Genomic DNA, 135,111 nt, shown 5'->3' with positions numbered 1-135,111 from the left:
TTGGCGAGACCCCACCTTGCGTCTGCCCGAGAGGGTCACCATCCTCTCTTGGCACCCGGCGCGCGCCCACCTTCTGCCCGCCCTCCTCCCGACCGCCTTCTCCCGGGCGTGTGCATCTCCGTACAGTTTGGTTTGCGTTTCTCTGATGACCGATTTGGCTCCGATCCGTTTCATGTGCCCTGGTTCTCTGGGAAGTTCCATTCGTTCACATCTTTTGCACGTATTTTCTCAGAGTGCCTCTTATTAGGGAGTTGAAGGCGGTCTTCCGTACAGCCGGTCCGTGTCAGATAAATATTTCCTTTCAATACGTAGCTTTCTTATTCATTTTCATCAGTATCTGGGAATTCGTGGGTAGAGTTTTGCATTTTGATAGTCTTATGGATTCTTTCTCTTGTGGCTTTGAATTTCAGTGTCCTGTCAAGTAAACGTTTTCCTACCTCTAAGTCGAGAGGCTGTTCTGTTACACTTTCTTCCAAAAGCTTTGTGGTTGTAGCATTCGAGTGCTGGTCTGTAGTCCATGCTGAGGTGTGTTTGGCTAGAGGTGGGTGTTAGGGTGTGTCTTCCCACGCAGATATTCAGTTGTTCCCGTGCTTCCCGTTAGAAAAGTTCTCCTCTCTGTCACGTTGCTTTGCTGATTTTGTTGGTGAGGAAACATCTGTACAGATGAGGGTTTATTTCTGGATCTTTTCTGTCTCGTTTGTCCGTCTTTCTGCCAGTATCACAATATTCTGATTCTTACAGCTTTGTAATAAGTCTTGAAATCAAGTGATACAAGTTGAAAGACTGCTTTGGATATGCCGATTTTCTACATACTAGTTGGTTTCATCATGATTTTATTTTTTTTCATCATAATTTTAGAATCAGCTTCTCAGTTTCTAAGGAAGAAAAACAAAAGCTTCCTGCTGAGATCCTTGTTGGCATTGTTTCCAATGTAATGAAGTTATAAAATTCGATGTATTAAATTTAAGTTTTAAAACAATCAAGATACGAACAAGTGGAACCTGACAAACTAATTTTTTTTTTTCAGCTGCACCCATGACATACGGAAGTTCCCAGGCCAGGGATCAAATCTGAGCCGCAGCCGTGACCTACACCACAGCAGTGGCAATGCCAGATCCTTAGCGCACTGCGCTGGGCCGGGGGATCAAACCCATGCCTCTGCAGTGACTTGAGGTGCTGTAGTCACATCCATAAACCACTGAAACCCAGTGGGAACTCCCTAATTGTAATTCAAATGATAAAGCAAAGAACCATTAATAGTCAGAAAAGGTGAAGAAGAAAAAATGAAGATATATCCAACTAGATATTTAGGCTTATTCAAAACATATAGGCTTAACTTATTTATTAAGTTGTTAAAATAGAGGCTACCAATAGACCCTAAACATAAGGAAAGTTATTATATAATAGAGGACCTTACAAATAGCTAAAGAAGCCTAGAGTCTTTAAGAAACCCTGCTGGGTCAATTGGCTTGTTACGTGAAAACAAGTTCACAAACTATTTTTTCCTCAAATTATGTACTATAGTACGTATCAAATGGTTTAGGACCCAAATGTAGATACTAGCGTTTAAAGCATTTGGAGGAACAGCAGCATATGACTTTAGGAGAGCACAGATTTTCTTTAAAAAGTCACAAAAATCATGAAAAGTTCGTGAGACAATGGCAGTACATTTGACTACATCGTGGGAGGGATCGGGAGCTTGGGCTTATCAGACACAATTTAGAATAGATTTACAAGGAGATCCTGCTGAATAGCATTGAGAACTTTGTCTAGATACTCATGTTGCAACAGAAGAAAGGCTGGGGGAAAAATGTAATTGTAATGTATACATGTAAGGATAACCTGACCCCCTTGCTGTACAGTGGGAAAAATAAAAAATAAAAATAAAAAGCAGCAGAGTTGAAAAAAAAAAAATTTGACTACAGGAACCCTGCACACGCCTGAGTCGAGAGACACTGTTGAGGGTGAAAAGTCCAGCCACACACTGGGAAGTGACGCTGTGACGCAGAAACCACACAAATTATCCGTGTGCGCGTGATGGGTCGTTCCTATAAAATGGACCAAAGGCATCACGAAAAGGCGGACAGCACCACGGATAAGCGGGCAGCGCAGGTGGTGGCGGCCGGTCTTCAAAGGCCCCCTTCCTTCCTCCCTCGCTGTGTGTGTGCGCGCCTGCAGGGGGCGCTGATTCTCCTCTCTCCGAATCAAGGCCGGTTTTATGAATTGCCCGGTCCCATAGAGCGTGGCAAAAATCGTGGGGCATTAGCAGTCGGCAGCAAAGGAATTCTGAAAGGCCAGGGCAATGAAAACATATCCAACCTCCGTAACAGTCAGGGAATCAAAAAACGGAGTATCTGAGGCATCGTCTCACACACATCAGAGGGCGCACTCAGCAGGCTTGACAACGTCACCTGCTGGGGAGGGCGCTGGCCACTGCTGGCGGGGGGGGGGGGGGGGACAGCAAGAGTCGGTCCGGACTCGCTTGAGAGCAGCTGTGCAGGATCTAGGCCCCTTGAGGATGGGTGTCGCCCACATTCTGTGCGCAGGCCCGAGAGTAGTTTTCTCGACGCGCACGGAGCCCTGTAGGGCTTGTCCGACTTGGCGTCTTGCGGTTAAAGGAAGAGGGCGGGAATCCGCTGCTGCTCGTTGGGACGTGACGTGTCTGCGCAAATGAGAGAAGCCCACGGGTTGTGGGCGCAACTCGACGTTGTCTTCCCTCTTTCGCTTTAGTTCTCAGGACACCTCTGTGAACCCCGCGGTTGCCGCTGCCGCCGGCCAGCCTTCCCATTCGGTGGGAAAGCCAGCTCTTCCCCGAGACGTTCAGCCGGAGACGGGCGCGCCGCGCTTCCCCGCAGGTGTCCCTGCTGTCGGTGGCGCCGCGCGGTTGCTCTGGCCGGATCGTTGAAGGCGCTGCCTGTCCTTCCCTCCCGACCGAGAGCCTCTGAGGTCAGAGCCGTGTCTGAGGTTCCGCGAGTAAGAACAGGCCCAGAGGTGTCCGGGGTGGGGGGCAGCGTTGTCCCACTGGAGGAGAGAAGCCTCTTGTTGTAGAAAACCCTGAAATGTTGTACATTAACTCTGCACGCTTGGGAGAAAAACACCTTAGATCTTCTCCTTCTAAAGGCATAGCATCGGCTCGTGTGTGTGGCGGACACAGATCAGTAGACTTAATACAGTATCAGTAGACTTAGTAACAGTCGTAACATCCAGGCTTGTTGTAAGGAGTCAGTGGAGCTGTGTCTTTCTAAAGTGCCTGGTGCATGCCAGGGGCTCCATCAGTGTTCTCGTCTTTCATCTAAAATTTCTAACTCTTTGCAGAACTGTGGTTCATGTTGACACCTTGATAAACCAGGAGCTTTCATAGGAAAGCCCTTGAGTCTGCGTTTATCAATTTGTATGTGCTGATTTCTGCGTGTTCTAAGTGCTCAAGCAAAGAAACAAACAATAATCACGGATTTAGAGTAGCTGTGGAGAGTCAGCAGCCAAGATGTCCAGAAACCAGTACGCGTTGATCATTAAGGAGAGGAAAGGGAGGCCACTTGCTGGCCAAACCCAAATAAGTTCCAGGAAGAGTTGCAATTCCCATCGGCAGGATGCCCTTGAGAAGAGTCGTGAATGTCTGTCACCTTGTGGGACAGTCTTTGCTCCTGTTTAAGATGACGGACAACAGCCTTGAATAAAACAAAGACCTCGAAGCTTAGTGCCGACAGCTGCCCGTAAATATGTGAAACCTGTGTCACGTCGTGTCAGCACCGGGGGAGCTGGCGATGGTGCCTCGGTGGGAAGTACAGCGGGGAAGGGGGCGTGATGAGCAGGTGAGCGCCAGGGGCTGAGGCTGTAGAACAGGCAGGAAGGGCTCTCGGAGAAGCGGAGTTTCAGAGAAGACCTGAGAGCTGGGTGGGAGGGAGGGAAAGAGTCTTCTGAAGAGAGACTAGCAAGTGCGTGAACACCTGTTTCTTCCGAAACAAAAAGAGGCCGGTCAGTAGCTGCGGGGAGAGTGGAGGCAGGATGGCGACCCGGTACCGCTCTGCTGACACGGAGAGGATGCTGGCTTATTTGCTGAGTGAGACGGGAAACCACTGAATGATAACCATTATGCACTGGGTCGTGCCCCCCCTCAGATCCGTACATTGAAGCCCTGACTCCCGATGTAACTGTATTTAAAGATTTGACCTCTCGAGAGGTGATTAAAGTTAAGTGAGGTCATTAGGGTGGGGCCCTGAGCCAGGCTCACTGGTGTCCTTATAGGAAGAAGGGATCAGGACGTGTGACAGATTGAGACACGAGGGGCGTGAGGGAAAGGGGAGAAGACCCTGTGAGCACGTGGCGGGAAGGAGTTCCCCTGCAAGGCCAGGAGAGGGGCTGCGGGAGACGTCAGACCTGCAGACACCTTGAACTTGGACGTCCAGGCTTCCTGTCTCAAAAACGTCAGCATCTGTTGTCTGTGCCGTTCTCTGAATAGATGGCAGTGATGTGGCACTGTGACCGGTCCATGGTGACAGTCCCCAGTGGGAAGGCGACCGCAGCCTGGGCAAGAGCGCGGGTCAGCGTGGAGCACGGATTACTGAGTCATCACGTTTGGTGATGGGCTGGGTGTGAGGTGAGAGAGGAAGAGCCACGTTTGAGAGAACGTCACATTTTTGCTCCAAACAGATGATAAATGCTGGTCTTTGGACTGACGTGGAGGAGACGACGGGGACAGCAGGTGTGGGGGCGTGGTGGGGAGTTTGGTTTGCGGCTTGCTAAATTTCGGTCCCCTGGAGGATATCAGTGCCGATGTGTCTCGTGAGCAGATAGATGTATGCGTCGGGGTTGAGGACGGAGGCTCCAGGCTGGAGAAGTGAAGGGAGGTGTTAGGACGTAAGCCATGACACTGCGTGAGACCCTTACGTAAGGGACGGAGTGTGGTTGGGGAGAGAAGAGTCTGGAAGACTCAGTTCCTGGCCCCTCCGACATGTAGAGTTCGGGAGGTGAGGAGGAGGAGGACACGCGTGATGAGAAGGGGTAACCAGCGACACGGGAGGAGGGCGGGGGGAGAGCACAGGGCCGTGGGTGGTTAGAGTCGCAGAAACGTGGCTTCTCGGGAGCAAAGTGAGGCTGAAAGGCTGGTGACATGTTGGGACCAACGGGAGAACGGAAGAGCCTCAGGACCAGCTCCCGAAGAGAAGTCCCCAGACATTGGGCCAAGAACCCGCTGGGGGAGAGACTGCGTCCCGGTGCCTCCCAGGCTGGCGGTGCCATGATGTCAGTTACTGGGGAGAAAGCAGGGCTCTGGGGGGGTGCTTTTTCTCTGAGGCTATTTTTTGGGGGAAAGCCAACTGAAAGTCACAAATTTAGGTCTTGTTCACAGGTGGGAGGTGGGTCCCTTTGATAAGATATGAAATGATACATACACGTATATATTCTGTGCCGTCTGTCCCGCGGATGTGCTGTTTGCCATCTGATGTCCCACACACGTGTCCGTCTGGCGGGCAGCCTGCGATGTGCATTTACCCGGGCTTTCTAGAATCGCCGTTGGCGTGGAATGCCTCCGGCCTGGCGCGCTGACCAGATGGAGGGAGAAGGGCCGCCAGCGTCTCCTAGGGCGTTGCCGTCACCCACACGCTACTGACCTGAAGGTTCTGGCTGGAAGGCGCTCCCGTTTCTGGGCTTCAAGTCAAAACTCCTCTTCTTCTCCAGGCTCTCCCCTGGTCCGACCTCCGTGTGCAACACCTTGGATTCCTCCAGCCCTTCCTGAGGGTCATTCTCTGAGCTGTTTATTAACGATTGCATCATGAGATTTCATTTGTAAATGGCTTCTTCGATAGCCCACAATTTTTTTTTTCATCACTTTTTAGTATATTGTTTCCTGTGATGTGTTTGCCTTCCTGGGCTGTACATTTGCTGGTAGCAGTCACCATGATTTTATTGTGTATTCTTAAAAGTATGGAGATAGGAGTTCCCATTGGGGCTCAGGGGTTAATGAATCTGACGAGGAACCATGAGGTTGAGGGTTCAATCCCTGGCCTTGCTCACTGGGTTAAGGATCCTGCGTTGCTGTGGCTGTGGTGTACGTCGCAGACGTGGCTACAACTCCGATTAGACCCCTACCCTGGGAACCTCCATATGCTGTGGGTGCAGCCCTGGAAAAGACAAAAAAATATGGAGATAACAAATGGTTAAAGCAGTGATTAGGTAATTAGCCTACGTGAAATGGAGAAACCTCTCTAAAATAAATGGTACAGACAATTCTTTAAGGAATAATTTGTTTCAGTTCTTTAAAAATCACTTTTTAAATAAAGCTTTTATTATTTATTTGTTTATTTTGTCTTTTTGTCTTTTCTAGGGCCACACCCACAGCATATGGAGGTTCCCAGGCTAGGGATCTAATCAGAGCTGTAGCCGCTGGCCTACACCAGAGCCACAGCAATTCGGGATCCCAGCCGTGTCTTCGACCTACACCACAGCTCACGGCAACGCCGGGTCCTTGACCCACTGAGCGAGGCCAGGAATCAAACCTGCAACTTCATAGTTCCTAGTCGGATTGCTTAACCATTGAGCCATGACGGGAACTCCTAAAATCATCTTTTAAAGACCAGTCATTTTCACATTCATGTTAAATTAGACATACGTGTTACTGGAATGTTTTGTTGTGATTTTATGGAAGAAAATTGCACCGAAGGGGGGGAGAACATTCTTCTGAACAAGTGGCAGCGAGGCATCCCTAGTATGGCTGTAGCGTCCTTTTCTGAAAAGGGAATGCAGGTTCAGAACAAGGTGAAAGGGAACAGGATGCTGTCCGGTGGCGTGAAATCCGGGTCAGCGTTTCTCATCATCTTTAAAGTTGTAATGTCAGTCATTTAAATTAGTTACATTCTTTCATGATTCTCAAAGTGCCTTAACCGTTTAAGGTCATTCCCAAGGCAAATTTTAGACATTTAAAACGTGCTTCCCTATTTTCACACGTTTTTCCCAGACATACGCAAATCTTGTCACTCTCTTATTAAAGACCGGCAATGAGAAGTGACATCGCAGCCTCAGATGCCCTCCTGAACTGTCCCTTTATTCATTCCGCTATTTACTGGGTGCCCACGTGGCTGGAGGGAAGGGGAACAAGCGGGAGACGGCTAAGGCCTCAGCCCCCGGCCCGTTCGCTCAGCCTGCGTTGAGCGGCAGCCCTCGGGGTGGCGTGGAGAGTCCCGCTGATTGATTAATCTGGGGGCTGCGTTGCAGGTTGTTGGCAGTTCAGTTGCAGGTGCCTGTTCTCTGCTTTGGGGCTCCTCTGAAATACTCGGACCGTTCCCTTGCACAGCGCACGTGGCGCCGCAGCCTGCTGTCCGCCCCCCCCGGCCTGAGGCTCTGTGCTGATTGTGGCCACTCCCCGGGTCTCCAGGGTCTCATTAGAAGCTGGCGCCCACCAGTGTGTAAAAACTTACGGTTCCCAAGTGGACGCACGCGCGAATAAGGGCATAATTCTCTACACCCTGCAGTTTAAAAGCTGTCTGCTCTTTAGAATGTACTTAGCGGTTTATTTTTCTCTCTCTCATTTTAAAACTCTGTCATTTTTCTGAAGGAAGCGTGTCTTTAACTGTGCTCATCAATTTCCAGATTTATCCATGATCTCACACGTCCTAACTTAACTTGCCGTTGAATGAATGTGTTTTTCTGTAGGAGTTCCTGTGTCTCCGTGCATGTGTTTTTGCTATTTGGAAAGTTTTTGTGTCATAATTCCCTTGGACTCGAGGAGGTCCCCGATTTTACCTGGATTTGCATTATTTGTTTAATAAGACCAGATGTGCTCTGATAGTTTAAATATGTATTTCAGTACCAGATGTGCTTCTGTTAAATTACCAACTCAGGGTAATTCAGGTGCTGCTGTTGTATATTCACGTTCATTAAAATCTATCTTGGGGTTCCATCATGGTGCAGGGGAAACAGTCCGACTAGGAACCATGTGAGATTGCAGGTTCGATCCCTGGCCATGCTCAGCGGGTTAAGGATCTGATGCTACCGTGAGCTGTGGTGTAGGTTGTAGATGTGGCTCAGATCTGGCGTTGCAGTGGCTGTGGTTTAGGCCCGTGGCTACAGCTCCGATTAGAGCCCTAGCCTGGGAACCTCCCTATGCTGCAGGTGCAGCCCTAAAAGACAAAAGACAAAAAAAAAAAAGTTTCCGAGAAGGAGTATGGAGTCAAAGTGTGGAGTCCAAAAAGCGAGTTCCATCACCTCGAAGCAGGGTGGAGTGGGGGGGGCTAAGACCGTGGTCGAGGGCACCAGGTAATTTTCCATCCTTGCAGTGTTTTGTTTGTGTCCTGGTGGCTTTGGATGGGTTGGTGAACAGGGGGCAGGAAGGGCAGTGTGACGTGAGAAAGGCGGGCAGGCGAGGGTCTGGCTTTTTGGATGGGAGCTGTCAAAGGCAAGTCAGGCTCCGAGCTGTCTCCAGATTGGGTGCTTCAGAGAGGAGCGTGGGCTCTGCTCCTTGTTCGTGGTGGGCAGCGACGTTGTCTGCACGCTTCCCTGAACGGGGAGGCTCCGTGTGGCCAGCCCACCCCCACCGCATCCATCACAGGGGGAGAGACTCCTTCTCTGCAGGGCCGCATTCTCTTAACAGCACTTGACACCCAGGGGGTGTGTTTCCCCTTTCTTTTTTTAGACTCATGAGGTGTCCTCCCTAAATTAGGTTAAGCATCCCTCTGGGCAGAAATAGCGTTTAGTTTATTGTTGCCAACACAAGACCGGGCATCAGGTCCTCAGGAAAGATATTTTGAATGAATAAGCAGAGAAAAAGACAGCAGCTGAGTTCCTCATCTGCCTGAGTCCAGGTGGTCAGGAAGCTTCGGTTGAAACATTCTGGCTTCATTCTCGTAGGAACAGAGACCCTGAATGTCATTGCAGAGGCTGAAGTTCAGAGTCAGACTGACCCACCATTCGTAAGGCACATGACCTTGGATGAGTTATTTAGCCTCTCGGGGCTTCCGAGCTGGTTAAAAGCTCTGCCGCTTTCCTTTAAATGGAGATAAAAATTGCCATATTTCTCTAAAGACAGCCTTCCCTTTGCTGCATAGTGTTTTACGTTTTTCCAAACTGCCATACCAGGAATAAAAATGTGAGTAGATCTGGGTACTTAAGTGGGCCTTGAAAACAACGCTGGAACAACAGCAATTTCAAAAGGGATGTAATCGACCAATTGTGGACGCGGGGGAGGAAAAATAGAGACCATTTCTTTCTCAGCATGACACTAAGGCTCCTTCGAAACCTGTGCAGCTCTCATCGAGGAGCAGGGAAGGCACAGTCGGCACTGTGGCCGTCGGAGTCGCCGAGTTCTAATGTAATAGCGGCTGGAAAATCTGTAATAATAAAGACCCACTGAAACCCTTCCCTATCTGCATCTAGAGGCAGCTCTTCATCAAACGTAGGAAACGGAGTTGTGTTACTCCGAGGAGACTTCCTCCCGTAGTAAAACGTAACCGTGGACCTCATGTATGAAATGCTTGCCTTTGAAACTTGGCCTTCGGACTTGGAGCTGTCCCTTCTTATCACATGGGACAGAAACATTTTCAAGCCCGTAGTGTTTGAAATCCTATTTGTATTCATAGTAGTCAGTCCTTGGACATTTTTAACAGGTACTTTCGCTTCCAAAGAGAGGGCTTCCTGTTTGAAGGCTGTCTCACACTTTGTCAGTGTAGCTTCCGAAGAGATTTGAGACAAATCTGGAGAATCTTCTCATAGTTCTAGTTAGTTGTGTTGGAGTTAGCTCAGTTTTTCTCTTGCCTCTGCATGTGTGATTATTGGGTGAAACAGAAGGAAATCGGGATTCGTCTTAGCTTTGTATGTAATACATGCAGAAAGAGCATTGTTTAATGATACTGGCCAGGTTCCTCCCAGTGCCTTAATCAATGCTGGGCACTAAGTCAGGTCCTTCTGTAAATTCACTGCAGTGCCAACTGACCACACCACAGCTCCCCCAGGCTCCTCCAGGGAACGACCAGGCAGGGCTAGGGTCTGTCTTCTGAGACATTTTAAAATGCTAGCTTAGTCTATGTTTTTTCATGGGCTCAGCTCTCAGGAGGTTTCCAAAGGATTTGATGAAATGATATTTTAAGGTATCTCTTATTCTAGGCTATGGTCTAGTCATGTTTGGGTGGTTCTATGTTGACTGCAAGAAAAATGCTAAACTCACAGGGCCCTTCAATCCGAGGTCACCCATCTCCCTGGTGTCACCGAAGCTGTCACCCCGCGTTTTCTATCCCTATGAAAGTGAATCCACTGTGTGGCCCTCTTCCAGGCTTCTGAGCATCTGTCTTTTCTGCTTGGAAATCCCTTCCTCCTCTGCCCTGTAGACATCCTCGGGGAGCCACCTCCGGGACCTTCTTCTCCAAGGCTCCTGGTTCTCTTGCACTGTCCTCAGAGCCTGGGCCATTCTTCCATCCTGGCACCTGGATCTTGCATTTTAATTACGTATGCTAATGTGCACAGTTGACACCTTGGAGACCGAAGCCATGCCTCGTTATGCCTCGATCCCTAGCAGCGTCACACCAGATGGCCATTTTATAGGTGCCTGATACATGTCTCTTCAGTTCATTATGATCCCGAATGGGTAGTTCTCAAAGTTTTGCAAATGTACCTGCCGGCGGTGTTTTCTCTGTCCACATCTTCCAGAGTGCGATAAGCGCTTTCCAGGTCTCGGCCACTCTTCAGAGGCTTACCTGTGTTATGCCCAAGTACCATAGGAGGTGAGGGACTATGATTTTTCTAATACAGTCCTATCAGGTTTCTGAGATCATTGCATTTCTAAGTTCTTTTAAATGGCATCTCAAAATGTCTCACTCCACTACCAAAGAAGTCTGAGTTTCACCAAATCATTCTCTGGTCTGCGTGTGTGTCCTGTAGTGTATATCGTGATTATCAACCAAAGTGATTTCCTCCAGCCGAGACTGTTGTGCCTTAGGTCCCTTTTGCTTCATTTGTACATCATGCGCTCATTCCTTCACTTGTGCGAAAATACTTTCAATTATAAAGTAAAAAATATAAAAAATATAAAAAATTATAAAGTAAAAAAAAATAGGGACCTAGGAGTTCCTGTGGTGGCTCAGTGGAAACAAATCCGACTGGGAACCACGAGACTGTGGGTTCCATCCCTGGCCTCGCTCAGTGGGTTAAGGATTCAGCATTGCCGTGAGCTGTGGTGTAGGTCACAGACATGGCCCTGATCTGGTGCTGCTGGGGACCTGCACCAGAGCCACACTCCTTTTCAAGGGCACAATAGAAACGGTGGTGGAAAAAGGAAGAGCACGGAAATGGTTCGTAAACGTGTGTAGACTTGCTTTTCTCCCAGGTTCAGTTGCAGAACTTGTGTCTCATTAATCCTGGAAAGGAAATATGATCAGCACAGCCCGGGGCAGCTGGCTCAAAACTGCGGTACTAGAGATAGCTGAGGCTATTTTTCAAGGTAGAAAAATAACTTAATGTGTAATGTTACATAATCACAGTAGTAAGCGCATACACACTGAAGAGAAAAGCTACGTGTTTCTGAAAACCAGGGGTAAAACTTACAATGTCCACGGGGTATGGCAACTTTACGAAGATTATACCGTGAATAAGGGATTTGAAACAGGACAGTCAGGTTCTCCTTGAGGCTAAAATCCCAACGCCTGAAGGACGATCCACCGCCAGCCATGCCTCTGGAGTGATAATACACTTTGAGTTTTTATGGTGGACCCTTTCCTCCAATTTGCCAAATTGTTGTGTTCAGAAGGACACCCATTTACTCTAAGTTGATTTACTTACTCCTAGATCTTTTTCTGCCCTCCCGGGGTCTCACAGTTGGTGATTCCAGATAAAGGGAAATTTTGAAAATGGAAAAAGAGAGCTACTCTGTCCACTCAGCCCACTTCCTGTTAAGTCATCCGTGGACCTGCTCGGGGTGGCGGTGAGGTCGACACTGACCGTCCTTAGGGCAGAGCTGTTTGGTGCTGCCCAGGGTGAGGACACGCTGAGCTTTTCACTTCCTTACAGAATCTTGGTAAATGGCGCCCGGGAATGTAGTCGTGTTCTGAGGGGTGATAAATGCACGTCTCTTCTGCGGTAACATTTCCCCCTCTGCATAGGGGAGCAAAGGTCGGGAACCTTGGTCTTCCCTGTCTGTCTCTTCCAGCGGGAATCCGGCCGGGGTTAGGATGGTATCAATCCTTTCTCCGGCTCTGACGCCTGGCGCGCCGCCGCCCTTGAAATCGACACGCAGTGCGTCTTATTGATGGAATCAATGACGTGGACTGGGCTGTGATCTGTTTCACCTCCTGACTGTTTCCCCATTCAGTGAATGGTGATTCCAGCCCTGTAGCCCCTCAAACAGAATGAACAAACAGGCAAACAGCCAGCCAGGACCAGTGCCATCCAAACCCTGGCGTCATCCTGCTCCCTCACGGTTTCTCTCCCTCGTGTCCCATCCACCAGCAGATCTAACTGGTTCCCCCCCGCATCGCTCCCCTCCAGCCCTCCTGATCCCCTTGTCCTCCTTGGCTGGGATTATTAACAGCCTCCCGAACTGCTCTTTTCTGTCCTTCTCTCCCTTGGGTCTGTTCCCAACACAGCAGCCTGTATGATCCTTAAAATCCTCAGTCGAATCATGTCCTTCTTGTAACGAATCCTGCCTGTGGCTCCCCCCATGTTCAGAGTGAAAGCCAGCATCGCAACAGGACTCTGCAACCCTGGGCCGCCTCACCCCTACCTCGCTTCCCCGTCTGCTCTGCTGCAGCCGCACCGGCGACTTGCAGGTCCTTGTTTACTCCAGGCCTTTGCACCTGCCACACTCCCTCTGCCACATAAACCGTCGCTGTCTTCACTGGGGCCCTTGCTCCAGCGTCACCCTCTCGGGGAAGCCTTTCCCCGTGCTGTCAAGTGCACCGCCCCTCCAGCCTGCTTCCCTGCTTGTGTTTCTCTTTTGTCGCTTACTGCTGTCTAGGACCTTATATAATTACCTCATTTTATTGTGTGTGTCCCAAGGAACTTTCCTAGAGGCTCCACGAGGGCAGGGATTTTATTGTTTGCATAAAAATCCTCTTTGCTTCCTGTGTAAGTTTTATGTGTCAGGGAGGGTGTTTTCTGGCAGGATACAACCCACATCCTAACTGAGCAACTCCAGGACAGCGAGAGAGAGCTCCCACCATTCTTCTGGATAAAAGGACAGAGATGACGTTCCATCGGCTTGTCATGCTCGAGGACGTGACAACCGGGGGCAGACTGGTCTCATCACAGTGCAGACCAGGGCTGAGCGGGGGTGAGCCGCGGCGCTGTTACACATCCCACGAAACCTACAAGCGTCCCGCTCGGTCTACGTCCAGTTCAAAGCTTATTTTAACTGATACGAACTTGTAGTCGATGCCCAGTAGCTTTTCACGCATTTCACAGAGGACCAGCGCCCCCACCATCATTCGTGTCTTCTTTGTGTAGCATCTGCTCAGATCTTTTGTTACTTAGCTGACTAAAATTGTGATTAAATTTAAATGATTTAAATTAAAGTTTAAATCAGCTGACTCTTCTTAGGATTCAGTTGTAAAATGCCTCTCCTTATCCTGGACAGAAGTGCCTTGTCAGATTATATACAATGTTTCCTGTTGCTCCTGTAACAAATTACCACAAACCCAGAGGCAGACACACAGTTCTGGAAATTGTTAAGTCTGAAATAGAGTCTCTTGCGGAGAATCCACATCCCTGCTCTTTCATCTGCTCAGTCCCCTGCGTTCTGTGGCCCATGGCTCCTTCCACTGCTTTTCACTGAAAGGTACTCCCTTTCGCGTGGTTTGAAACGAACACGTCAGCGCCGTCGTGCCCATTTTTCTGTGTTATTATGATTTCCACACCTGCAGATCCGGACCGGTAAGCGTTTTGGACATACTCTCATCAAAGCCGCTGTTTTGGCTTCAGATGCTGGCTTAGTGAGAAAGTAGAAAGTGAAAACTATCTTATATCTGCAGCCAGCTCACACTTTATCATTAAATGAAGCTGCTTTTGATGTTTGAAAGCAAAATATACTCTGCCATTTTAAAACGTTTTTTTTTTTTTTTAAATTGGTCAAACAGATGCCAAAAGGTCTGAATATCACAAAGCATCTCAAAAGTATTGATACACTGTTTTTCACCTTCTTCTTCTTGTACATTTTTAAATTCTCTTACTTCAAACGCACATCCCTGGACTGTAGGACATAGGAATTGAAGAAATATTTCTTGTTTCATCTGAGCTTATCAAAGTAAAAAGATGTCAAACAATTTATAGATGGAGCAGTAATCTGATAAGGCTATAAAGAGACAGAATGTGAAGCTACTTAATAATTTGACACTGAGATTTTCAAATCATGTTTTTCTTCACAACATTTTAAATATAAAATGTTAAATTAAACCCTGCTACTTCTCCCTTTTCTGTTCTTTCCTGCTCATGACCAGTTTTGTTCCAGCTACCCCAGTGTTTGTTTCAGAATATTTCATTTGAAATTCAAAAGAGTATTTGAACCACTGAAATCAGTGAGTGTTGCTCAGGCCCCACGGACGCCCACGGGAGATCCAGGCTATGGGTGGAAGTCGCCTCTCACCCGTTTCTTCCCGTGCCTGACTCTGGGCGAGGGGCTTTCCATCAGCATCGGTGGGAGCAGTGTCCGCTCTTGCTCACACGCCCTTGGCTCCGTCACAGCCTGCATCCTTGAGCATCTCGCCTCCTGAAGGTGAAATGCCTGGAAGCCGTCTTCTCGCTCCTTACAACCTTTGTCACCTTCGCATTGAATTCTGCTCCCGAACCCTAAGCCATTGCTAGTCTCTAAGCCACTTCCTCTTTCGTATTTAATCGATTTCTACTCCCTGAAAGCTGTTTTTCTCCATCTCCTACAAAATGAGACTAAAATTGGGGAATTCTCTTCTTTCCATGTCCCCTCCAGTCCTGAATCCTTGGCTGCCTGCCTGGGCCTCACTCAGCAACTGAAGTTTCTGCCCATCAGTGACCACCTCGCTGTTAGGTTTGATGGACATTTTCAGCCTTTCTCTGATGCTGTGGGAATAACCATTCAAAATTACCACCTTAACATTAACAAGAAAAACATGAGATGAAGGAGGACATAGTTTCAGAAGGATGCACCGTTTCCCCTGAGAAACAGCCCCCTGAAAAGAGCATGTGCCGGGGTGGTAGCGTCGTGCCCTTCACCCTGGGTTGTGGGCACTAGGTAAACGTTGAGTAGAGTCTGCTGCTCCTTCTCAGAGATGAGCAGCTGGAGGCTCTGACCCATGGAGCCCATTTCCCTCTGCGGGTCTTGAAAAGTCTGGAGTGCGACTGCCTCAGGCTTCTGAGGCAGGCACAGTCAGGTTTTGGGCAGGTGACCCAGCTTTTACAAGGAAGACAGGTTCCACGGACCCTAGTGGTTGGGGAAGGCTCTCCGAATTCCCGTCTTGACCCAGGCGTGATGCATATACCCCAGGGAGCTCTGGGGCCGGGCGATAGAACTGTGGGGAAGACCGAGGCTTGGGCTGTGCTGCCTGGGCCGCTGGCCTGCTTCTGCCGCTGGCCCTGCTACTCAGCGGTCTGTGCCTCGCTTTCCTGACCTGCAAGACGGACAGAAGAGCAGAGGGCTATTATTTGTGTTCAAAAGAGAAAGCTACACAAAGCCTTTCAAAGAAAGCTTGGTATCTAATAAGTACTCAAAAACTTCAGCTAGTGTCAGTATTAGAATGAAAATCAGAATTAGAATGACAATGAAAATAGCATTTAGTATTAGATTTAGTATTACTATTATTACTGGGATGGCTTTAACCCTAACAGTGAAACCCCATGCTGACTACTGGGGGGGGGAGGTGTGGAAAGGAGATGCTAGCAATGGCAGTAAGATGGGTAAGGCTGGAGGAGATGACAGCTCTTTAGGCAGAGAGGACATGACAGGCATAACAGGTCAGGGCGTGCTGGCCCTAAGTTACAGGTGGATGCTTTATAGACTTCACCTGTTTTCATCATCAAGAAATGCCAATTACATTGAAATACAAAATCTCAACTCTAAACCCAGTATCTCTTGAGTGCTATTCATGCTCTGCTCTGTCAAGGAACTTACCAGCCAATGCTTGGAATAGAAAATTAATAGTTTCATGTAAAGGTTGACAAAAGGCCATTTCCATTCTACCTAGTTTCTAAAGGACCTGAGATTATGGGTAACCCTTTTAAAAATTATGTTCCCATAAATTCTACTGAGTTGTTAGTTTTCTATTATGTACAGCATTGTTTTTCATGCAAATATGAAAGCAAATTTCCCACTGAATAATGGGGTGAAAAGTGTTACCAATGATTCATTTCCTTCCCCTACAAAACAAGGGGCTCTACTAATTGGATGATCTCTCTGGTCCCTTGCAGAGCCCTCATTGTCTCTCTGATTCTGGATGTAAAGCAATTACACAGACGTATCTTTAGGTTACCCCTGAGTTATTGCTGCGGAGGATGCTGTAATCAGGCCATGCAGAAAAAAAATCTCAGCTTGGCACAGCAGAGGCTGGCTGTTGGTTTTCAACTTCAATTCTAAGTAGATAGTTAATTTTTCTTCAAGAGGGATTTAAAATGCCCCTGGAATTGTCATAGTCCCAGACCTCTCCAGGCGTTTATGCAGGAAGGTCTGGAGAGAGGCATCACCTCGGGATGGAGGAGGGGAAGGGATGTGTGCAGGGGACCAACCTGAAACGGGGCAGAAACCACCTTGCTAATGAGGAGGAGGAGAAAATCCCACCTGTCACTGTTGTGAAGAATTTAACACGTGGAGGTTGGAAATCAAAACTCTTGCCGGAAGGATTTTTCCCTAAAGATCTGGACTCTTGCTTTGCTTATCACTTTTCCGGATCTGGAATCCAGAGACAGTGTTTGGAGCGAGTGCCCTGCCTCTAACAGGCTGTGTGTTCTTTGGGGAATTTTTGTCGCTCATCTGAGCCTCAGCAACTGTCAGATAGCACTTAGTTAAGCTCTTTCCTAATTTCTAATAGACTTTGTGTATTTATTGAGGTGAAAAATCGTTTAGTAAAAGGTAAAAGCCTCATATATAAGCACGCAGGGAATCGCAGTACCTGAGAACTGCAGTAACTGTATTTTTTCTTCCTTGGTGCAGGGTGTTGATGGGGCACTCCTTTGTGTAGAGAACCATCCTGCAGTAAGAACAGAGTGAGGTCGGCATGCTGCGAGCAGCAGGTAAGAGACACAGGCCGTCTCGGTGGTGTTCTGGTTCTCTGGGCTCTTGATCTGTGCCCCATATGCATTGCTCTCTTGGCCTCCAGAAAAACTTTCTTAAATTAGTTAAAGCTGGGTTTTTATCCACAATCTAATCAGCCTTAATTAATGCAATATTCAATGCTCTTAGAAAAAAATATCTCGTACCGCAGGAGCAATTTGAACCTTTTTTTTTTTTTTTTTTTTTTTTAGGGCCGCCCCTGTGGCTTATGGAAGTTCCCAGGCTGGGGTGGAATTGGATCTGTCTGCCTCCACCACAGCCACAGCAACAGCAACGTGGGAGCCTTAACCCACGGAATGAGGCCGGGGATCAAACCCACATCCTCATGGATACTAGTTGGGTTTGTTACCATTGAGCCACGACGGGAACTCCTGAACCTCATGATTTTTAGAGTTAAATCGCATCGCTGTGGGGTCTTAATCTGCATTGTTTTCTTCTCTTTTTTCCTCAATAGTTACAGTCGGATAAAGTAATCAACTCTTTGTTTTTTGCATCTGCTCTGAGTAAACACTAAGCCATTCCATAGCATGCTATCAAAAAGCCGTCTGGGCTTGTAGGGTTCAAATCGATGAGTGTGAATCTCTCCACCCAAGAAACTTACGTGGCCTGTGTGTCTGTAACTCCACACCTTTCACGTCCCGTCTTCCTCCCCACCTGTGTTTTGGCCGGAGAAATATCTGTCTCATAAAGATTGTGCCCATAATCCTTCCTTCTCCTCCTCAATTTTCTTTGTCCCTCTAACACATCATTCTAAGGCTGTGGGTTTGTTTTGTTTTTTGTTTTTTTGTCTTTTTGCCTTTTTGCCTTTTCTAGGGCCACACCCGAGGCATATGGAGGTTCCCAGGCTAGGGTTGTAATTGGAGCTGTAGCCGCCGGCCTCCGTCAGAGCCACAGCAACAGCGGGATCCTTAACCCACTGAGCAAGGCCAGGGATCGAACCCACAACCTCATGGTTCCTAGTCGGATTCGTTAACCACTGCGGAAATGTGGGGTTTTTTTTTTTTTTTTTTTGGTCTTTTTGTCTATTTAGGGCCGCACCTGAGGCATATGAAGGTTCCCAGACTAGGGGTCAAATCAGAGCTGTAGCTGCCAGCCTACACCACAGCCACTGCAACATGGGATCTGAGCTACACTACAGCTCACAGCAATGCTGTGATCCTTAACCCACTGAGCAAGGCCAGGGATCGAACCCCACAACCTCATGCTTCCTAGTCGGATTCGTTAACCACTGAGCCATGACGGGAACTCCTCCTAAGGCAGTTTTTGATGTGTGCACTGACCCCACTGAAGATTCGTTAGTCTCACTGTGGCTCTGGAGTAGCTATAATAACTTTAATCTTTATCCTTCTGTCTCTCGGATGGTCTTGAGATGGTTCTAAAACCTGCCGCAGACAGTACGTCTGTTAAGGGGGGGGGATGCTGTTCATAAGGGCTCCGAGGCAGGGACTGTCTTGCAGGAACGGTGGGCGAGGCTGTTTGGGTCAGAAAGAACGAGGCTGCACGTTCCAGCTTGAGGAAGGGACGTGCTGTTGGGAGACTGGCAGTGTGTCGTTCTTTTCTGAGTAGAATGCCAAAAAGATGCTTTCATTTGTATTTCCAGATGTTGAATCGTATCATCGTATAATGGGAACTTTTTTTAGGACGCAATTACATAGGCAGCATCCTCCAGAATAAATAAAATTATGAGCTTCACTCAATTATCAAAAAGTTTACGGAAATTAAGAACCATCCAGAGCCATCTATGTCCAGCGTCTAATACTAAGCAGCTGCCGTGAACTTGGTGAAATCATGGTTGTTTTAGAGTCTCAGGGACTTTGAAGTGACTAGATCATAAGACTACACGGAGATGGTTTAGACAGAGAATTTCGAGCACACAGCAGCGAGGCGCCGTGTACCCCAGCAGGTCGGGGAGGACGTTTTGGAGGAAGAAACTTTAGTCTGAGCCCTGCAGGATGAGAGGGGATGGTGCAGGCAGGCGACTGAGGGCAGAGCGAATGTTCTGGATGATGTGAGAAGTGTATGCTTAAGAAACTGAGCGATGTCACAGCTGGTTCCCTCAGTAACTGTGTAAACCTGGGTCAAATTGCTTAATTTCTGTAAGCTTCAGATCCCTCCCTTAAAAAAATTAAGATACTGGGAGTTCCCGTCGTGGCGCAGTGGTTAACGAATCCGACTAGGAACCAGGAGGTTGCGGGTTCGGTCCCTGCCCTTGCTCAGTGGGTTAACGATCCGGCGTTGCCGTGAGCTGTGGTGTAGGTTGCAGATGCGGCTAGGATCCCGCATTGCTGTGGCTCTGGCGTAGGCCGGTGGCTACGGCTCCGATTCAACCCCTAGCCTGGGAACCTCCACATGCTGCGGGAGCGGCCCGAGAAATAGCAAAAAAAAAAAAAAAAAAAAAAAAAAAATTAAGATACTAATAGTACCTGTGTCCTGGAATTGTCAGGATTAATTCAAATACTATTCATAAAGGCTTTATCACCTTGCCTTGCACCTAAGTTTTCACTCGAGTAGCTTTGATGAGCTCTGCTTTGCATATAGAGAAAGAAATTTAGTTTTATATATTAGCCTTATATAAAATGTTACTAAACTCACATATTCATTTTACTATTTATTTATAGATTTTTTTTTTCTTGGTGTACCCGAGGCACACGGAGGTTCACAGGCCAGCGATCGTACCTGCACCACAGCTGTGACAAGGCCTGATCCTTCCTAAGCCACCAGGAAATGCCCTATAGATAGTTTTGATTTTTATGAACGCAATCCTATTACACACACACTGATAATCACATTCCTGCACCTCTAATCAGCGTTCCTGATTTCTTTTTCTTGTGTGACTGCTCCGGCTAAGATCGCCCATCCTATGGTGAATGGACAGAAAGACAGGGAGCCTTCCAGACTGTTTCCAGTCTTAAGCAGAAGAGCTCAGCCTTGCACTGTTGTGTAGAGTGTTTTCATAGTTAAGCTCTTTTAGACTAAAGAAACTCCCTTTTATTTCTAGTAGCTGAGATTTTAAATGACTAGCATTGATTTTTTTCAAATATTTTTCTGCATAGATCGAGATAATCCTGTGAATTTTCTCCTTTACTTGATTCTAATTTATTCAGTTTAATTTTCTCCTTTATGAATTACATGGGTTGATTTTTTTTTTTCCAGTGGTAAGCCAACTTTGTGTCTCTGGAATATGTTCAGCTGGGTCACTCGTGGTCTCCCTTTATATGTAACTGGATTTGGTTTGCCAGTATGCAGTGTCGGAGTTTTGCATCTATGTTTGTATAATAGATAGCTTATTTTTTTTTTTTCTTGGCATGTTCTGTTCAAGTTTTGTCATCAAGGTTGTGCAGCTCCCATAAAACGAGCTGACAGGTGGATGCTCACTGCCTGTTCAGGCTTTGTGTAGAATTAGCACTGCCGTCTCCCTAACGTTGGGTGGATGTCATTGCTGATGCAGGTGGGCAGCTCCGGCGAAAATGTGCCTTCTGCCCCAGCACACGTGGAGGGCCTAGGATTGCAGTGGCCGGAGTTCCCGTCGTGGCGCAGCGGAAACTAATCTAACTCGGAACCATGAGGTTGTGGGTTCGATCCCTGGCCTCGCTCAGTGGGTTCAGGATCCAGCATTGCCGTGAGATGTGGTGTAGGTCAGAGACGCGGCTTGGATCTGATGTTGGCTGTGGCTGTGGTGTAGGCCAGGTGCTACGGCTCCGATTGGACACCTAGCCTGGGAACCTCCACATGCTGCAGGTACAGCCCTAAAAAGACCAAAAGAAAAGACAAAAAGAAAGAGAAAAAAAGATTGCAGTGGCGGACACTTATTGCAGGAAATACCACCGGCTGTCGCCTCCACCTCTGCCACTAGCACATGGGTCCTTGACTAACGGACTCATTTGTGTTGCCGTCTTCCTCTGGAAGTGAGCTTGTATTTATTTGGTGCCTGCCACGTGACAGACGCTCTCCTGAGGATTGGATCCGCACTGTCTCACTCAGTCTTTGACAAAACTAGCAGAGCCCTGGTTTGCTGATGAGCAGCCTGGAGCGCAGAGAGGTGAAATGCCTCATCGAACCGGGCGGAGGGAGGAGGTGGCTGGATCTGCCCCCGAGTCTGGCTCTGGGCTGGGCGCCTTCCCCTGGCCGGTGCTGCGGGTTTGCCCTGCTGTCCTGTCTGCTCTCTTGGATTCACTCCTTTGCTCACGTACTTCCAGGAGCAGATTTCACAGTAAATGTTCCTTGATTAACGCCTTGTCCAGATTCTGTGTATTGGTATGCGGTGCTTTATTCTCATTCATTTCTGAAGAGTCTTTAATTTTGAGTTTTTCTTCATCTTCACTTATTTAGAAGCGTTATTGAGCATGTCTCTGTGCAGGGCATCTGTGGGACTCGCCTTTGCTTGTTTACTGTCTGGTTTTGTGACATTGTGATCAGACTTGGGCTGTGTGATTTCTGCTTTGGGAATTTCTAAAAGTTTTGTGTGTGTGTGTGTGTGAACCTGACCTCTGGCTGATGACTGCCGCGGTCTCATGGTGTTTGGGAAGAATGTGTAGCTTCGGTTTGTTTGGCACGCGATGTGGCTGTCACACCACGCTGGGTGGTTGTGATTTTCAGACTCTTCATATTGTTACTTTTTAAGTGCGACCTGCCATTTTCTGAGACAGATTTGTTCCTTCCTTCTTGGTTCTGGTTTTCCCAGCTTCTCTTCGTGTCTCTCTGAGAATAGTCCTTGACTGGCTTCAGTGCGATGTTGTCCTGTGCTCAGGTTGTGACGAAGGCGCCTTTGTCCGTGTGACGTATTTGCCCTCGTCTCGCTCCGGACCTGGACCCCGTTTGCAGTTTGGTCAGACAGGCCTGTCTCCGAGCCGGTTTTCGTTGTCGGAGCCGTCGCTTGGCCTGTCTCCGCCCATCTCTTTTTGCCACGCCCCGTGCTGCGCACACGTCCGGTCGGCTGGGCGGCCTCCCCCGTGTGCCGTGGTCGCAGGTCGCGGTGGAGGCCTCGGTTCATCCGCAGCGACTGGAGCTCCACCAAGTCTTGGGGAGATGCTGCTCCTTGTTTAAGCTGAGAGGTGATGATTTAGGAAAAACCTGTCGGTTGTCTGTTGATTTCAGCCTGTGCGTTCTGTGGTCTTGCTCTGGTTTCATGGGCGTCTCTTGGGATCTTTTGTAACCGAAACCGTCGCCTAACCCCCCCTGCTGCTTCCTGCAGGGCCGTGGGCCGGCTGCCCTCACGGCTTCGTTCAGGGTGTGCCTTCGCCCCTCTGGCTCCCCGTCGTTTCCATCACTTCCATGTTGCGTCTTCTTACGTCTTAACTGTCCGCTGTAGACAGACCTGTTCCGATAAAGTCTGGTGGCTTCGCTCCGTGGGGGTGGGGGGTGGGCGGCTGGCTGGAGCCTTCTCGTCCCTCTCCTCCTTGCTGGCAGGTCGTGGCACGTGCCCGCGTTTCCTTCTTGACCCCAAGGGAGTAATGACAGCTTATTAGGGTGGAAATTAAGGATAGATGCGTTATTGTTCCTCTAAGAGTATTCGGTACAGCCCTCTGTTACGGCGCCTGTGCTCGGTGGTACGGGTTTTGCATCGGTGTCTCCCATCAGATCGTAGGTCCTCGACAGCGGGACCCATCACCCAGGCACCGCGTGGCCCGGTTCTCGGGAGGAATGGCGTGTGTGCAGGTAGACAGCGCGGCGTGGAGCCGCGTCGGCGGAGGGAGATGTGACCATCCGTGTCCCTTTGCTTCTGCCCTTGGCCCCTGATCATCTCGTCGTAACAGCCAGAAAGAGTCTCTTGAAACTTAAGCCCGACCCAGTCCCTTCTCTGCGCAGACCGCGGTTCCTGTGGACTTAATGTCTCGCACCAGGTGAAATGTAAGTTCTCACCTTGGCCAGCGGTGCCCAGCACGGTGGCGCCTCTCCTCTCACCAGCTGCTTACGTGCCCTGCTCTGGTGACACTGACCTCCCTGGCGTTCCTTAAACAACCCAGGCGGACTGCAGCCTCTGAGATTCTGGAACAGAATAGAGAGCCCAGGAGAAAACTTTTGCCTGTATGTTTAATTAATCTATGACAAAGGAGCCACGAATATACACGGGGAGAGGGCAGGCTCTTCCATAAACGGTGCTGGGAACACTGGACGGCCACATGCAGAAGAGAGGACTGGACACTGTCTTACACCTTACAAACAATTAAATCAAAAGGAATTAAAGGCTTTCCCTTGAGAGTTCCCCGGTGTCTCAGCAGGATAAGGTTCTGGCATCGTCCCTGCTGCGGCTCAGGTTTGACCCCTGGCGTGGGAATTGTCATATACCACAGGTGTATTCAAAGACTTTTACCTAAGACCTGCAACTGTAAAACTTCAGTGAAAATACAGCTGATGTAGGGCTTGGCGATATTTTTTTTGCATTTGACACCCAAACCAAGGGCAACAAAAGCAGAAATAAACAAGTGGGGCTCCTTCACACGGAAAGCCTTCTGCACAGCAAAGGAAACCATGAACAAAGTGAAGGGACAGCCCACCCTAATGGAGAGCATACTTGCACATTATATGTCTGATTAGAAGTTTATGTCCAAAACATGCAGTGAGGAACTCATACATCTCAATAGCAAACACTCAAACACTCCAATGGAACATGGGCAGAGGATCTGCATAGGTATTTTTCCAAAGAGGACATACAAGTAGCCAGCATGCACATGGCAAGATGTTCAGCCATAAGGAAATGCAAATCAAGACCACACTGAGATGTCACCTCACATGTGTGAGAAAGGCTGTTATTAAAAAGAGAAGAAATAGCAAGTGTTGGCAAGAATGTGGAGAAAAGGGAATCTTTGTACTCCTGGTGGGAATGTAATTGGTGTAGCCACTGTAGAAGGCAGTGTGGAGGTTTCTCAGAAATTTAAAAATAGAACCACTGCATGATCCAGCAGTTCTACTTATGTGCATTTTTCTGGAGGAAAAGAAAATACTAACTCAAAAAGATATCTGCTCTCTCAAATTCAAATTCACTGTTATTTACAGTAGCCAAGTTATGGTAACAATCTAAGAGCCCATTGATGGGTAAATGGATAAAGAAAAGGTGGCATATTTATGCAATGGAATATTAGTCAGCCATAAAAAAGAAACCACCGAAAATTTTGTCATTTTTGACCCCAGGGATGGACCTCGAGGGCATTATGCTAAACAAAATATGTCACATAGAGAAAATATCACATATTTGAACAGGAAGAAGAAACAGCTCCAGACACAGGGAGCAGAAGAGAGCAGATTGGTTGGTAGTTACCAAAGGAAAGGTTAGGGGGTGGGTGGAGGGGGGCCGAAAAGTACCGACTTAATGGTTATAAAATAAAGTCATGGGGATGCAATGCACCCACGGTGACCTTGGCTCATAATGTCCTATTGTGTATTGGAAAACTGCTAAGCGAGCAGATGCTGAAAGTTCTTATCACGAGGAAAAGAAGTTAACCATGCCTGCGGATGGATGTTGACCAGACTGACGCTGGTGACCACTTTACAGCATATGGGGACATCAAGTCATTGTGCTGTGCCCCTGAAACTAACACAGTGCTTGTGTCAGTTACACCTCAATTAAAAAAATTGATTGCGTCCTGCTTCAGCACCTTCTGTTCCATTGTTTTAAAAAATATTCTACATGGAGCTCCTGTCGTGGTGCAGTAGAAATGAATCCGACCAGGAACCATGAGGTTGTGGGTTCGATCCCTGGCCTCGCTCCGTGGGTTAAGGATCTGGTGTTGCCGTGAGCTATGGTGTAGGTTGCAGACGAGCCTCGGATCTGGCGTTGCTATGGCTGTGGTGCAGGTCGGCAGCTGTAACTCCGATTCGACCCCTAGCCTGGGAACCTCCATATGCCGCATGTGTGGCCCTAAAGAGCAAAAGACCAAAAAAAAAAAAAAATTCTCCTTAACTCTTTAATCTTCTGAATCCTTTTTTAACATTTCTGCACCTTTGAAACTTTTTATATTTTAAACTTCAAACCACCTAGAATTTAATTATGAATATGATATGTAGTAAGTGGCCGTTTTCCACCAGATAGGCCGTCATTTCTGGCAACAGTGGCATTTTCATGTGTTTTTGTACAAATATACTTTCTCCTTTTTTCTTTATGCTAAGATAGACTCTGCCAATTTATTTTGTAACAATTTCACATGGTCATCAGAGAGTCTGTTATAATGTATTCATTGCTTTTTTTCTTTATTGTTGCTTTTTATTTTTATTTATTTATTTATTTATTTTTTATTGTTATTTCCCCCAACACACTTTTTTTCCCACTGTACAGCATGGGAACCCAGTTACACGTACACATATACATAAATATTTTCTCCCATTGTCATGCTCCGTTGTAAGTATCTAGACATAGTTCTCAGTGCTACACAGCAGGATCTCATTGCTAATCCATTCCAAAAGCAATAGTTTGCATCCGTTAACCCCAAACTCCCAATCCCTCCAACTTCCTCCCCCTCCCCCCGGGGAACCACAAGTCTATTCTCCAAGTCCATGATTTTCTTTTCTGTGAAAAAGTTCATTTGTTCTGTATATTAGATACCAGGTATGGGTATCATATTCTTTTTCTGACTTACTTCAATCAGTATGAGAGTCTCTAGTTCCATCCATGTTGCTGTAAATGGCATGATTTCATTATTTTTTATGGCTGAGTAGTATTCCATTGTGTATATTTACCACATCTTCCTAATCCAGTCATCTGTTGATAGACATTTGGGTTGATTCCATGTCTTGGCTATTGTGAATAGTGCTGCAGTGAAGATATGCAGATGGCCAGCAAGCACATGAAGAAATGCTCAACATCTCTGATTATTAGAGAAATGCAAATCAAAACTACCACGAGATACCACCTCACACCTGTCAGAATGGCCATCAGTAATAAGGCCACAAATAACAAATGCCAGAGGGGGTGTGGAGAAAAGGGAACCCTCCTGCACTGTTGGTGGGAATGTCAGCTGGCACAACCACTATGGAGAACAGTATGGAGGTACCTTGGAAAACAACACCCAGAACGACCATATGACCCAGCAATCCCACTCTTGGGCATGTATCCGGACAAAACTTTCCTTTCGTTGCTTTTTAAAATGACCAAAATGATGTATGCTACTTATTTCTAATACATTAATTGATGTTTTATTCAAAAATAAATACTCAAGCCTCACTCAGTGGGTTAATGATCCAATGTTGCCGTTAGCTGTGGTGTAGGTCTCAGACACAGCTCGGATCTGGCGTTGCTGTGGCTGTGGTGTAGGCCGGCAGCTGTAGCTCTGATTGGACCCCTAGCCTGGGAACCTCCACATGCTGCGGGTGCAGCCCTAAAAAGCAAAACAAAAACAAAACAAAAAAACCCTCAGTTACCTAGATCTGGGTTTGGATGTTGACGCTCTGAGGTACGCGGCCTCTTCAGATGGTTTAACCTCTCTTTACTCATTGTATTCATTTGTAAAAAGTGTTTGAAATGAGTACTATCTGTTTGGAAGGGTTGCGGTGAGCTTTACATGAGATAAGCAGAGAAAGCTGTTAGCACAGAGCTCAAAACTTAATCATCAGCAATCATGGCATTATAATTTTTGCAGTAGCGATCTAAATGGTGTTTGACTTATTTTAGCTATTTATTAACATATGCTGGGCTCCTTGCCACAGTCCCTGTTCAGCATCATCAGTGGGCAGGTGACGGCGTGTAATTCTCAGCTGGATCTTGTGGACGATGTGCAGGACAACAGCCTGGTGCCGCTGAGTGCTGATGCAGCCTCGTCTATAGGGTCTGGAACGGGAACTTTCTTGTTCAGTGATATGTGCAGCTGTTATTTCTAACCCAGTCATGGAAAACGCACTTTATCGGTATGCAGCTGTGCCTGTACCAGGCATCCTTTGGTCCATTTCTCTGAAACTCATTTTGTATGCTGGTGAGAGATTTGAGCTTTGGGTGTACAGACACAGAGGGACGTTTGATAAGACGTGAGCACAGACAGGATGGAATTATTGATGAGGCACGAACTCTGGGAAAGCCGCCAGTGCGTACAGAATTGACGTTATACAAAGATACTGTCTCTAATGGGTTAGTTAACTTATGTAAGCATATGCATATACCTATATATTTCTCTGTATATTCATGTACAAATGTCCATGTATATGGGTTATTTTGAGGACTTCTTCGTGGTACTTTGGGACTGTGACGGCTCTCACGGTGGTGAAACCGAATCACGTAGTTTCCAGAAGAGCAGTGTTTCTGACCTTTAATTCTCTCCCTACCTGTTTCCTGCAATGGTACCAGCCCTATTGCCCTCTCTCTGACTTACCCCTGATCCGTATATAATTTGTTTTTCTTTTGCCCTTTCGTGGAGTTGACATCATCTGCACGGAAAGCGCTGGTTTAACCGGTCGGTGTGGGGGATGATTTTTTCGCTGGAAGCCAGTGACCGGAAAGACGCTAGCAAGGTTTTAGTTGCTTTTTGTGTCGTGTTGTTTTGTGTTGTTTTGAAGCTACTCTGATGATGACAGTCACCTACACCTTCAGCCTCTGAGTTCCGTTTTTGGCTTCTCTTCCAGGACATTAAAAGAACAGCAAGTTACCAAAAAGTTTCTCCTAACCCAGCTTTGTGTGTATAACCTCCAGATAATTATAATTCTTCAGTCTTTTAAGAGATCCTGTTCTTATGCAAGATGTGCTGTCTGAAAGGTTTTTAAGCACATTAATCCTTTGCTTCACGATCGCTCTTTTGGGGCTGCGTTGCTTACTGTTTAAAGTCACTGCAGGGTTGGAACTAAGCCTGTCCTGAACCAACGAATGGCATACCCAGGTCACCCCGATTTTGCGTTGTGCTCAAGTTTCTCGCCCACAGCTGTAGCTTGTTGTAATGTCCACGACCTTCACAGAGCGTGTGCCTTTGGACACAGCAAGGTGGAGCTGTCAGACGGGCAGGAGGGGACAGGTCTGGAGCTCAGAGGCGTCGTCACAGTGACGCTGCGCAGTCGGAGCTGAGTGCTGGTTGGGAAGTGGGTAAGTTTCCCGCTGCTGCTGTTACAACAGACGCCAACGCGTTGGCTTCACGTCCTACCTGGTCGTCGACTTCGGATACCGTCTTCTGGGTGTCAGCGGTCAGAAATAAGGTCCCGGAGGCAACTTCCACCTGTCAGCTGGCCTGTGTTCCTTCTTGCGGCTCAAGGGCAGTGTCCCTCTCCGGGGCTTTTCCTGCCCGCTGGGCCCCCTCCTTCGCCAGGCCGCCCAGTGGGAGCTGCAGCTCTGCTTCCATCTCTGATTCTGACCCGGGGGGTCTGCGCATCTCGGGGTCCCCGACCTCCTGCCATGGCAAGTCACGGTTGTGGAAGTTAGAGGGGGCATCTCTGGCGATCTTCACTGCGTCCTGCGCAGGGCGTCCGAGCCCATGAGAGGAGGTGAGATCCCTCAGGGATGCGGTAGGGAGGACGGAGAACAGACGCCTCAGAGTGGAGGATACAGAGCTGCATGCAGGGGAGATCTGCTTGGCGTTACACTGCACACGACACACACACCCAGGCCACACGACGGGCACACACTCAGAACAGGGCAGGGGTTGTGAGCGTTGATCACGTCGGAGACTCTTTGGTACACACGGTAGTTTTGTATTTCTCTCTGGGGAAGCCTTCGCCCACCCCACCCATTTACACACAGCCAAGTAGAATGATCATTCTACAAAGGAATTCTGCCGCTTAAGAGACTGAAGAAGATCCAGTTTTATGGGAAAATACCTTTTATTCAAATTTTCTTTTTTTTCAGTCGCACCCTGATTTTAGCATGAATGTGTATTTTTAAAAACCATGGATTCATTGGCTCCACTCCAGACTCATAGCTGGCCCCTTGCAAATCTCTCTAAGTGGTCCATTCGCCTGGCTTCGTGCCAGAAGATGGATGTCTCTGGGCTCCGAGTTGATGAGACGGAACTCTTCTATAGTTGATGTCAAGGCCCACGGTCCTTTGTCCAGGAGCCTTGAGGCTGGAAGTTCCCTTTCTTTTGTTTTGTCTTTATTTGTTTGTTTTTCTACTGTGCAGCATGGTGACCCAGCTCCACATGCATGTACACATTCTGTTTTCTCACATTATCCTGCTCCGTCGTAAGTGACTAGACAGAGTTCCCAGTGCTGCACAGCAGGATCTCATTGCCCATCCATTCCAGAAGCAATAGTTTGTACCTGTTAACCCCAAGCTCCCCATCCATCCCACTCCCTCCCCCTCCCCCTTGGCAACCACACATCTGCTCTCCAAGTCCATGATTTTCTTTTCTGTGGAAAGGTTCAGTTGTGCTGTATATTAGATTCCAGATATGAGTGATATCATATGGTATTTGTCTTTCTCTTTCTGACTTGCTTTACTCGGTACAAGAGTCTCTAGTTCCATCCATGTTGCTGCAAATGGCATTATTTTGTTCTTTTTATGGCTGAGTAGTATTCCATTGTGTATATATACCACATATTTTTTTTTTTGTCTTTTGTCTTTTTTGTTGTTGTTGTTGCTATTTCTTGGGCCGCTCCCGCGGCATATGGAGGTTCCCAGGCTAGGGGTCCAATCGGAGCTGGAGCCACCGGCCTACGCCAGAGCCACAGCAACGCGGGATCCGAGCCGAGTCTGCAACCTACACCCCAGCTCACGGCGACGCCGGATCGTTAACCCACTGAGCAAGGGCAGGGACCGAACCCGCAACCTCATGGTTCCTAGTCGGATTCGTTAACCACTGCGCCACGACGGGAACTCCAATATACCACGTCTTCTTAATCCATTCATGCGTCAATGGACATCTGGCTTGTTCCCATGTCTTGCCTATTGTGAACAGTGCTGCAATGAACATGTGGGTGCATGTGTCTTTTTCAAGGAAAGTTTTGTTTAGATAGATGCCCAAGAGGGGGACTGCTGGGTCATGTGGTAGTTCTATGTATAGTTTTCTAAGGTACCTCCATACTGTTCTCCATAGTGGTTGTACCAGCTTACATTCCCACCAACAGTGCAGGAGTGTTCCCTTTTCTCCACACCCCCCTCCAGCATTTGTTATTTGTGGACTCATTAATGATGGCCATTCTGACTGGTGTGAGGTGGTATCTTGTGGTAGTTTTGATTTGCATTTCTCTAATAATCAGTGATGTTAAGTATTGTTTCAAGTGCTTGTTGACCATCTGTCTATCTTCCTTGGAGAAATGTCTATTTCAGGTCTTTTGCCCATTTTTCCATTGGGTTGTTGGCTTTTTTGCTGTCGAGTTGAATAAGTTGCTTGTATATTCTAGAGATTAATCCATTGTCAGTTGCATCATTTGAAACTATTTTCTCCTATTCTGTAAGTTGTCTTTTTGTTTTCTTTTTGGTTTCCTTTGCTGTGCAAAAGCTTGTCAGTTTGATTAGGTCCCACTGGTTAATTTTGCTTTTATTTCTGTTGCTTTGGGAGACTGACCCGAGAAAACATTTGTAAGGTTGATGTCAGAGAATGTTTTGCCTGTGTTCGCTTCCAGGAGTTTGATGGTGTCTTGTCTTGCATTTAAGTCTTTCAGCCATTTTGAGTTTATTAGCAATCCAAACATTTACATGGAACCACAAAAGACCCAGAATTGCCAAAGCAATTCTGAGAAACTAGATCCAAGCAGGAGGCATCCCTCTCCCAGACTTCAGGCAATATTACAAAGCCACAGCTCTCCCAGGACAGCCCCGCAGCCGCCTCCTCCTCCTGTTTTGTAGGGAATCTGTGTCTTTGAGAAGACCATGCATCTTTATGATCAGCCGCTGTTGCTGTTCTCCTTCCCTCCTTTGAGCGAGACAGGACGATGAGGTCGCTGACTCCAGGGGGCGTCCAGATGGAAGCGAATGGCACGATCTTCTCTCAGGCCGACGGCCCTTTCTATGCGACTGCCAGACTCTAGCGCCTGCTCGTCTGAGATTATTGTCCTTACATGTTTGTGCAAATTTCATTTAATGCTTTGTCAGTTTTTAATTCCAGAATGAGTGATGAAAACATTAAACGAACCTGCTCAAGGGAAGTCAGTTTGCAGATGTCTTTGTAAACTCGGGACCTCCTTGGACTTTAGCAGCCGCTGCTCTAAGTGGGGGTTCCACCTTCCGCACCGTCGACCCAAATAACAGCAAACGGTGGGGTCTGGGCAGGAGACTACACTAGCTGGAGAGGGACTATGGATTCCCGTAAAGCATAGAAGAGAAGGACAGAAGCAAGCTCATATAGAGTTAGCCTGAAAAGACTGAGGATTAAAACAGACACGTGCACACAGAATTACGCATATACCCTTTAAAACAAACATAAAACATAATAATACATAACATATTTAATAACAATGATCAAGCAAATATTGACTTAAAGAAATAGGGAGTGATGATATTAGCAATAAGAGCAAAATGCACTATTCACAATAGCCAAGACATGGAAACAAGCCAGATGTCCATCGACAGATGATTGGATTAGGAAGTAGTATATATATACACAATGGAATACTACTCAGCCATAAAAAAGAACAAAATATTGCCATTTTCAGCAACATGGATGAAACTAGCGATTCTCATACTGAGATAAATCAGAAAGAGAAAGACAAATACTATATGATATCACTTATATCTGGAATCTAATATACGGCACAACTGAACCTTTCCACAGAGAAGAAAATCAGGGACTTGGAGAGCAGATGTGTGATTGCCAAGGGGGAGGGGGAGGGAGTGGGATGGATGGGGTGCTTGGGGTTAGCAGATGCAAACTATTGCCTTTGGAATGGATGGGCAATGAGATCCTGCTGTGTGGCACTGGGAACTATGTCTGGTCACTTATGATGGAGCAGGATAATGTGAGAAAAAAGAATGTGTATGTGTATGTATAACTGAGTCACCATGCTGTGCAGTCGAAAACTGACAGAACACTGTAAATCAGCTATAATGGACAAAAATAAAACTCATGATATAAAACAAAACAATAAGATCAGAACGAAGCCAGATACTTCAGTATTCTTGGTCCAATGAGTCATATGAATCATGTAAAAATATTTAAGAAAAAAATGACTTCTAGGTACATAGTCTGTTGAGGAATGTAGGAATTATTAATAATTTAATACTTATGAATCATTAAAGTTCCCTTTAACGAAGTTTCCTAACTGATGCCAGTGCCACATGAAAGTAGGAAAAAAAGGCCACTTATTGAAAAAAACGTTATCGTGTCATGTTATTTATAAATATGACTAGGATTTTAATAAACAGTGAGAAAATAATTTACAGTAGTCGAAAGGGTCTTTCCTGAGAATGTAAAAATGAACTTAAATGGATCATGGAAAGAGGGAACGGAGCAACAAAAATGAAAATACAACGAAGAAATGAAAAGCAGTAATTCTTACGAGCAGCGAATGAGGAGTAGGAGGAAATCACCTGAGACAGAGAATAGGTGACCGTGGGGACACTGACACTGGCCTCGGTACTGTCCAGGGGAGCTTGGTCCAGAGGGGCTTAGAGACGGCAGATGTGTCCCCCTGGACGAGGAAAGCGGATGTGTGGAAACGGGTGACACCAGAGGAGGTGACAGTGGTGCCGCGGCAGCAGAGCTGCCTGGTCACCGAGAGGGCAGGGGAGCACGTGTGAAGGGTGCCGCTCAGCTGCGCCGATTGCTTCTCAGCCCTCAGGGTGCAAGGCAGCTTTGAGGGGGTGTCGTCCGCAGCTGGCAGATTTGTGAGCTCGTTCACACTGACAAAGAGGTGGCTTCACGGGGCGTCCCAGTCCCGGACACCTTGGATTCAGATTCACCTTGGGAGCCTGGCCAGAGACCCGCCAGCCAGCGCCCGGGCTCCTGAGCCACGGAAAGCGGGAGACCCGGAGGGTGGCTTAAGCCGCCAGGCTTGTGTCGTTTACTCCAGAGCAGCACAGCTCCAACAGACCCATTCGTGTCAAAGCTGCTGTGTCGCGGTGGAAGAGCGGGGCCGAGAGATTTCTTTACTGCGACTCAGCGGCCGGGAGCTGGTCCGGTTAGAGAAACCCGGGTTCGCGGTGGAGGAGGTGAGCGCTAAGGTTTACCCGAGCCTGAGCCACTGGTCCTCGGCTGGGCTTTAAATTGTGCCCTTTCTGGTGACCTCCTGCAGGTTTTAAATGAGGCAGCTGTAACACTTCTGCCATTAAGTGGCGCTTTATTTGGGGAAAAGGAGGGAACCAATCCCGGGAGAAAGGGGCAACCTGTTCTGATTGATCCCAGCGTTTAGCAGGTGGCGCCAGTTTCCCAGAGGGCTGTGCGTTGTGTTTTCATGTGAGGAGAAGCATCCACAGCAGACCGGGCGGCAACGCAGAGAGAGCAGAGAAAGTCGCCAGGCATGTGCGTTTTCACGGTAAACTTGCCTCCAGAAGCCAATCCAGTTTTCCGGAGGTGTAATTGATTTTAGTTATGTCTCTTCTGATCTGGATCAGTAGCGTTAAAAGAAAAAATGCTCGGTGTTCCCATTGTGGTGTGGTGGGAACGAACCCGACTGGCCTCCATGAGGATGCGGGTTCAGTCCCTGGCCTCAGGGAGTCTGGGATCCGGCACGGCCATGAGCTGAGGTGCAAGTCGCAGATGCGGCTCAGATCCCGCCTTGCCGTGGCTGGGGTGTAGGCCGGCAGCCGCGGCTCCAGTTTGACCCCTGATCTGGAAACCTCCATGTGCCCTGAGAAGCAAAAAGAGAAAGAAAATTCTTGCTCTGTGATCACATGGTCTCAATGCTAAGTAAGGAAGAAATTCAAAGTCGAAAGGGACTTCAGGTGGCCTCCGGCTGAGAGCCCTCCCCGGTGGCACTGCTCAGTCATGTGCCCTTCGACTTTCCAGGTGTCGACCGGGCTTTGCTGGGAAGCATGTGCATCAGGCCCAAGTAACGTCTAAAGGACGTCATTCTTTCTTACGCCAAGAAAGATTTTTCACGTATCTGCGCTCCGTCTAATGATCCCATTTTTATAAAAGGAATTGTTCCCAAAGAGCCAGAGCAATTCAAAACTTGAATAATTCGAGTAATTTTCATAAAAAACGTGCATTTTACTAGTTGAACTCCCGGAGAACAGAACAGCTGTATCTTCCTTGTAGCTCTTAGGGAAGGCCTCCCACTCCTCCCTCTGCTCTAAAATCTCAAACGTTCATTCAGCAGAGAGACCATCTCTGCTGTAAAGCTCGGGAACTGCCCTTCCTTCCGTCCCTGGCATTTAGAGCAGGGCCTGCCAGCCAGACACACTGGAGGCTGAAACATTCACGGATTGGGGCATTCCGCGTGGTGCTCAGGCCAGGGACACCCCGTCGCCACTCCCGCCCGGGACCTCAGCCACGCTCATGGCTGCGCGAGCTTTGTTTTCTCCAACCCAGGCGAGTGAGTGGCAGAGCCGCCAAAGGGAAGAAAAGAAGTGGGGGAGCGGCATCCACACATTTTCCTCCTCCTTTTCCTTAATTCGCGTGTAGTTGGCTGACAGTGTTGTGCCACTGTCTGCTGTGCGGCACAGTGACCCAGTCGCAGGAGCCAAGACAGGGGAACACGTCTCCTCCTTCGCGTCTTCCCGCAGGAGAGCGGGGACGTCGCTGTGTCTCATGAGGGCCGCGCCCCCGCAAGGCCTCTGGTCTGGGAGAGGCCGGCGCCGTGCGTCCCGCTCCGTCCGCGGTGGCTGGAGCTTCCCGGTGCCCTTGGCCTCACGGACCCTGTCATTGTGTCTGTGGAGAAGAGAGGTGTTGTCGTTTGCACTCCCTGGCTTTTTATGCAAAACAGATGAACTCTCTACGCCGTGATTATTTCCCCATTGTTTTCCTTTTCCGGTTACATGTTTTACAAGTTTAAAAAAACCCCACAAGGATGTGTCTTCACTCACGGGGCGCTTTCTGCCACGCGGAGGCCCCCGGAACGTTGTTTTCCCATCTTTTGTTCGCTGTCACTGGCGTCGCTGGAGCTGTGGGCTGGCTCAGCCCCAACACACGCTCAGGCTGGACGTTTTGGGTGCCAAGGGCATCCTGTTGCCCTGGGCAGAATTCAAGTAAGTGACTTATGACAGGAATTTGGTGTGATGGGGGGAAAGGTAGAAGCCAGGAGGTTTCACTCTAGCTGTGCAAGTGGAAATTCCTGACACATTTTCTTCTGAGCCTGCGAAGGCACTTGTAGCCACGGGGTGAAGGTAAAGGGTGGATGGAAAATGGAAACAAAATGACTGTTTTATTTTATTTTATTTTATGTTATTTTTTGGGGGGGCCGTACCTGCAGCATATGGAGGTTCCCAGGCTAGGGGTCGAATTGGAACTATAGCTGCCGGCCTACACCACAGCTCATGGCAATGCCAGATCCTTAACCCACTGAGTGAGGCCAGGGATTGAACCTGCAACCTCACGGTTCCTAGTTGGATTCGTTTCCGCTGTGCCACAACGGGAACTCCATGACAATTTTATTTTAAAATGGCTATTTCCAGTCATTTTATCCAATACCGAAAGATGTAAGTTCTTTCCTATTTCTGACAGTCATGGAGCAGTTCTGGGGCTCAGAGCACTCTTTATGAATATATGTAATGTAGGGCACGTAAAAACCATTTTACCATGCAGCAAGTCTTGTGCAATTGGTTGCTTGCCCTTTTTAGATGAGGAAGCTGTGATCGTTCTTTTGCATTAAGCCACTTCTGTGTAAGGATTTTTAAATCCTTGTCCCTGGTATCGACCAGCTGAGAGTAAACGTTGCTGGCTGTTTCTAACTGGCACCCCACCCACTATTGCTACTATGAATAATTCACAGCTTTCTTCCTATGCAGATCTGAGAGAATTGTCAAAATCAGACAGACATACTGTTGTGTGCATTCTCCCTCTTTTGTTGTGATCCTTTTATGCAGCCTTTTATTTAATATAATTTCCAAAGTGGAAAAATGTTAAGGCTGGTGACCCATTTATCGTGTTCTCTGCGACAGATACAGCGTATAGAGAGAGCATACAGCATGCAGATAGCACTTACTTTTCTCGAACCGTTCCGGAGTGAGCTGAGGATATTGTGCCCTTTTATCACTGAGTTTTTTTAGTGCATATTTCCTAAGAACAAAGACAGATACTTACATAACCAAATTACAGAGATAAAAATCAGGGCATTTACATGGTAATCCATGCCCCAAATTCCCAAATTGCCTGTTACCCTTTATAACTATTTTATTCCTGTTCCAGGATCTTATTCGGGGTTAGACATTGCATTGAGTTCTGTGTCGTTTTATTCTCCTTTACCTGACATAGTCCCTGAGTTCATTTATTTTCTTTCTTGACCTTGACTTTTTTGCAAAATGGAAGTCTTTTTTAACTCGTTTGGTAAGAAAGCTGCAGAGATGATGCTTGCTCTCCTTAGCATATCTTGCTGAGACATAGTGTTTCTGTCTAAAGAAGTTGTCACATACACAGAGCCGTCTGGATTGTTGTTGCTGCTGCTGTTCTCCAGGAGTGTCACAGTTTCATGTTTTACAGTAGGTCTGCAGCCCTCTTGAAGCCATTCCTGTGTAACCGTCTGTCTCTAGATTCATTTTCTGGAGTGCGGATGCTGTGGTTCCAACACCGTCTGTTGAAGGACAGGCCTTTCTCCACTGAGCTGCCTTTGATCCTTCGTCAGAGGTGGCTGGCTACATCCGTGTGGACCTATTCGGGGGTCTCTCCTTGCGCTAACTTTCTGTTCTCTCGCCAGCACCGCACTGTCTTGGCGATCGTAGCTTTTTCTAGAAAGTCTTGAGGTTGAGTCGGGTCAGTTCTTTGTTTTCTTCCCAGCCAGTGTCGTGCGGGGTTTTCAGAATCTGCCTGTCAATATGCACGGAGTCCCTCGCTGGGTTTTGACTGGGATTCTGTCGAATCTGCGGAGGTTGCTCTGTAGACCTACTGACGTGCCTGGGAATAACGGCGTGAGTTAACTTGTCACCGTGCACTGGGACTTCTTCTGATTGGTGACCTGTAGAGTCCTGATGGGCCTTCAGGGCACCCCATTCAACTCCTCGGTGCCTGTGGTTTTTACCCAAAGTGCCACAGATAACAAGGTTATATCCTGGTCGAATTAAGATATGGCGTGTGAAACTCAGACTAAATGCATATCGGAAAAACCAAGTACTGTGATTAGGGTGAAAATTCCTTGCAACCTCTCGCGTCCTTTGCATTTGAATGTTTTCCCAGCATTCTCAAAACACCCTCAGGTGAGCAGGATTGGGTGCCCTGCTCCTTCTCTGAAGGAGGGAGGTGATAGGCAGAGACGCTAAGACGTTGTCTAAGATTCTGTACTCAGCAAACAGCGTGGCTGGCGCCATTCGTCACGAGCTCGGAACCTTAAGTCCCTTCCTCTCCCAGCGCATTTGATCTGGATGGGAGGGAGGATGACGGGGAGTGACAGGCTGACACCACGTCTTCTGTGGTTCTTCCCATCCCGGAGCCACTGCTCACCTGCCCGACCTGGGCGGGGGCACTCCCAGCTCATTAAAGCAAGTTTCTTGGGCTCCTTTCGGAGGTTGCCTCCGCTAGTTAATTTTGCAGAAGTGGTGAACTAGACAGAACGTTAAAGTGGATCGCCCTTAATAAAATGTATCAGCATTCTTGGAGCTCCTGTCGTGGCTCAGCGGTAAGGAACCCAACTAGTATCCATGAGGATGGGGGTTCAATCCCTGGCCGCGGTTAAGGATCAGCATTTCTGTGAGCTGTGGTGAAGGTCGCAGCCTTGGATCCGGCGTGGCTGTGGCTGTGGTGGAGGCTGGCTGCTGCAGCTCCAATTTGACCCCTAGTCTGGGGCTTTGCATATGCCTTGGGTGCAGCCCTAAAAATACAGAAGAAAAAGAAAAAGAAATCACACATTAAAAAAAAATGTATCAGGATCCCCCAGATCAGGGTCTGTTTCATATCACCAGGAATTGATGGACAGGGAGGTAGGAGAACCATGCCTGAAACCACATGGGTTCTCAGGTTCAGCCGAGGACCCCCGGCCCTGGACACGAACGACTGAGCTGCCGCCTGTGAGGGGCAGAAGGTCCATCCCGACCTCTGAGCGGACGTCAGTGTGGAAAGTGCCACTTGAGCTCTGCCCCGGAGTTTGTCGTGTGGAGATGAAGTGAGCCATCTCTCCAGGTGCCCGTAACCGAGTCTGACCCGAAGTTGAATTTGCGACGGATGCGGTCCCGTGGAGCTGGGCCTCCTGGGTCGTGGTTCCGTTGCTCCTGGGCTGCGGTGGTAGTCCGCGTGCAGTGGCGGGAAACCCCAACTAAAACCAAGCCCGCCGTGCTGCGGCTGACTCTCAAGACGCTGGTGTAGGAGTCGGGATGGTCAGGAGATTCAGGGCCCAGAGAGATGGGGCAGCAGAATATTCGGAGGCTGAATCTGCATAGAAAAGGACGTTTTTACTCCCACATGTTAATTAATAGGGGACAGCTGCCCATTAACCATCTGAGTCTAGTGACAGTGTTTCATACAAGATCTATCCATACATAGAAATAATCTTAGTAATGCTTTGATACAGACTCTATCTAATGGTTGCCTGTATATAAAATATCTTGTTAATCTTTGCGTGTGTGTGTGTGTGTGATCTTGTAAGTTTTTCTCGGTCTCTTCCCGCTAGAATGTAAGCCCCCAAAGGCACGGGTTTTCACTGTGTGGTGTTTGAGGCCCGTCAGCAGCTAGGTCTCCGCTTTGGCAGGGTGGCCTCAGGTGTGCTGGCGGAGACGGAATCGGCCTTGGCATCAGGAGAATCGGCTGCTGCCGTCAGGTTGTTCCGTCCCGAGATAAGTAGTTCATCTCCACGGCCAAGTTCCTCTTCGGTGAAACGAGAGCGATCGTGTATGTATCTCTGGAAACAAGACCATTCCCTGGCGGTGACCATCCCCGGAGAAAAATGTGGCTGTTTCCTGCTTTGTGATTGGTTTTAAATACGTGTTAGTTTTTCCGCTAAAGCTTGCTGATTCTTGCGGTAGCAGTTTTAAAACCAGCACACAGGGCTAAATAAGCTGCACGTGGCATTGAGCAGTACTGAAGAGTCAGCTGTTGTGCATGGACCTGAGACAGTAAACCTGACCTCGTCCTCTCACTGTACTTTTGTTCAGTTTGTAAAACAATGAAAGAAGCAGACAGAAGTGTAAGGCTTCTGTGTCACTGAGGTGAAAATGTGTGGCTGGGTAAATAGAGCCACAGGCGCCCTAAGATACTTTGTCGTGCGTTTGGAGATGCTGAGGGGGAGAGGGCTGAGTATAAAACTTGATCCCCGAGAGAACGGGGTGATTCTAAGATGGTGTTCAAACCCATCCGCACTGCTCCAGATTCATAGAGGGAACCTAGGAGTTCCCCCTGGGGGCTGAGAGTCCAGCATAGTGCGGATGCAGGTTCAGCCCCTGGCCTCCCTCGGTGGGGTAAGGATCCAGCGTTGCCATGAGCTGTGGCCTAGGTCGCAGACACAGCTCAGATCCGATGTGGCTGGGGCTGGGGCTGGGGCGTAGGCCTACAGCTGCAGCTCTGATTTGACCCCTAGCCCAGGAACTTCCATTGCTGGAGGTGTGGCCATAAAAAAAAAAAGCAACAAAAAAATAGAGGGAACCTATCTTCTTCCACAAACAAGCCCTAAATATCATTAACACCAACTTTTCCTGGGAAACAGGAAGTAGATGGTATGTGAACAAACTTAAGTCAAATGGAATTCACATTGAATGAGGCAGGATCAATTTTAAGCAAAACTATTTTATTTAAAGCTCTTTATGTTATCAAGGTGTTTCAAAATATAACTTTAAACGTTTCTATATTTCATTTAAAAAGACAAAATTAGACAGTTCCCATCGTGGTTCAGTGGTAACGAACCTGACTAGTATCCATGAGGATGCAGGTTTGAACCCCGGCCCCGCTCAGTGGATTAAGGATCCCGCATTGCTGTGGCTGTGGGGGAGGCCGGCAGCTGCAGCTCTGATTTGACCCCTAGCCTGGGAACCTCCATATGCCACAGGTGTAGCCCTAAAAAAAAAAAAAAAAAAAAAAGACAAAAATCAAAATGCCCTTCAGTTTTCCGACAGACAAAAATAAAAAACAGAGCAAAAGCATTTTCCAAATTCAGCTTAAATTATGATGGTTATTATTTAACATTACTCTTAAAATTAGGGATCAGTGTACGTGGTGTGAATACAGATTAAGGAGGAACCATGGTGCTCTCTGGGGGGCAGAGTCTTACATTTGCATGAGAAAAAGTAAAATCAACGAACTGTGGGAAGGAACTAACGTTTTTTAAAACTTGCACTCAGTGCTGTTTTCGGGGAATTAGGCTGTGTATTTTGGGCATAAGTTTATTTTTAGAGCCCACCATCCACGCCTGACCTGAGCGTGATGGGAACCTCGATTCTGTGTTGAGGCCAGAGCTGGAATTCCGTCCGTGTTTGTGTTTCTGCGCCTGTGACGTGTGGATGCCGGGGCTCAGGGGGCCCGTGGGCAGAGGTCCAGGGAGGAGTAGCCACCGGCAGCTGGTAAGGGAGCCGCGTGCGTGGCTGCCCCTGGGCTCCGTCGGGAGGTGCATCCAGGCACCACCCCGAAGGCGAGGGCATCTGTGTGGTTGCTGAGAGGGGCAACTGTGTGTGGCGAAAGGGGCCCAGAGGTGCACAGCTCCCCAGCCTACGGGACCTGTCCAGCCAGACACGTCCTAAGCCGACACGAAGGCGTCTTGTAGGACCCCGGCGTGGTGGTCGAGGCCCAGCTTGGGAGGAAAGGCTCAGAAGCCGCGCGGGCAGCATGAAGCGTGGGCTCACATGTGGATGGAGGAGCCTGGGTTTCCAAGGAAGCTCCGCTAAACTCCCTGACAGACCGTGAGCCGAGCCCATGGTGCTGGCGGAAGGGGCAGAGGGGTGTCCCCGATTTCTGAAGGGAGGGGATCTCCACCAACATGGGAGGCGACGGCAGTGGCCTCGGGGCCTGGCCCTGCCTGACCTTTGGGACGTCACAGGCACCACGTTAGATCCAAAGACAGTTTCCTCGTAAGGAAACTTTTTGAAATAACCGGGCTGATATTTTGTTATTTCTTGAAAAGCGTGTTCAGCGTGTAAGTTCTCGGAGATGCCTGGCCTGCATTCTTGACCGGCTTTTAAATAGCTTTTTAAAACAAAAGTGCCTGCAGGAGGCTCAGGATCTGCAGGCCCAACCGAGGGTCTCCCCAGTTGCAGCAGGACCACGGCTCACACAGGGCACGGGTCCCGCGCCGGGACCGGGGGCCGGGCTTGCGTCCTGGCCACGACCCCACTCATCCGCCGAAGCGGGTGGCTTTTCCTCCGTGACCTGCTCCTCGCCCCTGCTTTGGTGGTTGTCATCCTCACGGCAGAGCATGGAGCGCATCTCCGTGGACTTGGCCACCGGCGGGAACCAAACGGACCAGCAGCCCGGGGTCTGGGCCTGGGGGCCTGAGCGGGGAAAGCGGGTTCCTGCCTGACCCGCGGCCGCGTTGACCTGGTCTTGTAGCGTTTCTTCCCTCTCCACGCTCAGACCTAACCCTCCCCTCAGGCTCATTTGTACTGGGGCTGGTGACCTTGGCCAGGGCCTCAGCCCCTTCCCTGGACGACCTCCTGTCGTCCCTCAGGCCACCTTCGGAGGCGCCCTTCCCCGTGTCTCTACGGACAGCGTCCCCCCAGCCCGGCCCTCTCCACTGCCACGTGTCTTCCTCAGAGCAGGTGCCCGAAGTTCTCTTTCCATGCACTGACTGTCTGTTTGCTCCAGTAGAAGGTGAGCCCCCTGCGAGTGCAGGTCTTTCCACCTGGACGTGTCCTGCGCCCAGAGCCGTGCCTGGAGCACAGGGCTGTCCGGCTTGTGCGGGGCAGGTTCCTGACGGGCGCCGGGTCACTCGAGACCATGACCTCTTTGCAGCCATGACCCTCGGGGTCTGCAAGGTCACGGGCACTTTTCTCTGAGTACATTCTCTGCACTGACAGTAAAATCATTCCTAATATATGTTTTTCCAAATTCTAACATCCCAGAAGTCAGGATGCATCTTACAGTTGAAGTTAAACCACTTTCATTGGATGCCTGCTTTGTTTTCTTAGTGAAGCTTAAACTAACAAGTATTTTACAATCTGTGGCATCTTAGATTCCGTGAAATCCAGTTTGTCTTCAGAACCTGGAGCAACGGCCATGATGTCCTGTTAAACAGTGTCACCTACTGGTGAATGGCGTCTCAGGAGATCCGCTCGCTTTCTTCTTTGGTTTGGACTTGGCTTCCCATCCTGGCTCCTAGGTCATGGCGTGTGGATCTGGCCAGACAGGAAAGAGAGCTGAGATTTCTGTCTCCTCTGCAAGGTCACGGGCCCCTCTGCATGGCAGAGCTGTTAGGGCACGGCGCCCCGAAGGCCTGGGGCGCACAGAGTCAGCGTCCCGTTAGCAGGATGCTTCTGTTTACGGAGCGTGAAGAGTCTTGCCGAATCTAAGTGTCAGTCACTGTAGTTGTCTGTCCCGAAGACGCTGCCTTAGGGCGGCCGGCCCAGTTTCTTCATATGGTAACGTCTTGAACGTCTGTGAAAATAAAGATAGAAACATCATGTGGGGTGAGGCTGGCGCTGATGGAGCACTTGTGTGCCAGGCGGTGCATGCCTTGCTGAACTCGTGATAAGAGCTCTACTGCGTCACCCTCCAACACTTGAATCTGCCGGCAGATGATACATCGCGGCGGCAAATTGTGAAAGCAGGACGTCGGCCTCGAGAGTTTGCGACCTTGACCGTCATGCTCTTCTGTCTCGTAAAATATAATATTACATAGGAGTTCCTGTTGTGGCTCAGTGGTGAGGAACCCAAGTCAGATCCATGAGGGTGGGTTCCATCCCTGGCCTCGCTCAGTGGGTTAAGGATCCAGTATTGCCCTGAGCTGTGGTGCAGGTCGCATGGCTCAGATCCTGCATTGCTGTGGCTGATTCAACCCCTAGCCCAGGAATTTCCATATGCCGCAGGTGCAGCCATAAGAATGAAAATAATATTACACACACACATACACATATATCCTTGCGTTATTTAAGGCAAATGCCAAAGACTTTGCCATTAGAGGCAGAACCCCTGGGAAGGGAACATTCTGTAGCTTCTTCTGTGTTACATGACCTTTCTAGGCACCTGTTTTTCCAGATTATAAGCTGATCAAAGATGGAAGTTTGTCTCTATCTTATTTCACCTATCTATCTACTTACCTACCCACCCACCCATCCATCTGTCTTCATCCATCCGTCTGTCAGCTCCCACAATTCCTAAGAGAATATTTTACACCAGTCATGGACTCGGCAGATTCTTGCTGAGTGACGTGGACAGAGGACCTGGAGAAAAGCAGTCACTAACTCTGTCCACGTTTCTCTCCGCCTGTCAGTACTTCACAGATACTCAGATTCAGCTTCACGCACACCTCTTAGCAATGGAAGACATCCTTGCAGAGGAAGCTGAAATTAAAAAGTACACCCACGAGTGATCCCATAACTGGCCCAGTAAGTTATACGAAATATCCCACCCCAAGCCTCTCATCTGTTGCTGAATATCCACCCCAGAGCCTCAAGTCACACCCTTCGTCTCGGGTCACTGAGGAACGGAGTTGCTGCGACAGTTTCTCGAGGTTCCGTCATGCCATCCGCCAGCGGCCTCAGGAACCTTCTCCCCTGGGGGCCGTCGTTTTATGGAGAGCGTGAATAATGATACAAGAAGGGACGCTGACGTCACAGAGCGAGCTCAGGGGCCTGACTCAGTCCTGCTTTCCATGTTCCTGCCGCCACGATGCTGGGTCATTGCAGCTTCATCCAGAGTGGGGGGAGGTGTTCCAGGAGGGTCATGGTCTCTCACTGTTTTGGCTGCCGTTCCCTGATGACGTGATCTGGAGCCTGTTCTGTGCTTAGTAGGCAGGTGTTGATTTCCCTTGGTGAGGTGACTGTTCAGGTCCTTCGCAAGTGCACTCTCGGTCACCATTTGCTGGATGTCCTTTTCTGTTGGTGAAAGTCTGTGTGTTCGGACTTACCCCCATGCTTCCCAGAATCTCTGCTCACGCTCAGTCGTGAGATTCAAGATCCTCTCTGCGTGCGAGTCCCTTTTTCCTAGAAGAACCTTCACAGGTCCTTTAGTGGTCACGCATCCATGGAAATGTTTTCAGATTTTGTTTCTCTCAAGGATTTTTATTTCTTTTGTTCTTGAATGATAGTGGAACTGAATATAAGTCTCAAGGTTGCCAGTAGTTTCTTTCAGTACTTGGAAAGTATTATTCTGCTGTTTTGTAAATTCCTTGCCATTCTTTTATAGACACTTTGGCGTTTAATTGGGGGGTGGATCTGACCTGTACTTGCAGAAAGACTACCCCACAGTGTTAGCTGACCCCTCTGTCACGTCACATAGCTGCCAGTTTCCGTGGTAGGAACATTTACATCTATTAACTTATTAACTTTCAAGGATGTAATATAGTAATGTTAGCTATAATCACCTTGCTGTATATTATTATTATTATTATTATTATTTTCTTGTCTTTTTGCCTTTTCCAGGGCTGCTCCCGTGGCATATGGAGGTTCCCAGGTTAGGGGTCTAATCGGAGCTGCAGCTGCCGGCCTACACCACAGCCACAGCAACACGGGATCCGAGCCACGCCTGCAACCCACCCCATAGCTCACAGCAACACTGGATCCTTAAGCCACTGAGGCCAGGTATCAAACCCTCGTCCTCATGGATGCTAGTCGGGTTCGTTAACTGCTGCGCCACCATGGGGACTCCACCTTGCTGTATATTAGATGCCAAGATTTGTTGGTATTACAGCTGGAAGTTTGTACCCTTTGGCCAACATCTCCCCATCTCCCCCACCCTTCCTCCCTGGAAACCACCAGTCTACACTCTGTTTCTTTGAGGTCTGCTTATTAAACCCCACACACATATTCACAGTATCTGTCTTTCTCTATCTTATTTCATTCAGCACAGGGCCCTCAGATTTTGTCCATGTTGTTATAAACAGCACAATTTCCTTCTTTCTCACGACTGAATAATATTCTGTTGTATAATTTACATCTTTTTTTGTCAGTTCATCCATTGGCAGACACTTAGGCTTAAATAGTTAACGTGTGCCCGTGTTAGAGCTTGGTGCCTTCCGCATCTGGTTATGTGCCTCCTTGGACATTGTGTTTTATATGCTCATATATTTTTATGTTACTAATGCGCATCATTTTGATTGAGCTTGAAGAACTCCTTTCAGCGTTTCTTGCAGGCAGGTTTAGTGGTGGTGAATTCCCTCATCTTTTATTTGATAGAGAGTCTTTCTCTCACTTTCCTTTCCGAAGGACGCACTTCGTGGGTACAATATTCTTGATGGACATTTTCTTTCATTCAGCTCTGTGAGCAGACCGTCCCATTTTCTCCTGGCCTGCAGCATCTCTGTTGAGATGAGGGGTCCTTTGGATGAGAGAAATTTTTTCTTGTGCTGCTTTAAAAATTCTCTTTGTATTTGATTTCAGACTGTTTTATTATTGTGTGTCTTGGGGAAGATTGTTTTGTATTGAAATTTTATTTTATTTTACTTTTTAAATTTAATTTTATTGGAGTATAGTTGACTCAAGATGTTGTATTACCTTCAGGTGTTCAGTAAAGTCAATCAGTCGCACATGTAAATACATCCGTTCTTTTTTCCCACATGGGTTCCTACAGACTGTTGAGTGGATTTTCCTGTGCTCTGTGGTAGGTTCTTAGATTGAAATTTTAGGGCCTATTAGCTTCAGGAACTTGGATGCCCAGATGGCCCCAGGTTTGGGAAGTTCGCAGTCATTAGTTCTTTAAATAAGCTTTCTGCTCGTTTCTCCCTCTCTTCTCCTTCAGGGACTCCGATGATGCATGCATTATTTCTCTTGATGCTGTCTTATAAGTCCCATAGGCTTTCTTCATCACTTTACATTCGTTTTATATTTTGGTCCTCTGACTGGGTTAATTTCAACTAATCCGTCCTCTTGCTCACTGATTCTTTCTCATGCGTGGTCAAGTCTGCTGTGGAAGCTCCCTGTGGAACTCTTCGTATGCTTCTCATTGTGTTTCTTGGTCTGTCACTTTGTCGAAGTTTTCATTTTATTCTTACGTTGTTTTCCTGATAGTGTTAAAATTATTTTGAGTTCCTTGTTGGGCAATTCCTGGATCCCCGTTCCTTTGGGGCCAGTTACTGGAGGTTTACTGTGTGCCTTTAGTGAAGTCACGTTTTCCTGACTCTTGGTGATCTTTGTGGCCTTGCATGGATGTCTGGGCATTAAGGAAGCAGTCATCTGCTCCAGAGCCTATTTATAGACTTTGCTAAGGGAAGACTGTCACCTGTGGGTGGGGTCATGCTGGAGGGTGCCGTGACCCTAGGACTAGTGGTGCAGGTACCAAGTCCAGGGATGTGTGGTTGCACTGAGTCCAGGGGGTCTCTTCAGCTCAGGCCATTAGGGTTCACAGCATCGACAGCTGTGTGGTCCTTAATGGGTGCTGTATGGAGTCCAGGTGGCTGCAAGGGATGTTGGAATCTCAGTATCGCCTCTAGGTCCAGGATCTTGGAACTAGGGTACCCAGTGATTTGGCTAGAGCTGGTGGTGTATACCTGTGCATACACTCAGCTGAGGGGGCCAGCTTCAGGTGCCTGTGTAATGGCAGGGCCAGTTGCAGATGCACATATAGTGGTGTGAGCCGGCCAGGCAGCTTGGGCTGGGGCCAACTGTGGGCTCCTTAGTAGCTGCGGGGGCCTTGGCTGTTGTTGTCCTCTCCTGTGGCTGCAGACTTCCCTCCTGGGCATGCACACTGCACTGGAGGCGGGTGATGGGCATCGTATCTGGGATGTGCAGGTGCACAGCTGGAGTGGCTGCCCCAAGCATGCACATGGTGGTGGGGGTCATGTGGGGGGTGTCTAGGTTGGTGTCTTATACTTGTGCAGTGCTGAGCACTGAGCTGGCTGCTGGTGTGGTTTGTGAACTGTGGTGGGAGCCGGCAGGGACTCAGGCAGCTGGCATACACAAATACACTGTGGGGCAAATGCAGTGGAATATGCATGGGGCTTGAGATGACCCATCAGTGGCAAAATCTTGTGAGTTTATCTGTACAGCACCTCTGTGGTCCACCATCCCTCCTGTGACCTGGCTGCTGTCGGCAACTCCTGCTTCTCCTTCTTCTTCCTCAGTCTCTGTACATCAGCTTTGCCAGTCTGGGGTGGCAGGGAACTGACGTGGACCTCTGTGTTCATCTTAGAAGCTAAGGAAGCTGGTCACTCACCCCTCCTTGTCTCCTGGAGAGGTACACTCTGTCCAGCTGGGAGGCTCCCCCCTGACCCTGAGCGGCGCCAGCCTGGGGGATGGCAGGAGGCAGCAACATGAAGCCCCCGCTTTCTCTTCCTCTACAGTTATCCTTAGGCTTTTTATTTCACTGTTTCCAGAAGTTCTTTTTTCCTTTTTATTTATTTATCTATTGCCTTTTTTTTTTTTTAGGGTTGCACTCACGGCATGTGGAGGTTCTCAGCCTAGGAGTTGAATTGGAGCTGTAGCTGCTGGCCTACACCACAGCCACAGCAATGCCAGATCTGAGCCACATCTACGACCTACACCACAGCTCACAGCAATGCTGAATCCTTAACCCACTGAGCGAGGCCAGGGATTGAACCTGTGTCCTCATGGATACTAGTCAGGTTCATTAAGTGCTGAGCCATGACAGGAACTCCAGTTTCTAGAATTGCTTAAGTGGCCTCCAGGGCTCTCCTAGCACTCTTTCTATTCACAGAGAACTGTCTCATTATTGGCCATTGTGGGAGGATGAAGGCTGGGTTCTCCTGGGTCACCATTTTGGTGGCATCTGTAGGGAACATTCTGTGGTTCTGCTACAATGTGTTCATAAGGGAGAATTTTGGAACATTAATTTAGCTTGGAACATGTTTTTGAAGCTGAGAGTTTATTTATTTCATCTAGTTTGGAAAATTTTTAGTTGATACTTTAAAAAATAGTGCCTTAGGTGTTCCCGTCATGGTGCAGAGGAAATGAATCCAGCTAGGAACCGTGAGGTTGTGGGTTCAATCCCTGGCCTTGTTCAGTGGGTTAAGGATCTGGCTTTGCCGTGAGCTGTGGTGTAGACCACAGACGCAGCTTGGATCCCACGTTGCTGTGGCTGTGACGTAGTCTGGCAGCTGTAGCTCCCGTTCAGCCCCTAGCCTGGGAACCTCCATATGCTGTGGGTGCGGCCCTTAATATGTATAGATATAGATAAATATGTAGCCTTAGACTTATTTCTCAATTCTTTGCTGTTAGTGATCTTATACAGTTTATGTTGGACCTTCTTATTTTGCACTTCATGTGTCTTGAGCCCTTTTCGTATTTTCCTTCTCTTTTATCTCTAGGTTACACATTCTGGTTCATTTTTTCCTATGTCTTTCAGCTCTTAATTCCACTTTTCACCAGCATGCACTTAAAATATGTGCTGATGGTTGCGTTTTTAATGTTACAGACGGTACTTTTCACCTCGAGAAGTTGTTTTTGTGTCTTTACAAAATTTTATGGTTAATATTTTGATAGTGTCCGCTTCCTTCCCAGAATTGCAGTTCTAGGTTAAATTCCTTTACGTGTTTAAAGAGTCTCCTTACCCTATTCTAGCACAAATGTAGACCTCCCACGTTGTAAGGCTGTGTGCTTTCTGAGTCTCAGCATTCTCTCTGGTGGTAGTGACTCTGTGTTCATGTCTTGTTGGGCGTAAGTCAAGCCGGGATGCAGAGATAAAAGTAAGATTCTTCCTGGGGCTGCGTATGTATTCTTTTCACAAATAGCTTCCCCCTACCACGTGCGTGACACTGTGTGGGAAGGCGAAAGCACTGAAGCACTGGCCCTAAGGAGCCTGGAGTTGGGTGGTGAACTTGTGTAACCCAAGCAATGGCTGGATGTGAAGCCTTTTCCTTGTTCATGGACCTGCCGGGAGGGTCATCAGTTCAAGGGCATTTCCTCTGTAGTAATTTTTATACAGAAGTAAAGAGTTAAGTGAACAGAAACCCACATATACAACTTGTTCAATGGTGGTGGGCAGAATGAAAGTGGCTCATTTCATGGCCAGTACAGAATGTATCTCAAATTATAAATGGAGCCTAACAGGTATTTGGAGCAAGAATTCTATTTTCTGGGTAAGTTGGCAGTCATGTCTTAACTATTCTTTGGGACCGAGTGTTAGAAAATATCATTTTATTTCAAGTGCATAAACGTTTTCAGAAAGGAAATGTGTAAGATTCTGTTTCAGTAGATACGGAAAAAGCATTTTTAAAAGAGTATTTATTCAAGATAAAATTTAGCAATGTGCGGCAGAATGGACTCTTCTTAACCTGCTAAATGCTATCTGCCAAAATCCATAGCAAATACCACATATGATGGTAAGGTTGTAGAAACAACCCTTTACCATCAGGAACCCCACAGGAAGTGGCATCCCTTCAGTGTCGTGGGTGAAGGATTAGCCAGCGAGCTGGGGTGGAGCAGAAATAGCAACAGTCCAGCAAGAACAGAAATTCTGACAGCCCTGACATCGAGCAAAAAAACCGAAGTGCAAGAAAGGCTGGGGGAAAAATGTAATTGTAATGTATACATGTAAGGATAACCTGACCCCCTTGAAAAAAATAATAATAAATAATTAAAAAAAAAAAACCAAAGTGCAGGAGAGGGTATTTAGAACAGTGTCGTGTGTGTGTGTATGTGTCTGTGTGTGTGTGTGTGTGTGTACAGCTGAGATTACAAAATAGTAGTTTACTGTCGTTACGAATATATGTAAAAAGGAACAAAAGTAAATACTCAGAAATCTGGGGAAGGAGGAGGATTGACTTGGTTTGTTGGTAAATATAACTTCTGATAATAATTTCTAATTATTTTATTTATTTTTTATTTTTTTTTATTTGTTTTTTTTGTCTTTTTGCTATTTCTTGGGCCGCTCCCGCGGCATATGGAGGTTCCCAGGCTAGGGGTCGAATCGGAGCTGTAGCCACCGGCCTACGCCAGAGCCACAGCAACGTGGGATCTGAGCAGCGTCTGCAACCTACACCACAGCTCACGGCAACGCCGGATCGTTAACCCACTGAGCAAGGGCAGGGACCGAACCCGCAACCTCATGGTTCCTAGTCGGATTCGCGAACCACTGTGCCATGACGGGAACTCCAATTTCTAATTATTTTAAAGTAAAGGATCTGAAGTGAATATAATATTGGGTACATGGGTATTGTGTGGTTTGTACTTTCGAATACATTTGAAATATTCATGAGTTAAAAATGGTGTAAAAAATAAAATGTTATCTTTGTATTACCACATGATGGCACCATAAATCCACCAATGTATCTATCATTCCAGCAGTTGGGGACAAATGCAAGTATGCGTTATATCCATTGATTTATACAAAGTCAACCAAAAGTCTACCGCTTCCTAAATGTGGCTAAGAAGGCTTATGTGCATGTGTGTGTGAGAGGGAGACAGGGAGAGAGAGAGAGTTTTTCTTAGGATAGATTTCCCTGCAGCTCAGAATTGGGAAGAAACCCAACCTGCAATAAAGTGGAATTTCAGGAGTGGCGGAGTAGAGCCGTCTCCATCTGGGAGCTGCTGGATTCGAATCCGGATTGTTTGGAAGAGGAGCTGTTCTTGGATTTGTGTAGATGCCTTGCTGGCGCTTCTTTTCTGCTCAGGAGAAATGGGATGACCTCTTAAACTGGGGTAGATGGTCCCAGCGCCGCCCCTACTAGCTGTGGGATGCAACACTCCGTTTTCTAGAGCATGGGCCAAACAACCCGATCCACAGAGAGCGAAGTATCTCATTACATTTCCCCGATGAAAGGCTCTCGATCCAGGAGCCTGGCACCTCTGATTTGCCCACGTGTCCCTCCACTACTTGTCAACCATTTGTTCAAGGGCCGCTTCTGTTTACTGTGCAACTCCTATAAAATACTCCCTTAGCAATAAAAGTGCTTAGTGAAAAGAGCATTCTACACTTGGCTGGGCTTTTGGAGAATCAATGAACAATAATTCATTTTCTTCAAGAACCTGCATTGTGCTTGTTGGATGAAAGAACAAAGATTTTATTTATTTAGGTTTTAAAATAAAGTATTTAAAATTCTTACACAGATCATACTGGAAAGAACATAGGTTTTTTTCTCTTCTATTATCAGTAGGTCTAAAATGATAATTAGTTGACTTCATAAAGTGATATGACTGTTTTTATGAATTATGCATTTCCCAGTTATGAGAGTAAAAAAACAGAACCAGAACTCAACAGTGGGAAATGCTGCTCCCAGACGTCTTCCTTGGGCCACCTTTGTGGTTGCCATCTCGTTGGAAGGTAGGTCGCAGCATTTTCTTCCCCGGTTGGCACGTGATAGAGTCGCAGTAACATTTAGGCAGCAGTGTTTAAGATCCGCAGTGAGTCCGAGGGTTTGGTGCAAGGCTGTGTCTTGACTTGCCAGGGTGAGTGCACGTTCTAAAACTGCAGTTGCATTGAAGTCTTTGCTCTGTTAGGTGGTTCTTTGGTTTTGTGAAAGAAATTGGCTTTAAAATTGCACGTTAGAGCAGCGTCGTCGGGGCGGGGGCAGGGCACAAGGGCCAAAGACGGACAATCGACTCGTGATGGCCGAGACAGGATTAGAAGGTGAAGTAAGCCGAAAAAGTCAGACAGACTTTGTGGCGGCGAAGTCACTGAAACAATTTGGGACAAGAGCCACCAGAGATGATGTTGGAGAATGATGTGAATTAGAGCCTCACAGGTGTGATTTTTCTAAGCTCTCAGGCCGAACGGCCGATCGTAGTAAAGTTTGAAACCCTGAGGGCCGCACCCATAAGATAAAGGGAAAGTGATGTTTGATGCAGTGGAGAGGCTTTGGTCTTGAAGGGGCCTTTGAGAAAGGCTAGAAATCTGGCAAGCAGACCGGGAAGGTTTATCTGCTGACGGCCGGAGGGGCCTCTGCGTTTGCCCAGATGGCGCTCAGGATGTTTAGTGGTGAGAAGCAGTGCTGGGGGGTTCAGGCTCACCCTCGCTTTTCTGCGGTGGTTTTCGCTCAGGTCATTTTCAGGAACCTGGAGCTGGAAACAATGTTGCCATCTAAGCATCGTTTTTTCTTTCTTTTTTTTCATTTTTTGAAAGTTTCATGGAAGTAGAGAGGATTTACAGTGTTGTGCTAATTTCTGCTGTGCAGCAAAGCCACTCGGTTATACATGTACACAGGTCCGTTCTCTTTCAGCTTCTTTGCCCGCATAGACCAGCACAGAATGCTGGGTGGAGTTCGCTGTGCGGGTCCGCATAGCCGTCTTATCTGAAAGTGAGGAGGCTGCAGGGCCGTGATACTTCCTGGCGTGTCTCCAGCAGGAGGAAGGACCAGCCTGTCTGAACTGCCTGAGGTGTGCCCTTGTAATTCAGTTTTCGGGCTTGGGATGGGGGCGGGGGGCCATGCGTCCACTGGGGTGCCTACCTGTCCTCCCCTCCGAGAATCAGGAGGAGGGTCAGAGCAGCCAGGCGAGAGGCGGGCTCGGAATGAGCAGAGAGACGCCCTCTCCTTGGGGTTGTGTCCGTTTGTGGAGGCTGCAGTCACCGGGTACCACAAGCTGCTGGGCCGAAAAGCAGAACTGTCGCTTGGAGACGCTCGAGGTCAGGGCGTGAGCCGGACTGGGCCCCCTCTGCAGGCAGCATCCCGGCCTCGGTCCCGGCTGCGGGCCGCTCCCGGGCGGGTTCGCAGCCGTTCTCCTGGCAGTTTCTTCCCCGGCCCTGCTCCTCCAGTAAGAGCTCGTCTTAAGTGAGTGCGTCCACCTAAGTCAGATCCTGAGAAGCTGGCCACACGGCTTCGGCACGTCCTTTGGGAGGACGTGATTCAGGCCACGGCAGGGCACCGTGGACCCTCATTAATGACAGATTTTCGGGGAGACACAGTCGTTCCGGTTACGGCGAGGGCTCTGTCTGCATCCCTGCTCATCCTCTGCCTTTTTCTGGAAGGTTATCCGGCCCTAACGTGTAAACTGATACCTTTATACTGGTGCCTCCGAGGTCTCTGTGGCCAGGCCCTCCCCCGACCTGAAACCCAGGCTGGTTTAATCTGTTGCCTGCCCACCTAGCGCGGGATGACCATGCAGGCGCAGAATCCTCTGTGAGCACCAAATTTAACTGCTTCACCAAACCCAGCCACACAAGTGAGTGGCACCGCCATGGGGCCATCGCCCGACCCCGTCACCTGCACCTGAGATCAGAGCAATCTCTCTGAAACGCAGACCCCACCGCTTGACTCGCCTTTGAATCTGAAGACCTGTAGGCTCTGTCCCTGTCTCTAGCTTCAGCTCTTCTTTTTCCTTTTATGTTGCTAAGTTTTAAACCACTCGTCGAGGAGATGCTGTGTGCCCAGTGTGGTCCAGGCACGAACAGGGTACAAGGAAGGCGGGATGTGTGATCTCTCCAACCGGGAGGGCTTCCCCGGTGTTATACACACCCCACCCCTAAGATAACCCCGTAAAAGATGGGCTTCACCGAAAGTCAGAGCAGTGGGACCGACTGAGCTGATAGGAGGTGCTTAGCCTTCAGATGAAAAGGACAGTGAGACTGTTTTCTTTCTTTTTTATTTATTTATTTATTTTTTGGTCTTTTTGCCATTTCTTGGGCCACTCCTGTGGCATATGGAGGTTCCCAGGCTAGGGGTCGAATGGGAGCTGTAGCCACCGGCCTACACCAGAGCCACAGCAACTCGGGATCCGAGCCACGTCTGCAACCTGCATCACAGCTCATGGCAACGCCAGATCCTTAACCCACTGAGCAAGGCCAGGGATAGAACCTGCAACCTCATGGTTCCCAGTCGGATTTGTTAACCACTGCGCCACGACGGGAACTCTGAGACCGTTTTCTTGTGTGCTCTTTGTTGTACTTCTTTTTCCAGTCGCCCCAGCAGCACGGATCTGTTTATATCTCTACCCAGTTGACCCTCCCTTTTCTTCCCGAGCCTGAGCACCCTGACCCTAAGGTAGAAATAGGAAGAAGGCAGGGTCGTTAAAATGACCGTCTTTAAAAAGCACGTGACCTGGCTCAGGGAGTGCGCCTGAGATTGGAGCCTCCCAGCTGAGAGGAGCCAGGTGAGGACAGGCAGAGGCGACCTGCCGCGGAGAGAACGCCGATGTGCCTCTCAAGGCTGCTGCCCTGGTGACCTCAGCAGGTGCAGGAGTAAGGGGAGAAGGCTCTGCAGATGAGGATTTGACGACAGGTGACATATCAAAGACCGAGTCCTCCATCAGCCACAGAGTCGTAATTTCTCATTTCTGTGGTTCATCCGTAAGAAGCCGTATCCTGCCTAACTGTGGATGTGGGAGAGCCTGCTAGAGATTCTGCCCGATTGAGGCTTCTTAGAAGGACCCTACACTCAGAAGGGGAACAACGAGGAGGAGACGCACGCGCACCCGGCGATGCGCTCAGAGTGCCCCCCCACCCCCTGCAGAGCTTCTCCTGAACCGCGTCGCTCCCATAGGAGGTTCGAGAGGTTAAACAGGGTTTAGAAATGTCAGCTCTTAGATGTGAAGTGTGTTTGTGAAGAGAGAGTGTACAATCAGTTTTGTCCACGGTGCCCGGCGTTGCTCTCAACACGCAGGTACTTGTGCCTCCGTTTCTCTTGTGACTCTAGGGGTGGAACTGGGGTCACGTGAAAGCTCGGGATTTGAAATTCCGAGGAGCCGTCAGATGGTCTTACAGCTTCACCTTCCCACAAGCAGAGCAGAAGGCTCCTGATTTTTCCGCTTGTCCCAGCGCGTGCTGAGGTCCGTGTTTCTGACCTAACCATCCGGTAACTGTGCTGTGTCATCTCCTTGTGGTTCTGAGTTGATTTTCCCCAGGGACGCACCTTTCCACCACGGATGGCTGGATAAACACAACCTGGAAGGGCCACACGATGGAATATGAGGTGCTCACACAAGGGACGGAGTGGTGACACAGGCTGGAACTTGAGTGAACCTCTAGAGAGTCAGCTGAGGGAGAGGAGCCAGTCACAAAGACCACGTGATGTATGAACTCATTAATATGCAGTGTCCAGAAGAGGCAAATCTTTAGAGACAGAAAGTAGACTAATTGCTGCCTAGGGCTGGGGTTCGAGAGAATGGAGAATCAATGCCAATGGCTATACACTTACGTTTTGAGATAATGAAAATTTTCTCTGGTTAGATGACACTGACCCTTGCACAGCTTTCTGAAGAGACTAATGCCATTAAGTTGTACATTTAAATGAGTGAGCTTTATGATAGGTACAATTTATATCTAATAAAGCTGCTAAAAACTATACTTTTTGGATGATCAAAGCTGTGATACTTTGCTAAAAAAATCAGTAAACCTTTTGTAATGTGAATAAATATCAAAGAATTTGCTTTTTAAAGAAGTATATGTTTAGATGTATTCAGTTTTCATGAATTAGAGCATTGACCAAGCTCTAGGGGAAAAACACTTATTTTGCAAGCAATAGTAATCCATCCGTCTTTGTCAATTTGAAATTGAGACCTGAATTTTATTTTATTTTTTAATTAAAAAACTTTTATGGCTGTATCTGCATCTAGGGATCAAATCAGAGCTGCAGCTGCTGGCCTAGAGCTGGATCTGAGCCGCATCTATGACCTACACCATAGCTTGTGGCAACGTTGGGTCCTTCACCCACTGAGCGAGGCCAGGGATTAAACCTGCATCCTCAGGGAGACAGCGTTGGGTCCTCACACCTGCTGAGCCACAGCAGGATCTCCTGAGACCTGAATTTTACGCGCAAATGATTTAAATGCCTCCTGTCTTGGTCAAGGACTGGCTTTTGGTCTCAATTAGAAATTGCTTCAGTTTGAGAGAGTACCTATCACATGATAAGAATCCAGGGCAGAAAGTCTTGAAGAATCTGTTATCCTGTTGTACAGCTAATAAATAGTCCAGTGATTTCTCTGTTAGAGAGATGAAAATCGGAAATGGAGTGGAGAACAAAACTTCAGGTTCAATCTACGTTGCCTATCAGTGAGGCAGACTCTAAAATTTACCCAAGGATGAGTTCATTACAATAGTTCACATTTTTTTCCCTCCAAAGCACTTCTACATGCATTTATCTTGTTTGGTCCTGAAAAAAAAAAAAACAAAACTGCGTGGTGGGTCCTCGGGGTATTCACTGTCCAGTCTTGGAGGTAGGAACTTGAATGACAGGACAGTATGGAGTCTGGCCCCGGGGCGTGGGGACTGGGGTGCAGGTGACATCCCTGATAGCCTGCGGTGTCTGGTGCAGCCGCCTCCTGCCCTCTGTGGGAGCCGAGAGCGGCGTATAAAGGAGCCGAGTCTGAGGCTGGAACTGAGACTTCACTCGGGGTGGCTGCGGGAAGGATTCCTTCTGGGAACCAGAATGCGTTTTCCGAACACAAAAAGCTTCAGCCTCGCCGTGAGTCTGGTCAATCCATCCTGTTAGGTATTCGTGTTCAACTGTGTTAACATTTCAGATTCCTGTCTCCAAAGGCGTCTTCCAGGCCTGACTTTCAGGGCCTTTTAGTTTCCCTTCAAAAGGGGATTGTTTCACTTGACCTGATGCAGGCTTATCTCAAAATTCCACTGGACGCCCAGCTCCTGAGCTTGCGAGGCGGGCGGGTCAGCGACGGGCTTCGTGGTCCCCTGGTGACCGGCCGCGGTGAGGGGCCAGCGTTCCACCCGCCCCGGAACCAGGCGAAGCGCATCGCATTGCTGGGAACCCAGGACCAACTTCTCCCCGCGCTGCGTTGTTCACTCTCACGAGTCCTTTCTCGTCCTGGGGCCCGGAACGTGCACACGTCTTTGGGAGGCTTCAGAGGCTGCTGCGGATCCCTTCAGACAAAACGCCCCGCCCCCGCCCCCCGGTCACGGTCACGGGAGCAGGTGATGCTCTTGATTCATACGAGCAGGTAATCCGCGGGCTGCGCTCCAGACCGTGAAGTGGGTTTAACGTAAACTCTCCCTGCGAGGGGGGAGCCGGATGAAAGCAGCATCTGTCTTCCGCGCTCCTGCCCAGATCTGCCCGTTGTCCAGGGTCGGGCAGGACGGAACTGCCCCGCCTTTCTGATGGGGCGCAAGGGCCTGTGCCCGGTTTGCCTTCCCCTCGGCCGACCCAAGGTGGGCTCCTCCTGCTGCCTGTTCCGGCGCCCATGCAGCCGCCGCTCTTGGCCTGGCCGAGCTGGAGTCAAGGCCCCGGCAGGTTCTCTGTTCGGCCCAGGGGTGTCCGCACCCCCGGGGGGGGGTCGGTCCGTGGACTCCAGGGCCTTCGATGGGAGGACAGACCCTTTAACTCACGAGAGAGTGACACAGGGTCGCTTATGGGGTGGGGGCCTCCTCTAAAAAATAGCTTTTTTGTGTCAGGGTGTTTATCGTGTGCTCCTGTCATCACTGCGCGAGGGGGGCCACGGCTGCCCCTGCTCCGACGGGCACCGAGCCTTTTATCTGCGAACCTGAATGTGGCTTTGAAGGCTGGGCAGGGCGCACATTGCAAGCCTGGTGACAGGGGAGCTCAAATGGTTGAGTAAGAAGTGAGAGCAGATGAGAAAGATATATGGCCACTAATGGGAAAACAGGATTACTCTCCGCATCCTTTGGCTAGAGGAATCAATCCTTTGTTCCCACCTGACTGAAGAATCCCAAGCATTCCAGGTCAGGTCTGTGTGGTTTCAAATGATGCCTCATTTGCTTTTATGACTTGCAATAAAGCAAGTAGTTCAAGGCAGTCAAATTAGTTAGATTATTTTTATACTCACAAAAGGGTAGGATCAGAGTGTCTGAGGCAAACGCGGAGATTATCTCCTGACTGTTTCCATTTTCCTCTATTTTAATATTCTTCATCCGGAAAAGCCAAGGGCTGGGTTGTTTGGGAGTTCTGTTTTATCAGCACTAAATTCCCTGGGGTTCGCTCATTCCTGTAAGTCTAAAAATAACCTCAAAGTGAAATACATTTATTTCTGATTTACTGTAGTTTGTTATAAAAACAAAATCCCAGAACGACCATTGATCTTCCTAAAATGTGGGTAAGAGAGTACTGGTGTGTGAAAATGCCCACACTGGAATTCTAAGTGAGGATGCCTAAAACTTCATGAACCAGGAGCGGGTGATGGAGTTTAGGAAACTAAAGGGCCACATGCCACCCACGGCACTGCCTACGAGTGAATGTAAACGCCAAAGAGCATCTCGGGACGAAGCTCGGCCAGCTGAGATAGGCAGCTGGTTTTCACCACTAGGTAGAGTTAGTGCTTGTAAACTTTTCATTTGTATTGGAGGAATCAGATTTATCCATGGGCAGCATACATATTGACTTCATGAAGTAAAGTGTGCTTTTAGCTATACCACAATATAATTTTAGTGGTGAAGCCTCTTTAGTGATTTTTTTCTATGTAACATTGTTTTAAAAATTTTTAGGACCCTACCTGCTGCCTATGGAGGTTCCCAGGCTAGGGGTTGAATGGGGGCTGTGGCTGCCGGCCTGCACCACAGCCACAGCAATGCCAGCTTCAAGCCCCATCTGCAACCTACACTGCAGCTTGTGGCGGCACCAGATCCTTAACCCACTGAGCGAGGCCAGGGATAGAACCAGCATCCTCATGGATACTTGTCAGGTTCTTAACCCACTGAGCCACAATGGGAACTCCTCTCTGTAACTTTAAATTGTAAATATCTCATGAGAAAGAAGACCTAACTTTCCTTGAACGAACAGACAATGCTGTTTCTTTTTTTTTGATTATCCCGCTACCTGGAAGATAGATTATGGCTGTAGGGGAGTGCCTCTCAGTTGAAACCCACACCCAATGAAATATTTTTATACACAGACATTTGTTTTACTTCCCTAAACTGATCATTTTTCTCTGCATAGATTTTGTTGCCTGTTTGCTCCTTTGCCCAAAGCGTACGTTATTGTATATATAAACTGCATAACTGCTCTCTGAGCTACACGGAGAGAGTAATTAGTTAAGCACTCGAGGAGCATTGTGGTTTTGGAAGGAGTGTGCTCTGTTGATCGTAAGGATTCCTACGCTAGCCAGCTCTGAAAACTATGAAAAAGGGTTTTACTTCATCACAGCAGTGTGGTAAATATGAAGTCAGGAGCCTGTCCATGGTGGCACAGAAGTATGCTGTTCAACTGCAGGCAGCAGAGACCCAGGACTAACTGGCTCGCACCACAGTGGTGCGTTATTTATTGGCAAATATTCCAGATGTGGGCCGTCTCAAGGTTTTCCAGCTGTTCTGTTACTTGCAGTGTCTTGTTTTTTTGGTCGTTAAACTTCTCACTTCTTTTATTTCAGAAAAGTAAAGAGGTGTTCGTTTTCTGTTGGCTCAGCAGGTCAAGGACCTGGTATTGCCACTGCTGTGGCTCAGGTTTGATCCCTGCTCTGGGAACTTTTGTATGTTGTAGGTGTAGCCAAAAAAAAAAAAAAAAGTAAAGAAAGGACCTACAATTGCATCACCCAGAACCAACAGTTAATACAAGTTTGCTCATGTGATTTTTTTGTTTGTTTGTTTTTGCTTTTTAGGGCCACACCCAAGGCATATAGAGGTTCCCAGGCTAGAGGACTAATCAGAACTACAGCTGCTGGCCTACGCCACAGCCACAGCCAGACGGGATCCAAGCCTCATCTGTGACCTACACCACAGCTCACGGCAAAGCCAATCCCCAACCCACTGAGCGAGGCCAGGGATCAAACCTGCATCCTCATGGATGCTAGTCAGGTTCCTTACTGCTGAGCCACAGTGGGAGCTCCCACGTGTTCTTTTTCTTTCTCTTTTGCTGAATGATTTCTGGAAGCAAAGATAGTATTTTGGTTTGCACAATCAAAACTTAATAGATATTTTCTTATGTTTAAAAAGTTAACAGCCATTCATTTGAATTATCTTGTGTCCAGTTCACATTCAGATCTGCTGTGAGTGTTGGGAAAAGCACAAAGTGCCTGCCTTTCTTGCTCTCCCAGGTTTAGAGGCGTTAACGTCTTTGGGGTTAAGCGATCTCCTCCTTTGGCTTCCCTTGGACTGAGCTTGCACGTGGGAATTAGGACAAAATCTACACAGGACCCAACAAGAGGTGTTTACTCATGACCTTGGATTTATTCATTCGCTCCACAAATAAGTCACGGAGCGTTCCCGTTGTGGCTCAGCGGCTTAAGACCTTTTTATAGTCTGTAATCCAGTGGGTTTGAGTATTTTCACAGAATGGTGCTACCATCGTCTGTGTTTAGGATATTTCATCACCTCAAAAAGAAATTGTGTGCCGTGGCACGCGTTCACCCATCCATGCCTTTTCATGGCTTGCCGGCTTTCTTTAAGCACTAAACACTGTTCCATTGAGTGGATCGACCACCATTTATTGAAGTTGGTTCACCTGCTGAAACACATCTTGGTTGCTTCCCAGTTTGGGTAATTTGGGGTAGAACTGCTGTAAACATTCACGTGCAGGTTTTCTTGGGGGCGTATGTTTTCAGCTCATTTGCATTAATCCCCAGGGGGGTAACGGCTGGATTGTGTGGCAGGAATAGGTTTAGTTTTCTGAAAACCTGCTAAGCCGTCTTCCAAAGTGCCTGTAGCATTTTGCTACGTTAGCAGTGAATGAGAGGTCCTGTTGTGTTTCGTTTTTTTAAAATTTTTCGTGGGGTACAGTTGACTTTTGTGCTAGTTTCAGGTGGACAGCAAAGCAGTCAGTCATACATATACATGTGTCCGTTCTTCTCCCTTAGAGGTTGTCACCACCCCTCGAGCAGCGCGTCCCTGTTGCCTGCATCCTCCCCAGCATTTGGCGACGTCTGTGCTCTGGACTGCAGCCCTTCTAGAAGGTGAGCGCCTATGTCGTGGTGGTTCACATTTTCAATTCCCTAACGTCATGTGGCGTTGAAGGGACTTCCATATGCTTATTTGCCATCCGTGTATCTTTGTTGGTGGGTGTATGTTCTGCTCTTTTGCCCATGTTCCTGAGCTGGGTTGCTTGCCTTCTTAGGGCTGAGTTTTAAGAGTTCTTTGTATATTTTGGACACTAGTCCTTTACCTGATGTTTTTGTTTTGCAAAAAATTGCGTGCTTGTCTTTTCATTCACTTAACGGTGTACCTTGCAGAGAACAAGTTTTTAGTTTGATTGACATCCAAGCTATTATTTTTTCCTTGAGTATTGCACTTTTGGTGTTATATCTAAAAAGTCATCACCAGAAACTTCCTGGTGCCCTAGCTGTTGAGGAACCCGGTGTCGTCATGGCTGTGGCTTGGATTCAATCCCTGGCCAGGAACTTCTGGCCAAAAAATTAAAAGAATATAAAATTAAAAATCATCACCAAACCCAAGGTCACCTTGATTTTCTCCTATGTTATCATCTAGAAATTTTATAATTTTGCATTTTATGTTTAGGCTTATGATCTATGTTGAGTTCATTTTTGTGAAAGATCTGAAGTCAGTGTCTGGATTCAATTTTGGGTCCAGTTCCAGCACCATTTGTTGGAAAGATTCTTTTTTCTCCGTGGGTGGTTCTTTCCCAGATGAAATTCCCCTGAAGATATTTCTCCTCCACCATATTGGTTGGTTCCTCTGTTGAGTGCCCCTGACTCGAACTGTCAGTTGTCTGTTTACCACTCAAGGGGATGGCAGAGCCTGTGGTCAGATAACCGGGGCAAGGCTCCTTCATGGAAATGCTGGGGTACCAGATTCTCTGGTCGGGGGCGGGATGAAAACCCCGCTCCCCAGTGAAGGGGGCACAAGCATAGCATCGGCACCTCAGCTTCTCCCACATCTGAGCTCACGTGACTACTGCATGGCCTAAACGCTTGAGGAAGAAGTGGCTTTTCTGTCTCACGTGCCCCCCGTGTGTGTTTTCTTGCTTCTGCTTCTGGGCGGGAGAGGAAGTGCGGTTGTGCGGGGACCGGGGGAGTCAGGCTTAGAGCTGGTTTTCAGTTCTTCCGAGTCAGCAGAAAACCCTTGCCGAGCTTCTTTTGAATGAAAATAAAACAACGTAATGGAAGTTTGCCCACCTTGAAAGGGATGTCTGTGGATCCGTGGGTCTTCTCACGCCCTTTCTCAGCTTTCCCCGAGGTCCCTGCGCCGGGACAGGTAGAAGCACGGGGCTCCTTGGGCGCCGGGCCGGCCGCAGCAGGCGCGCGTGCTGGTTCCCGGGCCCTTCCTCCTGTGTGTTACGTTGCAGACCTGAACCCACACACGTACTGTCGCCCAAATGTGGAAAACGAATGCCCGCACTCTCAGTCATTTGATGGGCACTGCTCAGCCCCGTGTCTCTGCTCTTTGAGTACATGGACCGCCCGGCGTGCTTGGCACAGACCGGGGCCACTACCCTTCCCTTCCTGGGTGACATCGCACAGAGCCTGCTTTCCTGGGGTTCCGCGAGTCACTCGGAGTCCCTGGAGGCCGTGGTGGGGCCAGCAGAGCGTCCGTGTCCCGGAGCCGCTCCCCGAAGGCTGCGGAGAGCTCACGGGGAAAAGCCAATGGCTTCTCTTCGCAGCCGATAAAGCTGTCCCTTCAGGTTTTCAGGGTCACTCCTGACACGCGCAGACGCGATTTCGGGGCCGCCTGCACCCTGGCCCCGCGGGGCGGGCGCCCTGCACTGGGCCCGCAGTGCGGCGACGTGCCGTCTGCTTGCTTTCTCTCAAGATACACGGCAGATTTTCCTTTTGCACATGTACTGGGAACAGAAATATTCCTCGACTTGAAAACCCGAGTGGATTCACAGTGTCGTGCCGGTTTCTGCCGTACGTGCGGCGCAGTGACGCCGTCCGCCCCTACGCACCTTCTTCTTCTCCTCCTGGCTTCCCTCGCGCTCCCTCCCAAGACACGGAAGGCAGTTCCCTCGCCGTCCAGCCTTTTGATTGACTGGGGGGCTTATGCCACCCCTGCCAGCGGCCGGGTCTCCGCGGTCTTGTCGCTCTGCGCCTCCTCCAGCAGGTGCATCCTGTTGTCCCCCGAGTCCTCCTCCCGTTTCTTCTCGGGCTCATCTCGGGCCCCTCCGCGCCCCCGTCGCCTCCCGGCCCAGGCGCCCTCCGCTCTGCCCGGTGCCGCCCGGGCCGGGGTGGCTGCAGGCTCACAGCCCTGCCCGCTTCTGGGCGCGGGTGATTTCCCAACACGGGTCTTCCGGCTGGACTGCGCCCCCCCCCCCCCCCCCCCCCGGCTTGGGGACGCGAGCCCGCGCCTCCCCGGCGTCCCCTCCGCGTGTCCTCCCCGCCCCCGCCCCCGCGGTCTTTCCCATTCGCCGCGACCCCGCGACGCCTCCTCTTCTCTAACCACCCGGCAACCCCTCGGGCTCTTCTCCAACACACTGGCCTGGGCCGCATCCCCTCCCCTCCCCTCCCCTCCGCCGGGTCCCAGCCCTCACGTGTCGCCTGCAGAGACCCGCTGGTGGCCAGAGGGAGCCCGAGGAGATGGAGGAAATCCTGCCTCCCGCTGCCTAAACCCTCAGCGGCCGGGCGCATCCCTCAGGGAAGGGGTCAGGGCCTCTGCGGCCCGGGGCTGCCCCCCACCCCAGGCGCCACGTCCACCTGGGTCCCCCCGCCTCAGGCTGCACCCGGACGCTTCCCCCGCGGGCGCCGCGTGCCCTGCGCTCCCTTTCTCTGCTCCTCTGACCGTCCTACGGGACGTGCCACTGCCCGTGGCCACGCTCGCTCCCCCTCGAGCCCTGAAGCGCCGCTGTCACCCGCCTCCCCCACGCCCCAGCCGCCCCGAGGGCAGGGCTTGTGCACCGCAGGCATTCCTGGGGCCTCCCTGCATCTGCAAGGTCACCCCGCTGCCCCAGGGCTCGGCGCCTGCTGAATGATTCAGAAACACAGCCCTGGGGCAATAACAGGACAGGACAGACCCGCGACAGCACTGAGGTCACAAGTGAAGTGGCGCACAAGGCGCTCAGCTTTGTTGGTTGGCTTTGGTTTTCCGCGTATGGGAAGGAGGGCGCTGGGGTCCCCCAGGTTGCACAGTTGTTGGTGGCAGCGCCCACACTCCCTCTTGGGAAGGGAGGGTGGTGGGGCGACTGGAAGCCTCTCCATGGTGAGATTCTGACAAGTTGTCTCCCCACAGCCATTTGGGGTGGGGATTGCCATTTTCCTGTCCAGGTGACCCCCCAAACCAGCTTAAAATATTTATTTTTGGCCAAACATGGACAGAGCTACTTTGACGTCCGTAAAGTCTCAGGTCAAGTCATAACTTCTTTGGGATAGAAGATAAAAAATCATAGAGCTAGTGGAAAGTAGTACTTCCTTTGCATTTCCAGGGGATCTACTTTTATTTGGGATTTTGGGGGCTTTATATTATATCTGAATGGGTCATATACATTTGGGAAAAATGAATTATTCTCCTGCCTACCTCAAAGGAGAAATGAATTGTGTGTATGATAGTGAAATTATTTTTAGGCACATGCGGGTCATACATAGAAGTTCTCACTGGCTTCCGAAGGGTCCTTTTCTTGTAACTTGGGATAAATATAGATACGCAGACTGCACCTACATTTATTCCTGTACAAAGATTTTCTCACCTTTAGAAGAGAACAGATGCTCTTTTGTGCACCTTCCAGAGCAGGTAGTTATGTGTTCTCGCGCAGTCCCGAAAGGGAAATCTATGTAGGTCAAGGAAGCCACAGGAAAACTCGGCCTCTTGCCACCTCCCCCTTTCTGGGCCCCCACCCACCCCATCCGGCCTCCAGCCCCTGGACGGCCCACCCACGCACCTGTGAAAACACCCAGCCCTCCAGACACCAAGCACAGGTCTTGAACTGATACAGCTACGAGCTGACTCCAAAGGATGCCCGTACAACCCCGTCGGGAAGACACGAGGTGTTTCTATGCTTTTCCTTCACCGTCCTCACGAAAGAGGATCCGGCTGACCCCACCGATCCACCTACGGCTAAACGGAGGTGGCTGCCATTCAGCGATTCCAGCCGGGTTGACACTCCCTCAGCAGAGTGCGGGGCAGGCCCCTGGCAGAGAGGCAGCGCCCAAGGAGGATGAGGACTGCGTGTTGAATGGAATTGGCGGCTGACCGTGACTAGGCCCCTCATCCGGGCTTGTCTCCAGCGTCGACTGCCAGTGCACTCAGCTGTTCTTGGTTGTACAACATTTGTGTTCTGGGAAATCAGAGCCACGTCTACAAAGCTTTTGATTTTCCCCTCACACACAACGTCCAGCCTTCTGGAGGGACAAAGCCCTCTTGTTGGCGTCCACTGTGGGCTGCCTTCTTCCTAGACCCTCGGCTGGGATCAGGCACCTCTCCGCTGCCGTCACAGTAGCCATCTGTTCCCGCATCCCCACTCATTCCATTGTGCATTCTCCGGGACCACATGCGTCCCTTTCAGAGGCCGGGGTGGGGGTTGGAGGAGGGGTGCCAGCGCACGGTGCTCACGACCTTTGGGGGGTTAACTTGGATTAGATGAATACATTAAAGCAAACTGGATTTAGTCGGTCTTGAATGGGAAATTGTTTCCCTTTGTAATCAACACTTGAGTTGTAGTTGATAAGAGGCATCTTTAAGGAATGTTGCTTGGTTTTTGTTCCAATAGAACCGTCTTCCGTCACGCGTAGGACTCTCTTTGAATCCTGAAATGGCTCTGGCTTTGGAGGGCCCGCCTGCAGGTGCCCCACACAGAGGCCAGGGTGAAGCAGGGAGACTCCACTTCGTAAGAACAAGTGGTTCTTGGTTTTTAAGACGCCTGAGTTCCAGTGCTGGTTCTTTGGTTTCTTCTTTCTTTCTGTGATGCCTGGGCTGATTCCAGCAGTCTGAGGGCATCCGAGGGAAGGGCAGGTTTTGGCAGACGTGAGGAGAGCCTCCCAGGTGTTAAGCCCTCCGGTTAAAGTCTGAGATCTCGTTGGATCTCGAACCAGAGTTTTTGCAGAATTCATGGAAGTGCGTGTGTCTGTTTCTGTGCATTGACACATGTTCCCTTTGAAGTTCTCGCATTGGTCTGGCAGTGGCTTTGCTGTGTTACATCACTCAGTTTTTTCTCTAGTTCCCTTCCGTAAATCAGCTCATCAGGATGTGTAAACCCGTGCAGACATTTCCCCGGGGCCACTCCACCTCTTCCCAGTGTTCAGAAAAGGGAAGCTGACACCTACTAACTGTACTCAGAGGAGCCCCCAGCTGTGACACCTGTGAGTTCTGTGCATCCTCAGAGCAACCCTAGGAGTGAACTATTACCATTGCCTGAGAAAACTAAAATATTAGCAGCTTAGGAAGCTTTCTCAACTTTGCAGAGAGGCTAAGCAGCCAGACAGGTTTAGAATAAGGTCTGGCTTCAAAGTCAATTCTCTTCGCCACTCTTTTTTTTTTTTTTTTAAATATCGCTTCAGTGTTCTGCAGGTCACACCCTGTTACTTTTTATTAAAAAAGGCTCCTTTCATATTAATCAGATTTACTTTTTTTTTTCTTCTGCTTTTTTAAGGCTGCACCTGTGGCATATGGAAGTTCCCAAGCCAGGAGTGGCATCAGAGCTGCAGCTGCCGGCCTGCATCACAGCCACAGCAACATGACATCTGAGCCCCGTCTGTGATTGGCGCCACAGCTCACAGCAGCCCCAGATCATTGACCCACTGAGCGGGGCCAGGGAGCGAACCCATGTCGTCATGGTCACTTGTTGGGTTCGTTACCGCTGAGCCATGAAGGGAACTCCCCAGATGTACATATTTAACTCAGAGCACTTATTGAAGGCCTCCAAGATGCTGGGCAACAGTGGCAGGCCCTGCAGATGCAAACCTGAGAGGAAAAGTATTCTGGTCCTTGGAGGAGTCACCAGAAGGTATCACAGACTAAGGCAGGTGGCAAAGCCTCATTATAATGTGCTGCCAGATCATTTTTCCTACTTGATTTAGTTGTTTTAAGGTTTTTTTTTTTTTTTTTAAATCGAAATAGAACCTGTACACATGCAAAGTAAACTTAAAAAGTAGCTCAGGTCCCACCCGCCCTTGTGTGCAAGTGCCGGTCTTGGCAAGTAATCAGCTTCAGTTTTTAGCTGCTTTATTTTCATGTTTTCAATAATAGGCTTAAATGAATATTCCTTAATTACTCATTGGTTTTTAAGTTCCTCTGAACTAGTCACACTCCCAGCTGCCACCCCAAACACACATATAACACACCCACACATTGGACTACAACACACATACACTGGCGTTCCCGTCGTGGCGCAGTGGAAACGAACCCGACTAGGGACCGTGAGGACGTGGGTCCGATCCCTGGCCTCGCTCAGCTGGTTAAGGATCCAGCGTCGCCGTGAGCTGTGGTGTAGGTCACAGAAGCGGCTCGGATCCCTTGTTGCTATGGCTCTGGTGTAGGCCAGCGGCTACAGCGCTGATTTGACCCCTAGCCTGGGAACCTCCACATGCTGTGGCTATGGCCCTAAAAAGCAAAAACAAAACCCCCCAAGCTCCCTGCGCCCCAAAACAGAAAAACACATACACCCTCTGTCTCTAGCCTCCCTGCTTAATTCATGATAACTTTTGGCTAAATTAGTGGTTATGACTTATGCTTAGGTAAGTTTTGTCCACGGATGACAGGTAGTACGTTTTAAATATATGTCACCTTGGTTTGTTTTTATTTTCTTAGAAGAATAGTGATTTTTAGAACACATTTGATTGCCACCTGAGTACCTGTAAATGAGTTTCTCCCCTAGAAAGGACTGGAGTGCCCTGTGAGTTGAGTGTACACTTCGGGCCGTTGCAGGGTCCATGTCCACACACCTCTGGGCCCACGTTCTCCTAGCTGCACTGGGAGCTCGCAGCAACGCCCGCGTCCTGGAGGCTCCTCCGTCTTTGATACGGACCCTTCCAGCTGCCCCGTAGAGGCTGATGGTTACCCAGCCCGGGAAAGGGCCCAGGCGTGTCGGAATGTTGATAGGATTTGCGCTGAAGCCATGGACGACTTTGGGTAGTATGGGCATTTTAAACAATATTAACTCATCTGATCCCCGAGCATAATACAGCTTTCTCTTTGCTGTATTGTTTGTAATTTGCTTCATCAAAGTCTCAGAGTTTTCAGTGTAAAGTCTTTGTCTCCTTGGTTAAATTTATTCCAAGCATTTTGCCACTTCCGAGCTGCTGTGGGTGGGGTTGTGTTCTTTGTTTCTTTTCAGATAATTGCTTGTTAATGTCTAGAAGGGTAACGCATGTCTATATGTTGATTTCATACCCTGCAACTTCACTACATTCACTGGTTGGTTCTTTCTCTTAAAAAAATTTTTTTTTCTTTTTACGGCCACACCTGCAGCACATGGAAGTTCCTGGGCTGGGGGTGGCATTGGGACTGCAGCTGCCGGCCTCTGTCACAGCCATAGCAACGTGGGAGCCGAACTGCATCTGTGACCTACACCGTCTTGTATTGATTTTATTTAACCCTGTAAACATTTTAATTATTTCTTTTTTTCCCCCAAATTAATTTCAACTCACAAAAATTAGGGGAAGGTATCACATGTGTGCAGCCGTGATGAAATTCGCAGAATCTGCAAGTCGTACTTCATCTCGAGTATGGATGTGGCTTCACTGGAGCATCACAGACAGAACGAGGAGGAAGCGTTGGAAGGAAGACGGGCGGGGAGGGCCCGCAGACGGCGCTCTGTGCAGGCTGTCCCACGGCTTCGCTTCGGGTCGTGACGCTGTGTCTGTCTGATTCGGGGTCACGTCCTGGGCCTTGGTGGAAGGGAGCGAGGGCTGTCGTGGGTTGGGAGCAAGCATCAGCCTGCCTGCCAAGGAAAATCAGACTGGGCCAGAGGAAAAGGACGTTTGGCTTTTAAGGGGGGGCGGGGGGGGGCTTGAGGGGCCGGGGAGGCTGATGAAAAGGGATGCGGAGGTCGGCCTGCGGCAGGGGTGGGCCCCAGGCTGGCTTTGACCAGGCCGCCGAGGGCCGTTCAGAAGGGTTTGAAGAAAACCTTTCACTGCAGACTGACAAACGCGATGCGAATTTGGCCTGAACGCGTGTGAACTGTGAGGCAGGCGCAGTGCTGCAGTTCTGACAAAGAACTGTGGTTCTCGAGAGGAGAGCAGTCAAGGGTCTGGTGGGTGGTTATTCGTTCCCGAAATTTTGTGCCTAAGTCCGTTTTTGGGAAACAGCTCTCTGAGCCTCTGCCGTCCTGAGAGCGTCACGGGCCTGGAGCTGGGGGCGGGGCCGGCACCGGGGCTGGGTCAAGTGCAGACCCGAGACCTCCAGCTCCGTCTCCGGCTCCACAGGCTTGGTGGCTGCCCTTGAAATTCTGTTGTTTCCGTGAAAATGGCACCAGTCCCCCGCCGTCTGCTATCTCCCCGGCTCTAATATTTTAGCAAAACCCGTTATTAAAATGCAGAATGCACTGTAGTGTTTCCTGCAACCCAGCTTTTCCTTAAGTACCATATGGCAATTGTTTCCAGAGGTGGGGAGAACATTTCCAACAAACCGTGTTTTGTATGGCATCTACAATTTTGAGTATATTATTGTACAATTTTAGTATATAATAATTTAGTCTATTATTTAGTAGCTAGACTTTCTCCTTGAAAGTACAGCTTTTCATGAGTTTAATCCTCGACTGTTCTTTCTCTGTTCCGTGTGCGTGTGCGTGTGTGTGCACATAGGTATTCTTCATGGTTGTTGATTCTTAACATGTTTATGCCCCTTTATGGGGCACATTGTTTTAAAATATTAACCAGTCATTATCCATATAGGGTTCACAAGGAAAAGATGTTAGAAACCTCCTTAAATAGGGAAAAAAGCCCCTCATGATGCCACTTCCCATATCAGGGAAAATATATCAAAACACGTCCTAGGGAAACGGTGGGCCGGTGCCTGAGAACCGTAAGGTATTAAGCGTCAGCCCACAGCGGTTGTTGAGGAAAGACCATCTCGGGCTAATTGAAGCCTAAGGCCCAGATGAGAGCCCCTCCCTCGGAGGCTGCGGACTGCGGTGGGTTGAGGGGCCCGCCCGGGAGGCGCTCGCTTGACCGTCCCTGTACCGGGCTGGGGCCCGCGGCAGGAAGGCGCCCTCGCATCGTCGGAGCACTTGGCCTCGTGCAGCATGACTCTCTCCAGACCAGAGACGTGTTACGTCCCGGGAAGGGTGAGCGGCGAGCAGCCCAGGACGCTGTCCGCGCCGTGCTCTTTGCCGTGCGATGCGAAAGCATCCCGGGCGGGCTCCTCCACCCACCCTGGTCCGAGGAGAGGCGCCCCAGCAGGTGCCGCGTGCCGTCGCCAACGCGCGCACGTCGTCAGGATGCGGGAGAGCAGACGCGTCCAGTCACTTCCGGGACGGACGCTTTAATGTGTTTTGAAAAGAAATCAAATGCCTCGTTAAAGGCAAGTGAAGGGTAAAGTGAGAATTAAATGTTAACGATGAAAAAATTAAGGCCCTTCTCCAAGCATGTGCTTCTCCGAAACTAGAAAACTTAGGTGCCTCGTAAAGATCGGAAAGTTGGCAATCACGGAAAAGAAACTCAGGGACCTGCAGAATAGACGGGCGGTTGCCAAGGGGGAGGGGGAGGGAGTGGAGTGGTCGGGGAGCTTGGGGTGAGTAGACGCAAACTGTTGCCTTGGGAATGGATGAGCAATGAGATCCTGCCGTGTAGCACTGGGAACTCTGTCTAGTCACTTAGGATGGAGCAGGATAACGTGGGAAAATAGAATGTGTACCGGTATGTGTAATGGGGTCACCATGCTGTACAGCAGAAAAAAAATGGATTGGGGAAATGACCATTAAAAAATAATAATAATTTAAAAAAAAAAAAAAAGGTGGTGATCAAATGATGACTTCAGAGAAGATGAAAACTCATTCCAATGCAGTCCTGTCTGGAAGTTGTTGGGCTCATTGAGGCAGCGGGAGAGACCCTGAGAGCAGCTAACGGGTGGTTATGAAGAGCCCGGCCCTCCTGCGAGAGGCCGTGGGGGTTGAGAGTTAACCTTGGTTCAAGAGAGACATGTGAAGGCCTGGGCGCAGAGGGTCCAGACGCCTTTGCAAGGAAACCAGCACACACTCAGCCTTCTCAACCACCTGCCCATCACGCTGTTCACGCCAGAAGTGAATCCGGGGGTATCATCTCTGTCTGGGGTTGGATGGCACAGACTGTGGATCCAGGGACATTTCTGATGGAAAAGTCAGCAGTTGTCATGGGAGTCTGCGGCAGTTATTATTGATTGCTTATGGATTGAAATTCTTCCACTGGAAAGCACTAGCATCTCTGGGCGATGGTTTGAGTGCAGCAAAGGGTGGCCGCACACAGGGTCCGGCTGAGTCAGCCACTGTGCCCATGCCACCCACTGGGCATGGCCTCCTGTGACAACGCCTCTTGCTGGAACATGGAAGGGCCTGCGCTCGCCGTACCTCTGGGCGGCGGGGCTGAACACAAGAGGGTGAGGGCACATCCTGGACGTGTCATGCATCGTCACGGAAAACGCATAAGTCTCAACATCGGAATAAAATGGGACAAATCTCCCCAAAGTGGATTTGAAGGTCGGCTTCGCTGGGACTTAATTCAGGACCTGGGACTTGCAGCCTCCTGTCTTCACCTTTGAAGATGAAGACGCCTTTCCATGTCTTAAATGATCATACGGACCCTGCAGGGTCGCGAAGATGGAATAAGACATGGTGGGAAGCCCAGCCGACTTCTGGCAGGTGCTCCACGTCGGCCTGCTCTTGGGGTCCGATGAACTGTGCAGACATGAACTGGGGACGCTTTCTGCGCCGTCCTCGGGGCCGGATTCGTAGCTCCTGCAGTCAGCTCGTGAGGAGGAGATGGGATTCTCAGTGTGAGAAATTCTCACCTTGCTGTGCCCAGAGTTTGACGCAGACAAGGCGTGACCCTCCTTCTGCGGTTGCGGGTACATCCTCGAGCGGCACCTGTACACGCCCTGCCTTCCCCAACGCTGGGGCCAAGGATGTGTTACCTCGCGGTATGAACCTCAAACTTGCTTTTGTAGAGAGCCTCATCCTCAGGGGAGCCCCACAGTCACCGACTGGCTTCCAGTCACTCCTGGACGCGGAATCCCGGGCCTCCAGGTCCGGGTTTCTCCACGCAGAGGAGGGTGAGCCTAACAGCACTTCCCGCGCACGGGTCTTGCCGGGCACTAAACGTGTCTGCGCACACAGAGCCGACGAGGACAGGCGGTGGTGAGTGCTCCGTGGAGGGCAGGGGTCATTGTCTCCTTATTGACAAGTCGCCCCGAGGATGTGAGCTACTTAAGGATGCAGTAGCTGTACCTCCAACACAAACGGATGGGGCCCCCCACCCCTGCAGACACCACCTTGGTGCCAGGGTCAAGGAGAGCCACCGTCACCTGCCAGCTCCCTGTTGGCAATAGTCAGTGCCCTGCAGGGGCGAAGCCGTGAAAAAGTCCTGCTATCCGGAGTGTCGTCATGGTTCCCCGATGGCATCTCATGGGATGGGAGCAAATGCTGCCTGAGTTGGTGTCCTCCCATCTGCCCAAGGAAGGAAGCCCAGCCTCGCCTCCAGAGAGGCGTGGCACGAGCTGTGGTCTGCAATCCATAGATATAATTGGGGAGCACCACCCGTCGGGCTGGGGGCATCTGGTTACCAATAGTCGGTAACACAGTTTACACTTGGCGGGTTTAGGGACTCATCTGGTGAAGCAGGATTGGAAGCAGACCTGCTTAAATGGCTCGACCCCTTCAGCACCATCTTGGGTGATGCTGTTGGTTTCAGCAGCCCCCCCACCCCGGGCGTTGCAGGTACCTCGCGGCTTCTGGGAACTGCCTTGCTTGGTGTCTGTGAGCAGACGTGCTGTGTCTTCCTGGGGTCAGTGGGTGAGCTCAGGGCAGGCACTCGAGTCCCACCGCAGTGCTAGTAGCTTAGACCAGAGGCCCCAGAAGACAGGGAACTCAGGTCTGGGAGCCGGGATGGGCCCTCCCTGCCTCCACTCTCTCTACCTTTGTTTCCCTTCTCCTGCGATGGGCAGGCGAACCCCTCGCAAGCCGTCCCCCTCTTTTCATTAATCAGGTCAGCTTCGGATAATTTATTAATTTTAATTTTTTTCAGGTACACTGGTTTTCTCCAACTTGAGGGCACAGGCCAAAGAGCGGGATTAGATGAGAAAGTGAAATTGAAGAAATAATCTCATTGTTAAACTCTTCTTAGATTTAGAAAGAGGTGACCGTTTGTCTTTCTATCTTCCGATATTTTTGGAAATGATGGGATGATATGTGTGGAACAAGACCGCTGCATAAAATAGATACTGGGTAGAACGAAACAAACCATGAACTTTCAATCCAACCTGGTAAACTGTAAAATAATATTGCAAAGTATTCTGCAGAAAAAAATTTGGTTTAAAATTCAGAGTTAGTTTATCTTGACATTGGTTTTCCGGGGGAGGGTGTGTGTGTGTGAACCTCCGGTCTTCTTATAACCTCTTAAACTTAGAACAAAACCAAGGGACACATTCGTTCTTCCTAAAAGCTGTTTCTTACTATCTTTCAAAATTCTTATTTTTTATCTTTGGCCATGAGACATTCAATGCACCATGAATAAGTATTTGAAAATATTTGGCAAGTTTCTTTTCCCTTTGAGTATAACCTGTCAGTTCTCACAGGGCCGTGTGGTGGAGCTGGTGGACAAAGTTTGAGGCATTGTTGTCACTGTTTGCTGGTTGCTATGGTTGCAGGTTTCTTCTTCTTCTTTTTTTTTTTTTACCACATTTATGACCATGTTCGTCTGATAAGTTTCCTGTGAAAGTTACTGTTTGCTTTTGTATCTTGATTTGAAGGTCCTAATACATAGTCTCAGAAACTTCGTTCTTAAAGAGTTGCAAAAATAAATAGTAAATCTTTATAAATCCTTCTTATTTATGAAGATAAATAATAGCCAGATGATTTCCCAGTTGAGATGGCAGGCAAGTTGTGGGACCCTGAATTTACCCAGAAACTTCCGTTGCTGTGCAGGTGTTCGTACAGAGAATGGATGGGGCGTGTAAAGGCCTCACACAGTATCATATGCTTTCAGAGAACGTATGTGCTTAGAGTTTAGACACTTGGAGAAAAATTACTTACGTGTTTATTGCATTCGCTGACTTGTGCCTCAAAGAAAATAATTAATATTATTCTAAAACCAGTGTGTTACTACTTCGAAGTCAAGAAACATTTCTTCAGCTAGTCTTTGGAGCAGGGCTTGTGGAGACGTGTTCATCTTCGTTCATGATAATTTTTATTGCACTCATACAACGATGAGAAAAGAATAAATGCCCATGTAATGGACAGCATTCTACTAGGTTGTGTGAGACTATAAACATGAATAAAATAATTTTATTTTATACCTAGAGCTTATCATCGATTTAAAAAAAAACCCGCAAAGTTATGAAAAAGCTAAATTAAGTTGAAAATTAAAATATTATTCCAGGATAGAATTAAAGACCTGTCACAGGAAAATAGACATTTAGGAACTAAATAAATTTTAAGAACACAACGTGGGGTGTGAAGAGGAATTTGTGTTATGCACGAAGAGTGAGAGGCCTCAGACGCCAAATAAACAGCCACCTGGGACTTTTGGTTATAAAAGAGAAGAAAAAAAATCCTTACATTAAAAAAAAAATGCTTAACTGAATAATATCGTGCATTGAGTTGCTGAAAGCCAAAGGCTACACAAAATGTTTAGACGCATCTAAGTAAGATACGGTAGGCTTGAGTATGTTGGGGTTCTCCCAAAACACTTAAAAATATAAAGACAAGGAGCTCCTGTTGTGGTTTAGGGGGCTGAGACGCTGACTAGCATCCATGGGGACGCAGGTTTGATCCCTGGCCCCGCTCAGTGGGTTAAGGATCCAGTGCTGCCACAAGTTGTGGCTACATCTCCGATGTGGCTCGGATCCTGCGTTGCTGTGGCTGTGGTATAAGGCAGCAGCTGCAGCTCCGATTTGATCCCTAGTCTGGGACCTTCCATGTGCCGCGGGTGCCGCCCTAAAAACACAAAAAAATTCAAAAATGAAGCTGAGGGTGTCGTTAATAAGAGAAACAGATTTGGGGCGAAAGAGGAGGAGTTTGGTTTAAAACAGGTATAACTGTGTTTTCAGCCAAAAGATGACCTAAGGAACACGTGGGCTGTTGCAGTGCCCCAGAAGGTTTAACAAGCAGCGATTCAGCATCAGTCGCACAGCAGGAGCGTCCCTCACAGTGAGGCTTCAAAAAAGGGTCAGCTTACCATCACAGAGGGACGGGAGATGCGCAAAACACGACCATGAGGGAGCACGAGGAGTGTTTTAGTCGATGCTGAACCTTTTCAATATGAGCATCTGAAAAGGTGTGGCTAATTCTGACCAGGGACAGGGACCCAGCGCACGTGTGGGGCAGGAACAGGTTATCAACACCCGCTCTTGTAAGCACGAGCCAAGGGAGGCTTCCTCCAGGAGGTGAGCTTCGAGTCTCAAAAACCACAAGGTGGGTGGGTAGAGGACGAAAACCCCAGTTAAAAGGAATAACCTCCCGCAGACGGGTGATGAGTTCAACGCTGGGGAAAGGCCCAGCAGACGCTGCTCGAGGACCACGGATTGAGGATGAGAAGCTCCGGGGGTGAGGCCACAGATCCTGGTAACGCTTTTATTCCACTGAACACAAACCTGGCAATCCCATCACGGAGCAGGGTCAGGAGGCACCATTTAAATGCAGTTTCCATCGTGCTGCATCACACGCTTCACAAATGAGAATGCGAAGTTCTTTGTCAGCGCGCGTGTGACACGTGATTAGTAAGAAGGTGGAGGCCCTCTTAGGTGTGAGCTCAGAGTTAGTCTGAAAAAGCCTCAGAGTTTCCAAGGGTGAAAAGCAGATCCCACAAAAAGAACGAGCTGCTAGATTGGCACTGGCTTTCTCTGCAGCAGCGCCTCGAGCTAGGAGACAGCGGAACAAAGCCTTTAAAATGCTCGGGGAATTGAGAATTTCATACCTAGCCAACGATAAATCAGGAACCACTACAATAAGACATTTTCAGACATGCAAGTTCTCAAAAAAAGTCATGACCTGCCAAGTGCCGCTGCTCAGGGCGCTCTGGCAGGTGTCTTCCTGAAACGGAAAGGTAAATCGGGAGCGAGAACGTCACGGGACCAAGGAGCCAAGGAACCAGAATCCCCATCAGAGCAGGGGGGAGGGAGCGCCCTTGGCCAAGGTAAAAAGAAGCCCCGGGGTGACCGCAGCAGAACCACAAGAACGCCTGGCTTTGGGCACAGACACATCAGGAGCAAAAAGCTTCGGACGCTGCCCTTCAGCGCTCACGAGGGCCTGACACCAGGCTCGTCGGGGGAGGAGACACGGACACATCATCACACACGTCTCTGTTCAGAGAGCTTCTAGGACGGTGTTTCTGCCCTGGCTTCCCAGACACTTCCTTCTGCGCTCTCCCACCGTTTTAACATAACAGACAGGAAGAGAAAGGACTGGGGCAGTGTTTCTGTGTCACCTTTGTCTGGAAGACTTTCTCATGCTTAACTAACGGACTGGAAGTGAAGGCGCATCATCACTAGACATTTGGGAATAAGGTCGTGTGCTTTTTAATGTGTAGTTTCCGTAAGCATCACCTGGGGTCTTCCTTGCGCCCACTTGTATTTCTCAAATAATCCTTCGGGAGGCGGTCTTTGGGGGGAGGTTTTCAGTTAAGCGATGGAGCGGGGAGTGGGGAGTCTGGGGGCTGAGCCCGGGGGGGGGGGGGCTGACCCACGGGCTGGAGTGAGGGGTGGCGTGGGTAGCAGCGAGGGTACCACGGACCCTCAGCTCTGCTCTTCCTCTTTCTCCCTGTCTAAACGATGGGAAGAAAGAGGGTCCCCACTTGAGGTCTGTGCTGCGGACTCGAGGCAGTTAACTCAGGAGTCACTGCTGTCCCGACCACACTCAGAGCTCCGTATGAATGAACGGCCAGCAGGCGCCGCCAGCGCTCCCCAGCGTTCCAGGCGCGGTCCCGAGGGTCGGTGGCTGGCCCACTGCAGCCACTGCGGGACTGTCGGTGTTCTTTCTCCGTGATGGTGCGTTATTGCTGGACGCGGGGGTGCCGGCTGCTCCGTAATTTTGACACCCTCACTGCCGATGTGCAAACAGCTGGGGAGTGCACACCTACCTGCTCCTGGAGCAAAACGCACCGCGGCGGCTCTGAGTCCATCAAGGTGAGACCCCAAGAGCGATCCGCACATGACCGACGAAACCTGAGAGGTTTGCGTGGTTTTCGTTCTTTAAAGAGTCCTGTAGAAAAGTTGATAAAACAGCAGCTATCCAAAGACACATCAGAAGGCATCACGCCATCATCCTGAAATGTTGCGGACGGGATGCGCGAGTGGAGGAGGGAGAGGGCGGAGCTGTTGCCAACACGGTCGCCGGTTCCCGGGGTCGTGTCAGCCTGGCCGGGGGTTCACCGACCTGTGCCGGCGGGGCGGAGAGGCCGGCCGAGCGTGATCATTGAGACGGTTCCTCACACACTTTGTTCTCTAGTCTCGGGGGACACGCGGCCGCATCTAGAGGCAGGTGTGCCGTCGCCCGGGAGCGGGGCCGCCGGGAATGCGACGGCTCCCTGTGGCTGAACGGCAGGGACTCGGCTCCACGAAAGCCATCGGGCAGCAGGGTCCCGGCGCGGACGCGGAGAAACACGCTCGGCGCCCCGGGTCACGGGTTCAGGGGCTCGTCGGTCAGGACGGGCCGGGAAGGGCCAGCGCGCGCCGGCACCTGCCCTGCGGGCCCCGTGGTGCTGCAGCCGTCGGGGCAGCCTGTCGAGGGAGGAGCTACTCCGAGGGCTTTCTTTCCGTGCATCTGTCTGTTCACGTCGACCACTTGGATGAAGACACCAGCATGGCGGTTTGTAAAAAGGCAGCTCAGAAGCGTAAACAGCCCATCATCGACTGGCCTTCCATGAAGACTCGCTTGACCCAAGTGTATCCAAGAGTTTCCACTCAAAGCCTGAAGCTCAGAGTCACGCTCTCCACCGTCTGGGACGCCGGGAAGCCGCCCGGTGAAGTGCTAACGTGCGTTCACACGCTCGCGTGAACTGAGGGCGTTAAGCCAAGAGGCGTGGGCGCCGCGTGAAGGAAGCGCTTCTGAGACTCGAGCACCTGCGAGTGCAGGGCACGGGGTGTGTGCCAACTCCTGGGGCCACATCCACGCGAAAGCGCTTGTGAAAGCCTGTGAGTGACAACGTGAGGGCAGGAGGAGCCAGAATGCTCTGCGACGGTGCCAGGGATGCAGGTCTGATGCTGTTCTCTCCTCGGGCTGAAATGTCCACACACTCATTCAATCCTGCGTTTTCTCAGAAATAATTTTTTCTTTACCCTGTTTTTAAGCTACAGTAAATCACAGCGTTGCACTCGTAGGCAACTGCGGACACTCTAAAACGTTGGCTGATGTCCCATTCGCAGGTGACCGTGAGTCTGCACGTCTGCTGTGACCGGGTGTGACAGCCTTGCATTTTCAGAATAATTCCAGAGCGTTCCTTGGCCTCATGATGGGGTTATCTGCCCAACTGACAACCACCCCCGGGCCTCCATCTCTGCCTCTGCAGTTGAAGGCTGGACCAGCCGAATTCTCGAAGTCTCTTTCCACCCTGGAATTCCATTACGCTCCCAGTGAGGACTTGGAAATAGAAACAGCACTGTCCTCACGCCCCAGGAAAATTCAGATGAAGCTGAATTTTACAAACAGTCCTTGACAGGAGGCTTTCTGCTCAGGCCGTGGAATCGGGTCAGCTGTTTTTCTTCCCAGTTTCTTATTTTTCCCCCTTCTTGAGAAGTCTTGATACCAAGGGAACTATCAGCTGTCCCTATAAAAACAAAACACAGAAAATGGATGAATTCATTTTAGCTTCCTATTGTTTGAGTCATACTTTGACAGTCACTCCCAGGGCACACCCGCTCTGGACGTCTAGGCAGACATTTTAAAAGGAGGAGATTTTTGGTACATGAAGTAAGACTACAGATATTCATCTCTGTTCACTGTCTAGACATGGGAAACATCTGGGAAAAAGACCAGTATTTTCATATAAATTTCCTTCCCGGCTCTTCCAGGCTGTGCTCAGGAAACCGCTCACGGCTGGCCTCTATGATAAAAATCGTTGGACGCGAAAACTCTTTCCTTTATATGCTTATCAGCTCCTTCTTTCTGCTACCTTCCTAATCAGTGTCAAAGGGGAAAAAATCGTCTTTTTCCCGACGAGTCAGCAGTGATACGCTTTCTCCCCTCAGTGGGCATTTGCGTGTAATCTGAGCGACGGAGGCTGCCCCTCTCTGCAGCTCCCGAGTGAGCCGGCTCTCGTCCCTGCCCCTGTGCTCCGCCTTGGCCTCTAACTCAGGTGCCTGGTCTCAGCCTCTCAGTCGTAAGAGTCGAAACACGCCTGGGCGGATTGCTTCTCCGTCGCCCACACAGAGCTCTGTGGTCATCAAACTCCCGCAAGCCCCGACTGCCAACCCAGAGCAACCCGTTCTCATGAGCTGGCCCCCAAAATTTGTTTCCTGGTATCATTACATTAGATCTGCCTTCTCAGCCCGGGTGGCTTGCAAAAGGACACATCCTGCAGCGCACATGTGTCCGCACTGCGTGCCTTTGCCCCAGGCTGTTCCGGAAATGCCACTGCTTGTTGACACGCTGTGCCGGGCACATGCTCCATTCGGACAGATCGCAGGCCCCTCTCTCTGAAATTCTGTAAACAATGTGGCAGTGAACTCCTGGAAAGGAAGCAGCCCTTGAACGTCTGTGGGCGATCCTTGCTGCAGCTGATGGCAGGGCCTAGATCTGTGTCACTGTTCGCCTCGACACGGCAGGATGGTGCTTCGAAGGTGGAAGCATGTTTCTCCAGGTGGCGGTGAACGACCGAAGCTCAGAACTTAGCAGGATGGGCGAGCTCGTCTCGCGAAAGAGGCCCCCGCACGGCGCTGAGGACCGTTGCTGAACATGTTAGCGTAACGCGGTTCAGACCGAAAGTGCCAAGACTTTCTGCTTTTGACTGAACGTACATTAGTTAAAGAAGGGAACAGTGATTATTTCACCCTCAAAGGAAACACGGACTAGTGAGGTAGGCAGACATACATGTGTTATTGAGTGATAAAAGGGAGCTGTGTAACATTAGTAACCACCAGCCATTAAGCACAAAAGCATGCTTAAAAATACAGCTGTTACGTGAAGAACAGAAGATAACAAAGAATTGTGGTGCTGGAAAGGCTGTCAGCCGTCTAGCCAATCCAGCTTTGTTTGGATGCAAAAAAGACGTTGGGGGTAGAACATCTGAAAGCCAAAGAAATGAATGTTGTGGGCACAGAGGTGACAGGGCGGGACTCAGATCTCCTAACCACAAGGTCACTGCTGTTTACAGTTTATCTTTCTACAGACTTTTAGGAATGAACCAAGAACCTAGTCAGAAGAAAACGAAGATGCCAGGTCTTTTTAGATGTTAAAGTCATCTAAGAATAGGGTAATAGCTGTGTTGAAAGTCATCAAGATTTCATCCCTGACTTTAAAGTCTCATTCGTGTTAAACTATTTATTGACATGATGAATTATAACACTTGCTTTCAGAATTTTTCCTCCTTTGTAGAAAAGTTAGTCATTTAAAAAATCTCATGAAACCGGTTAATGGGGAAAATATCTCTGAAGTCTGGAGTCCGTGGTGTTTGGTCAGGTCCAGCGTGGGTGTGGAGGGTGATTTCTGTAACGAGAGACTGAAGTGGCGAGCTGCAGGAGGTGGACAATTAAGAAGGAAAAACACCTTTCCATCTCTTTTAGCTTCTTCTAAATGATGACCCACGAACCAGCATGTATTTCTGTTCGGTAAAGCTTAATTTCCATCACCTTCCAAAGAATCCGTACTCTGGCTGATGGGTAGAAATTCAAGCTCCGTGCTGGATGTAGCGCTCCAGAAGTTAGATTTATTGTATGAATAACTAAAAATAAATGAAAATCGTTTTTTCTATCAGCAGATCATGGGTTTTAATGACTCTTGGAAGATTTAAGAATGTAATTCTCTACCACAGTATTGGACACAAGTTAACAAGGAGAAACATGATTTTCTGCCTTTAGCAGCTGGTAACCCTGCATATGCATATGGAAGATATATGTACAGAAATGAACAGCAGATTAATGTTTAGGCTCTGCATGACTTAGGGAGAATGTATATTAGCAGGTGGCTGTGTTAGAGTAAGACGAAAAGGAATACAGATTTTTAAAAAAGCCAGGCTGATGTACCACTGCTTCATTTTCAGGCCATGACCCGTACTTAGTTCCCTGTTGAGTCTAAGCTGAAACCGATCGCTAGACTGAGGTCTATAAAGTCAGCACTTGTAAGTACACAGAGAAGGACCTGCAAGGCCGTTTAACACTGAGAATTATTTTTAAAAGATTGCATTAACTGTTTACTTCTAGAAGAGATAAATACTAACACGTCAGTGTAAAACCTGCGTTATTGGCATGCTATTTTAAAGAGTCCTTTTGCTGGCTAGATGATGGCATTTTAATATTTCCCCTAAAACAGCCTAGTTTTTATTTTATTTTTAGCATTTTTCAACCAGGACTTCAAATTAGAGTTTTTAAAAGCTCTTTTATTTAGAGGTCATTCTTTGTGATTCAGAGTCTCCAGTCGGCACCTCATTTCCACGTGCACAATGGAAGCAGTGTTGTCATTAAATGAACCCTGCAGACACAGGCGCTAGATTTTACTTCAGCCCCAACGGCAGAGCCCTACCCCAGCCAGCTCTGACCGGAAATGCTAAGGACGAATAAAATGGAATGATTTAATTAAACGTTCCTTCGGCTCCTCCCCAAACTCTGGGCGGGCTTGCTGGGCAGAGCAGATGGCCCGTGCGTGGTAACAGTAGTTTGGGACTTGAGCGGTGCCCACGAAAGATCCCCCTTTAGAGATAGGATTAGACACGATAGACAGGGCCTGACAGTCCCAAGAAATGATAAACAGGCCCAGCAGAGAGGGCGATAAGTGGCTACGAGGACGGGTGGGTAAGTAAACACCTGGTCATTTGTGGGACTGTTTACAGAGTGAGGTCTTCCATTAGCTGCGGTCTGAAACGCGCCGTTAAGATAGCGGGGTTTGGCTTTCGTGTCGCTCGCTGCTGCTTTGAAGGGAGCCGCCCCTTTCTGTACCAGTGCGTGTCTATCTCAGAGTAATCACCTTTAGCAGACACCACTGCCGTTTTCTCAGAGGTTCTGGATGGTGGCCCGCGTGGACTGGGGTGTCACTGGCCGCTAAGGAGAGGACCATGGCTGTGACTGGGGAACGGGTTCAAGGGCAAGTCCAGCTGCGGGGGTGGAGACGCACGGCCAAGGCTGGCGCTGGGTGAAGAAAGGGGGTGCTGAGCTGAGCTGAGCTGGTGTGGGAGCCGCTCGGACAGACCCTGTAACCTGAAACATCGCGTTCTCGAGAGAAGACTGCCAACCTCCACTCCGCAAAAATCCCTGATTCCATAGCAGCAACAGCTGTGGCTGCTGAATATTCCTGTGTGCCAGGCGCCTTCTGAGCACGTCTGGTACAGTTCAGCATTTCGTCACGAAGCTCTACGTGACGGATTCCGTTGTTACTGAGAGCAAAGGAGGCACAGAGAGGTTGTGTGATCTGTGAGTGGTGGCCCAGCTCCGGCATCACAGTCTGATTCCAAGCTGAGTGTCCAGCTGGGGAATCCGGACTCACCAGTGCAAAGCATCAGTAGATAAACCAGCTTCCTTGTGTCTGGGAAGATCTGTTCTCTCCGCTGGCAAGCGCCCACCCTACAAAGAAATTAAATCTCCCTCACCTTTTTCATCCTAATGTTTATCCTAATATCATGAGCCTAATAGTTTGTTTTCCTCCACGAGGTATACAGTGGTCGCATTTTTACTTGTCGCACATCCTGGAAATGGCATCATTAAACTATCGGGGCTGCTTTGTGTCCAACCCAGATGACACTGAGCGGATAGGGGATGTATTAGAAGGATGCCGAGTTGCCTCGTCCGACACGAGACAGGGAAGCGGTCTCAGCTCAGGGAGAAGTGGACAAGACGCTGCTCTGGAGGAGGAGGTTTGCTCTTGTTCATGCGTCTGGCTTTGTCAGTCTCTCTTGCCTCACCCTCCACACTGGTTTTCTCTGCTTTTTATGCAGAAGGATGGAAGATCCGGGCAGAGAGAATTTATACATTGAATCCAGAATTCAGTTCAAGTTCAGCAGGTATGCCTAGCCTTATAATGACACACGAATAATTACTTTTATGCTGCAACTGCCTTTCCCTCTTCAAGAGAAAATGAACTGACGCTCTCCCTGGCCAGGTCTGCATAAATGGAATTCGGGTCACCTATTCCATGCTGCCTAAAGGAGAAGGTGTGGAGTTGGGTTCTACCGATGGCAGGACGGATGTTCTAGTTTAAAGGCTCAAAACTGCCAAGTGTTTCTCCTCAAACTAGACTGCAGAGCCAGCCATGACATAGAGACGGACAGAGCACCTGTTGTGTCCCTAAAGCTGTGCTAGCAATAAATGGGCCATGAGTCCTTTTGTTTTCCCTCCAATATGTCTGATGTGGTTGAGGAGGCAAAACCGAACCATCATGAAAGCAAGTATGTGACAAACCAGAATAGTGCAAAAAGTTCACACACACAATTGAAAACTATCTGCCCTTGGCAGACGTGCGCTGTCTCATCTGAGCCTCACCGTGAGCTCTGCAGACAGAGTCCCACTTCTCTGGTGCTTGCATGTCTCCAGGAGCAGAGATCTGCAACAAGTCACCCGTGAGAACTGCTTGAATCGGTCCCCAAGCCCACGCCTTCCAAATCTCAGGCCACACCGCCTCCCACTTCCCACACTTCTGTGGCCTTTCAAGTATCATCAGCGTCCGTGAGTTAGGAAATCGGGGGGTGGGGGGAGGTCGGTAGGAAAACGTGACTAAATTTAGTGGAACAAGAAATTGAAGAGTGTATATTGTTCAGGCTACTTACGGAAAGTGACAGAAAATAAACCCACAAGAAGGCAGGCAAAAGAGTGTCTTAGAGACGAATCTGTCTGTGGGCACCTTTGTCTCTGGAGCCTGGACAGCACAGGAGGTCAGCTGGGGACGCTTTGGGGACGTGCGTGTGGGTCCGACCGCAGACGCCGAGGTGCCGGGTGACAGGGACTGAGCAGCCGCTGAAGGCAGGTCAGCCTCGGTTGGGAGTCGGCTTGCGGGCCGGACAAGCCGCTGGCCAGAGAGTGTCCGCGGCCGGGGGTGAGCGCGGAGGTGAGAGGAGCTCTGGGAGGCAGGGTCTGGTGTCCTGAGCCAGGGTCACCCAGGGCTGAGGTGCGCCCGCCTTGTGCAGCCGAGTCCCGGGACGAAGGGCGCTCAGAGCCAGGTCCGCCTCGGGACCTGAGGCAGGGCGGGCCTCCTGGGCGGCTGCTCACATCCCCCGGGATCTTCCTGGACCTGAGGATGTCTTCTTGGGAGGAAACCCACTTACCGTGTTTGTGTTTGGCATGCTTGTCCCCCTCCCCTTTCAGGGACAGAAGTGGCGTATCCTCAGAGACCCGCGTCCCCACCCCCACCCCCCCCTCCGCCACCCCGGCCTGGCCGCAGTGATTGGTTCAGGCCTGGGCACATAAGCCACTGGGATGGGGCACCACCCTCCTGAGGCTTTGGCAAGAATTCCCTGAGGAAGATGGTTTCCTCTGCCGGGACTCGCTGCGGCAGGGCCACGCTGAGTCTAGGACTGTCCCTGGGCCACCCTGCCCTGCTGGGGACAGGGCCCGCCTGGAAGGAAGCCGAGAGGATGGGACGCTTCCTGGGGAGGCGTGTGGAGCCTGAATCCCTCCAAACCCAGGCAACAGCTGCGCTTTTCTCAGGCAGAGGAGCCGCTCTGTCCCCTGCCAGTTCAGGCTGCTCTGAGCTGAGTTCTGTCACATGTAACTCGGGTGTCTGCTGATGCGGTTAGTAAATGCACCCAGCGTCCCCCACCAGCTAGAGTTTAGCTTCTCTGTGGGACGTAACCAGGAGCCACTGCAGGCTGGTGACTTTTTTTGTTGGGCTGAGTTCCATCAGGATTCGAAACTAGGACATATTCAACTAGATTTCATGACATTTAATATAATATTTTTATCTAAAAATAAATGAAGAATGGAGAAAGAAAAAGAACGCACAGCTTAAATAGACAGGAAGGAAAGTTCTTGAAGAGACTGCTTGTCTCACGCTCCCGTTTCACAGCGATGGGATCCTCGGGCCCTTTAATGCTGTTTAGTGTCCTGCAGCACCAGCACCTGCTCATGTGACAGGAACAGGACTGAATGGACGCAGCGGTTAAAATGGGTGGGAACGGAACACGGCAGGACGGCGTCCTCGGAACCAGACGGCAGGGAGCCTCCTCATCTCACCTTTTTATTTGCACATCCGTCCAATGCAAAAGGCACTGGCTGCTCCACTTGCCAGACGAGGAAACTTAAAATGCGGTGGGAGAAGTGGTCACGAAGTCCCACGGAGTGGGGATCTGAACCCACTTCTTTGGATCTGTCTTTGCTGCAGTGGGGGCCTCTGTGACCCTCCACCTCCTTCGGGAGGGATGGGAGCTGAGATGGCTTGCAGAGGCCCTGGCACTTTTGCTCTGGTGTTGATTCTGAACGGTGAGAACCTGTTCGCATGGGGTCCCCCTTCCAGGCCGTCCTTATTTGAGAAGTAAACGCACTAACAGAAGAACGCCCGAGCGCCTCATCTCTCTCCTGTTTGGAACCCCCTGATGGTTCCCGCTCCCTCTTCCTGTTGAACTTTGCTACCAGAAACAAGTCTGTCCAAGCAGCCCAGCTTCCTCGGTATATGTGACTTCACGACCCCTTCAACCAAGAGGCCCTTCGAACTGACAGTGGCTTCAAGAAATGTGCTTCTGGTCAATTACAGGAGGGCAGCTGATCGCGGAAGGTAAACAGGTGATGAAACCCGTCGTTAGTACCTCATCCGTAATTCATCTCCCCTGGAGCAGTTGACAGAGCATCGGGGCTTGAGTCCTGGGCGCTCAGAAGTGCAGGCTCTGGGGTCAGCGGAGCAGATTCATTATAACCCAGTGTAAAGCACGGCCTGTCTGTGTCAATTACCGCCGTTTGATAACGGATATTAGGTCCAGGCCTGTTCTTTCTCAAGACGCAGCCGCACGTTTTACAATCATCAGGAGGGTGAGCGTGAGCTCCGGGGCCTCGGGATTCAGTTCATTTGTTACGTCGCATCGGGGTCTGACGACACAGGCCTGGGGCTGTGGAGCACGGGCGGGCGGCAGTAGGCAGGGGATGGTGTCTTATTTGCCCAGGGAGCCACTAAAGATCTGCAGGATCCCGGGGGGCACTCACCCCATAATCACTCCTGCTGGAGAGTGCCTGAGGGCACCACCAGAAAATTACCGCAACTCAGGTTTCAGCGAAGCCGGGGGGTTTTACTGAAATCAAGTGCCTTCTGCGGACCCTGTCTCTGCTGGGACATGGAAGTGTGTCTTTCTCCCCTTTCTTGCAAAAACCACACGTGTGCTTTCCAGTAGGCTTTGAACATTCCGGCCTTTCCAGGAGCGCTTTGTCACACGTAGGCATGGGTTCAACACACATAAGCCGTCCTCTGAGGGCAGGCCTGTGCTGCAGAAATAGAACATGCTGGGCTGAGACGGGTGCAGATGCTATAAATAGCTCTGCGGATGCCATGACTCACCAGACGTACCTGAAAATGAAGATGAATCCTTCAAAACCTGTTTGGAAAAACAGAGGGTACAGCAAGGGCCCCCCTGCCCCATCCTGAAGGGCCCATCTGCCTGATGGGCAGCATGGTTCAGGCTCTGTGGGAAGGGCCGCAAACTCAGCCCCAGAGCCCCTGGGGGAGGTTAGGGAACAACTCACCTTCATTTCAGGCTCAAAACTCCCTTTTAACACCAGTGGGATCCCCACATGGGCTGGACTCAAGAGTCTGTTCTGTAAACAAGCGCAGCCAGGAAAGCTTGACGCTGACACGCTTGTCCCCAAGCCCCGACCAGTCTGAGCTCCTGGCGCCCCAGGGCACAGCGAACTGGGCCCGGCATCCTCTCCATCTACCAGCTGGCTGTCAGGCCAACCTGGCCTGTGGGCTGACGCTTCTGCTGGCTGGGTCTCCACAGAGCTCTGTGTCCCAGGAGCCAGCTACACTGGGGAATCCGACAGGGACCTAGAGTTAGCACAGATTTCTCACACAAGAAAATCCGCTTCCGAATATGTAATGCATGTTAAGGTGTTGAGTTAAACACAAGGTTTACTTTCTCAAGGAACCTCTAGGGATACTTGTCATAAGTCTAAATAAGCACAAGGAGGATTTCACACACTTCTCCCTACAGCAGAGCGTGTGGCACCTGAACAGCCCGCAGGTGATAAGCTGTGTCTGCAGGGTAACGGCACAAGCGCGTGTGGTGGGGCTGCGTTACTTGTGATCCACGTTTACACACGCATGCACATGCACCCCCCCCCCCCAGGATCTAGGCACACACGATTCTATTAGAGCAGACAGAAAGCATTGCTTACTGAGTGCAAGGAACATGCAGACCCCTCACTGCTATGAATTTTATGAGAGTGAAACGTTGAAAATTCCACACACGTCCGTCTGCATCCTGCTTTCCTCTTCATCGTCCATCGTCCCTGGCTCTGATGGATACGCAGGAGTAGGTGACAGATGTTAGAATCATTTTGCAGATTCATCTGATAAAAGACTCAGGAATGCTCTGGTCGTTTTCGATTCCCGTAACTTTTCAGTTTGTAGGGCCTTGTCCCCAGAGCAGTCCCTGGCCCGTTTATGACCTTGAGAAGCCATGTCCTTTTCACTGTCATGGACGCCCCCCCCCCCCCCCCCCCCCCCGTTTTAATACAGTGATTTCTGCCACTGCTAACTACTGTGTGTGATGGAATAGTGCTCAAAATGAGCCGTTTCCACAGCGCCCTCGTCCCCGGAAGAAACTTTTGTGTATAATTCAAGAAACTGATGATCAATTATTTTTTGTTCAGTAGCTCAAAATGTTGCAGTTTTGGTGAATTTTGCCAGCTCATCTCACCTAATGCTTTAATTGTGTAAAAATAAGGATGGAAAAACATACTGTTATAGAATCAAAGGAAAGAGATCTCTTGTCACAAGTTTCACTGTCTCTTAAATGATGAGATTTTGTAAAAATCTTAGCTGTGGCTGTAGCATAATATCCTAGAAATAATTCACCTGGGTCAAAATCCATCAGTAAGAGGAGCATTTTTGGTGGTTTTCATTTGAGAATAGGCCGGTTTGTAGAGACACTGAGGAGGCAGTCCAGTCCCCACATGTCCCCACGCGTCCCACGCTCAGGATCCCGGTATTAAGGCCGGATGCTGCTGCGGCACACCTGCCAGAGTTCACGCACCGGTTCTGAAGCGGCTTCTTCGTTAACCACAGTCCACGCTTCCTGCGCTGTTCCCACCTGTGGCTCTGCCCCAGCCTCCCAGCCAGGACTCACTTTGCAGGGGGTCTTTGCATCCCTGAGGCTCCTCTAGACGTGGGCCACTTCCTAGACTTGAGGATCACGTCTCAGCTTTGCCCCGACCCCGGCTCTCGTGAACCCCGTCTGTTCGTGCAGTTCCGTGTGTAGAAGCAGAGCTGCTGGGAGGCCGTGATGGGGAGAGGAGATCAGGTCTCTGCGACATCGGTCGGGGAGATGGGCTGTCATACCTTTTTGGAAAACCTTGAAATCAAGAGACACTGGAGGTCGAAGTGTCCACTGGATGAGGAATTCCTGGCGTCAGAGGTCACCGGGCACGTGCACTCCCGCAGGGAAGATAAGGCTGTGTGTCCCTTTTCGTGTCCCCTGTTTTCCAGGCCAGCTCTCACATGCCATTTTTCTGCCTTGCAAGATAGTAAGACACTGTGAGCATTGGGTGTTTAAACAGAGGCGTCTGCGGTATGAGGGGAGCACGTGTACCGAGGGCAGGTATACACATCCCCACGAGTGCTTCTCAGTGCCGCGGCAGTTCTGCGTCGTCCTAACCAATTTCGTTCCTTTTCCTTAATAGAGGAGTTACCAGGTGACAATGTTATCTTCCCAAGGCGGCGCTGTTACTGAAGTGGCACTGCTTAAAGGGGTTCGTTTCATTTTATATCTGTTTACATCTGTGCCATTCATTTGTAATGTTTCAGTTGTGCGCAATGATAAAAAAAATTTCTGCCTTCACACTTAAACCTTAATTTTCAAGACGCCTGTCAGGTATTCAGGACACAGTTTCTCTAAGGAAGGACTTTTCTAAGGACGTGACTCTCATATAATACATTCAGGAGGCGTAATTTTGACGCGTAATTTCAGTTGAGTATCAAACAGCTTCTCATTTTTACTCGTAATTCTGCTTTTAGTCTTAAGACGGTGCCAAGTCCATCTGCCTGTTGGCTGAGTTAGGTTCTTTGCTGTAGACAGTTCAGACCTAGAAGCAACCTGCAGCAGCAATTACAGTAACAGAAATGGATGTTCGACACGCCCTCTCCGTGAAGCCCCCTGGGCTCACGGCTTTTTGGGGGTGCTCCTCCTCCCTGGGACGCACTCTGGGTGTTGGGGAGCTGTGGTGATGTGTGAATCCATGCGATGGGACGTCGGGCGTGAGCTGCACCGCATGTCCCTGCTCCGCTGCCGCGAGTCACGGACCGCTGCACAGTCTCCAGTGCTGGGTACCACACTTGGTGCTGGCGATGCTCGGGGAGGGGCTCAGCATGCCCCCTGGCGGGGGGCGTTCTGAGGGGGAGCTGTCTGTGTGCAAACACAGGAGGGAAAGGGTGAGACGCAGAGTAACGAGAGGTGAAAACCGTGGTCTGTGGATGGGGAGGATGGGGGGACGGGGGCAGCAAGCCCTGCGTTCTCGCAGGCACTGTGCCTACTGGTGGTTGCAGGAGCAGGAGCAGAGCCTGCCCTGACGTTGGGACGCAGCCCAGCTGAGCACAAACACGGGCTGTAAACGACTCAGGTTCTGTCCCAGGACGAGAACCCCTCAGTGGTCTCTGGAGTCGTTTCACACGCGTGCCCTAGGCGGTGTGCATCTGACGTCAAATGATAGAACAGCCGCGTGGGGAAACGTCTGAATCCATCCAGGGAAGAAACTCAGAGTCCTGCTGATGATGTTTCTCAGACTTTCCCCTTCCTACTCCCTGAAACACTCCCAGTTCGTGCAAAAGAATGAACTGAATTGATTTTTTTTTTTTTTTTTACTTTCTTAGGGCTGCACCTGTGGCATATGGAGGTTCCCAGGCTAGGGGTCTAATTGGAGCTGTAGCTGCTGGCCTACACCACAGCCACAGCAATGCCGGATCCTTAACCCACTGAGCAAGGCCAGGGATTGAACCCACAACCTCATGGTTCCTAGTCAGATTCATTAACCATTGAGCCACAACAGGAACTCCAAGAATGAACTGATTTTTTTTTTTTTTTAAGCAAATGTAGTACTTTTTCTAATGAAATCAACATTTCAAGGAAAAAGGTACAAAGTATGTTTCATATAATAAAAGTTTGGTTTTTTATATTTTTCCAGCAATTGAAATACAATTTATATACACTTCAAAGGCATTCTTATTTTGATGACGGCTTCTTGCTGTCTTTAAGTATACTTCTGCTAGAGATCAAATCAGTATCATAGCCCTAATCGCAGATTACTTCTTACTCAGTTTCCTGATGACAGATAGAGCCCACAAGTAAGGTTCGCCTAATTGCCAAGGTGGAACAGTATTTCAAATGATGGGGCCTAAGTGACTGACCGTTGGCTCTGAGAGCTGCTGTGTACTGTCTGCGTGGGGCCTGCTTAGACCTCCCTACGTGATTCAGCAGCACAATAACGCAGCATCACCAACAGGCTTGCTCTTCTGTCATGTTTCTTTCTCTTTCTTTGGGGATCCGGCATATGCAGAAGTTCCTGGGCCAGAAATGGAACCCCCACCACAGCAGTGACGATGCCGGATCCTTAACCTGCTGAACTGCCAGGGAACTCCCTGTTTCAACCACTGGATCAAACCTGGGGAAAGGCCTTGTCAGGTGCTGAAGTGATTAAAGGAGGGTGGCTCTCTGAGCAGAGGTAGGTTGTAGATTGAAACACATGCACACTAGGGGTCTTGGAGCCTGGAGTTAGCAAGTTATCTGGATTATAAAGTCAGGTGTGCTGGGTACCCAGGCTGATAAAGCTAGGGAATGGGCAGCCCTTACTGTTGGGGCGATTCCAGCTTCTCAGAGAGCCTGTTTCCTTCTTTCAGTGATATTTCCTAATGATTTCTTGACAGCTGTCCTGATATTTGCCTCTTAATCTATTCCATTCCTATTCTTGTTAAAATTATTAGCTGAATCTATGTACCCGATCAGAATCTCTGTGTTATAATTGCTCAGAATTGTAGATCATTTATCTATCAGTCTGGACTCCCAGGAAACATTTGTAACTGTTTGATAAATATGACGTCTTATACTGTTCTTAAAATATCATCACTGAATTGACTAAAAAGGTTCTGACGGCAGAGGGATGTTCCGATGATAGTCTGATGGCGTGCGGTGCTGAGACGATTGCTGGGGCTGTGCTGCTTGGAGGTACGGCATTAACTGGGGAGGCTCTGATGCTGATGTTGTCATGGTAACGCTGTGACAGTGATGCTGTGACGGCTGGTGGTGCTGAGAGTGTCAGGACAAGTCATGAGTGGTCATGTGGTGAGTGACCAACCTGTGGATGGCTGGGTAGTGACCCTGTGTGTATAACACTCAGGGTTGAGAGGGTAACAACAAATGGGTCAAAAATTACTTTCTAAAAACATCTCGTCAATTTCATGGAACATAGATCTTTTCCATCAAGAAGATGATTCTCCACAAATACTGGCAAAAATAGAAGTTATGAAGATAAAGGCCTAACTGTAGGACACTGATGCCACAGACAAATCTTTTCCAAAAAGCTTTTTTCTCTTTCTTAGGTGTCTGCAGATTCTAATCATGATGATAGGATTTTGTCACACATATATACTTGTATATCAAAAAAGTATTTACTGGGAATAAATACTACTTGAAAATAATTGCATTACTTTTTTGCAGAAATAAGTGTCCACTGCAAATTTTGGTTTTCACTGCAATAATTGGCAGTTAAAATATATTTGGGTAAAAAATCAGATTTCCTGCATTATCTTCTGCTACTAGAGAAACCTATATGTTTTCAAATGACTGAAAAAGATATTTAATGCATATATATGATTTTATGTCTTTATATTCAATGTCTTATGTCTTTGAGCAATGCAATTAAAATTGTTTTTTCAGGAGTTCCCGTCGTGGCGCAGTGGTTAACGAATCCAACTAGGAGCCATGAGGTTGTGGGTTTGGTCCCTGCCCTTGCTCAGTGGGTTAACGATCCGGTGTTGCCGTGAGCTGTGGTGTAGGTTGCAGATGCAGCTCGGATCCCTCGTTGCTGTGTCTCTGGCGTAGGCTGGTGGCTACAGCTCCCATTCGACCTCTAGCCTGGGAACCTCCATATGCGTGGGAGCGGCCCAAATAAATAGCAAAAAAAAGACCAAAAAAAAAATGCTTTTTCAGAAATTTAAATTACATGGCTTGTACCAAACCTTACCAGGTAATTTTAATTTTTGTAAGCTTTGAGGCTTCATGTTTCCCATCTTCTGATATTGAGAAAAGATCAGGCCCTAAATATTAGTGTGGCTGAGATCATTTTTCCTACTGTATCTGTGTTGCATCAGGAATTGCATACACGTGGTGGAAGAGCCAGATGAAAAGTGGCAGGCAGCTCTGGGTTTCAGCCTCTCCTTGGTTTAAACCCCGTGTCCCTGAACTTGCACTGTAAGCAGCCTTGACCCTTGTCATTAAAATAAAAAGCAAACCACCCCTCCAAGAGCAGTGGAGTGGTGTGTGTGCTGTTCTTGGAGCCTCTCTTCCAGTTCCCAGGAGGCCAGAGTCAGGGGCGGGCAGGGGGAACGCGGGCAGGACTGGACCCCAGTCCTGATGGCCATTCCTGGCGGCAGCCCAGGTTCTCCCCTGTGGCCTCCACTCCCGTCCCTTCCACCTCACTGCCTCCTTGTCCTTGGCTTGCCCTTCGGAGTCCCAGCCTCAGGCTGTCAAGTCTAATCATGATGCCTGGCCACTGTGTCTACAAAGGAAAGACAGTGCTGCTGGGGCCATCTCCTCCGCCCCTTGGCGGCCGCAGGGTCCCGTGTGATGCCGTGGAAATGGCAGCCAGCGCTCTTTGCATGGTGGCGCGTTCCCCGTGCCTGTGTGCAACTCTGTCTCTGAGATTTTATAAGGAGATAACACCATTAACACCACAAGCCAACACAGATGCTTGCTCCTTGTAGACATTTACGGGAGCTTGTTGCAGTCAGTGACTCAACATAAACGGTATTCACTGAACTAAAGCACAGCTGTATCTGAGATGAGCCACTCTGGTCAAAAACAGAGACGGAGATGATAAGACAGACCTTGTAATGACCTACAGATAAATGTGAGAAGAAAAACTGCCACCGAGTAAAATTTTAGCTTTAGAAATGTAGGGTGATGATGCTTGGGTAGTGACCTTGGCCAGGCAGGGACATGAGTTCAGAATGAAGTGTGACAGAACATCTCGGGGGTGGTGGGCATGTGGTCCACTGTCCTGAGGGCTCCAGGATGCTGCGACCACTTGGCTCCCCCGGGGAGGTGCCTGGCTCCTCACTTCGCTGACCGACGGGCCTTCTGGCCTCCCATGCGGGCAGCTCGGGTTCCCAAGTGAAAACCCTCTTGGTGCCACTCCCATCATCTGATGGGCCGGGAAGACCCATTTCTGCTCAGAGGGGCTATTTGGTATTAATCAATCTCCTATGCTTATCAAAGGTCTGCAAGTGTGGAATGTGGCTTTTTCGTTCACTTAAGCCTTTTGAAACCAGTGCCACCCCATTGCAAAATACCTCAAGGTAAAACCGTGCTGCGTTGAAATCTGCCCACTGCACAAGCACCAAGCAGACTGCACACCAGACACGCCTGCCATAGCCATTTCCTCTTTGAATAGATTGAACACAGACAGCAAATGTAGGGTGACCAAAGGAGCCGGGGCGGGGCGGGGGGCCCTGGGGTGTGGGATCTACATTCAGTAGACAAACCACAAGGGTTTGTTGTACAGTCAATGTCTTGCAGTAACTACTTGGGAAAGAACTGAACAAACGTACGTACATGCATGCGTATGTATGACCCAGTCAATCGCTTTGCTGTGCACCTGAAGCCCACGTGATCCTGTCCATCAGCTATGCGTCCATAAGATGCAGACTGCAGGGCACAGTGGTTCTGAGTGAGCGTTTAGTCACATGCCCACGTGGAAACCAGCTATGTCCAGGGCCTCGGCTTCATCCTTCAAGTGCATGTTTTATTTAATCTCACAGCAACGTATCTAATGTCAGGTTTAGGTTTATTCTAGGATGCCTCACACTTGCTCTACTGAGCTGCCATCTAAAGAGAGTTGGAGGCTAAGGCTGGCTCTTCCACTAACTCAGGTCTGTGCACCTGCTCGTGGCCCTGTTCGCAGATTCAGGTGGCCTCCTCAGTCCCTTCGGTTCAGACGCCACGCGTCCAGGTCAGAGGTCAGCCTGAAACCAGGCGTGTTGGTGTCTCATGTGTCTCTGCACATTGGCACATCCACAGACGGGGATCTGGGGCCTGTGCAAACCCCTGCTGAGTGTGTGCAAGACGTCCTCCCTTAACAGGACAGCTCTCAGGAGGCCTAAGCGTTGCTCTACAGCACAGGTTGGCAAATGCCCTGGATAGTAAGTATTTTGCGTTAAGGGCCATAAAGTCTCTGCCACAAAGACTCAGTGCTGAGTAGCAGGAGCTCGAAAGCAGCCGTGGGCAGCGTGCACATAAGTAAGCCAGACTGAGTACTGGTAGGCGCGAAAGACTTACATTCAAACCTCGGGTGCTGACCTTAGAGGCAGAGTTTGTATGATGGGATCATGGTTACATGCGATGGTCAAAAGCACAGACTCTAGGACCAGGTGCCACTTACCTGCTCTGTGACCTCTGCAAGGCTCCTTCACTTTCTCTGTGCTCTGGTGTGTGTACCATAAGAACAGTAACGGAATTCACATCGTGGGATCATTGTGGCCACTGAGGGATTAAATACGTTAAGGCACTGAAAAAGATAACTCTACCGTGAGTCAGAGTGAACTTTAAAAGCATTTAAAAATGGTATGTAAGGAACTGCCGCTGTGGTGATGTGGGTTTGGTCCTCACTCAGTGGGTTAAGGATCGGGCACTGCCATGAGCTGCGGTGTAAGTCACAGATATAGCTCAGATCCCATGTTGCCGTGGCTGTGGCCTCCAGCTGCAGCTCCAATTCAACCCCTAGCCTAGGAACTTCCATATGCCGCACATGCAGCCATGAAAAGCAAAGCAAAAAAAGTATTTAAGTCTTAAATTAATATGAGCTCAGAATGAAGAGTGATGGGACTGTTGCCATAGTAAAGATTATGAGGTCCTCAGATGGGATACAAAGAAGCAATGTTCTAAAAATATGAAGGCGATAATGGCCAGTCTTGTTGACTGATGGATTTTGAGAGGTGAGGCAGAGAAAGAATTCAGAATGATTCCTTACTTTCCATGTTTGGGGCACCTTAGTATAGAACACAAGGAATGAAATTTCAGTGTTGAGTTAATATTTTGAGTCTTGGATTCAGTATTCCTCAAACTTACCTCCTAGTGTATAATGTTGCATTTCCACCTTGTATTTCCCTAATTGTCTATTTACTGCCTTCCCCACAGTACAGTGTCTTCCTTGCATCAAAAAATAGTAGAAATCATGCTGAGCTCTTGGGAGAGGGCCAGCAGAAATGTGGTGGCCAGGGTCGGAGGGTCCTCCTGGCACAGTGCAAGTCCTCAGTGCCCGTGAACAGCTGTGCTGCCCTTTGGTCATCTGAGTGAAGTTATATCCCAGCATCACCTCGGAGGCAGAGCACAGGACCTTCGGAGGACGGGACTCAGAAGGGGGCTTCTCGGGGAGATGTGCACAGTGCAATTCCTAGAAAAGTCAGTGGAGAATGTGTGTGTGCGTGCGAGAGAGAGAGAGAGAGAGAGAGAGAGAGAGAGAGAGAGAGAGAGAGAGAGGAAGACCTCCCAGACAAGATCTGCCCACAAACCCAACTGCCGTAATACTCTAATTCTAAAGACAGAGAACAGAAACTCAGTACTACGGCATCTACTCAGAAGGTGTTCCCAAAAGACAAAGAGATTTTTTGAAAATATGGACGAGAAGTAACATGGAAGAGAGGCTTTGAAGGTCCAGAATAAATCAATTCTAGTGAAGGGCAGAAAAACACCAAGGCCAGAGGAAGTGGGCAAAAAGCAATGTTTACAGAGACTGTGGCTAAAAGCTGAGAGTTTTTCAGAATGAAGAAAGGTATAGAGATTAGATTGACCATCCATTCTAAATACCACTAAATACTTCTTTAAAAAATCCACAGCTATATAGGCGTAATGCTAAGCTAATAGTTACCTACAGAAGAATGGCGGTTTTTCAAATGGACTTCTCAACATCAACTGTATAGGTGAAAAGGGAAAGAAAGGGAGTTCCTGTCATGGCGCAGTGGAAATGAATCCGACTAGGAACCATGAGGTTGTGGGTTTGATCCATGGCCTCGCTCAGTGGGTTAAGGATCTGACATTGCTGTGAGGTGTGGTGTAGGTCGCAGGTGTGGCTCTGGCTGTGGTGTAGGCTGGCAGCTGTAGCTCCAACTGGACTCCTAGCCTGGGAACCTCCATATGCCGCAGATGCAGCCCTCAAAAGAAAAAACAAACAAACAACAACGACAACAATGAAAGTCAGAAAGCAGCAGTGGAGTGAGAGATTTTTTTTTTTTGTGTGTGTGTGTGTGTGTGTCTTTTTTGCCATTTCTTGCGCTGCTCCCACGGCATATGGAGGTTCCCAGGCTAGGAGTCGAACCAGAGCTGCAGCCACCAGCCTACATCAGAGCCACAGCAACACGGGATCTGAGTTGCATCTGTGACTTACACCACAGCTCATGGCAATGCCGGATCCTTAACCCACTGAGCAAGGCCTTGGATTGAACCCGCAACCTCATGGTTCCTGGTTGGATTCGTTAACCACTGCGCCAGGATGGGAACTCTGGAGTGATAGCTTTCACATTACTGGGAGATGAACAGTATCAACTTCAACTCTATACCCAGGTTATTATCCTCCAACAAGGAGCACAGAGTATAGAGAAATATAAAGACAAGGAAAAGTGTACAAACTACGTATGCTTACTAAAAGTACTGTAAAAGTTATATTTTCAGGAAGCAAATAAACACAGACAAAAAGAATCAAATGTGCATATATGACCTAGGTAATAGTGAACAAGAAGTTAATTAAAAACATATTACCACATTTAATTAAGACGTTTATTGCTGCACCTGGAGCATATGGAAGTTCCTGGGCCAGGGGTTGAATCTGAGCTGCAGCTGAGACCTACGCTGGTTCCTTTAACCTGCTGCATGGCAGGATTGAAACTGCACCTGCTCAGTGACCAGAGCCATTGCTATTGGGTTCATAACCCACTGTGCCACAGTGGGAACTCCTAATTAATTGTTAATCACAAAGATACTATATCTGCATATAAAAATAAGAAATGCAAACAGAAAAAGGTAAAATACGCTAAGGTCTTTGTAGTTTAGGGAGAAGGTTAAAAGAGGTACCTAATGCTGTCATACATTGTTAGAAAAATGTGTAGTTAACATATGTATATTTAAACTTTCTTTTATAAACGTATATATATTTTTTCTTTTTAAAAATAGATCATAATCTGAGGAGAGTGAGCAGGAGAAATTCAGGCTCAGTCAAGAAATAAATAAACAGCACAAAGAATGACAAGAGTAGACACAACTTTAACGAAGAGAAATTTAAAGTAAATACCACATGCTGATACTGATTTACATGGTACCAAAAATTGGAAAATAGAGATTAAACAGACTATTATCCAGAAACCAAAATTGTCTCAAGAAAGTCTGTTTTATGGAGCAAACCATAATTTGAAAAGATACATGTATCCCAATGTTCACTGCAGCACTATCCCCAAAAGCCACGACATGGAAGGAACCTAAGTGCTCATTAGCAAAGGACTGGAAAGGAAGATGTGGAGAAGAAGACACCACTCAGCCACAGAAAAGAATGAAATAGTGCCACTGGCAGCAGCGTGGATGGATCTGGAGGTTATCATACTAACCAAAGTAGTCAGAGAAAGACAAATATCGTATAGTATCACTTACACGTAGAATCTAAAAAAAGATACAAATGAAATTATTTACAAAACAGAAATGAACTCACAGACATGGAGAGTAAACTTACGGTTACCAATGGGAAAAGAGAGAGGAGGAATAAATTGAGAATTTGGGATTAACACACACATACACTACTATACATAAAGTAGATAAACACGGTCCTGCTGTATAGCCCAGGGAACTATACTCAGTATCTTGTATTAACCTATAGTAGAAAAGACCCTGAATCTCTTTGCTGTGCTTCTGAAAGTAACACAACATTGTAAATCAACTACACTGCAATTAAAAAAGAAAATTTTTCTTTTAAAAAACTTAAACCAATAACATTTAAAGGAAACACGTTTAGTCTGTCCTTCAAATGACAAGAGTTGACTTTTTCTTAACAGACAACTTCTAACAAATCATCATGACAAACTATTCCAAGAACATAGCAAAATAAAATTATGCAACTTATTTTATGAGGCAAATATAGATTTCCTCATAAAACACTAAATCTAGACAAGGAAAATAAAAATCTAAAACAATTTTACCCTTGAACATATTTTTTAAGAAATCCCACCAAAAAATAGTGACTACAGCAGTATTTAAAGAAAACAGAGCATGAACAGGTGGGATTTATCACAGGAATGCAATATTGTCTATTACTGCAATTGCTCATATTAATAAGGTAAATGAAAGAAACAACATTATATATGGCACAACAAATGCAGAAAAAGCAGTCAAAATCTTTGTGGACACTGATGACAATAATTTTTATTAGCAAACTAGATAGGAGGTTTTTTTTTTAACTGTAAAAATACCTGTTGAGATGGGATTAAGATTGCAGAACAGAAGACTGGAGCTCACCTTCTCTCATAAAAACAACAAAATTACAACCAAATGCTGAACAACCTTCAACCAAATAGACTGGAAACTTTCAAAAAAGATATCCTACTCTAGAAGACAAAGAGGAGGCCACATCAAGGTGGTAGGAGGGGTGATTACATGATATAAGCAACCCCATCCATACCCGCCGGGTGGGCAGCCCACAGACTGGAAAGTAACTATGACAGAGACTCACCTATAGGAGTGAGAGTTCTGAGCCCCACATCAGGCCCCAATGCCTGGGGACCTGGCACTGGAAGAAAGAGCCCACCAGAGCGTCTGGCATTGATGGCCAGTGGGGCTTGTGCGCAGGAGCTCCAGGGGACTGAGGGGAACGGAGACCCCATTTTTGAAAGGAGCACACAGACTTTCATGTACACTGGGTCCCAGGGCAAAGCAGAGACTCCTTAGGAATCTGGGTTGGACCTGACTGCAGTTCTTGGAGAATCTCCTGGGAAAACAGGGGTGAATGTGGCTCATTGTGGGGGAAGGACATTGGAAGCAAAACTCTTGGGAATCTTCAGCAGCATGCCTTTCTCTGGAGGTGGCCTGTTTTTTGGGAAAATCTGGCCCCACCCATTGGTGCTGAGAAGCCCCAGGGCAAACAACAGTCCAGGTGGGATCACAGCCCTGCCCCTCAGTAAAGACCCCCCAGGCACACAGTCACCTCTAATCTCACCCAGAGACAAAGCCCCACCCACCACAGGGATAGGAATCAGCCCCATCGACCAATGGGCAGGCACCAGTCCCTCCCATCTGGAAGCCTACAGCAAGCCCTAGTACCAACTTCAGCCACAAGGGGGCAGACACCAGAAGAAAGAGATAGTACAACTCTATCGTCTGCAAAAAGGTCACCACACCAAAAACCTACAAAAATGAAAAGGCCACGAGCTCTAACTCAGGTGAGGGAGAAAGAAAAAAACCCAGAAAAACAGCTAGGTGATCTGGAGATTATCAGCCTCAAGGAAAAAGACTTTATAGACTGTTGATGCTGAAGATGATGTAAGACACTGGAAATAAACTGGAGGCAAAGATGGATAATTTATAGCAAACACTGAGCAAAGAGATACAAGATATAAAACTTAAGTAAGCAGAGATGCGAAATACAGTAACTGAAATAAAAAGTTCACTTGAAACATCTAACAGCAGAATACAGGAGGCAGAATGAATAAGTGAGGTGGAGGACAGACTAGTGGAAATTACAGATGCAGAACAGAAAAGAGAAAAAAGATTGAAAAGAAATGAAGACAGTCTCAGAGAACTCTGGGACAACGTTAAACACACCAACATCCGTATTATAGCGGTGCCAGAAGGAGAGGAAAGAGAGAAGGGGACAGAAAAAATATTCAAAGAGATAATAGTCGAAAATTTCTCTAACATGGGAAAGGAACCACTCACTCAAATCCAGGAAGCACAACGAGTACCATATAATATAAACCCAAGGAGGAGCACCCCGAGACACGTATTAATCAAACTGACCAAAATTAAAGGCAAAGAGAAAATATTGAGAGCAGCTAGGGAAAAGAAACATAACATATAAGAGAGCCCCGATGAGGTTATCAGCAGATTTTTCAGCAGAAACTCTGCAGGCCAGAAGGGAGTGGCATGATATACTTAAGGTGATGAAAGGAAAAAACCTCCAACCAAGATTACTTTACCCAGCAAGGCTCATATATATATATATATATATATACACATATATATATATATATATACACACACACACACACACACACACACTCCTACATCAAAACTTCAGGGCAACTGCAAACCAAACCTACAACTGATACACAAATACGAAAGATTAACTCAAATACAACACTAAAGACAGTCATCAAACCACAAGGGGAAAGAACAAGGGAAGAAAAAAGAGCAACAAAACCAAATCTGAAACAGTTGATAAAATGGCAAGAAGAACATACACATCAAGAATTACTCTGCATGCAAATGGACTAAATGCCCCAACCAAAAGACATAGACAGGCTGAATGGATACAAAAACAAGATTCATATACATGCTGTCTTCAAGAGACACATTTCACTTCTAGGGACACATACGAATTGAAAGAGGATGGAAGAAAATATTCCATGCAAACAGGAATCAAAAGAAAGCTGCAGTAGCAATACTCATATCAGATAAAACAGACCTTAAAATGAAGAATATTTTAAGAGCCACGGAAGGACATTACATAATGATAAAGAATCAATCAAAGAAGAAGATATAACAATTTTAAATATCTATGCACCCAACATAGTTGCACAATATATAAGGCAACTGCTAACAACCCTAAAAGGATAAAGTGACAATAACACAGCAATAGTGGGGGACTTTGACTCCCCGCTTACAGCAGTGGACAGATCATCCAGACAGAAAATCAACAAAGAAACACGGGCCTAAATCAAGCACTAGACCAGATGGACCTAACAGATATTTATAGAACATTCCATCCCAAAGCAGCAGAATACCCATTCTTCTGAAGTGCACACGGACCATCTCTAGGACTGATCACATTCTGGGCCACAAATCAAGTCTTGGCAACTTTAAGAAAACAAATCATATCAAGCATCTTTTCTGACCACAACACTATACAAGATATCAACAACAAAAACTGCAAAAACCATAAACACATGGAAACTAAACAGCATGCTACTAAACAACCAATGGATCACTAAAGAAATCAAAGAGGAAATTAAAAAAAAAATACATAGAAGCAAATGACAACAAAGATACAACACTCCAAAACCTATGCGATGTAGCAAAAGCAGTTCCAAGAGGGACATTTATAGCAATATGAGCCTACCTCAGGAAATAAGGAAAAACTCAAATAAACAATCTAACTTTACATCTAAAGCAGCTAGAGAGACAAGACCTAAAGTTAGCAGAAGGAAAGAAATCATAAAGATTGGAGCAGAAATAAATGAAATAGAAATGAAGAAAACCAGAGAAGATATCAATGAAACTAAAGGCTGGTTCTTTGAAAAGATCAACAAAATTGATAAACCCTTAGCCAGACTTAGCAAGAAAAAAAGAGAGGACTCAAATCAACAAAATTAGGAATGAAAAAGAAGTTACAAGGACATCACAGAAATAAAAAGGATCATAAGAGAATACTATATGCAACTACTTGCCAATAAAAAGGAAAACCTAGAAGAAATGGACAAATTCTTAGAAAAGTGCAATCTTCCAAGACTAAACCAAGATGAAATAGAAAAGATGAATGGACCAATCACAAGAACTGAAATTGAAACTGTGATTTAAAAACCGCTAACAAACAAAAGTGCAGGCCCAGATTTCCATCAAACATTCAGAGAAGAGTTAACATCCATCCTTCTGAAACTATTCCAAGAAACTGCAGAGGAAGGAATACTCTCAAACTCATTCCACGAGGCCACCATCACCCTGATACCAAAACCAATCAAAGATAACCACACACACAAAAAAATTATGGGCTGATATCACTGATGAACAGAGATGCAAAAATCCTCAACAAAATAATAGCAAACCGAATGCAACAACACATTAAAAGGACTGTACATCAGGATCACGTGGGATTTATCCCAGGGATGCAAAGATTCTTCAGTATTTGCAAATCAATCATTGTGATACACCACATTAACAACTGAAGAATAAAAACCATAAGATCCTCTCAATAGATGCAGAAAAAGCCTTTGACAAAATCCAACACCCCTTTCTGATAAGAACCCTTTAGAAAGTGGGCATAGAAGGAACCTACCTCAGCATAACAAAGGCCATATATGACAAACCCACAGCTAACATAATTCTCAATGGTGAAAAGCTGAAAGAGTTCCCGATGAGAACAGGAACAAGACAATGATGCTCGCTCTTTCCTCTACCATTCAACATAGTTTTGGAAGTGCCCGCTCTTTCCTCTACCATTCAACATAGTTTTGGAAGTCCTAGCCACGGCAATCAGAAAAAAAAAAAAAAAAAAAAAAAAAGAAAAGGAATCAAAACTGGAAAGGAAGAAGTAAAACTATCACTACTTGCAGACGACATGATACTATACCTAGAAAATCCAAAGACGCTATGAGAAAACTGTTACAGCTCATCAATGAATTTAGCAAAGCCGCAGGATACAAAATTAATACACAGAAATCAACTGCATTCTATAAACTAACAATGAGAGGTCAGTTAGGGAAACAATCCCATTTACTCTCACATCAAAAAGAAAAAAATACTTAGGAATAAACCTACATAAAGAGTCAAAAGACCTATACTCTGAAAACTGTAAGATGCTGATGAAAGAAATCAAAGATGACACAAACAGATGGAAAGACATACATACCATGCTCTTGGATTGGAAGAGTCAATATTATCAAAATGACTATACTACCTAAGGCAATCTACAGATTCAGTGCAATCCCTATCATAGTAAAAAGGACATTTTTCATAGAACTAGAACAGAATATCCCAAAGTTTGTCTGGAAGCACAAAAGACCCAGAATAGCCAAAGCCATCCTGAGAGAGAAAAATGGAGCTGGAGGAATCAGGCTCCCTGACTTCAGACTATACTACAAAGCTCAGTCGTCAAAACGGTATGCTACTGGCACAAAGACAGATATACAGATCAGTGGAACAGGACAGAAAGCCCAGAATTAAACCCATGCACCTACAGTGAACTAATCTATGACAAAGGAGGCAAGAATATACAATGGAGAAAAGACAGCCCCTTCAATAAGTGGTGCTGGGAAAACTGGACAGCCACATGGAAAAGAATGAAATTAGAACACTCCCTAACACCATACACAAGAATGAAATGGATTAAAGACCTCAATCTAAGACCAGATACTATAAAACTCTTAAAGGAAAACATAGGCCAAACATTCTCTGACATAAACCATAGCAATGTCTTCTCTGATCCACCTCCTAGAATAATGACAATAAAAACAAAAATAAATGGGACCTAATTAAACCTAAAAGTTTCTGAACAGCAAATGAAACCCTAAACAAAACGAAAAGACAACCCACAGAATAGGAGAAAATCTTCGCAAATGAAGTGACTGACAAGGGCTTAATATCCAAAATTTACAAACACCTTCTGCAGCTTAATATCCAAAAACAAACAATCTCATCAAAAAATGGGCAGAAGATCTAAACAGACAGTTCACCAAAGAAGACCTACAGATGGCCAAAAAACACATGAAAAGATGTTCAACATCACTCATTATTAGAGAAATGCAAATCAAAACCACGATGAGGTAACACCTACACCGGCCAGAATGGCCATCCTCAAAAAGTCTACCAACAGTAAGTGCTGGAGAGGGTGTGGAGAAAAGGGAACCCTAGTACACTGTTGGTGGGATTGTACATTGGTGCAACCACTGTGGAAGACAGTATGGAGATTCCTCAGAAAACTAAAAACAGAACTCCCATTTGATCCAGCAATCCCACTCCTGGGCATCTACCCAGAGAAAACCATGACTCGCAAAGACACATGTACTCCAGTGTTTACTGCAGCACTATATTCAATAGCCAAGACATGGAAACAACCTAAATGTCCATCAGCAGAGGAGTGGATCCAGAAGAGGTGGTATGTATACACAATGGAATATTAGCCATTAAAAGGAAAGAAATAAGGGCATTTGCAGCAACAGGGATAGACCTAGAAATTATCATGCTGAGTGAAGTCAGTCAGATAGTGAGACATCAACATCAAATGCTATCACTGACATGTGGAATCTAAAAAAAGAACACAATGAACTTCTTTGCAGAACAGATACTGACTCAGTCTTTAAAAAACTTATGGTTTCCAAAGGAGACAGGTTGTGGGGCAAGGGATAGGCTGAGTTTGGGATGGAAGTGCTATAAAATTGGGTTGTGATGATTGTTGTACAACTATAAATGTAATAAAATTCACTGAATAATTTAAAAAATAAAATAAAAATATCTGTTAAATGTAGCATTTCATTTTATTCAAGTTAGGGATTGTTGCTATTATTTAATACGGCTCTAGAGGTTTTAACTGAAGCTAAAATATTTGAGTTGGAAAGGAAGATACAAAATATTTGGTATTTGAAAGTAGTGGAGTTTTTATAAGAACAATAAAAATAATACAGTGGAATAACAGATGTAATTCTCATTGTCAACAAAAATGACATGCCAGTTCCTATCATGGCTCAGCAGAAACAAATCTGACTAGTATCCATGAGGATGCAGGTTTGATCCCTGGCCTCGCTCTGTAGGTTAAAGACCCAGCATTGCCATAAGCTGTGGTGTAGGTCACAAATGCGGCTCATATCTGGTGGTGCTGCAGCTGTGGTGTAGGCCAGGGACTATAGCTTGGATCTGATCCCTAGACTAGAACCTCCATATGCCACAGGTGCGGCCCTAAAAAGACAAAAAAAAAAAAAAAAAAGTATTTGAGAATCCACCCAACAAAAGTTGTTCAAGACCTCTCTAGAAAAAAACTATAAAAAAATTCAGGGACATAGAAACCCAGAATAAATGGAGGTATGTGTCATTTTGCTAAATGGGAAAAGTAAATGTTTTAAAGATATCGGCTGTGCTCACATTAACACACAGGTTCAGTGAGACTCCCGCCAGATCACTAAAGGGCATTTGAAAGTCAAGCCTGACCACTGAGCCTTAATTCATATGAAAAAAATAAGGACTATCCGAGGAGGTAACTATAAATAAGACAAAAGAGGAGGAAGAGGAGGAGAACGGAGTCATCTTTACAGAAGGTGAAAGTCTTTTCATCAGATGGTGCTGGACCACTGAACATCCATAGGCAAAAAAAAAAAAACAAAACCCAAAACAGTGACCTGAACTTCATTCCTCCTATGAAAATTAACTCAAAAGGGATTGTTCTATTTAAAACTTTTAGAAAAAAATAAGAGAAAGCCTTGGGATGTATGGTTTGGGAAAGAGTTCTCACATGTGCCATGAAAAGCACAATCCATACAAGGAAAAACTGATTAATTGGATTTCATCAAAATTAAAACGTTTTGCTTTGCAAAACACTCATTAAGAGGATAACAGACAAGCTATACATTGGGAGAAGAATTTTTCAACCTAAATATTTGACAAATGACTAGTGTCCATAACAAAGAAATCACAAAACTCAACAGTGTAAAAACAAATAATCCAATTAGAAAATAGTTAAAAGACAAGAACAGGCGTTTCAATGAAAAGGATTTACAGATAAGTACAAGTAAATACATGAAAAGATGCTCCACAATACAAACTATTAGGGAAATGCAGAGAAAGCCATAATGAGGCACCTCCAACACCCGTCAGTAAGGTTGGACTAAAACAGCGACGTCAGCAGATGCTGATACGGATGCAGAGAAGCTGGGTCCCTCAGAGGCCGCTGGCGGGAATCTGGGAAGCAGTCTGGTGGTTTCTTGAAAAGCTGGGCATGTAACTACCGTATGAGCGAGCGTTTGCTCTCCTGGCCTTTATCCCAGAACAGTGAAGACTGACGTTCACACACAGCCCTGTACAGGATTGCTTACAGAAGCTTTGTTCCTCATTGTCCAAACCTGGAAACATCCCAGGTGTCCTTCAGGGGCTGTGCTGCATCTACACCAGAGAATGTTCCTCCGCGAGAAACAGGGCGGGGCTGGGGGGGCGTGGAGGATGCAAGGCCCGGTGGGCTTGTTCTGCTCTTGCTCTAAGGCTCTGGCTTTGGGCGGGACTCCTCCGAGGGACAGGCGTCGGCTTCGCACCTCAGCTCGGAAGGTGGGGCTCTTCTAACCCTCGATAACCGGCCCCGCAGCCTGTGGCCCTTGAGAAGAAGCTGCGGCGGCAGGCAGAAAAAGCCCGGAGGCTAGAAAGACCTCGGGCGTGCGGGGCATCCCTGCGAGATCAGCCTGGGGTGCCGCGAGCGGAGCGAGCCCAGATCGGCCTTGCTCTGGGCCTGGGCCTCAGCACTTCCAGGCCCCAGGGCGCTGCGTGGCCCCGTTGCCCACGGCCCGGGGCCCAGCTTTGGGGGTTCGCATCACCTTCTGAGGCGTCTCCATCCCGGGGTTAAGGACAGGACCGTCCCTTGTGCAGCTTCCGTCATTTCTCACACCTTCTAGGGGATCTCTGAAAGGTAAGAGGTGTCTGTCGTCTCCGTGGGAAGCAGCAGGGCTGCCCAAAGCCAAGACGTGGCAGAATGCCCCGCAGCTCCAGCCTCCACCGCGCCCGGCAGCCCGACAGCCAGCGGCCCCCACGTCACCGGGTTTCCCCTTCTCCTGGGGTCTCCCGAGTTCCGCTCAGCCTGTTATCCTGCTTCAATTCTTGTCAACTGCTGACAGACACATTCTGGTGTCGTGGGCCCACGAGGTCACTGTTGCACTCTGACTGAGTGACGAGAACATCTTTGGGTTTCACTTGACAACAGAGCTTTACCTTGAGAATAGAATGGTTTTTGAAAAAGAAGCACTCTAAAACTAAAGAGAGAGCTGCCCCACTGAATGCAGGGTTAACTAAGCCAGACGACCCAGCAGCAACCCAGAGGAATGGGCCCCTGCAAAGTGACGTGAAGAGAATTCAGAAAGAGCTCGCGAACCCTGGGGGCCGCCAGGGTTTTCCCCCCTGAGATGCAGCCCCCTGCGTTAGGCCGGCGCGGGGCCCTCGGCCTTTCCAGGAGGCGCCGTCGCGGAGCGGCGCTGTGGGCAGCCTCTTTGGTTCTCCCTGGAGGAGGAGAACGAGGAACACAGAAACCTCCTTTGGGGGGGATGGGGGGGCTCGTCCCAAGAAAGGACAGAGCAGCAGCTGTTGCAGCAAATGCAGTGGAAACTCACTGAGGCGGATGTCTCACAACCAGGTTAGAAGTGAACATTCTTGAGAGAGGGAGCTCGACTCCATGAGAGGACTCCCCCAATTGGTAATTTAAACTGAGGAGCCCAGTTAATGACGGTATATTAGTGGAACAATGAGGGAATTCATCGTGGAGTCCTGACCTTGCCTCCCTGCAGTATTATGAAAGAGGGCGTCTTAGCCCTTCCTGCTGCATTTTTATAGAAACAAGTTATGACTAATCTTGTGCAGAAAATCCACCTCCATCAGAAAATCAAGATTCCTTCTGTTGCTGAATATATCAGATTTCTGACAACTAATCCCTTGTTCAAGATAGAAAATATTTTCATAATAAACCCTGCAAGAAGTCTTCAAGATGTATCAACTTGTTCACAGAAACCCGAACAAAGTTCTTTTCCCAGGAGTGTGGTAGCCCCGTTACACATACAAAATACATGCATTGTGCTCAGACAATATTTACCCATCTGATTATATCAGCTGTAAATAATTTTTGAAATAGCAGTTTCCATGGTTAAAGTTGTGCAGTTCATTTTCTTAAAAGAGGGCAGAAGAATGAATTAGCCCAAGGAATGAAAGACTCCTGGATTATCCAGTGATCCAGAGAAGCTTAGAAATTTGAACATGTCATTATGACCAAAAACGAATTTATTTTTTTCTTTTTAGGGCCACACCTGTGACATAGGGAAGTTCCTGGGCTAGGGGATGAGCTGGAGCTACAGCTGCCAGCCTATGTCACAGCCACAGCAATGCAGGATCCTTAACCCACTCAGCAAGGCCAGGGATCAAACCTGAATCCTCATGGATACTAGTCGGGTTTGTTACTGCTCAGCCACAACAGCAACTCCAAAAATGAGATCTTAATCCAAATGGAGACTGTTTAATTCCTAGGGAAATAAAAAGTCAGTGATAGGGCACAGGAAAATCAGCTCACTGATTCTGTCCAGATCTCATGATCACCTTGGGACTGTCCAAGCTCAGCCGTCACATCGTTCCTTTGTTCCTTTGGTCACATGAACATTCCCTCACTAGGCGCTTACGGAACCCTTCGGCGCAGTCCTGGTGACAGACGGAGAGGAGGCAGGGCCAGTGCAGTGAGCTGGGCACTTCCGCGCGGGAGCTCCGGGAAGGACTCCATAAAAAAGGACAGGCCGGGAGTCGCCAACTTAGAAGGTCAGGACAGCAGCCTGAGGCAATGCTGCTTCGGGCAAGTGGATGGGACACCTCACATTCACACCTGAAGCCTTAGGGGAGTTTGTGAGAAAGGCAGGTCCTGGCGTAAGTCTGAGCGAGTCTATGGGAACCGAGTAATTCAGCGACTCACCCGCCCAAACCACCCGAGGGAGGGTGGTAGTGCTGACAGGGCTGGTGCACACAGCCCGCCGCTGAAAACTCCGTCGGCGGGCTACACCTCCAGCCAACACGTTCTTCTCAGTCACCAATGACTTTCTAACAACTGACTATGAGATGCTGATAAATAAGGACGGTGTCGGCTACTCATGAGTGAAAAAGCGCGTTTTGAAAAGTCGTTTCGCATTTTACGTTGCGTTTGGTCTCTGATGTACTAGATTTGTTTCAACAAAACGTGTCTGCATGCTGTCCTGCAGTTTTTCAAACAGGACTTAGATTTCGACGTGTCCAGTTTTGCCCCTGAGTTTAGGCAGCGTGGTTTGACGGGGGCAAACGTACAGGGACTTGGTAGAGTTGCCCGAACGCCACGTTTAAGCCTGAATTTCTTTCACGCCTTCGCATAATCCTTTCCATGGATGCGTTATTTTCATCCTAACTCTTACCTCTTAACCCAGTAAGTAGAAAACAATTCAAAGTGTCTTCTACCCTGTGCGGAACAGAGCTGTGCTCCCCCTTCTTGTGTTTTCTGTTCACGTTTGCACTTTTCCCTCCAGGGACCCCACCTGCTTGGCTCACTCCTGTCCCCACTGGCGCCCACAGTGAGGGTTCTCTCCTCAGCTGCCACCCGTGTTCGGGCCTGTGTGTATTTCTGGTGCCGGCGACTTGCTGGCTGCGTCTGGGACTTGGGGGGGGGGGTGTGCACCGGCTCCGGGTCCCCTTCAAGTTTTCTCCCACCTCCTTCGAACTGTTCTTGAGATGAGAGCTTCAAGGACCAGGTAGAGCGTCTCTCCCACCAGACTTCAGGATGGAAGGGAAGCGAGGGTCGTGAAAGAAGCGAATTCCTGTGTTCAGAGATGTCCGACTGCATAGGAAACCCAGGGGCAGGACAGCCTCCCACAGGCCTGTCAGTGGCCCTGGTAGTGGCTGCGGGCATCCCCCCAGCACCCCGGGGGCCTGGCCCCCAGCGGAATTGGCCATAGGCTGCTCCTGGGGCCCTCCTGGCTCCTGAGGCTGAGTGGGTTCCAGGATGGGATCCGGGTGTCTCCTCATTATGTCACAGGGTTTGCCTGAGTGGCCGGAAGGAGCCGTTCCTTGAGAAGGTCTGGCAGGGGCATCCTTGTGCCCTGATCATTGATCAGACTTGATCCCAGGGGTAGAACTTGTCTTCCCAAACCCAGCTGCCACTTGGCTTCCATCCTGAAGCTGAGGACCAGTAACCCCTGTGATTTCATCTTCCCCGCTCTAACTGCAGACCTTGTCCTAACGCACAGGCAGCTAATCCTCTTCAGATGTCACAGACCTAACCCTCTCCATGGACTTCGTCAACAAGGCTTGCCTGACCCAAGTGCAAACTCCCAGCCAGGCCTTTGGGGCCAATAGTGTCTGCAGGTGGACAGGGCCACCTCACCACTCAGGCAACACCATGTTTATATGGAAAATGATATCTTTAACCACAAAAGGTGATGGAAATTATCTTTAAGAAAAAGGAGAAGGAAACTGCAGATATTATCCCTACTTAATTGATCAAGGAAATTGGGGCGTGGGATTTAAGGATACGACTCTGCTTAATTCCAGCAGCAACCACCACCAAGACCACCACCACACCATTCGGGGCCCTGGCGAAAGCTGCAGGTCTGAGCACTTACGGTGACATAACTGCAGATGTCACGCCGCACGGTAAATAAATCTCAGCTCCAGGAGCCATAATAATAGGAGTGGATATATGGCACTGAGTTTGCAAAATGAGAACAGGAAATGGACAGGGAAAATGAATTCTCACATAAGTTATAAATCCAATAAGGAGACGCAAGAGAGAAATCACCAGCATGGTCCCAGAGGCGACGATGGACGTGCCTGACCGTGGGTGCCCATGTCACCCTCTGACGCGGTCACTGCCCGAGGCAGTGCTGGCTGCTGAGCGGCTGGTGAGGAACAAGGCTGAGGGTGGGGGCTACAGCAATGTCTCTAAAATAAGGAAAATGACCCAAAATGTGAAAGGTGGGCATTTGTAATTTTCCTCTCAGAGTATTTGTCTCCAGCCACAGCTCTCAAAAACAGAAAGGAGAGAGAGAGAGAGAATTTTTTTTCTTTTTTCTTCCTGCACTGTGTATTTTTCATAACTTTGTGGGCAAAATGTCACATCCCAGGTACAGCAAGGGCCATTATTTTTTTTTTTGTCTTTTTGTCTTTTTCCAGGGCTGAACCTATGGCATATGGAGGTTCCCAGGCTAGGGGTTGAATTGGAGCTGTAGGTGTGGCCAGAGCCACAGCAAACGCGGGATCCGAGCTGCATCTGCGACCCACACCGCAGCTCATGGCAATGCTGAATCATTAATCCACTGAGCACGGCCAGGGACCCAACCCGCAACCTCATGGCTCCTAGTCGGATTCGTTAACCACTGAGCCACGACGGGAACTCTGGGCCATGTATTTTTCATAGGGTAACATTTCCTCACCTTCCGCATTATGCAATTGTGGCTGCTTGGGACACAAGTTATGAAACAGGATAAAATTTTAGGGCCTCTAGGCAGCTTTTCAAGTCCTTCACTTGGCAAACACAGGTTTCAAAGCCTCTGCCTGGGTCAGTCTCAGGGTACAGAGCAGAGAGGGGGCCCAGCCCCTGCCCTCGTGGAGCTACCCTCTCATGTGAAAGGGTGACACCTGACGCAGTCCTGGGGATGGGTGGCCTGGGCAACTCCATAGAGGGCACGTCTGACCCAGCCCCATGCTGGCCCCGACCGCGAAAGTTTGGAGGAGCCCGACACCCTTTGGCGTCTACCCTTGCACAAAGCTGGAGTGGTCTCCAGGGACCAGCATTTGAAATCCTATTGACCCATGAACCAGCCCTGCTGTGTCAGGGCCACCTGCTCACACTCTCTTCCAGGTGTGCCCAGATAAGGAAAACTGAGCACCTGCCAAACTGACTCCTGGTTTCTGTGTGTGTTTTACTCCCAAACTTGTTTCTTGCTCTGTCTTCCCAAGTTCATGCTGTTTCATGCTGTGCAAGTGAAAATGCACTTGACTCTTAGAATTGCAAGTGTGTTAAATGGGCCACTTCTCCCCGCCATCAGCACCACCATCTCCCCATGAGCACCTCCCTGCTTCAACTGCCACCTGCCTGCTTTGTAACACACCTTAATAGCTTCCTAAAGGCCTCTCTGCCCCTTAGATTCAGCTCTCCCTGCAGATCTGAATGACACTGTAGGATGCAAGTTAAGTCACCTCCTGCACACACCTTCTGAAGGTGTCCACAGCCAGCCCCACACCTCACTGTGTCCCGCAGGCAGGAGAGCCCGGCTCGGGGCCTCGGGCCCCGCCCTGGAGATTCTGCGGAGCTCAGGAGACCTGTGTTCTTGCGTGCCCCTCCCAGCAGCTCCCAATTGCGGGTCTTAACCTGAGGTCACCTTAGGGAACCTAAATGATGACACAGAGAGTTTGAGCGACTTTCCCAAAACTGCACCGCTGGTGACATTTGGAGGTGGCCTTTATAATGAATCCTGGTTCTTCAAACGTCTGGCCAAAGCACTCGCCATGGACAGGGGTGCTGTACACCCCCATGACCTGAGAAAGCAGTGCCAGGAACACCACCGACGCGGGCTTTGGCAGCAAGATGGATTCTGACACTTGGGACCAGTGCTGACGCCCTGCACAGCAGGGCGCTGAGCTGGCTGCTTGCCCACTGTCACCCTCATGGTGTGATGGGAGGCCGTCCATGCGCTCTGCCTCCCCCAGGGATCGGCTGCACACCCACACAGGCCTGGCATTGGCAGAAACCACCAATGGGGCAGAGCCTCTTTTGTGTTTACAAAACATCTCTGTGGATAACTTCTCCTCTGCCCTGAGTCACCATCCGTACCAGAGTCCCAGCACCTCAGTACCTGTGCCCACGGCAGGATGGCCCACTGACCCAGACACCCCGCGTCTGTGAACGTCTGAAAGCAGGCCCGAGAATGCCGTGTGTATGTGCATATATATGTACATAACTATTTTTTATCTTTTGGGACTGCGCCTGCAGCATTTTGAAGTTTCTCGGCCAGGGACTGAATCCCAGCCACAACTTCCACCTACACCACAGCTGCAGCGATGAGGGGTCCTTAACCGGCTGTGCCACAGTGGGAACGCGCAAGCGAATGCTGTTCTTTATTTCGCAGTGGGTTTGCTTTTCAGCTCCGTGGTGTCTAGGGTGGCGGGGTGAGCACTCAGCTTCTGGCCTGGGTGCTTCCATCCCTGAGGCCTGGGAGCCTTGGTGGGCAGGTCCAGCTTGCTTCCTCTGGTTTGGCATGCTGCAGGGGTCCAGGCTCCATCCGTGAACTGTCCCCTGCCCTAACGAGGGGAGCATTCCAGGTCCAGAGTCCATCTCCGTCCTCTGCACTTTTGGGGGTTTGTTCCCCAGGAACCATCCCGCTGGGGTGTGGCCAGTGGGACCACGAGCCTGCGTGAAGGTGACATGAGCAGTGTCCTGAGAGACATGATGAACTCCTCCTGCCAGGCCCGCTCAGGTCACGTGTATCATGAGCTGGAAATCCTCATTCCCGAAACAAACACGTAGCAGCTGGATGAAAACAGCCATTTCGTGGACACCCTGCTCCCTTTGGGATATGAGCTTATTAGCAAAGTGAGAAAAGTTTGTTTTGATTGTGCTAAGAAAGAAGCCAAGTTCTCTTCGTTTGCCCACATTTTCAGGAATATGGCATTTTATATAATAATACGGGCACTTAATCCTTGTCTTCAAAATGCCAAACATCTGGATGAGAGCAGAAATCCAGTCAAAAACAGATATTTCCAAATCATTGGAAGTCTCATCTAAAATAAATCAAACAGCCAGTTTTAGGGGCTATATTTTTTAGACTTAATCGCATGCTCTGTACTCACTTGTTAGACCTGAGTGTCAAAGCCTTTTTTACAAATCCAAACAATGAAGATGTGGTTCTGAACCCCAGTGGGAGCAGCTGGGCACAGGGTGAGGAAGCACAGAGAAAGGCCAGTTGGTTCTGGCTCCCTGTCGGCTCCGGGGCTGCGGGGATAGGCAGCCTGGACCCTGTGGGCTGCTTGGTCACCAGCTTCACAAGCCCCCGGCAGGTGCTGGATTATGACTGGAGCTCACAAAGTAGCCTGAATTTATCTCATTTAATCAGCGAGGAAAAGGTATCTACAAAGACAGCCCAAGTGGAGGCCCGGAGGCTCAGGGAACAAAAGGTTTTTGTTGTCCCGGACGTGGCCTCATCCTCTGTCACGTGGAGTAATTAACAGAGGGGAAAGGCAGCAGCACAGTTGTCAAAAGCGTTGTTGGAAACAAGCCCACCACTGTGCTGAGAGATTTACCGCCGACAGAAATGCACGGTGCCTGGCCTGTGACTAATACTCATGGCATGGTGTCTGATTAGATCATACACTTTTATTGTACGCTTATTAATATTTACATAAACTAAAGCAGACTTTTGACCTGACTTGTACACAGATTTGAAAAAGTCAAGAGAAAAATCACTTGTTCTGATGCATTTGATAGAGGAGCACAGATTTTATTGTTGTCAGATTAAAGGTGGATGTTCTGCTTGCTTGACTCTCAATTTTATTTTTTGCCCATTTTAGGAAGTGGATCAAAGCATGCATGACAGCTAGTTGTGGATGTGCTTTAAAAATATAATGTGTTAAGAGTTTCTGTTGAGGCTCAACGGAAATGAATCTGACTAGCATCCATGAGGATGCAGGTTCGATCGCTGGCCTTGCTCAGCGGGTTAAGTATCCAATGTTGTGTGATCTGCTACGTAGGCTGCAGATGTGGCTCTGATCTATGGCTGTGGTGTAGGCTGGAAGCTGCAGCTCCAATCTGACCCCTAGACTGGGAATTTCCATATGCCTCAGGTGTGGCCCTAAAAAGAAAAGAAAAAAATCTAATGAAGCCAAGGTCACAAAGCCATGCATTGAAAAACGTATGATGGGACCTATTTTGTGAGACAAATGCATCTGGACGCGAACCTCCCAGAGGTTCCCAGACTGTGTCCGTGGCACACCCGAAGACCTTCAGCTTTGAAAGATACCCTTTGTCCCCTGGCCGTCCGGCCATGTCGCCTCTTGGGGAAAGGAGACCCCACAGAGAACACGCTGAGCTGCGCCTCCAGGGAGGCCATAGCACTCTGTTAAATCCAACCCTCTCCTCCTGCAGTGCCTCCAGTGGGAAAACCCAACCACCTCTCCTTGGAAGGGCCTCCTGGAATTGCCTTTGCTTTTATTAATCTGCGCTCAGCCGGGGCGGAGGTAGCTAAAAGCAGTTGTTATTCTCAGCCCTTCTACGTGGAGCTCTCCTGGAATAAAACCGTGTGCAAATTGATTACAGCAACTGCAGGGGCATTTAATGCCCAGCGGTTCAGAGCACAGACCTCGCGGCTTCGTGACAGCTGGCTTCACCCCATGTGTGTGCCCACAGCCTTTGCTCACCCCGCTGCTGGCAGAGCAGGGATGCAGCTGAGAAACGCCAGGGCGTGTGGCACATCTGAGCACCTCCTCTGCCGGCTTGGGCCCGAGCGGCGAGAACCCTCATCACTCGTTACCGCAGAAAGATTTTACAGAAGCAAACGCAAGCCTCGGGCCCTGAAAGCAGGATTGTTTTCTCAGCCTTGCCTCCAGAGCCGCCCTGGGCCACTTAGTATTATGCTCTTCAGCCCGGTTTTCACAGGTTTGGGCAGTTTGGTCCCTCCTGCTTGCCAGCTGGCCTCTGGGAAGTGCCCTTGGCCTTGCAGGGTGGTCTCTGCTGGCCTGGCTGTGGTAGCAAGGTAGACAGCGAACATGTTTTGACAAATACCGAGAGCTCATCTCTCGAGTTCACTTGCTGCCTGAAGATGGGATTACGGAAGGTTAAACTGCCAAGTGCGTGGTAGGCCTGTGACGCCTGGGCCCTGTCCAAACGTACCTGGGGCAGCTGTCAGCCCAATTAAGCCAGATGTGCCTTCCACGTAAACGGACCTCCCAAGGGGAATATCAACAGACGGACAAAGGGTAGGGGTGGGTAAGGCTGCGAGGGAGGCGGGGCTGCGCCCAAAGACTGGTCCTGGCGATGCTATTCTCACCTGGCCGGGCCTCCGCTCACTGGCGTCACCTTGCTTGAACCCGGTTCACACAGCCAGCACGCGGAGGTCAGGAAAGTGACTTAGTCCAAGGGAAGCTGAATCAGTTTTCCTGTTAGATAAAGTGAAGGTATTTGCTCAGCGCTCTCAGCTCTAACACACACTCGAGTACGTGCGCCCGCGCGCACACAACCCGGCCTGCCTTTAGAGCCTCGGTTATTTAAAAAATGACATTTAAGTTGTGCCAACTTTGACAGCCCTTCAAGTCAGTGCGCTAAGCGGGAGCCAAGAAAGGACATCAACAGACCGCCGGCTTTCTCAGGTGACACGGTTCCCGGATCGAGATGCCCCTCAGGCAGGCTTTCTGCAGCCGATTACTAGTTCAAACAAACATTCTGTAAACTATAAAACGGGAGGTACAAATAGTGGGTGTTATGTAAAAAAAGAAAAAAACATTATAGCTTCCAGGCAATTTTTTCCATCCATGCTATAAAACGTCGTATCTGCAAAACAGAAGTGTTTGAGAGGCAGACCTTTAAGCTCAGCCAGGAAAATGCTTCTCAGAAAATTTTCCTTCATGTTGCTGCATTTAGCAACTACCTTGATGAAACCAGTTCTCAGTTGCTATGTCTCTAAGAAAATCATGAGAAACACCCAGGCTCCTGTGGGCACTTGACAGTCACTTAATAATTCCTTTCCAGAAAGACTTTGCTGAGTTGTACTAATTCCCATTAAAGACTATTTCTTTAGCAAACACATCTGCAGCATTTACTCTGTGCCAGACGCAGCTTTAAATACTTTTTAGGTAGTAACTTCTTCAGTGCTCAGAGCACCTACAAGGTAGGTACCATTATTAACCCCGATTCACAAATAAAGACACCGAGGCACAGAAAGTTAAGTCACTCACCAAGGTCACACGGCGACACCTGAATATAGAGAAATGTGGGTGGCTGGAGAGCAACTGGAATAAAGACGTGATGGGGCCCTGCTGGAGGAGTTCACGTTCGGCCACAAGTGGCAGACTTCCGTCCAGCGGGAGCAGGGGCGGTGTCCTCCGGGAAGCTTATTTGGAGACAAAGTGAGGTGAATGGGGAAGAGTCACGTGGCTGAACTGGGGGCTCGGAAATCAAGGCTCAGTCTTACAGCACACGCCGATGACGTGGGCATCGTTCAATGTCCTCACCTCAACTAGGAGAGTTCATCTGGCCCCACCCGACAGAGGCGGTGACTGCAGCCGCCCTGTGACTCATGCAGCCCACGCGCCAGGCGCGGGGCAGCCCGGGGCCACGGAGACGGTCAGACCCCGACAGCCCTCAAGGAACCCGGGGGGAGGGCTGAAGACCGTCTCCTCCGAATTCCCATCCACCTCAGAAGGTGAGCCTATTCGAGACCTCAGAAGTTTGCGGATCCAATCCGCTGAGCCGAGGCCATCCTGGATGAAGCGGCCCCTCGATGCAGTAACTTGTGTCTTTCCGGAAGAGACACACTGAGACAGAGCCACACGGGAAGGGGGCCACGTGGCAGTGGAGGCGCAAGTCGGGGGGAAGTGGCACAGGCCGAAGAACATCACACAGCAGGTGCATCTGCACCCCAAGACTTGGGACAGGTTCTCCCGACACCCCGAGGGAAGGTGACCCTGCCAACACCCTGCTTTCAGACTCCGGCCTCCAGAACTAGGAGAGCTGCCAGTCTGTGGTACTTCTGCTGGCCCCAAGACGCTAACATGGATTTTGGTGCCAGGAAGTGGACGCTGCCATCACAAACAGCTAACATGTCGAACTGGTCTTGGGACTGGGGAAGAGGTAGGGGCTCCAAGTGTTTTGAGGTGTGAGACAGAGAAAAACACAGGTTGCCCTGAGAGACAACTGGTAGAATTAGGGACATTCCAGGCGGTTCTGGGGAGGACCCAGGACAGAAAGCTTCTGATGTCCTAGATAACACACAGATCGCCATGAACAGATGTCAGGACACATGTAAATGTTACGCATGCTCCTGGTGACATCTCAGGAGGAAAAGACGAAGGAAACAGGAGGAAAGTCTATCCCTATTACAAGGTGGCAGACACTTCGGCCTGATTTTTTTTTTTTTTTTGTCTTTTCAGGGTCACGACCACGCCATATGGAGGTTCCCAGGCGAGGGGTCGAATCCGACCTATAGCTGCTGGCCTACACCTCAGCCACAGCAACACCAGATCTGAGCCATGCCTTCGACCTACATCACAGCGCACAGCAATGCCGGATCCTTAACCCACAGAGCGAGGCCAGGGATCGAACCTGCGTCCTCACGGATGCTTGTCGAATATGTTACCACTGAACCACACGGGGACTCCACCTTTGGCTTGGTTTAAGATCTTAGCCATTAGTTCTACCTCCTTTACTACTGAGAATCATAGAAAAGACTGTGCAGCAGAACATTTGAGCTAAATACTGTATCATGATAAAATTTTATACAGAAACCTTATTCTTCAAATCCTTCCAAGTTACAAAAGATAGGAAAAGTAATTCTGACGTTCCATATGAATGAACTGGACTTTCTAGAGCAGTTCTGGCTCTTAGAGTTTCGGGGTTGTTTGGAATTTAGAAAGCACCTAGACGAGCCCCTGGGGAACATGTTCCCGAGAAACGGGGAGCATCTTTGGCATTTTCTGCTCTTCTACCTCCTGCACGAAGTGACCCCTGACACATCCTGTCTTCTTCCTGGTCCTGGGAGCTGCTGCACACAGACACGGGTTCAGGCCTCGCTCTGTCCGAGGGACCTCGTGTGCTCTCTTGGAGGTGATGTTTGTTTCCCTTGATGGATGAGGTCTGAACAGGACACCAAAACCAAGGGGAGTCCTGACGACAAATTAACACAGGCTCAGCACACAGGCTCCTCTGCTCCCAACATTCTGCTTCCCTTCTGTCATACTAAAACCATACTTTACTGAGCCACCCCATCACACAGTGGCATCGGAGCAGAGTATCAAGCTCCGGAATTCACTCAATGACATATGCATAAATCCTCAAAATGATAAAACCAGTTGTACCAAAGAGAAATATGTAATACTATATGAACTCTGGTAAAATATAACATGGAAAATAGTTTCCTATGTATGTATTTTATGTGTTCGTCCCTGATGGAATGGAACTATTTTTCCACTCAGAAATCTTTTGGGATGTGAAACAAAGGACAAGCCATTTCTTCTCTGTGTCTGTAAAGAGTCTAAAGTTTCAAACGCAGGAAAATTAAATGGAGTATTGAGATTAGTGTATTTTAATTGAAAATTGCATATTAAAGTGGATACGATTTTAATATGAATGAAAACTATATGAAAAGTGGCATCCAATTGTTATATGAAAACTGCATATTTCATATTAAAAACGCCATCTGGGGTATGTGAGATGTACAAGGGTTACACATCTGCCTTCTATGGACGGTCCAGACAAACAGACAAAGGTGGACGTTAGTCTTCATAGCCGTTCTGGTGTCTGACGGGGAGGTAATCACTGGCAGCTACTCGATTTGAGGTAGGTGGGTGCCCTACTGAAAGTCGCCGTCTAACCTCGCGTGTAACGGCATCTGTGAGAGATGACGGCGTTGTGTTGCTGCTGGTTGACTCTGACCAACACTCAGGCAATTTAGAGAGTCATCAATTGCCACTTACTCTTGTCTAATGAGATGGTGTAGAAGCTTTAATTCTCTGGAGTGAAAAATACTCGTACCCTACTGACAACAGGAATGGATGCAAGAAGTGCATTTTTCTTTATCAAGTATGCCTTGATGCTTTCATTTCCATGGATTATGAAATAGCTTGGAGCAGCCCGATGGACCAGCTTGAGAACAAACAGGAAGACTGGATGAAGCCATCTGAATAGACCGGAGAGTGTGCCAGGGCAGTGGGAAATGCCAGGATGGAGGTCCTGGAGAGGAGCAGCCCTCAAGACACATGAGACCACGCCAAGAGCCACTGTTTTCTGGGCACTTTTCAATTGGTTCCGGGGTGAAAACCAAAGCTGCAGGCAGAGAAGTGCTTCTAAGAGGCGCACAAGTCAGCAGAGCATCTGGCAAACGCACAGGACAAAGAAACTGGCGTTTGGGACTTCAAAACAGCTGGGAATGTGAGAAGCTAAATTCCTGGTGAGAAGAGAGGTCTAGAGATGTATTATATTTTATGTTTTTTTGCCTCAAGGCATTTACTGAATTCTTAAGAAGGTAAGAATCTTAGTAGAAAGATGTAATAGAGTTTTCTGAAAATGTCTGGAGAAATAACACTGGTCCTCAAGCACCACAAAGGGGAAACTGTTCTGCTAGATACTCCAGGCTGTCAGGGGGGCCAACGGGAGAGCACGTTACTGGGGATACATGAACAATGGCAATGGAGCCTCCGCACCCTCTCACCTGGCTCACGCTCATCCCAGTCCTAAGTCAGATTTCAGTGCTGTGCCACCACCAGGGCTACAGTAACCTTTCTGTAGGAGGATAACCATCCTTCATAGGCAGCCTTTCCTTCTCAATAAGAAGTCAACAATCACACCAGAAACGCAGAAGGAAGCAGAAAACGGGGGGGCGGGGGGGGGGGGAACCAGCATTAGACTTTCAAATAGCCCAATGACTAAAAGTATGATAAACAGATCTTAACCATAATGAATGTGTTTAAGAATGTAGAAGTCGGAGTTCCCGTCGTGGCGCAGTGGTTAACGAATCCGACTAGGAACCATGAGGTTGCGGGTTGGGTCCCTGCCCTTGCTCAGTGGGTTATGGATCCGGCGTTGCCGTGAGCTGTGGTGTAGGTTGCAGACGCGGCTCGGATCCCGCGTTGCTGTGGCTCTGGCATAGGCCGGTGGCTACAGCTCCGATTCGACCCCTAGCCTGGGAACCTCCATATGCCTCGGGAGCGGCCCAAGAAATAGCAACAACAACAACAACAACAAAAAAGACAAAAAAAAAAGAATGTAGAATTCATCAAATAATAATAAAAATTCTAGAAGTGAAAAACGAAAAATTGGAATTCAGAAGTCAAGAGACAGGCGTGCTAGCAGTGAAGACAGAGGAGGAGAGAGACTCGGTGAACTGGAAAAAACAAACAAACAAAAAGCCAGCATACAGTTTCTAGACTAAAAGATGGGTGTAACTAGGAGTTCCCGTCATGGCTTAGCAGCAACGAACCTGACCAGTATCTGTGAGGACACAGGTTCAATTCCTGGCCTTGCTCGGGAGGCTAAGGACCTGGCATTGCTGTGAGCTGTGGCATGGGCTGCAGATGCAGCATGGATCCTGCATTGCTGTGGCTGTGGTGTAGGCTGGTTGCTACAGCTCCAACTGGACCCCTAGCCTGGGAACCTCCATATCTCCATATGCCATGGGTACGGCCCTAAAAAGCAAAAAAAAAAAAAAAAAAAAGACTAAATAAGTAAAAATAAATAAAAGATGGGTGTACATAGAAAAATGTGAAAAAGATACAAGTTATGGTAAACAAACTCAAATAACTCTTCTCACCTAGAGCTGCTTTCAAGTATAATGAAATAGGAATCATTCAGAAAGACAAAGTCCCTCTAGAAGGAAACATGAAAATACAAAAAGGAATGAATAGTAATGAAAAGTGCAAATGTACGAAAAAATTCAAACTTCCATAAAACAAAAAAAGGTTACCTATCATCCACTATGATTTAAAGTATAGAAATACTGAAAATGCATGATAACATAAAGTGAGAAGATGCTATATGTAATTTTTTTAATTTCTGAGGAATAATGAGTTCTGTGGGAAGCAAAATAACTATTATACCTTAATATGTTATAACAAATATAAATACATTATTTGTTTTAATAAAATAAATTATAACTAAATATACATTAAGTAGCAAAATTACTGATTATATTGTTCTAAAATAAAAACTGAAGTTTTAATCTCTGTGGTAATCACTGCAAACAGTGAAGAATGTAAGTCAATATTAGAGAAACCGTCAATTAATCCAAAAGAAGACAAGAAGAAAGAATAAAACAGATAACACATGAGAAAAATGTAAATCAAAAAATAAAATGTGAGCTAAATAAACCCAAATATATCGGTAAATGTAAATGTCCTAAATTTTCCAATTAAAAAATAAAGACTGCAAGTCTGGACAGAAAAAACAACTACACATTACTTACATAGTCTTAAATCCTTAAATTAAAGGATACACACCCTATATGTAATGATAAAGGAAAATGAGAGAATGGATAAAATAAATGTAACAGGAAATTTTAAAAACTGATATAGCTAAATAATACCAGTAAATGTAGGTGATAGAGTGAATTGCAATTTTTCTAAGGCAGAGTAGATTCAGAAAAAAAAAGAATCTCTCAATAATCCTGTATCTGTCAAATGGATTTAACCCATCATTAAAACTGTCTTAGTAGAAAATTCAAAATAAGCTACAAATACCATATGATATCACTTACAACTGGAATCTAACATACAGCACAAATGAACCTTTCCACAGAAAAGAAAATCATAGGCTTGGAGAATAGACTTGTGGCTGCTCGGGGGCGGGGAGTGGGAGGGATTGGGAGCTTGGGGTTAACGGATGCAAACTGTTGCTCTTGGAATGGATTTACAATGAGATCTTGCTGTGTAGCACTGAGAACTATGTCTAGATACTTATATCGCAACACGAAGATGGGAGGAAAAAGTATGTATACATGTATGTGTAACTTGGTCCCCATGCTGCACAGTGGGAAAAAAAAATAAGCTACAGATAATCTGTAAGAATTAACAAATTTAGTAAGATCTCTTTATACAAGATAAATATAAATGTGAGTTATATTTTTCTATCAGAAGAAAACCAGTAGAAATGAAGTTTAAAAGTATAATTTATAATGGCATAAAATCAACTTTCTAGGAATACATTTAATAAGGAGTTTAGTTTGTGGAGTTTAAGAAATGGAATGCTAAATTAAGTGTTAATAAATCATGTTCCTAGATTAACAGTGTCAATATTGTAAAGACATTATGTATCTCTAAAAATGTATCTATAGATTTAGCAGAATCTCAATCTAAATCCTAGCAGAGTTTTCCTTATTTCCTTTGTGGAAAATAACGAGAGCTTTCAAAAGTTCTTAGAGTACTAGAGAAGGGCCTCAAATAGCTAGGAAAAATCTTGGAGAATTACAAAACTGGAAAGATTTACACTATCACACCTAAAGTCTTTAAGTGAATCATTTAAGACAGTGTGATACTGATGCAAGAACAGAAAACACGAACAGAACAGTCCATATTTCAGACACAGACCTAGATGTACAAGGTCAGCCGATTCTGATATACTGTACAATAGGGAAAGAAGGGTAGTTTAATAATGTAATTAGACAAATTGATTCTCCCTAGAGAAAAAAATTATTCTTGACCCTAACCGTAATGTATATAAAATCCACACAATATACACCACACTACATAGAAAAGCCAACCTGAGGTAAATTCTAAATCCACATGAAGAAAGCAAAACAGTAAATCACTGAGACAATACCACAGGAAAATATTTTGTAACCATGGAGTAAGCAAAAAATTCTGGACCAGAAAATAAAACATTAACATAATGGAAAAGATTCATAAGTTCAGTTTCATTAACATAAAAATGTGTTAATCAAAAGAATTGAGTAAGACTGCAAGCCATGCAGCATGAGATCTAGCAGTACATACAATGGAATAAAGACTTGTATCCAGAAGGTATATTAAGGATCAAAAAGAAAACGATGGACAGTCAGAATTAGCAATGTGAGGTTTAGGAAATTTAGCAGACAGTTTAGCAAAGTAAGGATTCTCTCAGCCAACAGACTGGTGATCTGTCCATTAAGCAGGACCTAATGCAAATCAGACTTCCAGGAAATAAGCCTGCACACCTACGGGCATCGATAAACAAAACCAAACCAAATAAAACAAAACCAAACCTGAAGATACCAAAAGTAGTATGCAAGGAAGTGAAGGGGCTGAAGTTCTCATTCACAGTTGGAAAGAGTGTAAACTGATAAAACCACTTCAGAAAACAGGTTGTCACTGTCCACTAACGCTGAGCACTCACTCGCCTGAAAGCCACACCTGGGCATACATCCAATGACATGCCTACCAGCATGTGCGTGCACGTGCACGCATGCACACGAGCCTCTCTGAAAGAAGTTCATCCAAGCATTATTTGCCCTAAATGAGCAACAGTCCCACGGTTTCCTCAGCAATGAAACCAAGGAAAGAATGTTGTATGCAGACAAGGGGCCACCACAAGGCGATGGTAAATACGTGACAACTAACAGCTACGGCGCAGACGAGTTCCGAAAGCTCAACATCAACGGAAAGCAGCAGTGGTCCGCCAGAGAGGGCATTCTGTGTGATTTCCGTTGATACAGAGTTTAAAAAGAAGTCTATGTGTTGTAAGTTCAGCAGCTTACATGCGTGGGTGGTACTAGGCGGTACCATGGCTGTCCCCGAGGGAGGCTTTGCTCGAGTTTCCATGATTCCCACTTCAACAAAAGGACAGCCTGCTGTAACCGAATTCAGCTGGGACCCAAACAGACACGGCCAAAGAGTCTTGGGAACGTGTGAGTCCTTGGTTCCCGGGCTTTGGCAGCCGAGACGCACCCGCTTCCTGGGGCTTAGTTAGGTGTTAGTATAACCTAGATCTGTTGTCCATTCTCTTATTTGCTCCCATTGCTTTTAGGGGTTTTCTGTCACTGTGAGTGAGCCTTAGGTGGCAGCACAGTTGCCAGGAGACAGCATCAGCAGGTGAGACCTCCCTCCGTCCGAGGCCAAGCAGCCCTGCTCTGCCCAAGGAAGGGGGTGTCCCACAGCACTGGCCTTCGCAGGCCTCCCTGGAGATTTTGTTCAGGCTGTCGGAGGGGTGCTGTGCTTTCTAGTCTACAGATGAAAAGAGGGTGAGGGATGGCCAGAGAATAGAAGCTGGGGCCCTTGGGGAGGACAGGGGGCATGGTTCTGAGGCCACGGTCTGAGCACCCGGATCAGACGACCCGTCAGCCCCGGACTTGAGTACAGCGAAGGGAAGCCAGCTTGTGTGCTTCTGCCACTGACGGTGTCTCCCCAGCTGCCTTGACTTGAAGCTGAAAGTTGTCAAGCTTCCTAAAGAGGTTCCTAAGGCGCCTTTTATTTATTTTCTCAAACAAGCATGAGTACCTTCCAGGTGACACATTAATTCCCCAGCAGTGATATCAGCAGTGTTACCTTCAGAAAACAATGTGGGAGCAAAAGGGTTAGGGGAAAGAGATTTCCAGAAGATAGACTGCTAAGTGCTTGCTGACTTCACTGCTTCACTGGCTTCCTAGGCGTGGCGCTGGTCGTATTTTCGTATTACACACAGTGGAAGCCCCCCCGCCCCCCGCCCCAAGTATCAAAGGAAAAGCTAAGGTTACCATCGCAGTCCAGTTGCTACTCCATCAAATGCAGCTGTTTTCTGTTATTTGATAGCAATGACCAATCACTGAAGCATTTTCAAGTAGGATGCGTTTGGCTGTGCTGTGTGTATGAAACCCGGCCCCTCAACCCGGCTTTAAGAATTTGGGCTTTTAACGATGGCAATTATTTCTTTGTTACATATTTTTGTTGATTTTACCTAGTGGCCTCTGAAGTTATTTTTGGAAACAATTTAAGAAAACAAAATAAAGGATTTCAATGAAACCTAAATTGTGGTGCCAGATAATGTCTTAGGGTTCCCAGCTCCATTCCACTCAAGGCAAAACAAGGTCTCCTAAAATAAGAATGGCAGATTCTGAAAGAATCAAGATCAAATTCAATCCCTGAATCTCATGGAAAGATGTGATTCACCAACCTCCCTCTCTCCATCTAGAACTTCATCCGTTAGAACTGGTAGTCAGAGCTAAGCTCAACCTGGTGAAGCCATACCTGCAACAACAGTTATTTTCCAACTTCATGGAGTGAAAAGGTTCCACCATTTCCTGGTTGGAGAGGCCTAACTCTGTCTCTATCAGTAGAGAGAGAGAGATGGAGAGAAAACCAGCCCTCAGTTGTCTGAGTAACCATTCAGTTACCTAAATACATCAGGGTCATCTTGAAACACTTCACATATGTATGCATTTCACAGTGAAACAATCAGAGGTACCTAGAATGCAATAACCAGCTGATATTGTGATACCAGAGAAATGCTTAAATAAACAGCTTAAGCTCAGGAGTTCTTTGGAATCAAAACCCCATGCCATAGGAAAACAGAGACATCAATGTTCCTTGATGTTGGCTTTAGCTCCAAAGGTATGTAATCTAATATCCTTTCCCAAAGCCCAACAATAACTATATATTTACTTAAGCTCTTAGCAGTGTGGATGAGTTGGTGATGCTCATCTCTTGGGTTGGCGACAAGCTGTTTAATAACATCATGCGATGAGAAGGAATTCTAAGAGGAGATCTTATGCATCTCCCAGACTTGAAATAATACTCTTCTAAAAAAGACAAGACAAAAATCCAGGAAAAAATGCAAACAGGGAGTTATGTGACAGCAGGAATTTTGTTTGTTCATCTCTGAAAACCAAGTACCTAAAACAGTATCTGTCCTCAATAAATGTTTGTAGAATGAATGGCTGCCAGAAGAGAGTATGTGCTGGGAGGAGGATTTTCTGTCTTTTTAGGCCCTCACCTGTGGAATACGGAAGTTCCCAGGCTAGGCGTTGAACCGGAGATGCAGCTGCCGGCCTATACCACAGCCATGGCAACGCTGGATCCAAGGTGCATCTGCGACCTACAATGCAGCTTTTGGTAACTCTGAATCCCGAACCCATTGAGCCAGGCTAGGGATTGAACTCGCATCTGCATGGACATTATGGCAAGTTCTTAACCCAATAAGCCACAAAGGGAACTCTTGGAAAAAGGGTTTAATTAAAGTAGATGTAATTAAAAATTGAAATCCATATCTGTTTTTCATTGGACTATCTGATTGCCTTCACGTACATATCGTAATATCCTTTCCATTTAATTCAGACTTTTAGGGGCTGTCTCTTGCTTTAATAATGAAATACTTAGACCCACTAATTTTTTTTATAATTTGAAAAAGATTTAAAAGTATCTGAGTCTTAACTTCCCAGCTCTGAGCCATCATTTTTTATAATTCTAGATTTAACATAAAGATTCTGGAAAAACACTTGTATAAGACTCTTCATTCCTCTCCTACCCAAGGACAAATACAGAAAGTCAAGTCCTGCTTTTCTTTTTTCCTTTATGGTCTAAGATACGGTTCCTAGCCAGAGCCCCAGGAGAGGTTAAACGGTTTTTCTGAGGGTTTTGATTCCTCACACTGAACAGATTTTGTTTTGTATTCCAACGGAAAGCAGCGTTTGCGATTTCTCGGCACGCTGGATGATTTTCTTGATCTCTTCTCAGAGGTTTTCTTCTCTTTACTCTTGCAGTGGTCTTCTCTGTTCTCTTCTTAATATTCTAGAGACTGTCTCAGATTACAGAAGACAAAATAAAATGCAGCCAGCAAGTCACTAGACAATCACATAAGAACTGTGCTGATTGTTGTATGTTATGCAATATATTATTTTCTATGTCCTTTTACACATGCTTTTAAAATTACAGCTCCACAGTACCTGTGTGTGTCCTTGAAAAGCCATAAAATTTTACGGATTATTTCTTACTAAAGCGTTTCAAGGGCTTAGCAAACCTCCAGAGGTCACTAGAAAAAGATGTAAGAGAGACGAAAATTGCTGCACTGGGGTCTAGAGGTGAGCCTGCTGCAGGACTGTTAACCATCTCCTGCATCCCCCCCTTCCCCCCCGCCCCCGTTGGTTTGCACCGCAGCGGGATATCCCGAAAAATCCGCTTCTAGTTCCTTTCCAAGATCAGCACTTTTTTTGCTGTATGTTCATGCAGTTTGATTCTTTTTTCTTTGTAAATCTTTAGTCCTCTTCTTCTAATTTCTCCAGTTTAGTTAGTGATCTTCTTTAATGAATAATGTTCTTTCACTCAGTCTGCTCTATCACTGCAGGTCTTTTAGGGAAATTTAAGATCTAAGAGATCTTCTGCATCAGCAGGTTGTACTGAAACTGCTTTCCCCAGGACCATTAAAGACTTCTTTGACAATAAATGCAAAAGCCTCTTTTTAAGGGTAATACTTCTTTTTTTTTTGCCACACCCATAGCACGTGGAAGTTTACCAGCCAGAAATCCATCCTGCACCATGGCAACAACCTCAGCCACAGCAGCGACAATGCCGGATCCTTACCCTACCGAGCCACCAGGGAACTCCAAGTGTAGTATTTCAGTTAGGATAGAATTTAAGTAAGTGAAATCAACAGCTTACGTTTACCATTACCTGAACTCTTACAAATGAACAGACATACCCCCATCAGGACACAGAATGTTTCATCACTGCTGAGACCTGCCTGGTGCCTGTTTATAATCCGCTTCCCTCCCTGGAGGCATTCTTCTGATTTCAATAGCCATAGATTACTTTTGCATATTCTTGAACTTCATGTTAATGAATCCTACAGGAGGTACACTTCTGTGCCTGGCTTCCTGCATGCATCATAATGTCTTTGAAATTCAACCACGATATTCTTTGAACCACTATTGTTGTTCAGTAGTGTGGTTTTCTTGTTTATTGCTGAATGTTCCATTGTATAAAAATACTGCAATGGACCTCACCTGCAAGGAGAGGAAGCTGAGCTCTTAATTCCTGAAGTGTGGGCTCTGCAGAATGACTTCCTTTTAAAGAGCAAAGTATGGAAAAGGGAGATAGAAAAGTGCGTGCAGTGAAGAAACCTGGCAAATGTGACCTCAGCCAGGCGATCAAGGTCTGTCTCCACAGCGATAAATCCTGCTGACGGTGGGCAGGTGGTCTGGTGTGAGGAGAGGGCACTTCGCTTGCACAGTCTTTCTCCCCAAACCTACGGCTGCAGCCTCACGTGGAGAAGAACATCCCATGAATTCAAACAGAAGGCCAGCCCACGAAACACCTGGTCTTAAACCTGTCATATGCTGCAATGTCTGCCCTTTCATTTTGACTTTGAGTGTTCTGTTTTTTCCCCTTTGTCTAGCTAAGTGTTTATCAACTTTATCTTTAAAAGAAAATCTTAGTACTGTTGATTTTTCTATTATTTTTCTAGTCTCTATTTCTTTCATTTCTTTTCTAGAAATTAGTCTTCCTTCTAACTCTGGGATTAGTGTGTTCTTCTAGTTCTTTGAGTTATAAAATTAGTTTGTCTGAATAAGTTCTTCTTTGTTAACGGAGGTGTTAAACGCTATCAACTTCCCTTGTCGTTCTGCTTTTGTTGCATCCCCTAAGTTTTGGTAAGTTGTATTTTCATTTTTGTCATCTCAAGGTATTCGTAAAAATTCCCTACTGAGTTCCTTTTTTACCCAACTGTTGTTCAGCAGTGTGCTGTTTAGTTTCCATGTTGGTGAATTTTCCTGTTTTCTTTCTTATGGAGGTTCCCAGGCCAGGGGTTGAATCGGAGCTGTAGCCACCGGCCTACGCCACAGCCACAGCAACGTGGGATCCGAGCCGCATCTGCAACCTACACCCCAGCTCACGGCAACGCCGGATCGTTAACCCACTGAGCAAGGGCAGGGACCGAACCCGCCACCTCATGGTTCCTAGTCGGATTCGTTAACCACTGCGCCACGACGGGAACTCCCTTGTTTTCTTTCTGATATTGATTTTCACTTTCATTCCACACTGGTCTGAGAAGGTGCTTGTCATGATTTTTTTTTTTTTTTGGTCTTTTCTAGGGCCACACCCGAGGCACATGGAGGTTCCCAGGCAAGGGGTCCAATCGGAGCTGTAGCCGCCGGCCTACGCCAGAGCCACAGCAACGCGGGATCCGAGCCGCGTCTGCGACCTACACCCCAGCTCACACCGACGTCGGATCCTTAACCCACTGAGCTAGGCCAGGGATTGAACCCGAAACCTCGTGGTTCCTAGTCGGATTCGTTAATCGCTGAGCCACGACGGGAGCTCTGTCATGATTTTAACCTTCTTAATTTATTCATATTTTCTTTGTGACTTAACATACAATCTATCCTGGAGAATATTCTGGGGCCTTGAGAAGAACGTGCGCTGCTGCTGTTTGGGGTGGGATGTCGTGAAGATGCCTCTTAGGTCTGTTTGATCTACAGTGCTCTTCTATTTCACACTGGAAGTCCCACAGGTCACGGTGGGCCTGATGAGCACGTAAAAGAGAGGCAATGGTGACTGACCGGTCATAGAGAAGCCAGCAGGCCAGGATGAGAGGAAGGGGCCTACCGTTCAAAGGAGGGGCTGGGCTGAAATGCTAAGTCGGGGGTGGGGGACTGAGGAGGTGGCGCTGCAGCAGGCTTCAACGCGCGAAAGGGCTCAGGGTGCAGGCACGGAAGGCAAGACCACGGCTCCGGAGGGAGGGAGGGAGCGGCCAGCGCGAAGGCCTCAGCTGCGTCTGTGCTGGGCAAGACCTCCAAGGCGGACGGTGTGGCTGGAGGGGACGGTGTGGCCTGGGTCAGGACCCCGAGGCCATGTCTGAGTGGCGAGGTGTGAGGGGGGAAGGTCAGGCCACGCTGGGCCTGGAAGGGCAGAGCAAGGACTTGGAACTGCCTGGCTCTGAGGAGAGGCACGCTGCTCTCGGGGGTGTTTTAAAAGGAGCCTGTCGGTCACTGTCCTGAATGGAGTAAAAGAATCGGGAAGAGCGCTGAGGTTTGGAGGAGACCGCTGACCTTTCCCAGGAGAGAGATGAGAGAAGCAGTGGAGGCAGTGAAAGCGGTCAGACTGTGACTCGGTCTGGCGAGGGCCGTCCATCTGGCTTCCCGACAGGTTAGATGCAAAGCTGAGCACAGATCCTCTCGTTAGCTAAGATTAAGAAGTTTGTTATTGGTTTGATAAAGACGAAACCATTAATCATCATTATTTTGTTATTAAAAGACAAATAATCAACTGCAAGTAAAAATAAGTTACTAACAAAAGCTGCATGATGAACTCTAAAGCAAGTACAAATAAAGAAGAAGATTAAAATAAAGGTGAGACCAAAGGAAGGAGGACACTTAAGCTGGTGAAGCCACCGCTTTCCTCCCCATCCGCACACACAGAATTTAGACAGGTCCTGGCTTCCTCCTCACGCTGGGCCTGGGCTCTGGGCAGGGATCTGGGATTGAAGCTGATGAGCAGAGATGCTGCTCACGAGCAAGAGGGCACTCGCTGACGGCACGGCAGGGTTCAGAGTGGGCGGTAGGAACACGGAAATATCAGGCCTGCTGTAAATTGTCTCAGCCAGAACTCAAGCACTGGAGATGTGGCACCTGTTTACCTCCTCGAGAAGGACGAGAAAGGGGGGAGGCACGGGGAAGAGGGAGAAGAAGTTAAAGAAGAGAAAGCTTACTGGGCACCGTTATCAACCCTGTGCCAACATCGTCTGACTGCCCGGGCAGCACCAAGCCTCACGCACACGACCCCTCAGTCGAGGCTCCTGCAGCCTCGCCGGGCAGGGGAGTGACGGGTGCTGAGAACATGTGAACATCAAATGAGAAGCTGGCACCACCAGGGAGAACTGAAGACCCGCTGGAGGAGAGTCAAAAGACGTGAGCAGAGCCACCAGATGGCTGGAGGTCCGCACGGTTTCTCTAAGACGGTGCGGGCGTTTTTAGAGGTATTTTAAGGATTAGAAAAGTAAGACATTTTTATTATTATTAAAAAAAAAAAAACCCTGGGAGAATAAAGACAAGCAAAAATCAAGGGAGAACAGTCAATAGTGCTATCAGAAAGACTGAAATTTTTTAAAGTAGAAATGGAACTATCACTAGGTCTATTTAATGAGTAAGTTGCAAGTGTTTCCTTAATATGACCAAGTGCAGTGAATGTTGTGCTTTGGTTGAGTGAGTCACTGAGGGAGTTGTAGTCACAGCAGTGGGACGCTCTTCTCCGTTGTCTTCTGCAGGGCTGACCTGGACGTTTTCCGCCAGTGTGCAGCCCACTCTGGTCTCCAGCTCAGTTGCTCTGTGGAATGCCACAAACAGACACGATATATAGAAGCACCCTAACTTTGCATCTGGGCTTCTGATGTAGCCTGAAGAAGTGTAAAAATGTGTGGAACCACATCTGAAGAAGCAAAGGAACCCTTTTTATTCCCCAACCATCAGCGTGATTTATGATGGCCAAACTGTTTCCCGATCCCTTATTTGAAAATTGGCCACAGAAAAAAATGGGAGAGATGCAGATCTGAGGATCTGGAGAACTTGGAAAATGGGTATTCGTGGATCAAATGCTTGGCATGGACCTTGCTGTCAGCACCTCAGGTGCACAATGCATTTCAAGTTTTAAAGAGACTATTTTGATTTTGAAATAATTCACACTCAACTCTTTCTTTAGCTAGGTCTGGGTAATAGCTATACAAAAAGAGAGATATTACCTGGAATGAGTTACAGCATGCTCTTCTAACTTTCCAACTAAAACTAATAGGAATGTAATTTTTCCATGGCTCTGATAAATAAGGACTTGAGAAAAAAGATTTTAATGATCTTATCCATTGCAGGTGCCAGTGTAAGTGCAGCCATAAATCACAATAGCACATAATGATGTTTTAAAAACAGGCAGGGAAAGTTTGAATGTTTCTTGTCAACTTCTCTTGAAATGCAACATTTTAAACCCTGCTTATGAGACCTATAGTCTCTGATCAGTCTGCAACTCATAGATCTAAACCCCAATATTCTGTGATAACCTATATGGAAAAGAATTTGAAAAGGAATGGATGTGTGTATATGCATACCTGAATCACCTTGTTGTACAGCAGACATTATCACAACATTATAAATCAACTCTACTTCAATGAAACTTTAAAAAACAAAGCAACTGAAAACAAATTTATGGTTACCAAAGGGAAAAAGGGGGGTAAATTAGGAAGTTGGGATTGACGTATGCACATGACTATATATACAACAGAAAATCAACAGGACCGACTGAGCAGCACAGGGAACTATGCTCAAAAGTTTATGGTAACTTCTAAGGGAAAAGAACCTGAAAAAAATAGATATCTAAGTATGCATAATGGCACCACGTTGCTGTATACCAGAAACTAACACAACACTGTAAATTAACTCTACTTCAATTAGAAAAATAAACCAAATGAAAATGCTTCCCCAAACTCCGGCTTGAAGATCTCTCCTCTCAGCTCTAGAAATCGCAGGATCACCGTCAGCAGGACTGCATGTCCCTCCACGGCGGAAGGCAGCTTCGAGGTGGTCATGACCTCCTACCCTCGAGATTAAACGGAGTGGCAAGGCCACACTGCCCGTCTTGGAGCTAAGCTGACCGAGGCTAGAAGTACCCATGGTTCATCAACAAAAGCTCTGAAGAAGGTGGTCTTTGGAACTCCAGGTCATTTTTCCCGGAACAATCTCAGCTGCTCACAAAAATCTGAACCGATGGGGGTTGCAGCTCTTGTCTGAGAAGCGGGGCTGCGTGGTCCTGCGGAAGCTGGAGTGAGCCCTGGGGGAGCCGGAGCAGGTGGGGGGGGCGGGGGGCTTGCGAGCGAAGCCCCGCCCACATCCTCCCAGACCCGACCCGCGCCCCGCAGCCCGGCAGCCTCTCTGCTCCCAGACCCGCAGCTCCTCGTCTGCGCTCCTGTGGTTCACAGGCCCCTCGGGATACCCTGATGGGTGGTGCTGAGGGAAGAGGCCGTCCGCCAGAACACAAGGCAAGCAAGGCAGAGATCAGAGACCGCCTTAGATGTCTAAGCTCTGCCGCAACTCCCGTCCACGGCCGCGGCCCCGTCCCGTTTTGCCCTGCTCTCCATCAGCGTCCATGCCTTTGCTCTCCATGCAGCCGCTCCGCCTCTTAAACCCCAGCCCGGGTGTCCCGGGCCTCCCTTTCCTTGCTCTACACGCCAAGAAGTCCCCTCTGTCCTTCCCCCGCCTCGTCCCTGTCTTGGGCCTTGCACGTGAAGACGAGCACGCAGCGTGGGCACGAAGTCACTGCGCAGCGCAGCTACCGAGGTGCGATTTCCACGCGAATCTTGGCCGCTGACAAAAAAGGAGCATCCGCCGCTGTTCCTTCTCCTCTCTCCTCCGTATGTGACTGTCAAACCACCCACCGCCTCCCTTCACAGGAAGAGACAACTCTGGGACTGAGTGTTTTTATTTGGGAACTCCGCACCAACTGTCTGAGGACTTCTCTGGGTGACTGCGATTCAATGGCTGCTAACAAGTCACGCGTAAAGAGCAAGACAAAAATCTGCCAGAGCAGACGCCCGTACATTGTCATGTACCTGAAAATGAAAACTTCTCATAGAAGTTACGCCAATTCAGACGGCTAATGACCCGACAAAAGGCAAAATATGTGTATTTTTAGTGACAGTGGGCATGGTTTTAGGTGCGTCAATTATTTCACCAGGGTTTAGAAACCTGACCTACCCGCCAACTCCTAGAAAAGTAATGACAAATTTAAAATCCTGAAATGTTTTATGATCAGCTAAAAAGACAGCTGAATAAAACAGAATGGAATGGAGACCTTTCACAAAATGCCCCACAAGAGCAGAGGTGAGGCAGCTGTACGTCTTGCCGGTGCTCTGTGCACGCCCACCTGCCCCTGGAGGCACCTCCACAAGTGTGTAAGAGCATCCCAGAAGCCGCCAGTGGGCATCAGGCAAGGAGCTCGCTGCACCGCGGTCAACAGGAAGGTGTGGGTGCTGGGGTCCACGTGACCGACACACAGTGCTTCTCCTTAAGGAGCAGACATCCCCACCTCTGAAAACCCTAACTTGAGGATTTTTCAGAATTCTCTAGAAGCCGCTGACTACAGAAGCAGACACCTCCCACCCAAGACAGTGAAACGAGACTTTCTTCATTAGTGAGTCCAGCTGATTTACAACGCTGTGGCAGGACAAGGCTGTTTCTGATTCATGCGCCACTTTTCTGTCCTTTGCTTGGCTGATCTTACCTATCAGCACAGCTGGGCC

The 135,111-nt window shown here is 48.1% G+C and overlaps 1 long non-coding RNA gene across 1 annotated transcript; it reads left to right on the top strand.

The window, feature by feature from the left end:
* Positions 1-17,093: 17,093 nt before the first annotated feature.
* On the top strand, positions 17,094-97,875 carry LOC125113621 (uncharacterized). The gene is made up of 3 exons (XR_007131516.1): positions 17,094-17,169; positions 60,792-60,887; positions 97,710-97,875. It is a non-coding gene; the product is annotated as an uncharacterized LOC125113621 (long non-coding RNA).
* Positions 97,876-135,111: the final 37,236 nt, after the last annotated feature.

Source organism: Phacochoerus africanus, chromosome 13 (assembly GCF_016906955.1).
Source record: "Phacochoerus africanus isolate WHEZ1 chromosome 13, ROS_Pafr_v1, whole genome shotgun sequence".
Classification (NCBI taxonomy): Eukaryota; Metazoa; Chordata; class Mammalia; order Artiodactyla; family Suidae; genus Phacochoerus; species Phacochoerus africanus.
This window is presented reverse-complemented; position numbering and strand designations above follow the sequence as displayed.